Raw genomic sequence first — 127,800 nt, 5'->3', positions numbered from 1 at the left:
GATTTGTAGAAAAAATATTCACATCTTCAGAATTCAGTTTTTAAGTATGATGTTAGGTTTTCCTTGAATGTTCTTTATCAAGTTGAGGAAGTTCCCTCCTGTTCATAGTTTGCTGAGATTTTTTTTTTTTTCAGAAATGGAGATGGCATTTTTTCAAATGCCTTTTCTCTGATTATTGAGATGACCATATGATTTTCCTTTTTTTATCTTTGTTAATACAGTGAGTTATAATGATTTTAAATGTTAAACTAACCTTGCATTTCTGGGGAAAACCCAACTTATTCATGATGTAATATCCTTTTTATAAATGGATGGGTTCAATTTACAAAAATTTTGCTTTGAATTTTTGTATTTATGTTCATAAAGGATACTGGTCTGAAATTATTATTTTCTTATGTCTTTGCCTGGTTTTGTTTTCAGGATCATCCTGAATAGGATAAATCTAGAAGTATCTTTTCCTCTCCAATTTGCTGGAGGTGTTAAGTGTAGAATTAGTATGATTTTTTTCTTTATATGTTTGGCATATTTTGTTAGTGAGGCCAGGGCCTGGAAACTCTCTCAAGCTGGGGAAATTGCAGAGGACTTCACATTTGTTTTCTGTCTCTCAGAGATCATTGCCCTTTGTTGCCTAATGTCCAATCTCTTAAAAATCGTTTCATAAGTTTGTCAGGTTCTTTAGTTGTTTCAGGTGGGAGGGTAAATCTGGTCTCTGTTACTTCATCTTGTTTCAGATTGGATGTTGGAGAAAGTGAGGTTGGGATATAAGTTTTTACACTGAAATTGACTTTTTTTATGTGTATTTATTTTTGAGAGCAAGAGAGAGACAGAGACAGAGTACAAGTGAGGGGAGGGGCAGAGAGAGAGGAAGACACAGAATCCGAAGCAGGCTGCAGGCTCTGAGCTGTCAGCACAGAGCCCAACGTGGGGCTTGAATTCACAGACTGAGATCATGACCTGAGCCAAAGTCAGACGCTTAACTGACTGAGCCACACGGGTGCCCCGACTTTCTTTTTTTAAATAAGCTACTCTTTAGACCTGTTTTAGGTTCAGAAAATAAACATTTAATGATGGAAAATTTCCAAAATTACTGCATCTTCTTAAAATATTGTCAGGGGAAGGCAAAGAAAAAATTAATTATGGTGATTTGGAAGCAATAATTAGTAGGAAAAAAATGGTTTATGTTTATAACGCATTAAACTATTCACTGCTCCAAACTTTTCTCTACATCCAGTCTTACCCCCATGACTCATTGTCCACTCAGCAGACAGTGATCTTTCAAAAGATAAGTCAGATCATATCTGACTCAAAACCCTCTAGTGGCTTCTCATTACATTTAGAATAAATGCAAACTCATTATTTTACCTGATTTCCCACAATTCTCCCTTTCCCTCATCACTCTCCAGCTACTTACACTCAGGGCCTTTGTTCTTTTAAATCCCTCTGTATGAAATGCTTTTCATATCTTTGCATGGCTGTCCCCTCATCATCATTCAAGTCTCAAGTCAAAGGTCAGTGCCCCAGAGAGAATTTCCCTCATTGCTAATCACCCGAACCCAGTCACTGTCATATTACCCTGTTTTATTTTCTTCATAGTATTTATCATAGTTTGGATTTCTTATTTAGTTTATGTAGTATCTGTCTCCTCCTCATTAGAATAAAAGCTCCTTGAGAAGGGCATTGTCTTGTTGCTCATTTCTGTTTCCAAGATCAAAGCACAAGAATACCTAAGATATACTGATTGAATAAAGGATGAATGGAGAACATTTTCATAGGGAGTTGAAAACTCTAGTTAAGTCCTCTAGCAGTATTAGTCTCTTTTCTGAACAGGCTCCATAGTGTCAATATATGCAATAGTCCAATTGCCATCTGACCTAGTATAAAGTAGCAGGACTGCAATATTTTTCAATAAATGCCACTTAGGATAACAGTATCTCTCTTTTGGCAGCTATGTTACCCTATTGGCTTCTAACAATTCTACAGTCAACCAAACTCCCCTTTTAAAAAATAAATGCTTCTATAAGGTAATAACCTCCCCACATTTAATACTTAAACAGTTGGAATTTGCGTATGAGATTTAGCATTGGTCCCTAAGTTTTATCTTGCTAAACTCAGACTAACATTACCACCTATTAGATTCTTTTTAAGTCCAGATTTAGTTAATTCTCTCAGCTTCACAGCATCTACAAACTTGATACACATGCCATCAGAATCCTTACTTAAGTTGTTAAGAAAAATATTCAATGGGTTAGTGCTGAAGACAGACTTCTTTGGCATACATCTAAAGTCTCACCTGTAAGCTAACACCAATCCATTAATAGGCACATTTTGGTTAGAGCACTTCAGTTCAAGTTAATTCATATAATAACATCCTATCACACACAATGTAATTCCCCATGTCATCCGTAAGGATAGTATGAATACTTAAGAAATGAATCTCTCTTCAGCCTCTATCTTTAATGTCATGTGATTTCTCCCCTTGAAAGTCTTTCATAATATAAAAAGATCCTTGATATCCTGGCATCTGGCCACTTAAACACTTAAAAGGGATGATGATATTTTTTAATAGCCTTCTTGGCTTTAAATCCAAGATGTAGCTGAACTCTCTTGATTTTCCTTTTAATGGATTAAATTCTGCATGTAGTGTAACAATTTAGTGTTCCCATTTGTCCTTGAACTTTATATGAAAAATAAGATTTGGTAATTAATAGGACTGTCCAAATCAGATCCAAAAACACAACATCTAAAATATGTTACAGGGTCATCAGGAACATGGCCTTTATACCTTATCTATATGTACTATATCTTTACCTTCTGTATCTCTCAGACACTAAACAATACAAAAGTAACTTTTGAATCAACCCAGAAAACTAAACTGAGAGAAGATCTTACTAGCACCAGAGGAAAGATCTTCTGCTGAGACAAGCCAACAAAAATTATCTCCAAGAGAAGTGAAGCAAAATAAAGCATTCAAAAGTGGAAAATTCTTTATGTGTGTGTATATATACACAGTATAATGAATATATAATTGCAACCAGTTTAACTTTGAGTATCCTGAAAGTCCCAAAACACCCTACACTCACTCAGAGTTCCACAAATCTGTTGTACATAGTTATTCACAAAGATTAAAGAGGGAATTTTCTAAAGTGAGCTAAAACCTTTTATCTGACTGCAATCTATTCGTCCCCACAAGATGATCCTGGCTGGGTTGCTCTGGACTTCCCAAAACTCCTGTAGAGCACTCTCTTTCCAACTCTACAAGAGCAGATGCAACTTATCAAGGACGATTAGCAGCTCTTTTCCATAGTGTCGTGGAGGAAGTAAGCTGCTTTAGGATGAAGCTGAACAACTCTTTCCCAGCTACTGGCCGCCATAAATTCACTGAAGTGCAAACTTCATACCTTTTATGATAAGCCTTTGGCCAGAGACGTTGCTGTTGATGCCCTGGGTGAAGAATGGAAAGGTCACATGGTCAAATCAGTGGTGGCAATGACAAACAAGCCTTCCCCATGTTTTGACCCATGGCCATGTCCAGCTGCTGCTGCTGAGCAAGGGGCATTCCTGCTACAGACCAAGGAGGACTAGAGAAAGAAAGGGCGTTATGGATGCCAATCTCCGTGTTCTCAATTTGGTCACTGTAAAAAAAGGGGAGAAGAATATTTCTGGATTCACTGATCCTACTGTGCCTCATCGCCTGGGGCCCAAAATTGCTAGTGGAATCTGCAACCATTTCAGTCTCTCTGAAGAAGATGATGTCCACCAGTATGTTGTGAGAAAGCCCCTAAGTAATGAAGGTAAGACATCTAGGACCAAAGCACGCAAGATTCAGGGTCTTGTTACTCCATGCGTCCTCCAACACAAACATCGGTATACTGCTCTGAAGAAACAGCGTACCAAGAAAGATAAGGAAGAGGCTGCAGAATATGCTAAACTTTTGACTGAGAGAAAGGAGGCCAAAGAACAGTGCCAGGAACAGATAGATTGCCAAGAGATGGAGGCTGTCCTCTCTGAGAGCCTCTACCTTTAAGTCTGAGTCCAGTCAAAATAAAATTTTCTACAAGTATTGAATAAATAAGATCAGACGTCCAAAAGAAAAAAAGAAAAAAGAAAAGAACTATTATCAGTAAAAGTTTAAAGATATGCTTAGTAATGTTAAGGAGTATATAAGCAATTACAAGTGTATTTGTAACGCTCTATTTCTTAAACCAAGTAATAGAATGCATATGTTTGTTATATTATCTTTCACAGTTTATATATGCATAATAAATTGAAGACAATTAAGAGTCATTATTAAAAAATAAAGACCAGGGGCGCCTGGGTGGCGCAGTCGGTTAAGCGTCCGACTTCAGCCAGGTCACGATCTCGCGGTCCGGGAGTTCGAGCCCCGCGTCGGGCTCTGGGCTGATGGCTCAGAGCCTGGAGCCTGTTTCCGATTCTGTGTCTCCCTCTCTCTCTGCCCCTCCCCCGTTCATGCTCTGTCTCTCTCTGTCCCAAAAATAAAATAAAAAACGTTGAAAAAAAAAATTTAAAAAAAAATAAAAAATAAAGACCAATTATCACTGCAAACAATGCATGCTTATCCCTTCCCTTTCAGAATCTTAATCCTGAAACTATTTTGTAGATTAAGAATTAAATAATGGTCCTACATTTTGCATATTATTATAGGTCAAGCAAATGTTAAGTATTAAGTGTAGAATTAAGAATACTAAACTTTATTTCCAAAATTAATTTCTAATCTTTAAAAGCATATATAAATGCATTTTATATGATCATACTTCTGCGCAAATTACTTTGTGTTCTTTTTTGTCACTGGCACATTTTACACACCAGTTTCCAAAAATTGATACAGAGCACATGTTAACCTCTGAAGTAGTTAGGTAATATTTTATCATATTGATATACCATGGCTTACCATAAAGTCTCTACATCTCATTTGGGGTTACCCCATCTACTATTATATCAAAAACTACTTTTCAACAAATGTATGTTGCAGATCTAATATGTGTCTTATACGTTGTACACTTGATGCAAAGATACAGATGATCATAAGCAGCCGGGCCCTGCCTTCCCAGAGATTAAATTCTAGTGAGGAACACAGATAAGAAAAATAAGATAAACAAAATAATAATAATAATAATAATAATAATAATAATATCACCGTTTGCGATACATACAATGAAGGAAATAAACCAAGTTGTGTGACCAAGAGCAGGTGGGGCAGGGTTGAGGTAGTCTACTTTAGAAGACATACTCGGGAAAGGCCTCTCTAAGGAAACATCTAGACTAAAACAGGGGCCTGTACTGGCTTTCCACACCACTGTAACAAGTTACCCCAAACTGAATGGTTTACAACACAAGGGCATTATCTCACAGTTCCATAACTCAGAAGTCCGGTAGGCTCAGCTAATTCCTCTGCTCCAATTTCACAATGTGGAAACCAAAGGGTCAGCCAGCCTGGCTCTTATCTTGAGGTTCTGGCAGAGAATCTACTTCTCAGCTCATTCAGATTTTTGGAAGAATTTGGTCCCTTAAGGTTTTAGGGGTGACATCCCTATCCCCTTGCCTGCTGGGTAACAATAGTGGGATAAGTCCTTCTCTGGCCTCTGCTTTTGCCTCATCTCTCTTTCTCCCAGCTAGGGAAAGTTTTCTGCTTTTAGGGCCTCCTGTGATTACATTGGGCCCATCCAGACAATTGAGGATAATCTCCCCATTTTAAAGCCCACACCCATAGTCACATCTGCAAAATCTCTTTTGCTATGTAACAGGTCATACATGCACAGGTTCTAGGGATTAGGGCATGCACTTGAAGGGGGGTGGGCTAGTGCAGGGATGTTATTCTGCCTACCACAGAATCAGCCAGACACTGTTCCAAAATAAAGGAAACAGCAAGTAAAAGGCCCAAGATGGGAAAGAGCTTGGACAAAACGAGTAGCACGGAGGAAGGCTCTGGAACTGTGGCAGAGTAAAGGGAGAACTGCAGTAAATAGTACCGTGCACTTCTTTATAGGAGTAACATCTTTTTCCCATTTGAATTGTGTAAGTTTAGGATCTACTTTGAATTTCAGAATTGGGGGCGCCTGGGTGGCTCAGTTGGTTAACCGTCCGACTTCAGCTCAGGTTATGATCACACAGTTCGTGGGTTTGGGCTGTGCTGACAGCTCAGAGCCTGGAACCTGCTTCAGATTCTGTGTCTCCCTCTCTCTCTGCCCCTCCCCTGCTCATGCTCTCTCTCTCTCTCTCTCTCTCTCTCTCTCTCTCTCTCTCTCTCACTCAAAAATAAATAAGCATTAAAAAAATTTGAATTTCAGAATTAATCTTCGTCATTCTAAAGTTAAAGGAGCATAGGCCTCCTAACCTCCAGACTCCCACAAGACTAAAAGTCATTAATATTCTTTATATACATGGAGAAAATCCTTCTAATTCACATTTTTTAACCCTAAACATTTTTGCGTATTGCATACAGAATTTCTCAATATTGATCTGTATCTAATCACAGTATATGTAAAATTTATATTTAAATATTAGGAGGCAAAAACTAAGTTTAAAAAGCACTTAAAATATGAGGAAGAAACTTCATCCCAAATTCTTTTTAAAAATTAAAAAATTAAGACAAACAAAAAACTGAATTCTCTTTTTTTCCAACGGCTTTCCACATAGACTTTATGGTCGTCTCTTGTGGTTAAATGTTTATAAGGAGAATTGCACCTGTGTTGTGGTCTGTTTTTAAATAAACTTGCACCTGCAGTGGCTTTTCACAGAACTGCTATTTGGGATATTACATGTCAGTCGTTTGACTATCATGCAGACCTCTTTCCTCTTACACGACTTTCTGGGAAGGTCTTAATTTACAAACAGCCTATTTCCAAAAATCCATTAAAAAAAATACCAACAGTAATTTCTCTCTAATTTCTCTCGAGACACAATAATAAACAGGGTTTCCAGAAAACTCCTCAAACAACAATATGTTCCTTTCAATTCATAAAGCCCAGTGGTCTGGTCCCTCACTGCTTTAAGGAAATTCTATTTTCAGGAGAGGCCTCTGCTATCTATTCAAATATGTCTGCTTTCCTTTTCCTATATAGGATTTGCTAATTCCTGTTTCAGAATCTTTTTTACTCTGTTATTTTCCTCACCATAAACTTCTTCCTTTCTGCCAGCTCTTGTTAAAACTCCTAAAATCTTTGAAACTAATTCTAGTGTCTCCCCTGCATGATGTCATTCCACTCCGTTCACTCCTTTACTCTCTGTTACTTCATTGCTCATCTCCTATCTCTTTATATCATTTTACATGAGTGCACACACTACTTTACACTTTTACCCCTTCTCCTCTTATGTGTGTAATTTATCTAAGTTAATGCTTTCCAGATGCAGGGAGGGGATCTCTTTATAGAGCAATAGCAATTGGCACCCAAAAACAGGATATGAGGAAACATATATAAAGACCCATTCTAAAGAGTCTTTATATATAAATTATAAAGAATTATTAAGACTCAGAAAAATAGATGGGAAAATAAAATTTTTCTTGCTAACTCTTCTATTCATATTAAAGTGCAACACTAAGCCTGTTTCCTCTAATAATAAGAAGAAAGAATAATTCCATGGTGGAGAATATTCAGTCAATTATTTTTAAGATAGTGTATGCATTCTTTGAAGTCAATTGTAGTGATTCTTTTGTATCTCTCTTGGAGTTTCAAATAAATTGCTTTGGCCTAAAAGGTATGCCATAATTGATTATTTCCCAACTAATTTTACATTATAGCTATAAATGTATCTTAATTCTAATAATTTACAATACCTAAAACAACATAACACACTGTAAAGATGTGTTTTAAGAGACACACTATCTACCATCTTCCTATTGAACAAAGCAAAGGCTCTGGAGTCAGATTACTTGGTTCCAAATGTGACTCTATTCTCCTCAATTTCATCTACAAAATGAGCATAACTGTGGTATATACTTCAGGGGATTGATGAGAATTAACAGTTGTAAGCACCTAGAACGTGCCTGCAGCATGTAAACATTCAAATATTTTAGTAAATTATTATTATTATTCTTTTATGTTGAGAAAAGATAGCATCTTCTTTCAGATTTACATAAATAAATGCTAATGTATAATGGTAGGCAGAATAGTGGCCCATCTAAGATACCCATGTCCTAATTCTCAGAACCTGTATGTTACATTACATGGCAAGGAGGAATATAGGTAGCAGGTGGAATTTTGGTTGCTAATCAGGTAACCTTCATATGGGAAGATTATCCTAGATTATCCAGGTAGGTCCAACGTAATCACAAAGGTCCCTAGAAGGGAAAGAGGGAGGCAGGACAGTCCGTGAAAGAGTGAAAGAATGAAAGGGAGGCTGAAGATCCTACACTGCTGGCTTTGAAGTTAAAGGAAAAAGCCATGAGCCAGAGAATGAAGGCAGCATCTAGAAGCTGGAAAAGGCAAGGAAACATATTCTCCCCTAGAGCCTCCAGAAAGAACAGAGCCATGCTGACAGTTTGATTTTAACCCAATGAGACCATGTCGGACTTCTAATCCACCGAACTGTAAGGATATAAATTTGTATTGCTATAAGCCACTAAATTTGTGGTAATTTATTTTAGCACCAATCAGAAATTAATATAGCTATCATTTTGGCTCAAAATTTCCTAGCATAATTGGGGCAACCATGTCTTTTTATTTAAAAAAAATTCTCTTGGCACCTTTTGGGATGAGCACTGGGTGTTGTATGGAAACCAATTTGTCAATAAATTTCATATATTAAAAAAAAAATTTTAAAGCAAAATAAATAAATAAATAAATAAATAAATAAATAAATAAATAAATAAATAAAATCCTCTTTAGGAGGACCTGGCTGGCTTAGTTGGTGGAGCATGCAACTCTTGATCTCAGGGTTGTGACATTGACGATTTGGATGAGAGAAAACGTGACTATTCAAGGAAATGAATGTTCAATATGGCAACAGAAATCCAGAGACAATGTGTTTTATATGTTTCAACATACCTTCATTCAAGTACCTATTACAGTGTTGTGGGCTGTGCACAATTAAAACATTTACATGGATGTAAACTTGGCATTACTGTATGATATGGTTGTAGAGTACTGATTTGTATAGATAATTATACTTGATTATTAAATATCTTCATTTAGTTCAGTTCCTTAGCAACATGAAACAAGTTTTCAAGTAGAATATTATCAGTTATTTACATTTATATAAAAGGAAACACTTATGTGAACACTAATGTGTTCACTGCTATTTTAAATATTGTATATTAGAACATTAATTGTAGTAGCTGGTAATTTACAGTGTGAAGTAATATTCTGATATGGCGATCAATGTAGACAAAAAGAAATTGAAGGAAAATAATTTATAGCAAATAAACAATTTTACCAAAATCACAGAAGAAAAAAAATAAATTTTCCCAAAATTAATCAATGAGGAAACAACAGACCAATCTCTGAATGAGAGCCTCTAATTATGCCTTATGATTATTTGCTTATACTCTGAACACATCTACTACATGCATGGTTTCCCAGGCCCCAGAACAAAACTGGAGAGATGAAATATGGCCGATGCCTCCTAATTCTCTTATATTTCTCTTTCATTATATTGGTTGAATTTGATACCGTATCTCTCAACGGTCTTAGTCTGTACATGTGAGGGTCCAAATTATTTCAACACACCCTGAAGCAGAAATGAATGTCTCTGGGCTCTACAAGTTTTTCATTAGTGATAAAATATGAACTAGGAAAAGGTTCAATAAAATGACAAAACCAACTTCAGTGTGAGACAGACTTGGGTTTAAGTACCAGTTATATAACCTTGGGTAAATTACTTCACATTTCTGAGCCTCATCTGTGAAAAGAGGATAATAATGGCACCCTTCTCACTGATATCTTATAGTACGATAAGGTATTTTAAATACCTAACACAGTGCCTGATACATAATTAGCATCTCCCGAAATATTCAATGTTATTGACAATAGCTACTGGAGACAGCCCAGAGATGTATTCAAACTTTTGGACATGATAAAAATGTGAGTCAAGCACGAATGGAGCCTTTATTCAGATGTATTTTGTTGTTGTCTTTGTTGATAATTTTTCATGGCTCCGTTTTACAGGGTACATTTAGAATTCTTAAACTTTAATAAGTTTAAATTACATATTTAACTGTATCTAGCTCATTTATTAATCTGAACCTTTTAAATTTGACACTTGATAGATAGATAGATAGATAGACAGATCTGTAACTGTAGTGGCAGGCAGGTAGTATACTCCTTCTGGTCTAGTTTATGTGTGCTAGCTACTTAAGTAAAAACAATCCAAACCTTATTTTGTCTGTTTTCAATTATATGTCAAGTATAGTCTCATGTTCCAAATGAATGCTGAAGACCCCCAAATGCCTTTTCTAGCTTAGATATTTCTCCCAAGCTTCAGACTTATATATTCTGTCAAAAGGCACCTGAACTTCTTCACAGACACCTCAAATGCACTATGTCCAAAATTTATTTACCCTTGTTTCCTGCACCCTGATAACCTCTTTCTTCCTGAGTTTTCTTAGTTGGGGGGGGGGGGTACTATCATCCACTCAGTTGTCCAGAAAACCTGGGAGTCACTGTAACTCCTTGACCTTCATACTGAAACAGACACTAAGTCCTATAATACCATCTCCCAAAAAGCTCTTAATCTGCCCACTGTTTATATCCTTATTCCCAAGGCCCTAGTTTAGACACTAAAATTCATCACCTAAATGACTGTAACAACCTCACACATAATTTTACCTCTTCCCATAAATTCTCTAATTTTGTCCTGTTTAAAACCCTCCAATGGTTCCCATTTGCTCTTAGCAGAGTCCAAGTTATCACATAACACCAAAAATGGAGACAGATCAATGTCCCATTTGCAGATGCTTATTAAATTCTTAGATTGTTCTTAATAACTTCTAATATCTTACTGAAATTTAACAGAGCTCAATTTAACTCTCATTTGATTAGCTATTTATCAGTACTTACTATACACAGTATACAGTACTTACTATTACACAGTATACAACTGAGTAATTGTATTAGATATTATAAGGGTTAAAGACGAACAGTGATATATCTGGCAGAAAAGATGAATATTCTTAACACAATGGAGAAAATATTTTAAAATCCCAACATAGGAAGAGTTAAAGGGCTATTAAATGCTAATGGAAGGAAGTATGTCAGAGAATACAGCCTGGAAAAGATAAGATCTTAGCTGGGCCTTGAAGGACATCTAAGAATTGAGATGTAGGGCAGCATAAGCAAAGGCCAAGAGAAAGAAATCTCAAAAAGAGAAAAAAAAAACAATGAGTGCTTTAGTTTGGCTAGACTGCAGAATTCATTGAGGAAAATAGAAGGAAAGTAGCTGGAAAAATAAGTTGGAGCCAGGTAAAGATAGATCCTGAACATACATAAGGCTAAGAACTAAGGCCTTCATTCTATAGAGAATGAGGAATGGCTTAAAGAAAAATATTCTACCTCAACCATGTTTCAGAAGACCTTCACCATCAAAGCTATAATTATCATTGAATCAATAGTTAATACATAAATAATTGTATCGACAAGGTTCCTCATGATAAAAAAAAATCAAAAAGGATTAAAATAATGTTTACAAAATAATTACATAGTATTTAGTTATATTAGAGTTTGGAAAGGGAAGTGGTGTCACAATCTCATTAAATTCTTCATTTGGTAATTAAGGCCAACAAACCAAGTTATCTTTAAAAGCTTCAAAGTGTTCATATATTTATCCCATATTTCAGTACAAGTTCTATATTTTGCTTCACTTTTAGGACTTTTGTGTCTTTAAATAGATATAGACTTTAGTTGCAAAAATAATATATAACCTACTGGTTTCAGAGTAAGTGGTTTCTGAGAGAAATGAAAGCAGATGGCCACTATACCTCCTGTCTTCCATTTTCTTTTTGACACTTAAAAATAATCCTTCTTTCTTTTCCGTACCCAAAAATAGTTCAAGGAGTTTCTGTGATTATATCGAACTATCTGAATGAACTATCAGTGATGCATTTTCCCATTATTGCTATCATATAAAATTATTTTTACCATTACTACTTCTCTAAGCATTAAAAATTTAAAAAACACACTACTTGTTTTTACTTCAGTCAACACAACCTAGTCTATGACACTGGCATTGCAAGTAAATGTGCATTTAACTATTAGCTTAAGTACACAAAGCCATACATTAAATATTACATGTTACTTTTATATTTAAAAGGAGAATAGTGATGACTAGAGAAGCACAAAAGGTACTGCAATTCATTGTTAAAGGCTGTCACTTTGATAGGCTGACAGTGAGTATAGCAACATATTTACTCAAGTTCTGACCTAGATTCTGAAGACTTAAAAAATGACTACATGGACCCAGACTTAATGGGGCTCATAGGCTTAGCGGAGGAAGAGCAGTAAGTATAAAGAGAAAGATGTACGAAACATTATGGGAATGCAAAAGAGGAAGCTCTTCACCCTGAGGAGGCCAGAAAAGGCTTTTAAGGTGACATTTAAAATTAGTCTTAAAGGATAAATAAGAGTTCTCTAAAAAGTATAGAAGAAACAATATGTACAAAGGAAAAGAGGCAAGAAAGAGCACAGCCTGTGTGTGTGTGTGCATGTGTGTGTATACATACACACATATATAAACAAGGCTATATTATGTATGGTGACACTGAGCATGGGGTATGATGTAAAGTTTAAGATGTACACAAGAGTCAAATCATAAGGAATATAAACTTGATCCCATAGATATTGGAGGCTTTTAAAGGACTCTCAGTTAGGGACCTATATGGTCATTTTCTGTCTGCTTATTTGTTTTTTAATTGAATCTTAGATGCAAATAATTGATTATTCTCCTCAATTTCTGGCACATTATCATTTTTTGTCAGAAAAGGCTCCTCTCCCATTCTTTCTAATCTCCAAGCATCATCCCATTCTTTGCCCCTTCATAAACAATTGTTCTTTTCACATTATTTTGTTTATATGTATTTACAAAACGTGTATTTTTGTGCATGCATTTCTATATGTGAACAATATAGTAGTATGTATCTCATTTTTTGCTCTTCTCCCCAAGCACAATGTTTTTAATATCAATTCATGTTGCTCTGTGGATATATAATCCACTGTTTCCAGTCACTGTTTCTAATTACTATGTAGTTAAGATGGCCAAATAATTTATAACCTCAATCATGAGAGTAAAAGAGTGCTATTAATAATTGTACCAGAATAACAGATTAAACAGGACTGTACCAGGTCCACCAAGATATATGGTCATCCCATGCTTCTAAATTCCACGATGTTCATCCATGACCTTTTATTGATCTGCTCTTCCAGGGACAGGCATCCAGGTTGTCTCTAACTCCCTGCTATCAATAATAGTTCTTCAAAGAGTCTCATACAGTTTCCCTTATGGACTTATGTGAGATTTCTTTGTTAGCCAAAAAGATATCTGCAATGATTTGTAAATTTCTAACATAAGTAATTATGAAGATACTGAAATTGCAAAGCAATGTTTGGAGACTAGAGCAGTAGAGCACATAAGTTAGAATGAAAGGTTTCAGTAGGGGAATAATAAAACGTATGGCTGGAAGGGCTACTTTTTGGCAAACTGAGGGAAGGTCATGTATGGTATGAACTTTATCTTGATAGTAACTGAGAGTCATTGAAAAAGGTTTTAAACAAGGGTGTGGGATGATGGAAATGATATTCTAGGAGGATATATCGTATGATACTGAATCAAATGTATAGCAGAGACTGGAAATGAGAAAATCTATTAAGAGAATATATGAAAGCCAGTACTAGCTAAGCAGTTAGCTATAGTACAGTGTGGGTTTTAAGCCAGATTGTCTGGGTTCAAATCTAGTTCTACCAGTTACTAGCCTTATGACCTCATTTAAGCTCTGTGTGTCTCTGTTTCTTAAATTAGAGACATTGTAGTACCTTCCTCATAGAGCTGAATTTCAAGAGCTTATAACACTTCTTGGCCCATAATAACTGCTCTCAATGTTAGTTATTGTTGTTGTTGCTATTATAATTGCTATTGCCGTATAGTCCATAACTGAGCTCAATTTAAGCAAATCTGGTGATAGAACACCTTCAACACCCAGAACTCATGCCCTGAATAAAGTATCCTAATAACACTTAGTGTGTCATTGACAAACCCCTACCTTCCACAGTAAGAAAATCCCCAAAGGTCTTAGAGCTTAGAATAAGGCAAAAAGGATATTCTCGAGAAAACAAAACAAAACAAAAACCTGGTGGCCTTCATTATGTGTAGCTTGCTAACTCCTAAGCCAAGCATCACAATAATGTAATATTAAAGTTGATGATAAACTATAGTTGCCACAAATATAATGGTTAAATGTCAAATGTTATTTAATATTTATTCCTTTTCTCTGGGGACTATGTGTTTTTCTCTTTAATTGGCACAGGCTTATAACAAAGCTGCTAAGCTGTCTTTTCAGAAATACAAGTTTTTTAAGAAGAAAAATTTCCTCACCTAAATAGTAAATAATTCTAAGATTAAGCTATGGAAGATCAGGCTATAGGAGCTGCTGGAATTGAATAATTAGCTTCTGAATGGTTCCTTATCAAAAAGATCTGAGAATGTTGGACTATAGCATTCTCTCAATATGCACTGGATATTGCAACTCTATTCTGAATAGTTAGGAAATGCAATCATTAGTATAAACTAAATAATATTAGAGCAATGTGATCATTCCCATTAAAAGTAACAAAAATATTTTTCTAATTTCTCTATAAAAATGTATGCATTCTGGTCCTGAAATATGGCCATAAATTCTCAAATAATTTGCAACAAAATTAAGCAGAAAAACTTGGATTTATGGGCCTAAATAAAACTTAACTTTTAATACATTTAAAGCAAGGATATAATTACAGTCCCACTTAGATGCAACATTTTTTTAAGCAATGTTCCAGAATAACAATCCAGAGGCAATCTCTCACCCCTCTGATCTCTCACAGCACTGGGTTTACATCACACACTGCTCGGTAATTTAGTAATCTGTGTATGCTTGTCTTCTTTTGTATCCAATTATAAACTCTTTAATGGAAGAGACTATGGCTAATTTCCCTTTGTATCTACTACACATGTAGTATTCTGCTACAGTTAGTAAGCAGTTAATATTTGCTTAATGATAAAACCTATTAAAAATCACATTCAGAGGTGAATTCTTGCTTACCATCAGAACATAGGACTTTTACCCATACCTTTTTAATTCCTTAAATTGTATTTTCTAAAATGTTATAAAGGTTTTAACATGCTTAACATAACTTTTAACACTTTAAAAATATTGTTTAGTTCAAAATACCACTTTTTAAAAAATTTGTATTTTTCTTAAAGACACTATATGTTCGCCAAAGACATTGTGTGTCACTCTTAATTTTAGCATCATATAGAAAGTTCAACTCAACTCCCTACGTTTGAAGGTGTCATTAACACTAAAAATCTTTATCATATGCAATGTATGAAAACTTAAACCTTAAATTAGTCTAAGATTATAGGACAGTCCTTTCATACTTCTAGCCCTAAACACTTCTAAAGTTTGATTAATTCTTCTCTTATTATCACCCTCCTCCTCAAATATTTTAACCTATGCTCTTGGTTTCTTTCATCCACCCAGCAAAACCTACCCTCAGGAAAAGGTCTGAAACTCATTCACACTGAAGACGCAAAGGACTGATAATAGCTCAATGTGAAAGCCTGGTGTGAGAGCCCTGCCCCTGGTTTCTGTGCCAGGTATGCTAATGTAACCTCCCTAAGTCTGTTTCCACATGTATAAAATTAAAGTAGTTGAATTAATGTTTCTTAAAATCCATTCCAGCCAGGTTATTGCCTTTAGGAACGTTTGCAGCTTTATGCATCATTCATTCAGTGTTTTATGTAGCATCTGAGATAAGGACTACTGTAATTTCAATACTTATTCATTAAACTTACTCTGTGCCAGACACTGTATTGGGTCCTTTCAGTATAAGTGCTTGCAGAGATCTACTAGGTATAAAGAAGGGAGGAAAAGACAAGTAGGTAAGTAAAGAGACCACACAGAAAATGCTTAAGATCTCTTCAATACAGTAAAAATTTCCCAAATTTGGGTAGGAGGACTACACCCTTTTTTTAAAAAATAAGGGGAATGGCGTGTACAAAGGCAGTGATGTGAAAGGCGCGTCGAGTGTTTTCGGCAGCTGAACGCTGCGTAACACTGGACGAAAGTTCACAATCCTATCCCATTTAGAATTGCCAAGAGTCGTGAGATTGATTAACGCGTGTCCTTCGCGAGGCCACAAATTACTTAAATGCGGGAACAGCGTCTGCTTTTGCCCACCATTGTCTTCCCAGAGTCTCACCCACTGTCTCATGCTTAATAAATGTTGAAGAATTAAATAAAGGGTCCGCCCCTGAGAGTGACAGGTCCAAACATCTTGGGTGAACTTCGTCCACTAAAAAAAAGTCGTGCGGTGCCTTCTGCAGCCAACTTGAGTTCCTGGGAGAGTCAAATCCTAGAACGGGGCGCTCGGCACCGACACCCCTCGGGGACACCCTGAGAGACACAAATCACCGCCGAGTCACCGAGCCCTGATGGAGCAGAGAGCTGGAGATGGGCTAATCCGAGGCTCTGCCAGGATTCTGGAGGCCAGCGGCGCCGTCACGGCCTCAGGTTATGGTGCCCAGATATAGAGTATTTAGACTTTGTGGAGAGCAAACAACATGTTTAACTTCTAGGCTGATAGGCGGAGAAGGTAGGTAACAATTCCAGAACCTAGAGAGTTCCCATAGAGCTACGCTTGTCTCCAGGTCGGAAATGCCCGGTACATGCGCAGTACAACTAGCCAGGAGCCTCTCCTACGCGAAGAGATAGAGCCCCCTCTACCGGCCCCCACGACTTCGCCTCGCGGTCCCTCAAGATCCCGCGTCCCATCCACGCCTAGACTCGCGAGAGTAAGAAGTCTCAAAGGGCTCTACGGAACGGAACTTCCAGTATTTATTGTTCCTACACGGAAGGATTTTAATTCACCGGAATAGATTGGCATTAAAGTGCAAAAGCGAAAACGGAAGAGCTCCTAACGTGACAAAGCTTACGGGGCTGAGCGGAAGTCCTAGTTCACTCGCCAAGCGGAGAGGATCCTGGGGCCCGGAAGGAGGTGGAATCTGTAGCCGACCTGTTTGCCTGTACACTCGCCTGGGAGGAGAGCGCGTGGCTGTTCAAAGAGGCGTGTTGCTGGAGCGCGTGGCTCGTGCGCTGAGGTCAGAGGTGGCCAAAAGCCCGACGTCGGTGTAGAACTTGAGACCGTGAGTTATGGTGGGGAGATCGCGGCGGCGCGGAGCGGCCAAGTGGGCAGCTATGCGAGCCAAGGCAGGTCCCGGCCCAGCGGACGAAAATGAAGACGATTTAGAATTGCCACCGTCGCCAGGGGACTCCAGCTACTATCAAGATAAGGTAGATGATTTCCATGAGGCCCGATCTCGGGCCGTCTTGTCTAAAGGCTGGAGCGAAATGGAGAGTGGGGACGAGGAGGAGGATGGCGATGAGGAGGAGGAGGTTCTAGCCCTAGATATTGCTGATGAGGACGATGAAGATGGAGAGAGTGCGGAGGAGGAGGAAGATGATGATGATGATGATGGTGGGAGCTCCGTGCAGAGTGAGGCCGAGGCATCTGTGGATCCCAGTTTGTCGTGGGGTCAGAGGAAAAAACTTTATTATGACACAGACTATGGTTCCAAGCCCCGAAACCGACAAAGTCAACAAGAAGTAGAGGAGGAGGAAAGAGAGGAGGAAGAAGAAGCACAGCTCATACAGCGGCGCCTTGCCCAAGGCCTGCAAGAGGATGATTTTGGGGTGACCTGGGTAGAGGCCTTTGCAAAACCTGTACGTCAAGTAGATGAGGCTGAGACCCGGGTCGTGAAGGATCTGGCGAAAGTTTCAGTGAAAGAGAAGCTGAAGATGCTGCGGAAAGAATCACCAGAGCTCTTGGAACTGATAGAAGACCTGAAAGTTAAGTTGACAGAGGTGAAGGATGAGCTGGAGCCATTGCTACAGTTGGTGGAGCAAGGGATCATTCCATCTGGAAAAGGAAGCCAATACCTGAGGACCAAGTACAATCTCTATTTGAACTACTGCTCCAACATCAGTTTTTATTTGATCCTGAAAGCCAGGAGAGTCCCTGCACATGGACATCCTGTCATAGAAAGGCTTGTTACCTACCGAAATTTGATCAACAAGTTGTCGGTTGTAGATCAGAAGCTGTCTTCTGAAATTCGTCATCTACTCACACTTAAGGATGATGCTGGAAAGAAAGAACTGAGTTTAAAAGTAAAATCCACCAAGGCCAAGCCAAAATCTGTTTCAGAGACTGCTGCTGCTGCTGCCCCTGCTGTTACAGATATTTCTGATGATTCTGATTTTGATGAAGAAGCTGCACTGAAATACTATAGAGAAATAGAAGACAAGCAAAAGTTGAAGAGAAAGAAAGAAGAAAATAGCACTGAAGAACAGGCTCTTGAAGATCAAAATGCAAAGAGAGCCATTACTTATCAGATTGCTAAAAATAGGGGACTTACACCTAGGAGAAAGAAGATTGATCGGAATCCTAGAGTCAAACACCGGGAGAAGTTCAGAAGAGCCAAAATTCGCAGAAGAGGCCAAGTTCGTGAAGTTCGTAGAGAAGAGCAACGTTATAGTGGTGAACTCTCTGGCATTCGTGCAGGAGTTAAAAAGAGCATTAAGCTTAAATAAAGTTTTCACTTAGCTTAAATTTTTTGGCAATAACTTTAGATCAATAAATTTTTATTTTTAACCGAAGTTATTGTATTGATATATAATACCTAACCCTAAATTTTAAAAACTCTTGTCGACGGGGATATTTGGGTTGTTGTTCAATTTTATTTTATTATTATGATTTTTTTTTTTTTTGGTCCTTTGAAGTCATACTAAAAAATAGTATGGAGGTAGTACTTTTATATTTGGAAGCAATATGAAAGTACTTGGGAAAAACGGAGGTGTTGAAAAAAGTAATCTGTCAAGTAGTAGTCTATGAAAATTTCACAGATGGTTGTGAAGCAACAGTCAAACTTAGAACACTTTTAATATTTTTCTTGTAAAGTGAAAAGAATGTACCTTTGCAATCATCTTATTTGTAAGAGTCTGTAAAACAGTTCTGACACATATTTCACTTACCTAAGTGTAATTCATGAGCAGGATACTTGTTAATAGGTTTGTCAACTTAAAGATTGTGTACATTGTGTGTAGTAAAAGCTTAGGAATGTAGAGGAACTTCGGTTAAAAGTAGAAAGAGATATACTTTAATTACATTAATTGTGAATATTTCTAATAGTCAATGTGGTAAATAAGGTAAAAATTCCATTTTCCATACTGTACTGGTGACTTGTAGCAGTTGCTGTTTGTATACTCCATTTGCTGAAAATTTGGTAGTTTTACTGCTAGGTAAGTGACAAATTTAAATAGTAAAAAAGTTACATTTTTCTTTAGTTACCCTGGTTTTTACAGTAGGAAAGAGATGCTGCGATGGTGAACTAATTTTTTTTAATATTTATTTTGGGGAGAGTGCAAGGGGGGAGGGGTGCAGAGAGGGGGACAGAGGACCCAAAGCGGCTCTGTGCTGACTGGCTGACGGCAGCAAGTCCGAAGTGGGGCTCAGACTCATGAACCACAAGATCATGACCTAAGCCAAAGTCAGATGCTCAACCAGCTGAGCCACCCAGGTGCCCGTGAGATGAAAATGAAAAACAGTTGGGATGATGCCAGGAAAGGAAATGACAGGACTAGAGAAGGAATGCACAAAAGATGTTCTAACTATGCCACTGTTCATTAAATAATATCTAGCTGCTAGAGATGCAGAGATGACCACTGGTTAATATTTATTAGGCAATTGCCATGTACCAGTTGTGTGTCACCAAATTTAACCTTTACAATAACTTTCTGAGGCGTGGTACCGTTCTCCATGTATCGTTTATGAGGATGCTGAAATTCCAGGAGGTTAACTATAAAGGACACACACTTGGGATTTGGACCCAGACAGGCTTAATAGGAGCCTTCATTATCTTTATCTCTGGCTTACAGCTTTCTCAGTAGCACGTGTCAAGTAATTTTATCTTTTGTTTCCTTATAAAGAGGTTGGTTGGAAATAAAATGAAAACTTAGTAAGTGCTAAGGTACTTTTGTAAGCACTTTAGTGTACTTAGTTTCTTATTCCTCACAACTCTTGTACAGTAAACTCTATTAGCCATATTTTAAAGATGAGAAAATTGTGACCCAGAAAAACAACTTTCTGAAGGTCATATAGCTATTTAGTAGAGTCAGGATTTCAATGCAGCTTTTCTGGCTTCAAAGCCCCATCCTACACTTCCTTTTCTGATACAGTAGAAAAAGTAAAGGTTTTGCAGTTTGGGTGTTTTTGCGTTAATTACTTGATGTCAGACTCCTTCATCTGCATGGTACAATTATTACACCTACCTTGGAGAGGTGATATAACAATGGTTAAGAGCTGTGAGATAATAGAAAATAGATGTATTGGCTCTGTCCCGATTCTTGGAACAGTAAACCCTTGTTAATTCCCAAGTGATAAGAGCACTCGGAGCATCTTTTGTTCTTTATTTTTTTTTTAATGTTTATTTTGAGAGAGATAGAGTGCACACACATGAGCAGGGGAAAGGCAGAGAGAGAGGGAAAGAATCTCAGGTGGGCTTTACGCTTGCTGCAGAGCCCAACCTGGGGGCTCAGTCCCACGACTGTGAATGATCTGAGCTGAAAGGTAACTGTCGGTGGGCTCCTGGCATGGCTTTTGGATGATGGTGATGGCTCACCAGAAAGACCAGGCCATAATTGGAAGCTTGGAATTTTCAGCCCCACTCCCCATTCTCTGGAGAGAGGAGAGAGGTTGGAAATGGAACTGATGATTGATTATGCTTATGTGAAAAAGCCTCCGTAAAATCCCAATAGTATGAAGTTCAAAGGAGCTTCCAGATGGGTGAATGCATCCACACCGGAGGGTGATGCTCTCCAACTTCATGGGGTCAGAAGTTTCTGTGCTTGGCACCCTCCCACACCTCACCCTATGCATCTTTTCATCTGACTATTCATCTGTATCCTTTATCCATATCATAAAGGTATCATTTATACCTTTAAACTGGTAATAAACATAAGTGTTTGCATGAGTTCTGTGAGACACTCTAGCAAATTAATTGGACCCAGGAAGGGGGTCATGGGAACCTCATTATAGCTGATCAGTCAGAACCACGGTAACAACTTGAATTATCTCCAGGTAGAGAGTGTCAGAATTGAGTTAAATTGTACAACACCCAACACAATTGCTTGGGAGGGGGGGAATTCACATCTGGTGTCAGAAGTATTATGAGTATAGCTGTAGTGTAAAGGAGAAACAGGTGTAAAACAGTTTTCCCAATTCGAGGGTAGACTAGACTATCCAAGTTCCTAACCCAGTTCCATCACTTAGTCTATGATTTGGGGTAAGTTGCTTCATCTCTCCATTCCTTAGTTTTTCATATAAACTGCAATTATTAGTAGTAGTACCTACTTCATAGAGTTTTTATGAGGATTAGTATAATTAAATTGTTAATTAATTTAAAGCACTTAGAACAATCCCTGTTATACAATAATCACCAGTAAGTGTTGGCTCTTACTATAGTGTGAGAATTAACACATCTCACACACAGGTGCTGAGTGAAATGTAGCTAATAGTATAGCGATTCCTATCATTGCACAAATATAGAGAATAAAGTGTCGATATATGTAAAAGTGATTCAGATATTTAATGTCCTAAGTTTAGAAGAAGAGGGGAGCATTGGGTGACTTGAAATACAGAAAATCTGGCACAAGACAAAAAGCAAGGAAATGAAGTTAGACTTAAAAAGATTTTCTATGTCAAATCCCTGCCAGATGTACGATGTTGTGGTGAGGAAAAAATGTTTTAAAGGAAGAAAAGCCTTCCATTTAGGAAAGTGGAAAAAAGTTATGCCTGTTAAATATTCCCCCAAATGTATCAAGTACTCCTTCAGAGACCTCACAATACATTATAAACGTTAATTCATTCTGGAAAAGCTAGGCCATAGATGGTGCTATCCTGATTCCGAACATAAAAAATGACCTTGCCTGATGTGAACTGATAGCTAATGAAGTAACAAAGACTGCTGTATATGATATTTATGTCACCCAAATTTTGTATTTACTCAAAGAGAACTGAGATGTGCTGGGAATCGTCATAACACGGGAATGATAAATTGCTAACTACTCAATGTGATCACTTACCATAGTGACTCCTTTGTGAACTTCGGGGAGTCTCATGGGTAACAGTTCCAATAAAATAGATTACTGGTTTCTGGCATCAGTCCAAGGCAACAACCTGTTTTATGTCAGCATGTTAAGCTATGGGTAACTATTGATAATAAAAATATTAAAAATTAAAGTGGAAGAAAATACCAAATTAGTGATCCAGTGACTTACTCTACCTGCTGACTAGCTTTGAGATAGTTTCTCTAAGCCACTGTTTCTTACCTATATTCTTATGAAGGAATTAATGTATCCTTTAATTTTTGTGTAGAAATAAATTTATTTGCTTATCAGACCTCAATGGTCAAAGCTTTTGGCAAACTGGGAAATTACTTTTTGTGATCCTAAACATAAAAAATAGCTTCAGTAACTTGAATAATTATACTCACATATCTGACACAAAAAAATAAATTCCATCTCTGAGGAGTAGCTGGAGTTGCCTATTCCTTCCTTGTCTAAAATAAAAGAATTTTAAGTTAATGTTACAGTAATATGTTAACATTACCAAAGTAATTCAAGAAAGGTGAAGGTCAGTATAGTTTACATCTCAGAGATAACAATGAGGAACATGTATCACTGTCTGAATAATAAATGATCCCCCCAAATCATGTAGGATTCAACTAAAGTTCCAAATCATTCAAGCTGAAAGTTGCTTCAGGTAATAAATCATAGTTTAAAAAATTCTTTTAGGTAGTGATTCTTTTTAACACATTTGCATTTTGCCATTAAATGTGTAAACACAGAAACATAAAAATTTAACACCACCCAAACCAACAAACATTAACATGTATGTTTTAAATTTTGCTTAAAGTTTGGGGTGCATGGGTGGCTCAGTCAGTTAAGCATCTGACTTCAGCTCAGGTCATGATCTTGCGGTCCATGAGGTCGAGCCCCGTGTCAGGCTCTGTGTTGACAGCTCAGAGCCTGAAACCTGCTTGGGATTCTGTGTCTCCCTCTCTCTGCCCCTGCCCCACTCACACTCTGTCTCTCAAAAATGAGTAAATGTTAAAAAAAAATTTAATCAATTTTGCTTAAAGTATATTTTCTCAATATCAAGGTTTTTAATTTGATATAGTTACTTTAGCTATGCATTGCAGATATGTTTTCTGGATTCCTTTATTCATTTTTGAAGAAGAAAATGACTTTTTTACATGGGTTTCTATGTAAAGCTTTAAGTGATAGTAAATACTAAGAATAAATATTTTCAAAACTACAAACAAAACAACAAAAAACTCTGGAGGAAACGAATAAAATGGTCTGCCTTAAATAATACAGGGTAGCAATTAGGAGTTTGACCTCTGGAGCCAGATTGTTTAAATCCCAGGGTCACCACTTACAGTGTGTCTTTGGCCTACTTAATCTCCATCCCAGTTTCCTCACATTGGATAATATATGATGTTATAGCCATTTAAGTAGTTAAACCATATAATGTACATTTAGAATAGCACTTGGCAGGTAGTTAAGTGCTTAGTGTTAGTTACTGTTAATCCATTTAAAAAAATTACTGCACTTGAGTTAATTTTCTCCTTGGATCTATCATATCACAGTGCTACAATCCAGAGTGCCTAATGTGGTAGGTTTAAAAAGCAGATTTCTGTGCCCTACTATCACAGATTCTGATTTAGCTGACTTGGTGTTGATTTAGGGACTTGTATTTTTAACAGGGACCTCAGATGATCCTGATCCAGATGGTCTACAGAATACACTTCGGGAAACACTGCCCTGGGCACACCAGTTTTAGGTTTCTCTTAGCTAATAACAGGGACATGACTGCAATTAATTACAAGAATGAAATATGGGGTGGTATTAACATGGGACTACAAAACCTCAAACTTAGTCCCGTGAGAATCTCTTAAAAGCAATGGACCTTCCCCGTCCCCCGCCCCTCAGTACAATAACGTAGGCTTAATCACATTTCACATACCACAAGTGGGTTCCTGGACTCTCTGAAGCTAGAAGTCCTTGGGCCTCAGGAAACTTTACACTAGGGGACTGTTCCTTTTATCCTTAAAGCATTGCTTTAAATGGCCTATGTTAAATGGCCTATGTTAATATATTAGGAGATCACCTTACCATGGGTGGGACAGGAGTATATTCAAAATAAGTAGATGACTAAACAAAACTTTATTAACACCCATAATTTTTTATACTTGTTAAATGAGCTCTTTTAGACATACAGTTGACACTTGAACAACAGGAGGATTAAGGATGCCAACACTCCCTGGCCCCTGCCCCACCTCCTGCCCTTACAGTTGAAAATCCATGTATCATTTTTGAATTCCCAAATACTTAACTACTAATAATAGCCTACTGTTGACCAGAAGCCTTACTGATAACGTAAACAGTCGGTTAACATCTATTTTTATGTTATATGTTATTACATACTATATTCTTACAATAAAGTAAGTAAGCTAAAGAAAAGGAAGAGAAAATACACTCACCAATCTGGACTCAATTTATTCAAAAAATCCTCAGATAAGAGTACCTGTGCAGTGCAAACCCATATTGTCAAGGGTCAACTGTACTTACATTTTTTTTTAACGTTTTATTTATTTTTGAGAGACAGAGCATGAGTAGGGGAGGGGCAGAGAGACAGGGAGACACAGAATCTGAAGCAGGTTCTAGGCTCTGAGCTGTCAGCATAGAGCCTGAAAACAGGGCTCCAATTCACCCTGAACCAAAGTCGGATGTTTAACCAACTGAGCCACCCAGGCACCCCATTACATTTCTAATCACACCACATTCAAAGATACACATAAAGGGAAATTAAGGCTAAATAAATAAGTTTATTCCTTAGACTTCATTTTGAGTCCAACTTCTCTGAATCATTTTTTTATTCAGGGTCCTGATGGCACAGAATTTTGAGAAGATATTATTTTTTAAAATATTTATTTGTTTTGGGGAGCCTGGGTGGCTCAGTTGTTAAGCATCCGACTTCGGCTCACGTCATGATCTCACAGTTTGTGGGTTTGAGTCTCGCGTTGGGCTCTGTGCTGACGGCTCCGCTCAGAGCCTGTAACCTGCTTCCGATTCTGTGTCTCCTTCTCTCTCTGCCCCTCCCCCACTTGTGTTCTGTCTCTCTCTGTCTCTCAAAAATAAATAAATGTAAATTTAAAAACATTAAAAATAAATAAAATGTTTGTTTTTGAGAGAGTGCAAGCGGGGGAACAGAGGGAGGGGGACAGAAGATCCTAAGCAGGCTCTGCGCTGACAGGTTGACAGCAGCAAGCCCAATGTGGGGCTCAAACTCACTAACAGCGAGATCATGACCTGAGCTGAAGTCGGAAGCTCAACCAACCTTCTGAGCCACCCAGGTGCCCCTTAAGAAGATTTTAGAAAGAGGAAAGGGATTTTTATTGCTGGTGAGGGAAGTGGCCTGAGAACTACCAGAGGAGCAAACCTGTTGTGTTGTAAAAAGGAGAAACTCAAAGATGTCAACCTTGAGACTAGATACATTGGTGGAAGAGATGGACATGTTTCAGTTGGAGTGATTAACTGCTTAGTTAGTATGCTATGGAACCTCAAAAGAGGCATGTACCTCTTACATAAGGAAGGCAGAGAAGTTCCACTTGATAGAATCTTGGAGGAAGAGTGAGTGTAGCAATATGGGTAATGCCAAACATTTAAGTTAATCCAAAGCAACAAGGGCAAAGCAAGGTTGGGAGATAATATTGAAAAGATGGGGAGGGGTTAAATCATGAAAGACCTCAGATTGGATCCCAGATATGGAGAAGGCAAGCAAGGTTTTTAAGAATCTGTGTGACATAATTAGATCAACCTTCAGATAATTACTCATTCTAACTGCTATAGAGCAATGGGATGGGAATAGATTAAAAACAGAGACAGGAAAACCAGCTAGGTGTCCTTTGCAATAATAAAGGCAAGAAAAGAAGATTTCAGTTAAAGCAGAGAAAACTAATTAAGGGACAGATTTCACAGAAATTTAAAAGAGAATTTAAAGAATGTATGAGAAGCAGAACAAATGGTGAATAAAGTCATAGGTCAGAAAAGCAAACAACCAGATAGTTTCAACAACACTATTGAGATATTAAAACTCCAAGCTGACACAAAATATATATGATAAGCTTCTCTACCGTAAGGCAGTTGAACTCTACTTCACAGCAAACACAAGGAACACCACTTTGCTCTTTGCTATTAGATATTCATAAAAAAAAAAGTATAATTATCAAACTTAACCCAAATCATCCCTCAACATGTTTTATTTTCTATGATAAAGGTAATGCATTCATTATAGACTACTTGCAAATACAGGAAAGTAGAAAAATGGAAAAACACATCCATATTTCTCCCACCCAAATAAAACTGCCATTGTGTGACCTAGGTTAAATATATTGCTTAAGGGAAATAATTTCTTAAGAGTGCATTCTGGGACACCAAGGTGGCTCAGTCAGTTAAATGTCCAATTGTTGATTTCAGCTCAGGTCATGATCCCAGGGTTGTTGGATAGAGCCCCAGACCAGTTCTGCGCTGATAGTGGCGCCTGCTTAAGATTCCCTCTTGCTTCCTCTGCCCCTCTCCCTGAAGTGCTCGAGTTCCCATTCTCTCTTTCAAAAAAAAAAAAAAAAAAAAAAAAATTGCATTGCATTTTATTAGAGATAAAATAAACATGGAGAGAACATATATATTGAAGTATTTTTGTAATTAATATTTTGCCAAAGTAAGTTAGTAACAGTGATCAAAATCTTGTGATTGAGGGGCGCCTGGGTGGCGCAGTCGGTTAAGCGTCCGACTTCAGCCAGGTCACGATCTCGCGGTCCGTGAGTTCGAGCCCCGCCTCGGGCTCTGGGCTGATGGCTCAGAGCCTGGAGCCTGTTTCCGATTCTGTGTCTCCCTCTCTCTCTGCCCCTCCGCCATTCATGCTCTGTCTCTCTCTGTCCCAAAAATAAATAAACGTTGAAAAAAAAAATTAAAAAAAAAAATCTTGTGATTGAAAAGTAAAGCTAAGTAGACTCTACAGAGAGCTTTCACACTGAGGCTTTACATTAAATGGTATAAATAAATTTCTGCACTTATAAAATCAGAAGTTGGGGCGCTGGGGTGGCTCAGTCAGTTAAACATCTGACTTCGGCTCAGGTCATGATCTCACAGCTCATGAGTTTGAGCCCCATGTCGGGCTCCGTGCAGAGCCTGGAGTCTGCTTCAAATTCTGTGCCTCCTTCTCTCTCTCTCTCTCTCTCTCTCTCTCTCTCTCTCTCTCTGCCCCTCCCCTGCTTGTGCTATGTCTCTCTCCCTCAAAAATAAACGTTAAAAAAAAGTTTAAAACAATAAAATCAGAAGTTAAACATGAAGTGTTAAATTGAGTGTATTATTTTCAAATAAGTCTTTTCCCAAGTACCACACAATGAAACATAAACAGCTCAAGGAAACCATTATTTTTAAATGATAACAAGCTTATATACTACACCGGAAAAAAAAAAAAAAAAGACAAACAAAACCATTTCAACTGTTTCCAAGAGGTATTTTTTCTCTTATCATAGCTCTAAAAAGCTTATGCTATCATCTTGCAGTCATGGGATCAAGACCCATGCCAGTTCCAAGGTAAGCATGGAGCCTGCTTGAGATTCTCTCTCTCTCTCTCTCTCTCTCTCTCTCTCTCTCTCTCTCCTTCTGCCCCTCCCCCACTCACACACACTCTCACTTTCTAAAAATAAACAAATAAATAAACAGCTTATGTTAAAAGTACACCCATGACATTGATCTCTAAAAAGTTTTGTCCTATCGTCTAAGTGTCCATCCTTAAGATCACCAAAGAGTTTCAAAAAAAATCAAAGATGGAAAACTAAAAAGAAAATGTAGGCAAGTTGAAAAGAATGTCTTGCTTTATTTCAGAAGAAAATTAATAAGGCTTGATTCTCACAGTGGCTTGGATTTTGTCACTTTAAAACAGTATAGTAAGATGTTCTGTGGATTTTCAAGAAGTAACATGTTTAGGCTTGTTTTTATAATCTTGGCTTCCCTAAATGTGTGTAGCAGCTGAATCGACTTTTATTGCACTAAAGTTTATGCAGAGCTGTGACTATATTATTGATCCAAAAGCTAAAAGCATAAGCAACTAGGAACTTGGAGTAGCATCTACCTTTAAAGAAAAGGCTCATAAACAGCCTTACCTATAAATTTTAAAGGACTCATACTTCAACTGGTTTTCTATATTCATTACACTGCCACTTAATTAATGACATAAAGCATAAATATAACTGCTTTTAAATGCAGAGAGGTACACACACACACACACACACACACACACATCCAATACACTGCAAAATTCCACAGCATGTCGATATTTCTAATACCTCTAGGGACCTTGACAAACTAGAATGGAGAAAGCTGGCAATTTAGACTAGATAATATTTCACACTTTAACTCGGTGACTCCCTTGGCTGATTGTGATTTGTGAGGACTTTGCTCTTTTCTTCTACCTACAAAGGAGTAAGTGTATATTCTTGTCAAATTCTTTACTGAAACATTTCAAAACATCCCTGTGAAGGAACTAAAATACTTAAAATTTTCTGCACGCAAAAACAAGATAAAAGATCCAGTGAAGGATGGACATTAAAACCATGCAATACATCTGGAATCTTTGTTTTTCTCTTCAAGGTATTACAGTTTGTAATTCCTAAAAGGCAAGTGTGTTTTTATTAAGACTTGCACCTTCACCAAGACTTAAATGAAAAGGTCCAAACAACCTAAAGATACAATGAAAAGTTGTTGTTGTTTTTTTTACCCTCAGTTTTGTTTTACTACTGTAAATTATATGCTGTTTTGCCACGGTGATGAAATATAGCTTATAATAATTATTTTACCCTATGCCAAATCTTGTTTTAAAGGCTTTCCCTATATTTCTTATTTAATCCCCACATCTCTATGAGTAAGTAATAGAATAATTTTTACAAAAGAGGAATCCTGGCTCAAAAGACAACTCAAGCAGGCAGTAGCGCTGGGATCCACAGGTCAGTGAAATGCCAGAAACTGAAAAGCTACTAAGAAATTGTCAGACTCCTTGAAATCAGCCTCTTGTAAACATCTGTTTAAATACTTTTTGCTTAAAAGTTTTGACGGAAAAGAGTATTAGAAGTTTCATGTTAATTTCTTGTACTTTCGAGAGTGGTTTTCAGAGAATATTAACAGTACAAAGGTTTAGTTTCCTAGAGAAGTATAACTTTCTCTACAGAGGGAAAGACGGACCAGAGAAAGAGAAAAGCAAGTGGGCAAAATGTTACACAACAGTGATTTTTAATTAAAAGTCAACATGGATTCTATGCCAGCATTTTGCAACCTGAACACAAAGCTAATCTGCTAGGAAATGCAAGGACACATTCACAGAATCCAGCGTAAGAAATAACGATAAAACTGCAAATTGTCTTTATTAGAGAAAGAAATGTTTACCTATGGGAATTATTGGATCAGTAATCATTGATTCAAACATTCAGAATAAAGCAACAGCGGCCAATTACTAGCGAGACGGAAGCACTATGAAAGTGAAAACTGCCGACCTATAATAGGCGCTTGCCGTATAAATTCTGATCTGTTTGGCTTAAAATGCACTCATGCGCACCCAGAACACCGGAAAACCAGGGAGTTGAAGTCAAAGCAAATACAAGATTTCTACAGGGCGCACAAGAGAGGGAACAAAAGAGGTGGTAGAAGGAAGACACCCACCTCTAGTTTCTCACATAAAAAGCTCAGGAATCAAAACCGTGAATCAACGGTTAAAGTTCTAGTGTGTGAAAGGCAAATGGTACAGTTTAATACCCGGGGGGAGGGAGGTTCCTTTTTAAAATTAGCTTTGTCCTCTTCTCCCACCCAGATCTTTGTGCCTCCGTGCTACGGCTGAAGTTAGGCTGCAACACAAAACGCCGCTAGCTATCTCGCCAGGTCTCCCACCTTTCAAGCACTGGGGAGGGCAAACACACCTGACAGTTTAAGAGGGCCGTGCCGGGGGCGGGTAAGGACGCGCACTGGGCGCCGTCTCCTCCCCTAGGGTCGGGAGGGAGGTCAACGCCGGCGGAGGGAAGCGGAAGGTGGGAAGTGGGAAGAGGAGGACGCCGCCCCCTAGGGGAGCCGCGCCGCAGGCTGGGGGCCGGGGCGGGAGGGGCGGGCGAGAGGAGGCGGCCGGTAGGGAGACCGCTCCGTCGGGCGGGGCCGTCGCACCAGCTGGCTCGGACCCCGGCGGGGCGGGCTGTAGACGGCGCGGCGGAGCCCAGACGCCGGCCCGCGGCCAAGGAGAAAGGTGGCGGCGGCGGCGACGCGGACGGGACGAGGCGGCGGCTCGCCGCCGTGACCCTCTACTCCCCGGCCCAGGCCCGGGCGCGAGTACGAGGCGGCGGCGAAGGAAGGAGTGAGCATGGCTGAGACCGCGCCGCCGCCCAACGCCGGCGCGGAAAGTTGCAGCGAGGAACCGGCGAGGGGCGGGGAGCAGCTGCTGGAGGAGCCGAGCCGCGCTCCAGCCCGGGGAGCGGACCGAGAGGGCGAGGCGGGGCCGCCGCTGGCCTCTCCTGCCGGGCAGTCGGATCCCGGCTCACCAGTGGCCGCCCCCTTCTTCCTGCTCTACCCAGGCGATGGAGGCGCCGGCTTCGCAGCGCGCCCGCCGCCGCAGCAGCAACAGCGCTCCTGGAGGACCCCGCCGTCGCCGGGCTCCCCGCTGCCTTTCCTGCTGCTGAGCTACCCGAGCGGCGGCGGCGGCGGCGGCGGCAAGCACCGTGAGTGGCGGCGGGAAGGGGGGACTCGGCCGGGAAGGGTGCAGGGGGGCTGCCGCGGTCCGGGCGCCGGACTGTTTACCTCGGAGTCTCCCCAGGCCGCTGGCTCCCGCCCGGCTCGGCTTCCCCTCCCCTCCTGGGCCGGACGCTCGTCCTCGCCAGCCTCCCACGTGCTCGCCGGGTCCCAGCCCCCGGTCCCAGGCTGGGTGCCTTTCCCGGAGGAGCCGAGGAGGGGGCGGCGCCCAGAGACCCGGCAGCCCAGTTGGCCCGCCTTCTGTGAGCTCCAGGCTCTGGGGCCGCGGAGTAGGTGTGGCTGCTGCGCCGCCGCCGCCCGGGCGGCCTCGGTTGTACCACTAAAATTTTTACGAGCGTTCACGCCACACCCGTAAATATCACAGATGCGTCCAAGGGATTGAGAAGAGAAATCAGGAACAGTACGCGAGTTGACATGAATGGAATGTGTGGTTTTGGAGGGGCCCCTCCCGAGATCGTATCGTTTGGCAGGCAGAGGCCTCCACCTTTTAATACCACCGCCTCGGGAGCCCCCTGAATGCAGCGGACCTCACTTTCTGCTTTATCAGTCAACAGCTGTTCATTGCTACTTGCCAGGAGCGGGGTCCTAGAGTAGGCAGTGTGTGTAAAAAGACTTGGAGGAGTGATAAATCTGGTTTAACATGACAGGGTCTTACAGTATGAAAATGTGGCTGAGGATACAAGGCATGCTGTAAATGCCAAGTACTTTGTTGTATGAGTTCTGAAAAGGGGGAGAAACTTGCCTAAGGTGATGAGGGAATCTCTTTCCCAGAAATAGAGCTGGAGACTTCTTTTCTCACCAGAGCAAGCCTTTTAACTGCTCTACACAACCAAGAAATCCTGACTTTGTCTTTTCTACCCCTAATCCATCCCTTATGACATTAAGAGTCAAATGTTTTCTGTGTGCATATGCTGTAATTATCATAGTTAATCCTCACATCTGTGAGACAAATAGGATGCCACGTTTTCAGATCAAGCTGAGGATCAGTATTATTGAATGATTTGACCCAAGTAACAGCTTTAGAGTAGGACTGAAGTTGACCCAGATTCCTTGCCTACCAAGCCCCTGCTCCTTAAACAAACACCAAACCTCTGAAACTGGGGGCATGGTTCTCTTAGGTTAGGAGCCATTGGGTTCAGCTGGAGGTAATAGTCCAGTGTCACCGTTTCTGTTACTTACCTAGAAAGAGGGCCAACACTGACCACTGACAAAAAGTCTTAGTAAAACCATAGGTTGTGTGTTGGAGTAGTATGTGCTAATCTCAAGATGGGAGTGCCTAATCAAGGTAAAAATTAGTCCTTTAATCAGTAGGGGAAGTAAAGATAATATTCACAACATTACTTTCAATTTTCTAAGGAATCTGCTTTCTACTTTGTTCTTTAAGCATGGCCTCTTTTTTCTCCTTAAAATTTTATTTCTGTGTAATCTGCTTATTAACCACATCACTATAGAATGAAGACACTCCTATCAATTCTTTATAATTCTGTAAAGGTTGTGGTACAACCATTAGTTATTTATTTATTTTAATGTTTATTTATATTTTGAGAGAGAGAGTGCGCAGGTGCGTCGTGGGAGGGGCAGAGAAGGAGAGGGAGACCCAGAATCCAAAGCAGGCTCCAGACTGTGAGCCGTCAGCACAGCGCCTAACACGGGGCTTGAACTCACCAACTGCGAGATCATGACCTGAGCAGAAGTCGGAGTCTCAACCCACTGAGCCACCCAGGCACCCCACAAACTTTATGGACAGAGCAAATGCTCAACTGTGGAGGTGTCAGCTGTGGGGATTATCTGAATTTCAGTTAATTTACTTGATGCTTCCTCCTATTAAGGATTAGCTTTTTTTTTTTTTTTTTTAAGTATTGTTAGAAAATTAGGGCCTAAGCATGATCAAGATCAGGAATGAAGACTTGAAGCTTCATAGGTGTGATCTCTTAGTCTCTACCTTACAATACAGATGTATTGAGCAGTTCTTGTCCTGAGTTTTTATTTTTACCTTATTTTTTGTTTTTTTCTTTTCTTTTTCTTTTTTTTTTTTTTTTTTTTGAGAGAGAGAGGGAGAGAATCTTAAGTAGGCTCCATGTCCAGCATGGAGCTGAACATAGTCTTAATCCTGTGACCACAAAATCATGACCTGAGCCTAAATCACGTGTCGGAGGATTAACTGAGCCACCCAGGCACCCCACCTTGTTATTTTTATATGTACTTCAGAACACATGCATACTTGGAAAAAGGAATACTCAATAAATTAAAAGATTTTTTTGTGGCTGCCCTGCAGAGTCAATGCAGTATTACTTTCTATCATGTACAGTATGCAAGCCTTGGTTTGCAAGCCTAATTCGTTCCAGAAACATGCTTGTAATCCAAAGCACTGTGTATCAAAGAGGATTTCCCTATAAGAAATAATGGAAACTCAGATGATTCATTCCACAACCCAAAAACATTCATATGAAAATGAATAAAATACTGTAATATAATACAAAATAACAAAGAAAATATACAATATAAAGAAGCATAAATTAACCTTCACTTACCTTTGAAAACCTTCATGGCTTGTGTGAGGGAGCTGAGAGAGGAGGGTCATTGTGTAGGATGACTTTCACTATCGTTAACGGATGTTGAGTACAGTATAAATAAACTCTTGTCATATACAGTATTTAATGTGTCTGGCAAGAAGGCAGCAGAGGAAGGGGTCTCTGTCTGCATGTAGCCTGACCTAGAATGAAGCAAAGCATTCCTAAGCTTACTCTTGTTTGGAAAAGCAAGGGACCGTCCAGAGGTGCTTTGAAGTGGCAAAAAACACACTAGTGCCAGTTGTGGGCACCTTCCAACATGCAAAAATTTCTGCCAAATACTGCGGCCTGAGACCGACATGGGACCATACCCCACAATCCTGTAGAGAGACAGGGAGAGAGAGAGAACCATTGGCTCAGTTGTGATCATGTGACATTCAGCATCACGTACTACTTGTATTGCAAGACATCGCTTGTTAATCAAGTTAAAATTTAGTAGAATGGTTTGCTCGTCTTGCGGAACACTCATAAAACAAGTTACAGTCACAAGGTTTTACTGTACTTGGATATCAGAACTCTGCATCTCCTGGCTGTTCACTTGAGCAACCTGAGGAAACAGTTGTTGGTGTTTGTTTTTTTTTTAATTGTTTTTTTTTTTTAACATTTATTTATTTTTGAGACAGAGCATGAACAGGGGAGGGTCAGAGAGAGGGAGACACAGAATCTGAAACAGGTTCCAGGCTCTGAGCTGTCAGCACAGAGCCTGACATGGGGCTCGAACTCACGGACCGCGAGATCATGACCTGAGCCGAAGTCGGCCACTTAACCGACTGAGCCACCCAGGCGCCCCCTGAGGAAACAGTTTTAAAAAGATTTCTCATTTCAGTTACCAGGACAGTACTTAGATTCAACCTCAGTACCCAATGAGTATTTGCCTCCTCATCACCCAGTTTTTAACTCTTGTTAATGTCTTTGCCCAAAGTACTTAATACAATAATTTTGAGGTGTTGTATATTAAGACAATGCCATCTTTTTTATTGTAGATACCTTGATTGTATTCAGATATTTTAAAAATTAACCTTTACATTTGAGTTCAGCTTTGTTTATTTTTTTATTTTTATTTTTTTAACGTTTGTTTATTTTTGAGACAGAGAGAGACAGAGCATGAACGGGGGAGGGTCACAGAGAGAGGGAGACACAGAATCCAAAACAGGCTCCAGGCTCTGAGCTGTCAGCACAGAGCCCGACGCGGGGCTCGAACCCACGGACTGTGAGATCATGACCTGAGCCGAAGTCGGACCCTTAACCGACCGAGCCACCCAGGTGCCCTGAGTTCAGCTTTGTTTAAATGACACTGATAAAGAATAGCAAAAATGTGTGTAAGGAAGGTAGCTTAAACTTTTCAGTGTTCATAATGTGTACTATGTCAGTGTAAAATCATGCTAGATATAATATCTTTAATATATTCATCATGTTTAAATACAGCAGGAAGGAAGGCTTCTGATTTGCTGTGTTGGATTATGTTCCTTTCTGAGTCTTTGAGTCTGCTAATTAGCTAGTCTGCTAATTTTTTATGCTTCTAGCTTTTAAATGTCATAAAACTTCCTAACCATGCCTTTAAAAAACAAAAATGTTTATTTTGAGAGAGGGAGAGTGAGCAGGGGAGGAGCAGAGAGGGAGAGAGGGAGAGAATCCGAAGCAGGCTCCACACTGTTAGCACAGAGCCCGATGTAGGGCTTGATCTCCTGAACCATGAGATCATGACCTGAGCTGGAATCAAGAGTCAGACACTTAACCAACTGAGCCACCCGGGTGCCCCCCTACTATGCCTTTTAAAAAATATTTGATCTATAAAAACTACAAGTAACACATAACATAGATCTATTGTCATTGTTTAAATATTTACAGTACAAGAGTACATTGAATACAAAGTGAACTTTCCTTTTGGGTAGGAGACCTACCACCTTTTCTGAGGATACTACTTTTGAGTTTGGTGAGTTTTCTTCCAGAACTTTAGCATGCATTCACAGACATGTATGGGTTCATATTTCATGAGGCTTTTTCCCCTTTGGTGTATGACCTTCCACACCAATTTCTCATAAATGATATGAGGAGCTACTTGCATGCCGTGGTACAATGCTTTTAATGCTTCCCTTTTCCATCCTAACTTTAAAAGGCTTCTCATGGATGAGTAAGAGATGGCTTCTTGGTGTTGGAGTGAAGAGGCACTCCTGCTGTCTGCATAGTTATCAGCTTCTGACAGTGATTCGTTTCTTCTTCCAACTCCCAGAGCCACAGCTAACATTTATGTTTAGGGCAATGACATGCAAATAAACGCACATCTCTGACTTTGTCTTTTCCATTTCCAACAATGTACCAAAAAAAAAAAAAAAAAGTTGCACTCAACAAAGAAGCAACTTTCTTTCTGTACTTGTATGTGCTGTTGTGAGATGGTAGAAGGGCTAGGAGGGGAATAGAAGGAAGAAAAAAAGTGGGAAGGAATGGTAGCATTGCTATGTCCACCCACTGTAAAGTTGAGTATAGCTAATAGTGAATGCCTTGTTGAGCCCTGGAAAGTGCAGAGAATGAGGGTTTCTGGAAACATTCACAGATGTGCTTTCTCACAGATGCACTTTAAGAACCCATGTTGGGGAAGGAACTGTCTCATTTATGTATAAATGCAGTAATGAGTAAGGGAAAAAATAGTTTTATGTTCGGTTTATACACATATATACAATATAAAGATGTGTATGTTATATATGTATGTGTGCATGTGTATATATTATTTATGTGTGTATATGTATATATTCTGATCTTAATTTATCTTCCATGGACATTTCTATTATTGTGTCTCTTTTCTTTTTTCATTGTTTAATAGCACTCCAGAAAACATTATACCTGGTTAGCAGTTGGATACACATTAATTAGTTGACCTGATGTATTGCTTTTTTTTAATTTTGAAAAGACAAAAATACTCCATTCTATTTTGTAAATATAGCGGCATCTGCTCAAAACTGATAGGTATTCGGGGAAGGATTGAACAATGAGAACCTAAAAGTATTTAAGGTTCATCTTTATACTAGTAATTTTTAGAATAGCAGATGGAGTTGTGACTTTTTTAAAGACAGCTTTTTGGTATAATTGACGTAGAGTGGTTCCTCCATTTACAATGCTGTGATTCATAGGCTTTCAGCTCTTTTCCAACTGTGTTAAGCATACTTTACCTGTGTTAAGAATCACTTTCTGATCTATTAAATGTTATTTTGTCAAATGACAGATATAAACACCCATAGAAAAGGAAAAAACCCTTCAGAAATGTAGCATCTTCAGACTTAAAAAAAATTTTTTTAACATTTATTTATTTTTGAGAGAGAGGGACAGAATGCAAGTGGGTTAGGGACAGAGAGGGAGGGAGACACAGAATCCGAAGCAGGCTCTAGGCTCAGAGCTGTCAGCATAGAGCCCAATGGGGGGCTCAAACTCATGAGCTGTGAGATCATGGCCTGAGCTAAAGTTGGACGCTCAAGCGACTGAGCCACCCAGGTGCCCCCATCTTCAGACAGTTTAATTGTAAGTTAGTGACTACCAGAGAACTAGAGTTTAGAACTAAAGAGTATCTAAATACAGGTGGGTCTTTTCCACCCACAGCTGCAGTGACCTGGTGAGGTATGGGGAGCTGGTTCATGCCCCCAATTCCCCCAATTCCCCCAATTCCTGCATCCTTTGGCTACAAGAGCCTGTCTGCTGCTTCCTTTCCTGATACAGCTCTTATTATCACTGCTGCCTAACTTATCACAGTTTGTCTTCCCAACCAATTTCTCCCCTTCTGCTTCCTTTCATTTGTTTTACTTACACTTCTGGCCCGGCATTATCAAAAAGCTCACACTCTGATTGACAAAACAACAATTTCAGAATATTAGATGTAATCTTTGAGACTTTGTTTTGACTGCCCCCCTCTTGATAATCGTAGGTTAATTCTTTATACACAGAGTTTTCTTTTTTCTTATTTCTGGTCTTAGCTTCATTTTGGATACTAGAGGATCCTAAAAGGCTCTCCATTAGATGAAAGAAGCTTTACTGTAGTTCTGTAATCCAAACAGCTACAAAGAAAGAATGTGAGTAGTAAGATAATAGTAGTAGTAGTTAGTGGCTACCATTTTATGGAATATTTTTATGTGCCCTGCAAAGAGCTAAAAAGTTCACATTTATCAATACGTGCTGATTTTTTATAAACTTTTTTTTTTTCAACGTTTTTATTTATTTTTGGGACAGAGAGAGACAGAGCATGAACGGGGGAGGGGCAGAGAGAGAGGGAGACACAGAATCGGAAACAGGCTCCAGGCTCCGAGCCATCAGCCCAGAGCCTGACGCGGGGCTCGAACTCCCGGACCGCGAGATCGTGACCTGGCTGAAGTCGGACGCTTAACCGACTGCGCCACCCAGGCGCCCCAATACGTGCTGATTTTTATTAAAATTTGCAACACATAGAAGAGCTGATACTTAAAAACTACTCTCTTAACAATGAAAACTGAATGGGGCGCCTGGGTGGCTCAGTTGGTTAAGTGTCTGACTTTGGCTCAGGTCATGATCTCGCGGTTTGTGGGTTAAAGCCCCACATTGGGCTTTGTGCTAACAGCTCAGAGCCCGGAGCCTGTTTCAGGTTCTGTGTCTCCCTCTCTCTGCCCCTCCCCTGCTCGTGCTCTGTCTCTCCTTCTCTCTTAAAAATAAATAAACATTAAAAAAAAAATGAAAACTGAAAAAAAATGAGTCCATGTAGAACTCATATAAGTAGATGTATACAACTTATGTTTTTTGTCAGAGTATTTGGTTCAGTATCTCTAAATGACTTATCTAAATTATTATAAAATACAAAAATTCTGATAGAGTAGCCTTAGATTTGCATTTGCAAATCTGGAGACACAGATTCTGTGGTTTTAGGATAGTTCTTAATTCAAATTTTGCACCTATCAATCACCTGGACATCTTGTTAGCACAGATTTCCGGCCCTATCCCCAGAGGTGTTTTGTTTGTTTATTTTTAGTGAGGCACAACTGACGTATAACACTACATTAATTTCAGGTATACAACATAATGATTCAATATTTGTTTATATTGCAGTTTTTTTAAGTGAAGGACCGAATGAATTCATATTCCTGCATAGTGTGGTGTCACAGCTCATGTTCTTAATCACTGTATGCTCCCTCACCAAAGCATTAAATCAGTTTAGGTAGAAAGCAGTAAGTTTGGTGAGAGAGAGAGCAGAGCAAAAGTGGCAAAGAAAGCAACTTTTGGAGCTAAAAGATTAGTATTGGCCTCAAAACATATTCACTTGACTTACTCTGTCTTGCATCTTTTTCCTTTTTGTTTAGCAGAAATCTGTGTTAAAGAGATGGAATCTTACAAAGAAGCTAAGAGAACATATTCTTCTAGTATAGGTTATAGGTAGTAAAAAGTCTGGGAGAATAACATAGCAGAATTAACTGGATGAAATAATGATATTTTCTTGTTGTCTAACATACTTGAAAATTCCTTAAATAATTAAGTGTTGCCTAAAAGACACGCTGCCTCTTTACCATTGTACAAAAGGTAATGGGTCCCCATCATAAATTAAAGAGTCCCTATTTATGTATGTAAGTAAGTAAGTAAGCTCTACATCCAGTGTGGGGCTCAAACTCACAACCCCAAGATCAAGAATCACAGGCTCTACCGACTGAGCCAGCCAGGCGCCCTAAAGAACCCCATTTTAGGGGTGCCTGGGTGGCTCAGTCGATTGGGCATCTGACTTCAGCTCGGGTGCTGATCTCGTGGTTCAGGAGTTCCAGCCCTGAGTCAGGCTCTGTGCTGACAGGTCAGCACCTGGAGCCTGCTTTGGATTCTGTGTCTCCCTCTCTCTCTCTACCCCTCCCCTGCTCACACCCTGTCTCTCTCTCAAAAATAAATATTAAAACAAAAAAAAAATTTTAATGAGTTTTGCAGGATATCTGAACTGTTGTTTTTCCACCCAAACCTTATTAACATGGAAACTTCTTCCTCTAGGGTAAAGTGGCTCAAGTGTGAGCTGTAACATTTATTTTGGGAAGTCAGTAGTGTAAGATAGCATGACTTAAAATTATGAGAAAGGAAATGTTTTTAGAGTTACAGAGCGGTGGTACTTGAGAGAGTATCAGTATGATCCCGCCCACCTACTGTAACTACTTCCGAATAATGGGAAGGTTCATGGTCTTCCTAAAGCCCACCAGGCAAGGGCTGCTGACCAAGGTGGGTATCCCTGATTGCAGGGACCCTGTTAGTGACTGACTGGTTCTATACTTGTTCCGTACCAAGTAGACACGACAGGCAGCATGTGTCAGAGGGAGTGGCATGGAAACTGAAAAGAAGTTTATAGGGGCAGAGGTGGGGAAATTTGAAACCTCATAAAACATAGGAAAAGAGCCTGTCAGACTGTGACAGCAAGAAGCATGTAGAAAGCAGAAATTGTTTGAGCATGTTGCCTTTTAGAATACGGTTCCTCTAATTTTAGAATCTGTTTAGGGACTCTACAGGCATAAACATCTGCTTCCTCTGCCTTTTTTATGAACTTAAGAAATCTGGTCACCTGATATGAATGCCTGGTAAAGTTCTGACCCATGTCTTCCTTCCTCAAGGCCTGAGAGATGCCCCAGCATCCCCTTTGCTCACATCTCCTTTTGACTTTCCTCTACCTCAGTCCTATGAGCTTTCATCCTTACTGACTTACGCTTCATGTGATGGTAGCATTTTTCCCCCCAGAATCCTCAAGCACCTATAATGATGATAATGGCTAGTATTTACTGACTGCTTACTTTGTACAAAGTGCCATGCTAAGCATTTTACTTAACATTACTTCCGTGAAATCTGAAGTAGTTAATATTATTATCCCCATTCTGTCAGTGAAGAAACAGGCACAGAAACAAATACTATGCCAAAGTTATTCAGCTTCTAAAGGTGGATCTAGGATTCACTGTGGGCTTTCCGACTCTACATGCTCTCAGCCTCCTTTACTGCCTCCCATTACTGGAATCCCATCCTAAACTGAAGGCTCCTTTTCAGACAGCAGCAGTCCTTTAGTTCCTCATTCTGCTCAGTGAGGCCCTACTTCCTAAACGAATAAATAAATGTGAAATTCAATAGTTATGTATGTAAACAACACTGAATAGCCGTCTGTGCACCTGTAATTGCCTGTTTTTTGTCTACTACCTTGTTCTTATGTCCCTCGTGACTAACACGTAGTAGGTGCCCATTGCATGTTAAATGAATGAATCTGTTAGGTACAAGTGACTAAAGCCTGTGTTAGAATGACTTATTTGTTGGGGCATGAATATAGCTTGGTTTTGAGGAACTTGGAAGTTTTCATGGTTAAGGTGAAACAGGAGGGTGAAAATATACCATTGCAAGAGTATAGAGTGCTTTGGAGTTGCATATCTACACCAACAAGTATCTTTTGAGACTGATACTTGGTAGGTCCTGTTTTAAGCAGATGTACAATGGTGTGTAAAGCAGGCAAAGTTCTCATGGAGCCCATGAGCTTTGTGAAGCTAGCTTTTTAGTTTCATTTTATAGTTGAGTAAATCAGGACAGGAGCAGGATAAATTTCCAAAGATATCTACTAAGTTGCTGGTAGCTTTACATCTGTAAATCATTACCTACTGCCACTTAGCCATGAAATCAGTTTTAGTTACTAAGATAGGAGTTAGCTCTAGCCTGATGCTGGTTAATTTTAATAAGTGAAAAGATTATGCATGGTAATACTCCTGGTGGTTTTTGTTCCTAACAAAATAATTAACTCAGGTATAATCATTTTTTAGTACCTATTATCATTCTTGGTTAATATCTACAAAGTAATACTGAGCCTGTCAAATGTATAAATCTACAATTGTAGAAATCTCACCATCAGAGGTAAACATAATAGATTTTTGTCTGAGAGAAGGAAAGAAGAAAGAGGGACGGAAGTGGGTGGAAGACTGGAGCATGTGTAAAAATCATGATCATTCAACTGAATAATCTTATACTTTAGCAGAAACATCTAGGCTTTCCACCAATGTCATCATGATGGCATTTCATCAAAGAAACCCTTTTGTGCTGACAGCCCTAGTAAAATGTATGGGTGGGGGTGGGAGAATTATTTTCTTAAATTGTAAAACTGTGATCCCAGAGGCTTTGGGAAGTAGAACTTGTGAGGTTTACAAACTGATTTAGTTGCACAAGTCAATAAGTTTTAAAAAGCACCAGTATGTGCCCAATAGGAACTAGGTAATAGGAGACAACTACCTATAAAAGAAATGTGAAATAGTTTCTTACCTTCAGACCTGTTGAGAATTGGTATACCTACAAGAAATCTATTTCTGGGGGCACCTTGGTGGATCATTCGGTTAAGTGTCTGACTCTTGATTTCAGCTCAGGTCATGATTTCACAGTGGTGACATCAAGCCCCAAGTGAGATTCCCTCTCTCCTTCTCCCTCTGCTGCTCCCCCACTTGCACCTGCCTCTCTCTCTCTCTCTCTCTCTCTCTCTCTCTCTCTCTCTCTCAAAAAAAAAGAAATCTATTTCTGAAAAGTATTTAAATAATATTATTTAAAACAAAAAAAAATTAGAAATAACCCATACATGCTCACCAGCATGAAAATGGATCAGAAAATTTTTTACACATACAATGGAATATTACCTCATAATACAGCAGCCAAAAAGATAAATTATAGCACACTACAATGTGGATGAATCTTTAAAAATGCAATGTTGAGGGGCACCTGGGTGGCTCAGTAGGTTGAGTGTCCAACTTCGGCTCAGGTCATGATCTCACCTTTCATGAGTTCAAGCCCCATATCAGGCTTACTGCTGTCAGCGCAGAACCTGCTTCAGATCTTCTGTCTCCCTCTCTCTGCCCCTCCCCTGCTTGTGCTCTCTGAAAAAATAAATATTTAAAACATAAATAAAATGCAATGTTGAGCGAAAGGCTTTCATACAGCATGAAACACTCTCTATAAAGTTAAGATGAAGCTAAATATATTGTTTAGGCATCCATATATTCATAATAATACTTTTAAAGTAAGGTAATGATACACATAAAATTCAGAAGTAATTGCCTCAAAAGGGGAGGCAGGAATTCAGAAGAGAGAAGGAACACATAAATTTGTTGGTTCATTTCATCAGTTAGGCAATGATTTCATGGATATTGGTTGTATTTTTAAAGTATTAAAACTATATTTTGAAGTTTGCTATTTGAAGAAGTTCTGGAATAAGTCATTTGAGAAAATAATTTCCCCTTCATTAATCTTTTCACACTACTGACTGTATTAAGCGTTCTTAAATTTTTTTTTAATGTTTACTTATTTTTGAGAGAGAGAGAGAGAGAGAGAGAGAGGCACAGAATCCAAAGCAGGCTCCAGGCTCCGAGCTGTCAGCACAGAGCCCGATGCAGGGCTCAAAACCACAAACTGCGAGATCATGACCTGAGCCAAACTTGGACACTTAAAACCGACTGAGCCACCCAGGCGCCCCTCAAGTGTTCTTAATATGCCCAACTAAGTTAGTGGATGAGGCGGGAACTTGGTAAGATGCTTATTTCCTGCTCTTTCCTCAGAGTGGTAGTACAATAAGTAGTGTATCATCCTTTACTATGATCAGGAAGAATTTGGTTTACCCTTTGCCAGCACACAGCAGGAAAGATCTATGCTGGGATCCCAGTTTCTCAGAAAATGCCCACATATTAAAAACCTGAACTGAATGTATAAGAGAAAGTGGAATATGTGGTTTGTAAAGTGTGAAAGCTAATACAATTTTTTTCTTCCTCAAATCTTAAATTTGTTCAAATTCATATTTGGGAAATTTTGTGGGGACATTGTGTTATTTTGTTTGTGCTTTTTGTTTTGTTTTTGTTTTTCCTAAGTAAAATTTAATCCTTGGATTGGAGTGCTGACTTTTCAGGGCATGAAAGAAAGCATCGACTTTGGTTTGAGGGCATTAAGACAAACCTTGGAATCCCAGATCAGCCACTTGTTAATTGTGTGATCTTGGGCCAGTTACTTGGCTCAACTTTGGTTTCCTTGTATGTAAAGAGGACGTACCATATCTCCTTGGCCAGATTCTTGTGAGGATTTGATACAGTATTTATAAAGCACCTAGGGGCACCTAGGTGGCTCAGTCAGTTAAGCCTCTGACTTCAGCTCAGGTTATGATCTCACAGTTTCCTGAGTTTGAGCCCCATGTCAGGCTCTGTGCTGACAGCTCAGATTCTGTCTCCCTCTCTCTCTAACCCTCCCCTGCTCATGCTCTCTCATTCTCTCTCTCTCAAAAATAAATAAACATTAAAAGAATTTTAAAGCACCTAACAGAAAATAGAGATTCAATAAATGATAGCTAGCTTAAGTAATTTTTCCCTATTGTATAACAGGGACATTGGGCACAACAAATCAGACTTTGTCTTATAATAGTAGCTGAGTATTCTTTAAAAGTGACTTCTGACTTTGACAGTGAATCTCATTTGCTTTGAATTAATTATAAGATGGAAAATTCAGGCTGTGTAAGCAACTAGAACATAGTATTATTCAGATCATCACCTTGGATTTGAATTTCACTTAGGCCTGTTAGTTCTGCTTCTAGGGCCACACACTATATCTCAACCCTCCTCACGACCATCTTACAAAGATGTGCCTTTATTCACAGGTAGGATCAAATGAGAAAAAAGTTCAAGGTTTGTCTCACTGATGACTTCATGTTACCTAAGCTAATATGTTTACCTAGTAAAGACCCAAATGTAAAAACCGTACTAAACAACGTTTAGAATTATTTGTTAGTCTTCTACAAACAGTGCTTGTTCTCATAGGAAATTCATTGCCTGTGAACAGTGAGTAAGTGTCCACACTGAAGACTCAAAGGTGTTTACCTGCAAGCAGGTATGACTGAGATAGTGGAAAGACAGGTTTTCCTGCTCACCCACAGTTCTTATTTCTGAAATGACTCCTAATGCCTCCTTAAACTGAGAGATAACCAGTGCAGGAAGGTTTTTCTCTCCTTGGCAGAAATGTTAGTTGCTTTGGGCTTCCCTCCTGATATCTTCTACCTGGAGAGAAGGACCTTTGGAAGGAATGTTGACCAGGTCTTCTCTGTTTATTGACCTAGATTTTCTTGTATGCTAGTGTCTTGTAATCAATCCAAATCTGTTTAAGGTTATTAAATGCATATTGGTTGCTAAAAAGATTGTCATGGTTTGTGATAGGCTCAATTCAGATATTCATGGAACCAGGAAATCTCAAAGCATCCAGATTTTTCTTTGTTTTCACTATTCTATATTTCAAGAATGTGTCAGTGACCTACAGTCTTGGTGTTGTACGTACAGAAGCCAGGGCTCTTTGGCATTGTGATTCCAGGAACTATTCAGTGTAAGTTTAAAGATTTTAATGACTGCTTACTAGGTTATAAAGTATTGCATGGTGAAACTATAAACTGTCCCCTTTAAGCTTTAATGTATGAGATGGAAATATGTATGTCTAGAAAGGAATCGACCTATAATTAAATGTGAATGTGTTAAAGGAAGACTTGTGTTCAGTATTTGGGTACATAAATTCTGCTTCTTTGAAAGGGTGATTTTGTCTTACTGCATGCCCAGTGCCTGGATCGCTGCCTGACATGTAGAATACTCTGACTGAATATTTACTGAATGAGAAAATTAGTGAATGAATAGCTTTGGCTCCAGATGTAGGATAATGTTGAAAGATTTTAAATAGAAATGAATAAACCTGGGGTATTTTGTTTTCCTTAGTAATTTGCTGATTTCCTAATTGTAAATAATCATATACGTATATGCATTTTTACGTTGTACCAGTTTGCTTTCCCTCTAACAGTATGAGAAATGCCTGTTTACCTACAGAACCTGATTCTTAGCATTTTTTCTTTGGGCTCAATCTCAAGTTAGGATGCAACATTTGTGAAATTTTAATATTATATTTGTATGTAATATACATATAAAATGTCATTATAATATTCAAGGAGAATTTTTTTCTTTTAGTTTTCAAAAATCAAGGTATCCTTCTGAATGAAATTCCTAAAATAGAATAAATCGTCTTGGCATATATGTCTTGAAGTTGTAGCTTCCACCTTAAAACCAGATCCTTAAATAGAAAAAATACTTGTTTTCAATTGTCCAAAACATTTTCAAAGAAAATCGTTATCATCCCTTATCTCATTATTTATTGCAGCTCAGAAAGGAAGCACCTAACTTTTTGCTATCAAGGTATAAATGCCTCATTGGATAATACAGACATGTATGTGGGTAGGTGAGTTGGTTGGTTGGTGAGTTGATAATATATGATAATATGCCCTTAGGATGTTCCAGGATGGGAGGCTTTTTAAAAATATAACATAGTTTTATCTTTTACTTAGAAACATAATACATACTTTATGCAGAAACTTGGTAGGGGCGCCTGGGTGGCCCAGTTGGTTAAGCGTCCGACTTCAGCTCAGGTCATGATCTCAAGGTTCATGAGCCCCATGACAGGCTCCGTGCTGACAGCTCAGAGCCTGGAGCCTGCTTCAGATTCTGTGTCTCCTTCTCTCTGCCCCTCCCCCACTCACCTTCTGTCTCTATCAAAAATAAATATTAAAAACAATTAAAAAAGAAATTTGGTAAATAGAACAACTTCAAAAGCGGGGGTGGGGCAGGGGATTGCCATTAATTGGAAGGGATTTTACTTTTTTAGCATCAAGGTTTTTTTCTTGCACTTCTATCCAGTCTAAAAAGTCCGGTTTTGTACCTTGGAGAAGGAGATTGTAAATGCCTGAGAGTATGATATTTAACTTGAAAATCTGCTTTGGCTTTTCTTAAAACACCACCTTTAGTAAAGAATTTTGATAGCTAGGTATATGAGGGTAAAAGATGGAAGTGAATTATGTGCTTACTAAATTAATCTAACTGCCTCTTTCATCATCTTTGCAATGAAGTACTACCCAGTGTTAATTGTCCTCCTGTTATCTAGCCCTTTTATCCCAAAGTGAGGGAATTGATGAGGATAGGTGCATTGTGTTATGTCTGATCACAGTTTGACTAGCACAGTCTGGAAGTGGGTTGTACAGGATGAGAGCAGCAGCTTAATTGCTCTCCCTGCATCAGCAGCATCTATAAAGCATCCTGGGAATTGCTCGCCCTACGTTCAGAGCAGCTGGTCACATGAGCCTGGATTTTCAGTTCAGTTCATTAGTCAGCCATTTTGGTCAACACCCTGCTTACTGCGCACAACCAATCCTATTAGAACTCAGCATCCCGGCTCATCTGAGCAGATCCTGGAAGTGATTTCTGCAGTTCAGGATATTTTTTAAGCTAAATTGAAAATATTGGTTTATTTTTTGGGATTTTTTGGGGGTATTTTTTTCCTGCACAAAGGAGGATTTTTCACTTATTCATTCAGAGACCAGTTTTTTAAAGCCAGCTAAGGTGGCATCGGCTGTGCAACGTTTAAAGCCTATAGCCCAGCTGAAAAAGGAGGGGGCAGGGAAGAGAAGATAAAAGAACAGAAGCTAGAGAAAACAGGCATCATTTTATTTTGCTATGTGGTAGGAACTGTCTGTGAGAAAAGATAGTAGAGGATTGCTTGTCTTGAACAGTTGGTTCTTAAACCGTAAGGTATTTTTCCTTGTGTTTTGTTTTAATCTCCCCCACCCCTTTTCCTGAGAGCTTTGTTTCAGAGCTTTGGATTTGGGGTTTTGGGGTAAGGAGGTTTTATTTATTTTTGTTGGGGTGAGTGTGTGTGTGTTTGTGTGTGTGTGTTGTGGTCCCAGCTGAGTCATCATGTCTGCTCTGACGCCTCCAACTGATATGCCAACCCCCACCACTGACAAGATCACACAGGCTGCCATGGAGACCATCTACCTTTGCAAATTCCGAGTGTCTATGGATGGAGAATGGCTCTGCCTGCGAGAGCTGGATGACATCTCACTTACACCTGACCCAGAGCCTACCCATGAAGGTATGGTCAGAATCCGTCCACTAGTGTCTCACCAGCGTCCTCATTGTTACAGTAAGCTGGGAGGGTCAGGGAGAGGTAGGAAGAACCCGTACTCTGTACTCTAACCTGTTAACAACCATGACAACCTTTTTTCCTTACCTACCACCCAGTTTACCTTCTCTACTTTACTGGGAAAAAATATTATTTCCCTGCCCCCTGAGGTATCCTTTCAAAAGATGCTGGTGCCTATTTAGAGCTCTTTGTCTTTAAGCCCCTAAAGAGAACATGTGAGGTCACTTATCACATTTGGCCCTAATTGATAATGAAAAAGCTATTAATATTGATTATATACTAAAATATTATAGAAATTACAATAATTCTTAATAGATTAAGTTAAGACAGCATGACTTTAGGATTGTACTTGACATAGTTGAAACACTTGAGGTGTTTTACCAAGGGATATCAGGGTATAACCTGTGAAATAGGCTATGATATCTAGAAAATAGTTGATCAAACATTATTTTTTTTTAATAATATGGACCGTAGATAAGCAGTTTTCCATTCAGTGCTTATTTAATGAATATGGATGCTTTAAAAAGCATAATGCCTCAAAAAGGTTAAACATGATTAATAAGGTAATCTCTACCCATAGAATCTATTGGCCATTGCTTTTTATAAGTTATTTGTGGTAACTGTGATGACCCATTTGAAATTTCCACTGTCAGTACCTTTGAGACCTTTGAGGTTGCTTGACTTGTGACTTTCTCCCAGAACCTTTTCTAAATTACCACAGGTTTTTAGCTTGTAGCCTTAATTCTCTTAAGTCAATGCTATAAGGAAGAGAGTTAATTTAAGTCATAGCTACAAATATTTTGTTTTTTATGTAATGACCTTTTAACTAGTGTTTATTCTCCAGCTTTGAAATAATGCAGAAGTGCTCACAAATGAGAAATTCTTTATCAACATCTGCCTGGTATTTAGGCATATCTGCTGAATGGAGGGCATAAGGTGAATTGCACATAGCAGATTGGGTTAGGAAAACTGATTCCTTGCCCTTGACCTTGTGTTGCAATCTTAGCGTGACTCAGATCTCACCCTTTATGTCTGAAAAGGATTTTATTTCCCCCGTTAGGCTTAGCCTTGAGAAAGTTTTAGAGAGAATGAATACCACAGAACACAAAGCAGTCATTTTGGGTGTGTCTTTAAGGGCAATATTTAAGTAGTTTTTAAGACCCGCTGCGTCTTTTAACAATTGGTTTGTCAGTTGGACAGCTTCCTTGGCTCTAAGTCTCAGAAATGTGCACAGGGGTTGGCAGACATCAGCTGGAAATCCATAGAATGCCAGTACTGTTTAAAACAACCCCCAAAGGTTTAGGAATCTTTAGGGAAGAAAAATCCGTTTTTAGAAGGCTACCAAGAAATCTTTTAGTGAATGCCTCAATTTACATATTTTGTTTTTAAAAATACTCTCATCCATCTTGAAAGTAATATAATATGAAATATTCCTTTAATTATAAAATCCAGTATATTAGTGTTTCATAAATAATTTTTAACATTTTTAGTACTTTGAATTTATATTTGTTTTTTGAACAGGATTCCTATGAGTGAGCAATTGAGCTCATGGTTCATGTAAGCATTTATAGTGGTTCTGTATGAATCCTTCATGGAGAAATCTGTGATGGAAATCTGTACGAGGGCTGCAGCCTAAGCTCTACGTGGCACATTCTTTGATTAAGGAAAAGAGACAAATAGGAACTTCCCAATACCTTAAAATCAGCTATAGAGGATGTGAAGGAAAATAGGGAAATACTGTCCTTGAATTTTGGAATTTTGCCTTTAAGTGGGCAAGAGAAACAATAATTTCAAGTGATTAGAAATGGATATAATAAAAGAAAGTCCAGACATCTGTGGGTTTGGGGACCCGGGAAACAAGGTGGTGCTTTTCAGAGCTTTTATTTCCTTGCTCCACTGGCTAACTCAGGATGTCTGAACAGTCATTTGGACTCAAGAAGTGTCTGCTTTAATATTAATACCAGTGATAAGTATTAGGTATAATTTAGCTATCAGCATGTACGCAGTTATCGCCAGGCCAGTGATACTGTGAATCTCTCACCTTGTTGACAAAATGGAGCACCTGGTACCTGGACACACAGGAGGATTTACATTATACTTCCCAGCTGATTCTTGGAGGGAAAGCCTTCCAACCACACAAATCCTGCAATGAGGCACCCTGACTCCCACAAGAGAAAATGGACAAAAAGCATCATATACCCTCTTAAGACAAGAATAAAGATTGGGCATGGCCTCAGTTAGAAGATTTGTAGTTTCCAACTTTTGTTTTCTGAAAACAGCTCATGCCTCTCACTGTGCAGCCCACAGTGCAGGCCTGGACCTAGAGTTTCCGCCTAGCTTAGCCCTAAAATACATGGGAATAGAAACATTCATGTCATCATGTCAGTGCTTGTTGGTAGTCAAGGAAGTGATCTCTCTCTCAGTACCCTTTTTTTAAAATCAGGAGGATATCTATAAATCTGTGTGAGTAGATTTCCCCTAAGATAAGAGCCCAAGACCGATTCCACAGAAGAGGAGAGGGTTCAGGAAAGGCTTCATTTAATGAGTGAGACTGGCCTGGACATTGTACATAATTAGGTGATCATCAGGCAGATGCAGGGTGAAGAGGGGGGACATTTCCAGCAGTACATGGTGAGCTGGTCGAGCTGGAGAATAGCAAGTAGTTATGGGTGGTAATTATCTGATTGTAGGTGAGAAAAATTGAGATAATTAATGTAAACCCTATAAATGTTACTTATGTGTGTAATAGTTATTCATGGAGCCTTAGGTTGAACTGCAGCATGTTTTTGAATACATTACCATTTTAATGTATATTTTTGTTTTTATGTCTAATTTTTTGGAGCACTCTGAACTAGTTGTTTACTAGACAGACTAAAGTAGACCATTAGTAGCTTAAATTCATGTTTTAGCATTATCCTTTCTTGGAGCTCTATAAAACAAAGTAATTGATTAAAAATACAACTTAGTTATCAAGCAATACTTGTTTTCCTGTTAACCTTTTAAAGAATGGGAATCTGATGTTGAGAGATGATGTCCACAGATGATCAATTTAATACAGTAAAATGTACCATCTGGTTACAAAGACAGGTATAAGCTTTGAAATTACTTTTTTGACTTAGGAAACTTCCTTTTCAGATACAGATAATAAGAGACAGACTATGGAGGCAGTGACATATTGGACAGACACGATAGTTTTCGGGTATTGTAGAGAACTATATGTGATGGCAGACCCAATACATGCTATTATTGCATAACTCTGCAGTTGCCCTGGTGGTGTCATTTTGCTTCAGTGTTCATTAGAATAGCTGGCATTTTACTGTAATGTATAAAGAGGTAGTTTATATGAAACATCTGTCCTTGACATACAAGGACGTGTTCTGGTCTGCCTGTTGGTCAGAAATATTTATTAGGCATTCCTTGATGCAAAGTCCAGTTCTAGGGACTAAGAAATAAATAGACACCCCTTCACATTTCCCGAAGGACAGTCTGGGTGTAGATTATGGGTGCAGATTTGTGATCAGGTTTTTCCATTTGATAGGAACTACTCTACTGATCAGATACAATAGGGAATATTCTACTGATAAGATATAATAAGCAAGGAAAAATCCCCTAAAGATGTAATGGAAAAGTGTTTATTATTCAGTGACTGTGGGAAGTGTCTCATTCTGAGATCACTCCATTGACATTTACTAATGTACTTTTACTCATCAATGTCACTGCACCCTAGTATAACCCCATCCTGCTTGGGGTGAAATGTGTATGTTTTAATGAAAAAAGGTGCCTGTCCCAATGGGCGTTTTGGCAGGGGAAGCCAAAGGGCTATTTACCAAGAAACTTCAGAGCATGAATTCACTATAATGCAGAGCTTCTAAACCTGGGACCCGTGATCCTAATTATCATTCAAAAAATTTTATATCTGTACATTTTTTTCCTGTAGAAAAATCCTTAGTGTCCATTAGAACCCTCAAAGGAAAAACGAATAATGCTTTAAAAACTCAGCTTTTATCATACAGACCTTGGCCCTTCATTCAACATGCATTTAAGTATCCTACTTATGATTTATGCCCCACACTTATAATTTATGTCCTAGTACAGTGAAGTGAACAAGTATGGTCCTTTGGATTTTCTGGGCTTATTTGATAGGTTGGGAGGTGTAGGGTGGGGTACTTCAAGCAAGTAAAATGACAGTCATTGCAGTACAGTAGTACAGAGTGAAAAATCTTATTCCAGAGAAGATTTCCAATTGAAGTAATGTTTGAGCTAAGACCTAAAATATGTGCAGGAGTTATCTGGGCATAAACTGGAGGCAAGGGAGTCTTAAGGGGTGGGGATGGGGAGGAAGAACTACACAGACTCAAATGCCAGAACTGAAAGGTGGTTAGTATTTATTTTCAGCCCCTTTCCAAATTTCCTCTCCAGTAAGTTTTCACATGCTTTACTGGGAACAAAATGTTAGGAGTAGTGATGAAAGTAGTAGAGTTTTTTTTTTTCCTTCTGGTTGTGCATAATGATAATTTTTTAACATTAAAATTAAGTGTTTTAACAGTAAGTTCATTATGTATGTGCATTTACTCCTATACTTTAATAAAATAAGCATATATTATATGTGAATTTTAATAGCCCTCCTGAATAAGACTTAATAGTCATTTCTCCCAATTAATAGAACAAAACTATTAATCTTAAAAAAAAATTGTTAAGCTTTATTTATTTTTGAGAGAGAGAGAGAGAGAGAGAGACAGAACATGAGCAGGGGAGGAACAGAGAGCGAGGGAGACACAGAATTCAAAGCAGACTCCAGGCTCTGAGCTGTCAGCACAGAGCCCAATGCGGGGCTCGAACCCACGAACTACGAGATCATGACCTGAGCCAAAGTCGGACACTGACTGAGCCACCCAGGCATCCCAAAACTATTACTCTTAATGTTGAATCCCAGTAACCTGCAGATTTGTGATCAGACTTTCTATTTTCACTTATTTATATGTGAACATTCATTTATCTTTTTGATGATGAACATGTATTTACTAAGAAAATTGTAAGCATGCAATACTCAAAGGTTCTTATGTGAAATGACTTTAACTGAAGTTGACAAAAAATCAAGGCTCCAATTTTCATAAGTGAATATATGTCATTTGTGTCAAAAGCACTTTACTAAACTATATATAAATGATCTTTCTGAATTTAACACAACACCTGTAGACACACAAGGCATCTGGCTATTATAGTTTTCTGTTATGATTAAACAAGCAAATAGTGCTACATGTGTTAGGGCGTAAAAGAAGGATATATGTGCTGTGTTCCACAACAAAGTCTTAATTCTGTCTTTTATTTTCATTTGTACAACCTCCAGGAGCTAATTGTGTCACATCTAGATTCCTACACCTACTTTCAGCTTTTCTCCAAACCCATTTCTCTTCCTATACTGATTCATTCTTCATAAAATTGCCAAATGAGTCTTTATGAAAGCAAACTTTTCATTCTTGTACAAGAGCCCTGTTTCAGGCAGCCTTCTGTATTACATGTAGAGTACTCCTGAAAAAGTGGTAATGGTGTTGGAACAGGAGGAGACGTTATCATTTATTGAACACTTATTTTGTGCCAAGAACTGTTCCAAGTAATATGTATATAGTATGTCATTTAATCATTGCAACAACCCTTTGAGCCTAGGTACGATTATTACGCCCATTTTACTAATTGACATTTGGGAATGTAGTAAGTGATAGAGCCAGGATTCAAACTCAGGCAGCCACAGTTCAGTCTGCTTGGGGCACTCCTATAGCAAAACTCAGTAAAATGTAAGTCTACCAATAGACCTGCATGTAACAAAGGGCGTCTACTCTGGTGACCTATTTCTAGCAGTTTTGTACACAGTTGATCACGGCAGTGGCCAGCGTAAGTCCAGTGAACATCAAAATGAGGCCAAAAGCATGCTAGTTGGGGCATGCTTGGTGATTGCCATTAATTGAAGTGGAGATCTTAGCTTTTATCCACTTGTTTTCATTTTCTTCTTTCCACTCGTTTTTATGAAGTGCGTGAAAATATTTACATAGTTGCAGAGATACTCCCAAATAGCGGCACACTGCTAAAACTGACCTGGCTGGCAGGTCAGCACCTTTATGTGCTAAATTTAAAATGTTTCTGAGGTAGATGTACAAAATGATGTGAAAAGCTGTTTGTGGTAAGAGAAATGTTCATGATTATAGATTGAAATAGTAACTACATTGAATCCTTAGTCTTTAGCCAAGTATTTCCATGCCCTTCTTTGGGTAATTTTACTTATCTAATGTTTTTTCATACTCCTGTTCCATACTTAACCTATTTCAGCCAGGTTGTAGATTCTCACTTCACCAGGACCCTGATTATTCTTGCTGTTACACTATCCCCTCTTGAGATTCTCCATGCTGACATCATATCAAGAAATGGAAAGGCCCCTTGACTCCCTTCATCCAGAAGGCCTTCTCTAGCATGTCCATTGCTCTTCACCTCCTGAATCATATGCCTTGAATCGTTGGGTAGTGTCTGTGCCACTTGATTGAATGCACTTGGAATCATTCTCTAGTGATTCATTTTAATCTATGTGATCCCTCATTTATGAAATTATATAGAAAGTTCTTTGGGCAAAACTTTGTTTTGCATCCTTCAGAAGGCCTCGTAGTACCAGGTACTGCTTACGGTAGCTATCCAACACACTTTGGGTGAATGCAGTAATGCCCCATAACTCCAGAAAATAATCAGTGGTGAAAGAAAAGATTATCACACACAATTTGTGCTTTTTTAGGTTTTTTAAATATTTTTTTAAGTTTATTTGAGACTGAGCATGAGCGGGAGGAGGGCAGAAAAAGAGAGGGAAACAGACTAGGAAGCAGGCTCCTGGCTCTGAGCTGCCAGCACAGAGCCTGATGTGGGGCTTTGAACTCACGAGCTGTGAGATCATGACCTGAAACCAAGTCAGACACTCAACCAACTGAGCCACCCGGGTGCCCCTTGAGTTTTTTTAATTTAATTCTTTTAGTCATTTATCTCCTATTCCAGATTGACTGTATCTTACTTAGAAAGTTGAAGTTTTGTACAATGTAATAGTTCCTTATTGTTGTTTTCTACTAAATCCAAACATACTATTCAGTGCTGATGAAAGCAGGGGAAGCATTGGGCACAGGCTCTGCTGGTAGGCATGCACATGGGTGCAGCTTTGTTGGGGTTCACTTAACCCTGTGAATCAAGAGCCTCGACAAGTTAAATCCCAGTGATTATACCAAACATCTGTCTTAAAGAAATAATCAGAAATAACAGGCAAGTCCCCGTTTTAATGATTTATAGTAGCAGGACCTTTAAAAGCAACCCGAGTCGCCCAATAGGAAAGTGGTTCAGTAAATTGCAGAACATCTATACAACAAGCCCTAAAAGATGATTGTGGAGGAATATTTAATGGCATAGGGAATTGTTTAGAATGTAATTTTTAAAGTTTATTTTACTTATTTATTTTGAGAGAGAATGAGAGAGCGGGAGAGGAGCAGAGAGAGGGAGAGAATCCCAAGCAGGCTCCACGCTGTCAGCACAGAGCCCGATGTGGAGATCGAACCCACACTGGGAGACCAAAGCCTGAGCCGAAATCAAGAGTTGGACACTTAACCAACTGAGCCACCCAGGCGCCCCTAGAATATAATTTTTAAAAGCTGTTTCCCAAACTACATACACTGTGGTCACAATTTGTGTTAAATGCAGGGGTACATGTCCACCACAAGTAAAACAAAATGTACCAAATATGTAAAAAGTAATTACCTCTGGACAGTGGAACGACAGGTGACTTTTATGACATTATTTAAACTTCATGTCTTCCAAATACTCTACAAGAGGGTATATTAGTATAATCAGGAAAAAAAATGCTCTTTTTTAAAGTAAAAGGCTATATCAGTATAGGTGTGCGATCATCCGCTTGACTCGTATTTAATAAGTACTTTCCTTAACAGTTTCACATCCATTGTCAGAATAATTTTTTTTATATTTCTAGTAGATATTTTGAGTTTTTCTGAGTCCTAGGCCTGTATTTGTGTACTGGCATGCTTTGCTTTCAGAGCTGTCTAAAAGCTGCCTGCAGTACACCAGGTGACCCACAAGGTCTAGACTTAGATGCATTCGGTACAGCATTTGATTTATTCCTTTCAGAAGTGTTCAGAAAATAAAGCCTGAATTGTTAGGATTTAAACGGAATCCTGTTACTGTTCTTGGCTTTCAGTATGGCACACCTCCCTTTATAATCTGCCCTCGGTGAGATTACGGGAACATTTGTTGCCACCAGCCCTGATAGCCTCAGATTTATATTGTCAGGTTCTCCAAGTTGTGATTACGTGTGCAGAAGGCAGTCTTTGTGAACTTTTCGAAGTGTGGACGTGGTAGCTTGTAATACCATCTTGGAAGCCTATTGGGCAAAGTTCTTTGGACAAAGTTCATCCCTTTCTTGTTGCTCTGCTGTGGAAGAGCTTGGCTAGTCACCCTTTCAAGGTAAGTTTTACCCAAGTTTTGTAAAATCCTTCCTGGGAGAGAAATATCAGCAGAGCTTTGTGCTGCCTCTGAGCCGACTGTAATGTGCTCTCCCTGAAGTCAGCACTCTCCTTCCCATTCCACTTCCTTCCCAACTCCTTCAAATGCCTGCACTGGTGTCCACGTTAGTGCACTGTCGTAATCACAGTGCCTTACTGTCTTTGCTCTATTGGTGAGCCTTTCTGGACCTTTCTGAGAACAGAGCTTTTTCTTTAATCTTTAATTTGTGCCTTTCTTAATGGAGTTTATAGTGACTCTTCCTTGGGTTATCAGCTTCCAGTGCAGAAGGTCATTCCTCCTAAACTTCTCTTTGACATATTTATCATTTTCCAGAGGTAAATGCTGTACCCGATTAGATAACTACTCAGTGATAGAGCTCAGATTGGAATTCAAGTCGTTGGATTCCCAGACCTGGGTACTTGTAAGACGTGGCTGGAAAGGGCAAGTGCTATCATCTGAGAGTACCCACAGGATTCTCCGCTTTTCAGCTGTGGTTCTGTATTTTGAGTTTTGTCAGTACCTCCTTTTTGTGGGGAAATAGAAAGCATAATGGGGCGCAGTTTTCCACTGTGGTTCCTCCAACCCCCACCAATTCACTCTGACTGCTGTGAAGTGCTTTTGAGTCCAGGGAAGTAAACACAAAAAACTGTTCCTTGCAATTTTTCATAGTTGAACTTTGCCAGAGAACAGATAGAAAGATTTGATGAGCTTTAGAAGCACATGTATAGAGGGACAGAGAAATAGATTTGTTGACAAATGGCCCCTAAGGAATTATTTATTTTTCGTTATAATTAAATATTCTCAAAATAAAACGTGTACGTGTCAGTCTGCTGAAAATAATGTTTTTTTAGAAAATATTTATTATGTATATAAGTATTTTATGAAAGCAACTTTATTTTTCTAGTTATAGAAATGATATATTCATATTGTAAGAGTTACAGAATACAGAAGAGTGTAAAACACAAACTAGTAGGATTCACCTAAAGTTCTAGCACCTATTTTTTAAAAATTTTTTTAATGTTTATTTATTTTTTGAGAGAGAGAGAGAGACAGAGCATGAGTGGGGGAGGGGCAGAGAAAGAGGGAGACACCGAATCTGAAGCAGACTCCAGGCTCTGAGCTGTCAGCACAGAGCCCAACACGGGGCTCGAACCCACAAACCACGAGATCATGACCTTAGCAGAAGTCAGATGTTTAACCGACTGAGCCACCCAGGTGCCCCGGTTCTAGCACCTATTGATAACCACTAATAAGATTTAGTAACCAGATTCTCTTTTTTATTAATATATACACACAGTTCACTTACAAGCTCACACAGTTTCTATACATGCAAAATCGTACCATTCCTGTGTTGTGTGACCTGCCTTTTTTCCTCTGCGGTATCTTTCCACCACAGTAAATAGAAATCTGCATCACCTCACTTAATGTCTTCAGTTTTTTGGATATGCCATAATTTCTTTGACTTCCTTATTACAGACGTTTAGATTGTTTCTAAGTTTGGCCACCACTTTCTTTTGGGGTATTTTTACCCAAATTATGTTTACAATTTGAACAGTTTACCAATTTTCATCTTTAGAAGTGGAGTTTCTGGGTCAAATAGTAATATATTTTAATTTTTTATACACATTTCCAAGCTGCCATAAACATTTTAAAAAATTTTAATAGCATGGTATCGTGAACTTTCGTATTAGCTTTTTCTTTTTGTCTTTCGCTACTGCAGTTGGTTGTGGTTTCTCACAGTACTAAAATCTGAACTTTCCAAATGAAACAGTTGTGGTTTTTAGAACAGTTGATTCAGCAGCTGTAAACTCCATGATTATGTTTTATCTGGTTTTTTTTTCTTTAAGCCAGTGACAATATCTTAGGTAGAAGAGAATGAGTTTTACTGTTAAATGTACAATGAGAAATTTTCTGATTGCTGGAGTTTGTTTCCTGGGATGAAAAGGCTGCTGAGATTTCTCTTTCTCCTAGAGCTGTAAAATTCAGGGTGTACTACATTTCATCTGAGAATCCCACAATGTCTAGGCCTGTGGGCAGCAAGCTTCCCAGTTGAGGTATTAGACACCTCATGATTATTTCTTCCATTGCAGCCATTCAGGTAGGTGGCAAAGGCTCTACTAATTTGGGGAGGCCCCCTTTCCCTCATCCTCTCACTCTCCATCAGGCCGTGTCCTCCTTAGCCTTCCAGTATCACGTAGCTGCTCACCTGATTTAGGAATCCATTTTATCTTTTCTTATCTCTCTAATACCAATCTCTTTTACCTCATGTCGCAGTTACTTAGTTCTGAAGGGAAGTGCCTGTGATATTTCATACTTGTGACTTCTGTACAAACTCACTGTACTATCTGCCTTAGTAAAAGCCTTTGTTCAACATAAAGCCTAAGTATTAAATGGCCCAAGTGTTGATAACTGTATTAGGAAAACCTATAGTTCTCTTGTGTCTTTCTCCTTTCACTCAGGACGCCTCACTTCTAACACTTCTGGTCACCAGATGTATGTGTGTGGGGCGGGTGGTCCAACACCAATCTGTGGCACCAGCCGGGTGTACAGTTTAACTCAATTCTGACTTTGCCTACCTGGAGGTAATGTCAGATCCCACAGGTTAAGAGCTCAGCCCCACAGAACTGCCCCCCACTCTAGATACTAATCACAAGTAGTAGATCCCCAGGTTACCCACAACGTTTGTCCAACTTGGCTACAAATCACACGTCCCCATGACCGCTTTCCCCTTAGATTTAGTGATTTGCTAGAACAGTTCACGGAACTCAGGGAAACACTTAAGTTTGCCAGTTTATTAAAGGTTATGAAAAAAGGATACAGATGAAGGGGAGATACATAGGGTGAGGTCTGGGAGGGTCCCAAATGCAGGAGCTTCTTCCTGGTGGATTTGGGGTGTGCACCCCCCTGGAAAGCTTTCAAACCCCATACTACTAGGATTTTGTGGAGGCTTCCTCCGTTGGCATGATCAATAAACTCCATTTCCAGCCCCTTTCCCCTCTCTAAAGAAGTGAGTGGTGGGGCTGAAAATTCCAAACTTAGAAGCATGGCTTGGTCTTTTTGGGGACCAGCCCCCATCCAGGAGCCCACCTAGAATCACCTCATTAGAACAAAAGATGCTTGTAGGGCTCTTATCACTTAGGAATTTACAGGGGTTTCGGGAGCCCTGTGCCAGGGACTGGGGAAGAAGACCAAATAGATATTTATTATAAATCACAAGATCACAATCACTTAATATTACTTTTTTTCCAAGACCATTTGTGTTTCTTTGCTGATATTTTTGTTTTTAACTCTGCTGTGGGGAAGAAATAGATCTTAGTCTAAACTACTGGTTTATTAGAACAGAACCTCTTTGTACTTTTTAAAATTAGTTTGGCAGTTCCTTTACTAATTTTTATATTACTAAAGCTAATTATGTTACTAGTTAGTTTAAGAGTATCTCAGCTGTTAAACTTGTCATTTGGTCTGCTTGTGTTGGCTTATTTTTACCCTGTTTAATATTAGTTGTTTTTTTTTTTTTTATTTAACCCCACTTCCCCCTATTTTCTTTTTTAATTGTGGCAAATATACTTAGTGGAATCCAGCTTGTTAGTTTCTTGTAAAGGTAAAGTTCACATTGAATCTAAGGTGTGCTAAGTACTTTAAATGAGTTAGCTTTCATTTTCATAACAGTCCATTGAAGAGTGCTTTGTGATCAGTAGTTGGGGCTTCAAGAAGGCTTTCCCCCAAGAAACTAATAAGCTTTTTAAAAATAACACTCTAAATCAGAGTCACCTAGCATCAAGGAGACAATGTAACTTGGTTACATATTTCTCTAAACTTGGCTGTAACTTTGTTGTCCATAGTTATAAGACTCCTGGAAAAAGAATCTATCAAGAAGAGAGATCTCACAGCCCTGGATACATAAACAATGGCAAGGCACTTTGAGCACATTCAAGCATTTCTCAGGAGAGAAGGAGCTTCAGCTACTTCCCTCATCAGAGAAAAAAGATGGAACTACACAGGGCCCAAGGCTTTGTGAGAGCAGTGGTCCTACCCCAAATATATATCAGTACCAAAGCCAAGGTCCCTCCTACCAGGCCACACAGCCATTGCCATTGAGTCACCATGTTCTGTAAGAGCAAATATTTTACGGTACTTGCTAATTAGTTATTTATAGTGCCATATATATTAGTTTGCTGACTTACTCATTCTTAGACTTGAAACAGAACGATAGCCAAGAAAATAGTTCATTAAACCTCAGATCAGCTATGCTTCCTTAATTCGGGGCCCTCGTACACTTCCAGCCTTGTCTCTTATTTCTTGACTTTAGAAAATGTCTTTGTTCACATGCTTCTCCTGAATCGGTTAGGTGCACCATTTTTAACCATGTAATCCAAGCATTTAGAGTGGTGTGGTGGTCCTGATGTTTCATTACCAGACTTGGGGCACCACACACAGTGACAGTCCACTTGGCATTTCTAAGCTATGCACTCATAAGGAATCAGTGTTCTGAGTGGGAATGAGGCTGTCTGTTTAGCCAGAGTAACCTTGGAAGCTCCCTTTACTATTTACTTTAACATTTACAGTGTACATTTGACATAGTTCTGACTGGTACAACTCTGAATTATTCATTATCTATAGCAAGATTTTAATTCAGGACTATCTTCTGTAGCAACTAGCAAACCTTTAGGTTACCACTCTCTGAAACTTGTGAATATGTATTATTATGACACAAATTAAAGTTACCATAGATTTTTAGATCAGGCAAAAACATGCTGAGAGTAACAAAGTATAATCCCTAGAAAAATGAAACGTTCTGGCGAAAAGACCAGAGTTATCCATGCTAGTACTTTCTTTGATTCATGTATTAGACACTTTCATTGTTGTTTTGACAATTTGAACATATTCCAGATAGCATAATTTTTAAAATATTTTGTAAATCCTTCTTTGAGGAATGGAAAAGAACAGCACAGTATCCATTCTTTATTGCAATGAAATCCTGAGCGTGCCGAGGTAAGGGGAGAACGACTTTAGAAGGAGAAAACACGCCTCTTATCTTTCAGGGGAGGAGGGCTCTTTTAAATTGATTCCATCACCCTGATACTCAGAACCTTTTTGTTTTAAAAACAAAACAGAAAGGGGCGCCTGGGTGGCGCAGTCGGTTAAGCGTCCGACTTCAGCCAGGTCACGATCTCGCGGTCCGTGAGTTCGAGCCCTGCGTCAGGCTCTGGGCTGATGGCTCAGAGCCTGGAGCCTGTTTCCGATTCTGTGTCTCCCTCTCTCTCTGCCCCTCCCCCGTTCATGCTCTGTCTCTCTCTGTCCCAAAAATAAATAAACGTTGGAAAAAAAAAATTTAAAAACAAAACAGAAAATATGTCTGGTCAGGGTAGACTGGGAAACTTGTAGATGGGACACGGAAGGGGAAAGTCAGAGAGGTCCCTTGTACTCACCAACCATTCCTACCTAGAAATTCACTTTCCAGAGCTCTTCTGTGCATGAATCTCAGAGGATCTTTATATTTCATTTCGATAATTAGGTACTTTTATTTTATTAGGTGACAAATATAGTTTCTAGGTGAAGAAAATGAAGGATAAATGGTAATATTCACCTTGCTGACTTTCACAAGGTGAGCATAGCAAGTCTGTAAACTAATGTGATGGTTAAGAGTATATTCTTATTGGGGCGCCTGGGTGGCTCAGTCGGTAGGAGGTCCGACTCCAGCTCCGGTCATGATCTGGCAGTTCGTGAGTTTAAGCCCTGCATGGGGCTCTGTGCTGACAGCTCACAGCCTGGAGCCTGCTTCAGATTCTGTCTCTCCCTCGCTCTCTGCCCCAGCCCTGCTCACACTCTGTTTCTGTCTCTCAAAAATAAACAAACATTAAAAAAAATTTTTTTAAGAAGTACATTCTTATAAACCTATAATCCTGTGTAATATAAATCTGTAGCATATTGTCAGGATATTGAAAGTGATATATGGAAATATATCTATATGTAATGTATTTTAGCACTAATTTACTATAAAATAATAGTAACTAGCACTTATTTTATGCTTTTTCTATATGAAACACTAAGTGCTTTGCACATACATATACACAATTGCAGAATCCAAAAACGCTCTGAAAACCAAGAGCATTTTTCATAAATTCGCCTGAATTCATTTGGTGCTAAGACATGACCTGAATTTATTTGAGGTTATTTATAGTCTTTATTTATCCTGTTTAATTTGAACATTCATTTATTTCCTGCAGAAATATTAATGTGCTTGATTGTGAAGTGCTGCCCCGGAGCCTGCTAGTTCTGCATGGTTTTGTGGGGGGGTTGGGGCCTCAGTATTTACCATTTTGCCTTTCTAAAATTAAAAAAATAATCTGAATTTCAAAATATATTTGGCTGGAAAATATTAACATGAAGGACTTGGCGTGTGTTAGTCTTTTGCTCCTCACAACAGTGTTGTCAGATAGGTACTGTTCTTTTCCCTGTTTTCCAGAATGAGGAAACTGAGGTAAGAGACATGAAGTACAGGGACAAGGTCATAGGGCGAGTAGGGGTGGAGCGGGGATGCCAGCCCCAGTGATCCTGAATCTGCTCTCAGAACTGTGCTCTCCTGCCTCCCTTTGTAAGGTGACTTCGTTGGGATGTTGATGCAAGTTAGGGATTTAATCCTATTTCCCTGTGCCCTACATCTGCGCTTGGTTTTCTAATTATTAATTTCTAGACTTTTTAATTGGGAGACAGTACAAGTGTAAAAGGTTATAGATACTTGCATTCTTCTTGCATTGCCTGTCCCCATGTCTGGCCTAACCAACAATCTATATATAGTTTTCAAAAATTGCTACTTTAATCACATATCAACATATTATCATAATCACAACATCACAATACCAACATAATCACATATTACATCCTCATCTGCTTCCCTGTTTTCTGAATTTAAACTGAAATGTTTTACATACTTGTATGTTTTTTGCACATCTTTGTAGGATAAGTGATCATATATTTATTTATTTAACTAGAATGTGCCCTTACAGCCCACTTGAATAACCACTATACCACAGCAGAGCTAGAAATTAACCAGTTGAATTGAAGAATTACAGTGATGATATAATAAACTAGTGAAAAAGCAGGACAAATGATAAATTCCTTTCCTAAATGGTGATTTCTACTTGTTGCTTCAGATCCTGTGCTGGTTTCTGTGATACATTTTTCAAGACGGAAGGCTTATTGTGCCCATTTTCATTTTTGTTATGCTTCATCCTCTGAGAATGTCCCTTTATTTGCTGCATATTTACACACACAAAATTCACCTGATTTTGTGAGTTTGAATATGAATATTGCAGGTGTGTACAATATAATAGCTTCAGAATTACTGAACGATGAAGCTGGTGTACTTTTTGAAAAATTTCTATAGGTTCTCTTATTTCCAAAGTCATCTTACAGCTTTAAGACACAGAAGTACCTATTATATTTGTAATCTTCGCATTCTTTGCTGTCCTTCTCCCTCACATGGAATATTCTGTGTACAGGAATATTGAATTTATAGAAAAAGGAGAGAGTACTATACTTTTAACTGAAGGCACATCTGTATTGAATTATAAATGATTTATTTTGTCTGTCTTCAAAGCAGCATCTTTTCCTTTATTTTCGGTTTGGGGAAGAACTGTATGGGTGGAGGGTTTTGAGAGAGGTATTTGGACTTTTCTGTGGTTATTTTAAGAAAAGTCACTAGTTTGTATCATATTTGGCCTGATTCTAAAAAGCATTCCACATATTTTCCAGCTCCACTGAAGTGGTCAAAACAAACGTTGAATGAGGCCAATGTTGTGTGCACTTAAAATACAAAGAGCCTAATCTTGCTTTTCAGTGGAAAAAAATCTGTTATTTTTTATGGGATATGAATCCTTGTTTCCTTTTGTTAGAAACTTTGAAATGATTTTAGCTTTGAAACAAATTTAATAGTCGTAGTCGATGTCTCTGCTTAGAGTCCTACCCCTTCTCAGGAGTATTTCCAGCCGTTTTCACTGTTAATCTCTGGGTTAAGCTGAAAGAATTCTAGGAAATCTCCCTTTCAGTTATCCTTTTGAAACCTTGTTTTTAATAGCACTTTTCTTTCTTGGCTTGCATGACATTTTATCTTTCTTTTCCTTTCTTTTTGCCGTTTGCAAAGACTCTTGGGAGGATTTGACAGATTTGGTGGAGCAAATGCGCGATGATACAGAAGGTGCGTGCCACACCAACATCTTTCAGCTTTTTTTCCTTTCTTTTCTTTCTTTATTTCTTTTTTTATTTTTTTTTTTAATTTCTAACCACCTTTTGATTGTTTTCCATAAGCGAGACTGTCAGCTTTAGGTTTTATTTCCCATGGCAATAATTGGAGTAATAAAAATATTTGCTACATTTTCCATACAGGTACTTCATTTGTACAGGATTAGGGTTTTCAGAGTCTTGCACTTAAAATCTTTATCCTTGTGGTTCCAAGTAAAGCATATATGTTTATGCTGTTCCTTTAGGATATTTGTTAAATATCCTAATAATAAATGTTTTAAGGGGACTTTATTTCAAAATTATATCAAATTTTTCTAGGCTGTTTTTTCATTTGTTGGGAAGATGTAAACACATTTTTTTATCATTTGTGAAAAAATATATTTCTGTGAATTCCACAGTGGCCAAAAACAAACCAATCCCAGGAATCTGAAGTATCCAGTCTGGAATGTTGTTCTGATTTGTAGATTTCCATAACATGAAGCACTTTCATCTTGGTCCCGTATTAGCATTACTTTCCAGTGGAATTACTTTCAAAAGTAGCACATATGCTCCAATATATGAAGTTTCCCTAAACCAATCGTTTCTTCTGAAATCGGCACCAAACTCTAGGGAGCTCAAGGTAATTTATACATTTTATAATAAAAATAGAAAAATTGAAGTTTGGCTCCACTGCACTCTGTCATTTACATTCTCCCACTTTGCCTGGGCACTAAACGTCCCCCAGCTTCAGCACACACTCTCCTAGCACACACAGGAGACTGGCCCTGCGCGCAGACCGGCCTTTTCATTGCCTGTGCCTGAGTGCCTTGAGTGCCTTGAGTGCCGTCAGCCTCCTCTCCTGCCTTGTACCTGCAGCATTCCACCCAGAGCGCTTACTCCCCTTCTCCCTTACCTGCCCTGCGCCCCGCTGTGCTTGGGGCACCGCCCTCTAGCCCAGATGCGTGCTCCAGGAAGGAAGTGCTCCTTGACAGCTGTGGCCCACGTTCATTTCTCCATTCACTCAAGTTCTTCAGAACTTGGAGCTTAAGGCTTTTTACTTGTTCTCTCCTTTTTGTGTTTATCGTCCTAGTTCAAGTGTAATATCCTTGAATAGAGGTTGTCTTAAACTTCTTGGGTGTGTCCATGTGAGATCTGGGGTGGTACTGTGCTCAGTCCATTTGGTCACACCAGGCAAGACTAAGGCATTCTGTCTCTACTGATGCCCAGTAGTTTCTTCTTCACTTTACTTTGAATGAGTAAATTATTATGAGTTTCACCTCATTTCCCACAGTCAAACTATGTCTTTATTCCATCTTTTAATATAACCAGTTACATATAATTCGATGAAAAAGCAAATCAGTATTACCTGGTTGATTGACAGTTCATAGACAACGAAAAACAAAGAGGAGGGTGTTGATTCATTCAGTGAGTAGCGTTTACTATTATGTTAGTTGCTATTACTATTATTTACCAGGCACCACACAGGTATAAGGTTTCGATTCCTTTAATAGACTAGGTACTAAAAAAAAAAATGCTGCATAAAAGCCAAAAAATCTATGTCCTTGAAGACTTCTTCCCTAGGACTCAACCTGACAAAATTCCATTTCTTTAATACAAAGTACTACTGAAAGAATCAAGCCTACTGTGAGAGTCAGCCTCCTCTTTTTCATCTTGTTTTTGTGGGAATTTTTGTGAATAATTGCCACAGGTGAAATCAGAAAGGGAAATGAGGTGAATTGTAATAGTATAGCACATAAAAAGCCCAGAAGGTGTGAACTGTCAATACTTTGATGATAGTAGTAAATTACCAGTCATGTAGTGTATGGTAATGTTGGTCAAGAACGTATTTACAGAAAAGTCTTTCTGGAATGGAGTTTTTTAAAAGAAATGACAATCAGAATGGTGGAAGGGAAGGGGCTTTACTCATTAACTTTTTTGAGTCATTCATCCCTGTCTTTTTTATTATCATTTTCTACTTCTCTTGCCTCATTTCAGTTATGTAAAATGCTAGAGTTTTACTATGTTATTACATAACAAGAGTTTTTATAAAAGTGCTTGTTACAAGAATAAACATGAATTAAAGAGCATTGCCCACATGTAACAGAGATAGCAACTCAGAGCCTGGGGTGGGTTCTGGTTTCAGATCTGAGAAAGCTGAGATGTATGTAGACTCAGATCTTTTCAGGAGACCTTTACCGCTGAACTGTTTCAATTCTGTCTCTTACCTGTTATTATGGATGTGTCATAACAGTTGACTTTTTAATAGATGAAGTGTTAACACTGGCCTCCAGCCTCCTGAAAATTTGCTTTTTAACATAACAAACTCTAGGAGGTTGCAGATTAGAACTATTAGCTTTTGGGTTTTGTTTTGTTTTAAATTTTGTCAAGATTGAAGTTTCTTCTGGCAAACTGATTTCTTACAGTGATGGTTGTTGGTTTTACATTCAGTGTGTCTGTCACTCCTCTAACAGAATATGAAATGTCTTCTGAGGATGAAAATGTATCTTGCTTACAACACTGATCAATCATCTGGCATCCCATCTCATTATACACTATTAATTTGTGTCTAAAAGTTTGGAAACTCACGAGAAAATTATGAAGATTAAATGAAATAATAAAAGCAGATAATTTACTATCTTTAGTTTCTCAAATATTAAATTCCTTTCTGTACTCATTACCAGCCTCTTAAATGGATTCAGTGAATTTGCAGTTGTCCAGATTATTGCCCATCTTTCTGAGCACTGAGATAGTTGGGATGTTACTTGAATTAGGGAAATGATACACCTTTGTGACATACTATTTGATCAAGATTGCTTACTGGTTCCTTGACATTTTCTTTTGGGTTAAGACTTAATGTCCGCCATCATGAAAAATGGAAGGAACATATCTAAGAGATATTCTTAGCATGTAACACTGTGTCACATAGTCATTGAGTAAAGGTTTATTTTAAATAAAATTGTTGCACTTATATTTATGGAAAACCATAATAATTTTAATCACTAACAATGTTTTATTCTTAGCATGTCCCAAGCATTTCTAAATATTTAACACATACTAATTTGTTTAGTCTTCAAAACCCTAGTATTGTTTTATAGATGAGGAAAGTGAGGCCTACCCCATGAAGAAAATTGCCAGGTGGAATACTGCTCGGCAATAAAAAGGAACAAGCTATTGATACACCCAACAACTTGGATGAATATAAGGAATTATTCTGAGTGGGGAAAAAAATGCCAATTTAAAAGGTTACATACTGTGTGATTACATTTATATAATATTCTTGAAATGACAAAAGTATAGAAATGGAAAATAGTAGTTGCCAAGGGTTAGGAGAGGGTAGGGGGCTGGAGGAAAGTGAGTTTGGCTTTAAAAGGGCAAGATGAGGGATTCTTGTGTTGATGGCAACATTGTGTGTGTTAACTGTAATTCAATATGAGTATTCTGGTTATGATAATGTACTCTAGTTTTTGCAAAGTGTTACATTTGGGGGAACTAGGTTAAGGATACACACAACCACCACAATTTTTAGAACTGCATGTGAATCAACAATTATCTCAAAAAAAAGTGCAGAGAAAAAAAGAGATAAACTTTCCCAGAATCGCACAGGGTAGAATTCAAGTAGAGTTCAAACTCCCACAGGCTCACTCCAAAGCTTGTGCCCTTGGCCACTACACCAGAGTTCAAACCTATTTGACTTAAGACCCACTGTAAAAACATGTTTTCATCAAAACTCAGTACATACATCATTTATTTGTATGTACCTAGAACATGACCTCTAGAACATGTATCAATACATGACCTTACCATGGTGAGACATAGTAAATCAATTTTATACTCCACTAAGGAGTGTGACCTTTAGTTTGAAAGCTGCTGTAGGTACTAAGCTCTAAGAAAGAGAGCTCTTCCTGAAATGGCTCTATTTTAGATTCTGTTTCCTGCATACAATTATTGTCATCCTCCAAAGGCTGCGCAACTAACCCTTCATCCTTCTGTTTCTGTATAAACCATCTCCTCTGGTGAAAGCATCTAATAATTGCCACTATTATCCCTATGCTAATGATTATCCAACCTCAAACTTTAATTTGTATTTACAGCTATGTGATGAAAAAAATATGTTGAGAATACTTCCACATAAGTGTCCTTTACCATATCTGAAACCAACCTGATTTTACCCCTTACCCCCAAATAGTTACTCAGTTTTTTCATTTTCATTTCCAGTCTCACGGGGCAAAAACTTTGGCTGTTCGTGACTGTTCTGTTTCCTTAACTGGTACAGTCCTTCATGGCAGGCAGTTTTGGTCCTCTTCCCCCCCGTCCCCCGCCCAAATTCACTGTGCATAATCCTCTCAGACTCATCATCTTCAAAGTTTTGATTACACCACCTCTCTGCTCAAAACCTAGAGTGGTTCTCATTACCTTTTTCATTACCTGTCTGCTTTTAGAGACCTCTGTCACCTGACTTTGTCACCTTTCTCACTCTGTCACCTCTGTCACCTTTCCCGTGCTTGCCAGCTCTCCCCATGCCATTCCGATTCTCTTTACCTCATTTCACACACCCATTCCCACCTTTTGGAATGCATTCTTCCGTGTTTTCTGTGATTTCACCTTGAGGGTCTTCCTCAAATCCTACAGTATTTGGTGGTGTCTCATTTGGAACACAGGTGTACAGTATTCCCGGCATTAACCTAAAGATCGAGATTATTCCAGGTTTTTGGTCAGGTCTGGAGTTTACCCTGTTTACAAGCTGAACAATTAGCCTGATTCTGTTCTTAGATACTGGCAAAAGATACAAGACTCCTAGTGGGAGACAAAGGACTTTATTACTCATAACGCTGCAAACAGCCTGAACATCAGCATACTGGTGTCTTGCACAAGAGTCCCACCTAGTAGACACCATAAGGCTCAGCAAGATGCTCTGCATGTGGTGGGTGGGTGTTGCAGCTGAGGAACACTGACTTTGGAGAACCCATTGCTTTTATAGGAAGCAGTAAGAAAGCCTCACCTCTCACGACTATCAGCTGCATAAACAGCCCTGACAGATGACCCAGATAAAAGAGTGGTCAAGGTCTTGTTGCAGTCTTGATACAACCCAGTAAAGATGTGTAATGGCACAAGAGGGCCAAGGAGGATTGTCTCTCCCAACATTTTACAGGTAAAATATAAAGAAATGAGAAATTTTCGCAGTATCAGGGAATGTGAGAAACGGAGATCTAACTCTTCTAGATCAGAGCTCTAGCTGTCCTAAGTCACAGTGGTGCCCTCAACATTTAAACTATTTCTATGGAATAAGCTGAGCAAAGCAAGGAACTTTGGGGTTTGTACTTATCTCCTAAATTTCTTATGTTGCCTCAAAACAGAGACGACTGACTGTTGTCCTAACTTATAAATGTTCCCGGAAATTTTCTAGGTATTCTTCTGTGGTGTTGAGTTCGGGAAGCTCCCAAAACAAAAATTGATTATATTATGATATGGGAGCCTAATGAAGAAGAAACCAGTGCATTTTCATAGGAAACTCTTGGAAAAGAGTGTGTGTAAATGGACATCTTTTAAACATTAAAGATAGTGGATGCCTAAAAGAAAAACACTTTTCCTTTACTGCTCACACTACTTCTGACACCAATTATGCGGGGGATTTTCCCACACCAACCAATTCGCTAGCATCAGTTCAATTCTGACACCATCTACCTGGAGTTAGTGCAGACTCCACGGGTTAGGAGGTTACTCCTACAAGGTGCCCCCTCATTTCAGAGCTAATTGCTAGGCCAGGTTGTCATCTCTGCTTCTGACCAACTAGGTCTAAATCAGAGGTTCTTGTGACCCCCTCATAAAGTTTGATAATTTGCCAGAATGGCTCAGGCCTCAGGAAAAGAGTTTAATTGCTAGATTATGGTGTATTACAAAAGAATACAACTCAGGAACAGCCAGGTGGAAGAGGTGCATAGGGCTAAGTGTGTGGGAAGGAGCACAGAGGTTCCATACTCTCTCTGGGTGCTTCACCCTCCTAGCACCTCAGTGTGTCCACCAACCCAGTGGCTGTCTCATCCCTTTTGCTTAGGATTTTTATGCAAGTTTCATTATATAGGCCTGATTGATTAAATTATTGGTCATTGATGACTGAACTCAATCTTCAGCCCCTCTCCCCTCCCTGGAGTTGGGGGGTGGGGTACAGCTGAAACTTCCAACCCTTTAATCACATGGCTATTGCTCCTGGGTAACCAGCCCCCATCCTTAGGGACTTTCCAAAAATGCTTCTTTTACCCTTAACTCTGGAGCTATTTCAGGAGCCAGGGACAAAAACCACATATAACAAAAGATGTTTCTATGGCTCTTATCACTTAGGAAATTTTAAGGGTTTTAGGAGCTCTTTGTTCAGGATATACGTATAAAGTTCACAATGCCTTATCAAGAATGAGTGATAGTATATAAAAGAATGGTTTGGAAACATTAAATCACCAAATAAGATCATTCAGTTCAGTATTAATGCCAATCAGAAGGGGTTTTTGGTTATTTTCAGAGATGGGAAAACAGTATAGAGGTAGTCTTCTCATTGGAGGTTGGCAGTTAAACCTTGACCTGAAGCAAAAGAAAACAGAACCTCTTTTTTATTTTTAATTATGGAAGCTTTCAACTACATAGAGTAATGAAGCTTAAAGTTGCCATCACCCAGCTTTAATAATTGTCAATATTTGCTGATCTTATTTCATCAATTTCCATATTTTTGTTCCTGGAGTACTTACAACCCCAACTTAGGACTTTTTTACTTTATGGTGGTGTGAAAGGGATATTCATTCAGTAGAAACCATACTTCACGTTGTGAATTTTCACCTTTTCCCAAGCTTTCCCATGATGGTGGGCAATAGCAGAGAAATGTGGCTCCCAGTCAAGCCACGCAGTCACAAGGGTAAACATCTGATACGCTTAAAACCATCCTGTGCCATACAGCCATTCATTTTTCACTCTCAGTACAGTATTTAATAAATGACATGGGGTATTCAACACTTTGTGATAAAATAGGCTTTTGTTAGATGATTTTGCCCAACTCTAGGCTAATGTGACTGAGTATGTTTAAGATAGGCTAGGTCTGTTAAAGGTTAGGTGTTAATTTATGATATTTTCAATGGAAAATGCGTTGGTTGGGATGTAACCCCATCGTATCTTGAAGAAGATCTGTATTTTTTTGTTTTTATTTTTAAAATTTTTTTTAACATTTATTTATTTTTGAGGGACAGAGACAGAGCATGAGCGGGGGAGGGGCAGAGAGCGAGGGAGACAGAATCCAAAGCAGGCTTCAGGCTCTGAGCTGTCAGCACAGAGCCCAATGCGGGGCTCAAACCCATTAACCATGAGATCATGACCCAAGCCAAAGTCAGATGCTCAACCGACTGAGCCACCCAGGTGCCCCAGAAGATCTGCATTTTAAAGAAAACTCCAAACAGTATTCCTTACCACTTGTAAGCACTTCGATATTAACAATAATTTCTTTTTTTTTTAATTTTTTTAACGTTTATTTATTTTTGAGACAGAGAGAGACAGAGTATGAACAGGGGAGGGGCAGAGAGAGAGGGAGACACAGAATCTGAAATGGGCTCCAGGCTCTGAGCTGTCAGCACAGAGCCCGACGCAGGGCTCGAACTCAGGGACCGTGAGATCATGACCTGAGCCGAAGTCAGACGCTTAACCGACTGAGTCACCCAGGTGCCCCAATAATTTCTTAATAGTACCTACTATTTATTCAGCTCATTTTCAAAGGTTGCTTGTCTTAAATGTCTCTTTTTAATTGGTTTATTCAAATCAGGATCCATACATAATATACATTATTTTATATCTTAAGTCCCTAGTTTTTTTATTTTTTAATACTGCTATTATCTTCCTAATTTTATTTATTTGTTTTTTCTTTCCAAGTTGTTATCTAAATTCTTGTTTGTTAACATAGAGTGTAACAATAAGTTTCAGGTGAAGAATTTAGTGACTCATCACTTACATACAGCACCCGGTGCTCATCAAAACAAGTTCTCTCCTTAATACCCATTACCTATTTAACTCATCCCCCTGCCCCCCTCCCCTCCAGCAAGTCTCTAGTTTTTTGAAAGAACTGCCTTATTGAGATATAATTCACCATACCATAAGAGTCATACCACAATACCATAAGAGTCACCACTCTCAGCTGTATCATTTAGTAGTTACTATATTTATAAAGTTGTACCTCCATCACGACTACCGGAATATTCTCATCACCCTATACAAGGCCAGTGCTGAGCTACTGAGTCTTCTCCTTCTCATCACCCTACAAAAAAAACCCTATACATATCTATTACCATTGAGTTCCTATCCCTCTTTCCCCCAGGTCCTGGCAACTACTCACCCACTTTCTGTTTCTATAGATTTGCCTGTTCTGGACATTTCATGTAAACGATCATTAAACATGGGGCCTTTAGTGCCTGGCTTCTTACATTCAGCATGGTGTTTTCAAGGTTCATACATAACATGGCATGTATCAGTACCTCATTCCTTTTTATTGCTGTGAATGACATTTCATTGAACATACCACATTTTATTTGTTCGTTCATCAATTGATGGACATTTGTACTATTTCCATGTTTAGACTATTATGAGTAAAGTTGCTATGAACATGCATGTATGAGTTTTAAATGGACGTGTGTTTTCCCTTCTTTTGGTTATACACCTAAAAAGGAAATTGCTGGGTCATATTGGTGACTATGGTTTAACCTTTGGGGAACTGCCAGACTGTTTTCCAAAGCAGCTGTACCATTTTACATTCCTGCCAACAGTGAACTAGGGTTCCAATTTCTCCACGTTCTTGTCAACACTTGTTATTTTCCTTTAAAAAATTTTTTTTTAATTACACCCATCTTAGTGAATGTGAAGTGGTATCTCATTGTGTTTTTGATTTGCATTTTCCTAATGAGCATTATTTCATGTACTTGTTTGCCATTTATATGTATATCTTCTCTGAAAAAAATGTTCAAATCCTTTGCCCATTCTTTTTTACTGGGTTGTCTTTTGTTGAATTGTAAGAGTTCTTTGTATATTCTAGATATTGGATATAATGTGATTTTTTTCTCCCATTCTGTAGACTCTCTTTTCACTTTTTGATGATGTCCTTTGAAGCACAAATTTTTTTAATTTTTATAAAATCCGGTTGTTTGTTTTTTCTGTTGCTGTGCTTTTGGAGTCATTTATTATTTTTTTTTTTTAGTATTTATTTATTTTTGAGAGAGAGCAAGAGCGAGCACAAGTGGGGAAGGGGCAGAGAGAGAGACACAGAATGTGAGGCAGGCTCCAGGCTCCGAGCTATCAGCGCAGAGACCAATGTGGGACTCAAACCCTTGAACCATGAGATCATGACCTGATCCAAAGATCAGCTTAACCGACTGAGCCACACAGGTGCCCCACTTTTGGTGTCTTTTAAAAAACCATTTGGTCATGTTGTATAATCCTTTTTATATGTTGCTAGATTTGGTTTGTAAGTACTTTGTTGAGGGTTTTGCATCTATATTCATAAGAGGTATTTATTAATCTATAGTTTTTTTATATAGTTGCCTGATTTTTATCTAAGGTAATAATTGGTTTCATAGAATGAAATGGGAAATGTTCCATCTTCCAGGTTTTTAGAATTGTTTATGAAGGGTTATTTTCATTCTTTATTTTTTTGAATGTTTGATAGATTTCAATAATGAAGCCATCTGGTTCCAGCTTCTTCTCTGTGGGATTTTTTTTTTTTCTTTTCTTGTTTTGTTTTGTTTTGTTTTGTTTTTAAAGAGAGAGAGAGAGAGAGAGAGAGAGAGCAGGGGAGAAGGGCAAAGGAAGATAGAGAGAGAGTGCCCATGTTGAGCCTGATGTGAGGCTTGATCCCACGACCCTGGGATCATGACCTGAGCCGAAATCAAGACTCAGATGCTCAATTGACTAAGCCACCAAGGCACCTCTATGGGATGTTTTTTTTACTGACAAATTCCGTATCTTTACCTGTTACGGATTTTCTGTTTCTTAAGTCAGTTTTGGTGATCTGTATCTTTGTTAGAAAATGTTCATTTTGTCTAGGTTGTCTAATATTTTGGCATACAGTTGTCAGTAGTATTCCCTTCCAACCCTTTTTGTTTCTGTAAGGTCAACAATAATATCTCCTCTTCATTCCTCAGTTTAGCAATTTAAGTCTTCTCTCTTTTTCTATTGGTCAATCAAGCTAAATATTTGTCAGTTGATCTTATCAAAGAACCAACTTCAGGTTGCATTGATTTTCTCAGTACTTTAATGTGCTGTTTATTTCTGTTCTAATCTTTTATTACCCCTTCTTCCTGGGGCTTTCCACTGGTATATGTGTTTATTGGTTGCCCTTGAGGAAGCTTCTGTGAAATCATGGAATTAAGTTATGGTAGAGCTGGAAGAGTCATGTAGGTCAGTGCCTTGACAAACTTTAATGCACATATAGATCACCTCGGGTCGAGTTAAAGTGCAGAACCTGATTCAGTAGTACCATTAGAGCCTAAGGCCTCCCATTTCCAAAAGCTTCCAGGTGATGCCAATTTTGATGCCAGGACTACATGTGCAGTGGCAAGGATCTAGTTCTTTTGGTATCAGGGTCATTTGTGGGGTTTTCCAAAACTTGTTGTTTCTCTCCATTCCAGAGTTAATAATATACTCCCCCGACCCCTTGAGAATTGGTGCTGCAGGGAGTCATTAGGATCGATATGGGTGTGTGTTGTTTCCACCAGATAAAAGAATTACTGAACAAGCTTAACCCTCACTTCACAGATGAGGAAATTGAAGCCCCAAAGAAATGAGACTCCTTGCCTGGTGTCGTAAGTTAATTGGTACAAAGAAGTGATTAATATCAAACAGATTAAGAGTAGTGGGTGGATATAGTGTTCCTGATAATAAGGATGGATTTTAGTGAAGCACATCTTTGATTACACTATTACCAAGGAAAGGTAGCAATGAGGATAAACAAATTTGTTGTTAAATTTTCTTGACTAACGTCTTTAAGATTTCAACCAGACAAAATGTTACTTAAGTGTATTTCCTCTTTATTACTCGAGTAGAATTTTATATGGTATTTGGAATGGCATTAAGGAGAATAGATAGATATGGGTACGTAGATAATCTAAGGGTCCTAAGACTCTTGATTATTTTTACATTTTTGAAAAGATTTTTTTAATGTTTTTATTTATTTTTGAGAGAGAAAGAGACAGAGCATGAGTGGGGGAAGGGCAGAGAGAGAGAAAGATGGAGACACAGAATGTGAAGCAGGCCCTCACACAGAGCCTGACCTGGGGCTGGAACCGTGAGATCATGACCTGAGCTGAAGTTGGACGTTTAACCGACTCAGCCACCCTAAAAAGATTTTATTTCTAAGTAATCTCTACACCTAGCATGGGATTCAAACTTACAACCCGGAGATCAAGAGTTGCATGCTCTACCGACAGAGCCAACCAGACACCCCATCTATTGATTATTTTTTAAATACTATTTAGGTTTACTTATTTATTTGGAGAACTTATTTATTAAAGTGAGCGAGGGGAGGGACAGAGAGAGAGAATCCCAAACAGACCCCATGCTCTCAGCGCAGAGCCCAACATGGGGTTGGAACAAACCATGAGATCATGACCTGAACTGAAACCAAGAATTGGACACTTAACTGACTGAGCCACCCAGGTACCCCATCTATTGATTATTCTTAAATGAGGATTGAGTCAAAGTTCATGATTCTCAAGTGTCATTAGAATAGTCAAATTGTGTTTTATTATAAGATCTTCTAGTGCTTTCAGTAATTTGTTCACTATCAAGGACTAGCAATTTTACGCCCAGTTTTTAAGAAATAGTACAGGGGTACCTGGGTGGCTCAGTTGGTTGAGTGTCTGTCTAGCTCAGGTCATGATTTCGTGGTTCGTGGGTTTGAGCCCTGCATTGGGCTTGCTGCTGTCAGTGCGGAGCCCGCTTTGGATCCTCTGTCCCCTTCTCTCTCTGCCCCTCCCCCACTTGTGTGCTCTCTGAAAAATAAATAAAACACTTAAAAAATAATAAATATGTTAAAAAAAGAAATATTACAGAAAAGGTTCAAAATAGATTTATTTAGGAATTATTGGCCTTCAAACATTCTAAACACAGTAAGCTTTCCTCTCTATATCTTTGTTATTTTGTCATTTTTAATCTCATGTTAATGTTCTTAGGTATCTTTTGAAAATCTCTGTATGGCAACTTTTGTTTCTCATATAGTCTAAATTTTTGATCTATCAAATAACCAGGAAATTCTAAAGAGTAACTGCTTGTGTTACATACGAATTATTCCCAACTTACCCAGAATTGGGTACAATATAACATACTTAATATTAATATATGTTAAGTATAATTTAATTTTCTTCAATTATTCTTAAAATATTTCAAGATTTCTCTGTATGAACATTAGTCATTTCACTAAAGAGATGGAATGGGGTCTTGGTCAGATGATGGGTTTGCAGAACAGTGTGACTCAGTGTCACTCTTAGCTATGTGACTTTGGGTTCACTTTTGTCATCACTATTAACTAAATGAGCCTCATTACTCTGTAAAGTTCATTAATATTTCCTCATATAGAAATTAGCAGTCTTGAAGACCTATAGTAAACATACACATATGCTTGAAAGAACTTCGGTTTGAAAATCAATTAATATAGTTTATTATTGTAACTATAGTCATTTCTGTAGTTTCTTTAGTCCACTGCTCCTGGTGTGTTCCCCACCATGGTGCTTTGTACCCCTACCCATCTATTCACCAAAACTAGAAAATTACTCTCCATTCTTCCTCCTCCTCCTCTCCTCACATCTAAGTGGTCATCAAGTCCTGAAATCCTGATGTCCTACCCCTAGAACAGCCCCCAAAGCTAATTAATTCCCTCTTCTCCCCACAGCTCCGATGGCTCTTCCCTTATTGTTTCTCTCCCCAACTATTGCAGGAGACCCTTACTTGCTCCACAGCATTGAGTTCTAACACCCTTCCAGTTTGTCTTCCATGTGGCTGTGACAATGGCTTCTCTAAAATTCATATCTGTGGGGCGCCTGGCTGGTTCAGGCGGAAGAGCATGTGACTCTTGATCTTGGGGTCATGAGTTCAAGCCCCATGTTGGGTGTAGAGATTACTTAAATAAATAAAACTTTAAAAAATAAATAAGATTCAAATCTGTGACATCACACCTGTCATTAAACTCTTTACTGATAAAGTAAAATCCATACTCCTTAACAAAGATCCTTAGCAGTCTCTCTTTTACCTATTTCCCTCATCTCATTTCACAGCATTTACTCATATGTACCATAAACTATGGCACTTTTTCCATTTTATTTTTCTTAGTGTGCCAAGTTCTTTTCATTCTTCAGTGACTTTGCCCCAGCTGTTCCTTCCATTCTGCTCCCTTCCCAGCTCTTTGCCAAACCAATGTCTTTCTGTCCTTTAAGACTGAACTCAATTGGGGTGCCTGGGTGTCTCAGTCGGTTGAGCTTCCGACTTCAGCTCAGGTCATGATCTCACACTCTGTGAGTTCAAGCCCAGCGTTGGGTTCTGTGCTGACAGCTCAGAGCCTGGAGCCTGCTTCATATTCTGTGTCTCCCTCTCTCTCTGACCCTCCCCCATTCACGCTCTGTCTCTCTCTGTCTCTAAAATAAATAAACATTAAAAAAAAATAAATTAAAGAAAAAAGACTGAACTCAAAAGTCTCACCCTCTGTTACCGATGTGTATGGCACCTAATAATGTCTGTATATTAATTTTGTACGCTGTTACCTTAATGAATTATATTTTTTTGCATATTTTGTTTGTTTGATTTTCTGGGTGTAGAATCAGACAGAACATGTGAGAGGAGTAATGTTTGACCCACTCTTTCACAGGTTATATGTCTCCAATTTCTTTATCTTCTTTAATTGCATTCTTCCACTTTCAGTACAGTGTTCAGAATTAGCCATGTTAGTATGTATTTCTTAATTTTCTTAAAATGCTACAGAGTGACTAAAAACATTTTATTAGCTGGAGAAAAAAAAACAGTCTCAAGGTGCCTGGGTGGCTTAGTCAGTTGAGCATCTGACTCTTGATTTCGGCTTAGGTCATGATCTCACAATTTGTGAGTTCAAGCCACGGTTTGTGAGTTTGAGCCCCGAATCAGGTTCTGCGCTAACAGCATGGAGCCTGCTTAGAATTCTCTCTCTCCCTCTTTTTCTGCCCCTCACCACTGTCTCTCACTTTTTCTCTTTCTCACTCTCTCTCTCAAAATAAATAAATATTTTTTAAAAACCAAATAGCCTCATCTCTGAGAACTTAATATATACATACCTGCCCTTTAAATTTGAAGGGAAGGGGCATCTGGGTGGCTCAGTCGGTTAAGCATCTGACTCTTGGTTTCAGCTCAGATCATGATCTCACAGTTTCGTGGGTTCAAGCCGTGCGTCAGGCTCTGTCAGCCTCGCCCTACTCACATTGTCTCTGTCTCTCTCAAAATAAATCAATAAAACTTAAAAAAAAGTTCTTTTGAAGGAAAAAGGGAGCCAGGTCAGGTAGCTTTCTTCTGTGCATATTCTCATAATATCCTGTGTATACTTTTGTTAGTGTTCTTATTACAGTACGTTTACACAGCCTCTCAAACTTTTCCACATCCAGTGGCAGAAGAAATTGTATTAGACTTGTATACAGTGTGTCTGAAATTTTACATTAATATCACATCTAGTATCTTAGCCTTAAAATTTATATAAAATTTACATTTGATTCCATAGAAAGAGGATACTTGACCTAATATAAAAACATTTTCATTTTATTTGTTCTGAAATAAAATTGATCTTTGTCAAAGATGGTAATGTTTATTGTGAAATTTCAAGTGTTCTCTGTAAGTTGCCCTGTTTTCGTTCTCCAGACATTTGTGTAAACCAAGTTTGATAAATAGTGAGCACTTTGATGTCAGGAACTAGGTCTTTTATCTCTGGAATCCCAGCATTAAATATCTAACACCAAGTAGATGGTCACTATTTATAGAAAAAAGTGAATGAATGTACAGAAGTTCAGATTTTGAAATAATAGTGTTAAATGTTAGCATTGTTAAACGTTTTTAGTTATTTTTCTCCTAGAAAAAATATGACATAACATTGTGAAAGTCATGCATTTGTTTTCACTTTTTTTTTTTTTTTTTTTTTTTTTTTTTTAGCCCATGCACGAGCGGGAGAGAGGGGCAGAGGGAGAGAGAGAAAGAAATCTTAAGTAGGTTCCACGTTCAGTGCAGAGCCCGACACATGGCTGGATCCCACAACCCTGGGATCACGACCTGAGCTAAACTCAAGAGTCGGACGCTCAAGCAACCGAGCCACCCAGGCACCCCTGAAAGCCATGCACTTTTAAAAGCCATTTTCTGGGGGGCACCTGGGTGGCTCAGTTGGTTGAGAGCGTTCAACTGCAGCTCAGGTCATGATCTCACAGCTCGTGAGTTTGAGCCCCGCGTCAGGCTCTGTGCTGACAGCTCAGAGCCTGGAGCCTGCTTCGGAGTCTGTGTCTCCGTCTCTCTCTGCCCCTAACCCACTCGCATTCTGTCTCTGTCTCTGTCAAAAATAAACATTAAAAAAAAAAATTTCTGGGCTATACAATATAACAAAACTTTAAAATGAAAACTTTATGGTTAAAAGTATAAAATATACAGGAAATATCACATTGTAAGTATTCAGTGTAATGAATTTTCACACACTCAACAATTGCACACCAAAAACCAGAACCCCAGAAGTCCTTCCATGCTCCCTTTGGGTTGCTGCAACCCTTTTTAACAGCATATATTCGTTACACAAAATCATTTTACACTCGAGTACGATTTAAGACAAGTAACAAACTGATTGAATAGATTATTTTTTATTTTGTGACAAATTAAGTTAGTGATTTGGTGATCTTTACTAGTACCCAACATTACAAAATGGAACAAAGAAATAATTAATTTTAAGTGCTAATTATTTTCAGTAGTTTGATTTCGTACTAACCAGGAAATGTAATTAAAATGATTTGTAATGCCCATACTCTTATATACTATTCACAAAAATGATAATAATAAGCATTAAATAATAAACATTTTACCTTCTGCATTAAATAATTAATAATGAGCAGTGAAGTCTTTTGAGATTTTTATGCCTAATGTCAAATTACCCTGATTTTTGTTTGACCTTCTTTTATTTGTGTAGAGTAGTGGTTCTCAGTGGAGAAGCAACCTGATTTTGTCTTCCAGGGGACAGGCATTGGGCAGTATCTGGAGATATTTTTGGTTGTCATAACTGGAGGATGCTACTGACACCTAGTGGGTAAAGGCTTGGGTTGCTACTAAACTTAATTCACAGAACAACCCCACATCCCCTCAAAAAAAAAGAATTATCTGGCCAAAACATTAGTAGTGCAGAAGTTGAGAGCAGTATTTTCTAAAGAATGAATGGGTTGTTTGTGTTTGATGTAGATTAGTTCAATAGGGTATAGCACCATATTAAGTCATCCGAGGTATTAGGAATTTAATTTCCCTAGGCATTAGTTCATCTTTCTGCATGGTTTATGCACCCCAGGCCACAAACAGATGTCTTGAACATGTTGCTACTGATTGTAAGAAGAATGACATGAGGCAATGTAGAAGTGTAAATCCATCACCATTCTGGCAAGAGTCTCCAATCCAGCTCTCCAATGACATTTTCTTGCCATCTATTGGGAGGTTAAACAGAATCTAGTTGCTGCCCACAAACATTTATGCACACCCACACACGTTTATCCCATTCATTTCTTCCAGTGATTATGGGAGGTTAGAAACACTGGAGTGCACATAAATGCCAGTAACAAAGTTGGGAATTAATGTCTGATAAAACTGGTTTTAGGGGCTGTGTTTTAGGGGGTAGTTTTGTTGTGCATTTTACCTTGTGAGCTTATTCTGGTCTCAACACTTACCTGCCCTGAGGAAAGAGAGTCACATTTGAGGCCTGGTGTTAAAGGATTTGTTGTGCAAGGAAGAATTAATGGCAATATATATACCAATTCTGACTTTTTTTTCTTTAAAACTACTACCTCAGAGAGCAGCACAACAAAGCCAGATTTATATAGTTGGAACTCTGGCTTTGTTGTCTCTTACTGGCTGGGCCCAGGGACTGGCTCTTTTACACGCTTAGCCTCATTTGTAAGTTGGTGCTACTGGTAACTGTCTCACAGCCTGACGTAAGGAGGGATTGAAATTGTGACTGTCAGAAGCAGCCCACAGTACCTGGCACAGCATAGGCCCCAGTAAGTGAAGGTAGCAGGTGCCTGGATTGTGCCGAGTTCTGTCGGATAAAATGTGGTACTTAGTCCCTTTCATCAAATAATTTATCACACTCTATGCTAAGTCTTAAAATTTTGGGAGTTAGTACGGTTAATTATTTTTAGTTTATGTAATGTTTAGTTTAATAATGCTAATTAACATAAATAGTAATACTAATAATGTCAATCGTATACTTGGAACAAAGTTTAAGTACTTTTTTTTCTTCTACATTGCCTTTAATTTTTAGAGTACTTCACAAACTGTGTAGAGAACGAGGTGGGCAGGGCCAGGGTGGAATCACAGAGACCAGTGTGAAGGTTGTGCAATAGTGAGGGAGCTAGGATGGGCACCCAGGTTAGGTTAGGCAGAGGTGGTGGTGAGATTATTAAGACTGTACTCAATGCTTGAAATTTGATAAAATAAGTAATTTTCACTGTTGCATCAAGGATATTCCTAAAGGAAACTGGCATCTTTCTTTTTTTTAACAGCAAGTACTTGGCAGAGAATACAAAACCACTGTCTCCATTCTTGCCAAGACACCCAACAGTCCTACCCACCATTGCTTTTGCACCTTCGATGCTAACGTCAACACAATGAAACATTGAATTTCTAAATGTGCTGTTTCCACTAACCAGGCTCCGTCCTCTCCCTCTTTGGCCGTAGATCCTAATTATCTCATGGCTAACGAACGCATGAACCTGATGAACATGGCCAAGCTGAGTATCAAGGGCTTGATTGAATCAGCTTTGAACCTGGGAAGAACTCTGGACTCAGACTATGCACCCCTCCAGCAGTTCTTCGTGGTGATGGAACATTGCCTGAAACACGGCTTGAAGGGTAGGCCATGGCCCCAGAATGCAAATGTGCACGCAGCTATTTTCTAGCAATACGTGTTCAAGAAAAGTGTTCTTTCTGGAGCCAAAGAATAAGAGGCTTGAATTAATAATATTAATCTATTGGAACGCACCCTATATGAGCACAGACAGGGAGACAGGGATGTGGTTGAATTAAAAGACATGCGGGGCTTAAATCCTTAAATGCTAGAGCTGGAAAGGACATTACGAGTATCTAGTCCAATACGGCAGTTCTGTTGGACAGGTGGAAACAGGCCTAGGATGGGAGGTAATTTGCCCAAGGTCACACAGTGAGTGGGGGCAGAGCAGGTGCTAGAATTCATATCTCCTGAGTCTTGCTTCTGTGTTCTTCCACTTGACCATAAGCTTTTGAGGGCAGAACCTGGTCTAGTTCACTTTGCTTCCTTTCCTGCTCCCTCCCCAGTCATTAATAGCCTGTTTCCAGGTTACATATTCTTTCCCATTGGACTCTTTTCTTCACTAGTACCACACAGCTTTAAGTACTATATTGTTAAAGCCTTTTATTGTTATTATTATAGGTCTAGTTATAAATTCTTCCTGAAAGAGGAAGGACTGAGTCTTGGGGAGTGGGGGATTTTTGGTTTTTACAAAATGTTATCTGTTCTGAAAGCATGAATAATTTCAGAACTGTCTGATAATGCAGAATTAATTCTCTGATAAAAAGGATTAAATAGATGAGAGAGAAGTGTGTATATGTGTTTGTGTGTGGAGGGCATGTTTATGTTGCAAGGGATATTAAAACATTGCTTTGTTTTTATCACCTTAGCTAAGAAAACTTTTCTTGGACAAAATAAATCCTTCTGGGGGCCTCTAGAACTGGTAGAAAAGCTTGTTCCAGAAGCTGCAGAGATAACAGCAAGTGTTAAAGATCTTCCAGGACTTAAGTAAGTTTAAGGTCCAGAATTCTGCTAGGAAAACATTAACCACTGCCTTCAAGTCTAAAGATAATGATGACCATAATCATTTATTTCATAACAGTCGAGAATGCATGCTGTTTTTTATGAATATGTACTACTACAAGAGACTTGCTAATATAGAATATTAAGAGAAGTGTGTCTGTGAGGGATAATTATCACTAATTTAAAAGAGGTTGTATTCATATTAAAATGCCAAAAATTTTCTTATTTTTTTAAAAGTACTTGTGGGAATCAGTTAGAGTCTCAAGAAATCAGATCTTAGGAGGGAGGATGCTAGACCCAACTAAGAAAAAGAATGTGTTCAACGAAGTTTTAAGAGCCAAGATTAAAACCGTTGTCAAGTGGACCTCAGGAACTGACACTGGGAACCTGCCTCAGAACTCAAAAAGAGGACTGATCATTTTCCCAAATTAGACTGGTTTAACTTTAATCAGATAGAGGCCTAAATGGACTGTGTCCACATTGTGAGTATTTGGACACTTACATGATCCACACTAAGTTTATGAGGATTTACCGACGCTAATGTGATAGAACATTTTCATTTGGGCCTCCCAGAGGTTTTTATCTTCAAATTGTAGTCTCAGTAATTCATTCTTCACGAGAGCAGTTGTCCCAAACACACCCCTAGTCCCACCAGCCCACACAGAACTCCTCACATAGGAATGTGGGAGAATAGGTTGTAAGGAGCACCTCGGTGTGCATGTTATTACTGGGGACTATTAACAAGAGTAAGTGAATCTGTCCCACTATGGCCTCTATCTCTGCTACTTGTAGTTGTTGGATTCATGTGTTTCTGTAGGACACCAGTAGGCAGAGGAAGAGCCTGGCTTCGTTTGGCATTAATGCAAAAGAAACTCTCAGAATACATGAAAGCTTTGATCAATAAGAAGGAACTTCTCAGGTATGAACATCTTATTGAACTTTGTTCTTTTCTTGCTATGTTCTATGTTTTATATGATGTCAAATCATATAAATTTGCTGTTTTTGCAGATCAAAAACAGTTGTTTCATGACAATTTCACATAGTTCAACTAATACTTCCTCCCATACCTCACACACACATACCCAAGAATAGATGTTTATTACATGTGTTCAGTCTGTCACTGTGGCATATATATGGTCCTTTGCAGGGTAGGCTAAAACTTAATACCCCCAGAAAACAGGAAAGGCTTTTGACTCAACCTTAGCATTTACCCAGATGCAATAAGACAGGAAGTTGACATGTTACATTAAATTTAAAAACAGCACACAAAATTCTAGATGGATTATAGACACAAATGGCAAAGAGGAAACAGTAAAAATTTTAGAAGACAATATAAGGTAGACAAAAATTTCTTAAACAAGACATAAAAAATTCTCCCTGTTAAAGAAAAAATGGATACATTGGTCTACATTAAAATGAAGAACTTCATTCATCAAAAGACACAAGATTAAAAGGCAATCCATAGAGTGTGAAAGGAGATATTTGTAACACATATATTGAATAAATGATATGAATCAGGGTATGTGAAGAGCTCCTTCAATCCAGTAAGAAAAAAGCAAGGGCGCCCAGGTGGCTCATTTGGTTAAGCCTCCAACTTCAGCTCAGGTCATGATCTCGCAGTTTGTGAGTGTGAGCCCTGCATCGGGCTCCATGCTGACAGCTGAGAGCTTGGAGCCTGCTTCAGATTCTGTGTCTCCCTCTCTCTCTGCCCCTCCCCTATTCGTGCTCTGTCTCTCTCTCAAAAATAAACATTAAAAAAAATTTCTTTTTTTTCAAAAAAGGATAGATGAGCAAATGTAAAAATGGGTAAAGGATTTGAACAGGCGTTTCACAAGAGAAAATCAGAATGGCTAGTAAACATTAAAAAGAGCGGTGCCTGGCTGGCTCAGTGGGTAGAGCATGTGACTCTTGACCTTAGGATCGTGAGTTCAAACCCACGTTGGACATAGAGATTACTTTAAAAAAATATAAATGTAAGGGCACCTGGGTGGCTCAGTGGGTTGAGCATCCAACTCTTGATTTCAGCTCATGTCACAGTCTCATGATTCATAGGATTGAGCCCCACATGCTTGCAGCACAGAGCCTGCTTGGGACTCTCTCTCTCTCTCTCTCTCTCTCTCTCTCTCTCTCTCTCTCTTAAAATAAACTTTAAAATATATATATTTACATATATATGCATAAGTTCACTAGCCATCATGTAAATGCAAATTAGAACAACAATGTGATACACACCCACCTACAAATAAAGCAGATCTCCGAGGCAAATTTTTAAAAAACCATTTTTTAAAGATGCATTAAAGATGGAAAAATCATCCCTTGCATCTCAAATACAAATATGTGGGGAAAGTATAAATAATCACTTCAGTGAAACTACCATTCTGGTCACTTCTCTTTCAGCTAGACTGTCTATTATCTAGAGTCTATTCATGCACGTATTATCTAAAATAAAGTATTCAGACCATCCCCCCCCTTTTTTTTAACCTTTTCTCTATTATCATAATACCCATATTCAACTATGAGGCCAGCATTTTCTGCTTGTCTCATGATTACATCATTGGATTCTTGAGGTTTTGTTACAACAGAGCATTCTGTGGATTTCTCTTACAGCGAATTCTATGAACCCAACGCCCTCATGATGGAAGAAGAAGGAGCCATAATTGCTGGTCTCTTGGTGGGTCTCAACGTCATTGATGCCAATTTCTGTATGAAAGGAGAAGACTTGGACTCTCAGGTATGCACAATGTGCTCAGTTACGAAGTGCGTCACTCTGAGTTTTGTTAGCTCAGAATTTGGGTTGATCAGATTACACCAACCAAATTAAGAGAAATTCTGTGAGTCATGAATAGTATTTGTAAAAATTTTGATGTGAATATAAGCAATTACTTTGTTTTTTCTTCTAATTTGACTCATTTATGTATTATGAGTGTTTTTCAAATTTTCTCTTGACTGTGACCCCTGTTTAAAATAGTTTGTACAGACTGGCGCACCTGGGTGATTTAGTCAGTTGAGCGTCCAACTCTTGGTTTTGGCTCAGGTCACAATCTCACGGTTTGTGAGTGCAAGCCCCACATGGGGCTCTGTGCTGACAGCTCAGAGCCTGGAGCCTGCTTCGGATTCTGTGTCTCCCTCTCATCTTGCTCCTTTCCTGCTCGCACTGTGTCTCTGTCTCTCTCAAAAATAAACATACATTAAAATTTTTTAAAAATAAAAATAAAAAAAGAATACAGACTGAAGCCAAACTGTTTAGGTTCAGATTCTGCTTCTTTATTTTCTAGCTGAATAAATTTTGTAGTTTCTTGATGCTTCACATTTCTTAGCTGAAATACAGGGATTTAAAAAAAGAGTATCTGTATCTATGTCTTATAGTTATTGTGTGGAATAAAAGAATTAGTAATGTAATTCACCTAGTACAGGGCCTGGCACGTATTAATTGCTTACTAAATAAAGCTGTTGCTTTCATTCTGACTCGTTCTCACCCCTTCTCTATGAAATACTACAGCAAATTTCTGTTACATTTTACTCTAAGAAAATGGAAAAGGAAATATGATATTTTGACCTGTATTAAAAAAATAAGTAAACTGAATAATGAAATAGCAGTCCTGAAAAATTTAGACATAATGCATCAATGAAAGTTTGGAAGAATAGATATCAAATTGTTACAGTGGTCCTATCTGGGTGGTTGGGACTATGGGTGTTTTGTATTACATCCTTTTATTTATCCGTATTTTCCAAAACTTCTTTAAGGAACTGTGCATTCTCTTTGTAATTATCATTTTTAAACTATTATTGCTGTAAGTGAATAGGGATTCAGTAGCAAAATACTTGAAAGACACAAAAGAGAAAGAAACTTTAAACCTTAAATTTATATTAAGCATTCTCTTGACTTTCTTGTCAGAATCTCCTGTTGGCTTGCATGATCTGGTCTTCTGGTCCTATAAAAGTAAAACATTACATTTTCATCAAAATTCCTAATAACTGTCATGACTTCATTGCTGTTCTGAGTGCCCAGAAAGAGATATTGTATTATGCCTCGGAAAAAGTATCTAATTTTATGTTAAATTCTGAAAATTCCCTTTGTAGGTTGGAGTTATAGATTTTTCAATGTATCTCAAGGATGGGAACAGCAGTAAAGGCAGTGAAGGGTATGTACAAAGAAAATTAAATTTCTTTTCTCTTTAATGTTCTTCGATAGCATTTAATGTTTACAACAGTAGTGCTTTAACACACTTGCTGGAAGAATTTCCGATGATATAGCTTTAATAGAATCTTGCCAAAAGTATCTGACTATTGTGCATGCTAAGCCCTAAAAAGGTTTTGGTTAAGTGGTTTTCTACTGTGTGGTTCAGGGGCTAACAAAATAAAATAAAAAGGTTTATAAAAGGAATCCCTTGCTCCTTCTCTTGAAGTAGTGTTTGAAAACATGGCCTTCTTGATCAGAAAATTGCATTCTTCATTTCTTAAAATTTGAAATATTAAACATACGATATGGGGTTATGTACAATGTTAACATTCGGGGTAATGAGGTGAAGAATAAACGCAAACTCAGCACTGCTTTTACAGCTCTTGTAAATGTAAAATTACTTCCGAATATCCACATGGCCCTTAGAAATTAGACCTCAGAGGGGCGCCTGGGTGACTCAGGCGGTTAAGCATCCGACTCTTGATCCCCACTCAGGTCTTGATCTCACAGGAGAGTCATTGTTATAAGTAATACCAGCAAAGCTAAAAAGGCTACCAGTTGTGAGATGAAAATTTTTATTTTTAAATGCCTCTGATAAATTATAGTGTTATACCTGTAACCTGAGTTATTAAGGGACTTAAGCTATAGCAAAGGCTTTATTAATATGGAGAATTTTTTTGTTTCATTTTTAAATCTCTGAGTCTTTCTTGTTTGAGGGCATTATACATCAGGTCTGTCTTCTGGTTTCTGTGCTACAATTTTCTTTTCTCTGTTATATGAAAAGATTAATGGAGGGAGGATCTTGGTGTTTCTAATGTTATTTATTTTATTTCTGTTTTTTCCTCCAACTCTCCCTTCCCATCCCAGAGATGGCCAAATTACTGCAATTCTGGATCAGAAGAACTATGTAGAGGAACTCAACAGACATCTAAAGTAAAGAATGAATCAATACTTTTACTTTACTGGGGATTTTGTTGCAAAGGAAGGAAAGAGTAAACTGATGAGCCATGAGATAAATTCAGGCAATACCCGATAAAAATAAATTGAATTCCTGCTTACCAGGCACTGAGCTAGGCACTAAATAAATGGCATTTAACTGTTTGGGTGACCTTTAGTGAAAGGCAATTTAAGATTAGTATGTAATTATAACTCTAGTGATTGACTATGTTCAGTTAAAAATTCCTAACCATGTGACATACCCAGCTGAAACTAGCAGCCTTCTTGGTTCAGTAGATCCAGCCACATATTTCAAGAATGATCTTGGGTAATCTACTCATTGCCTTGGGACCTTTCGATTAATCTTGTTGGTCCCTTGGATTTGTCATTTATACATTGAATTGATAGTATTAGTTTACCCTCTCTTTGCCATCACTACCATTATTTTCCCAAATACTAAGTATTTTTCAGAACTTCCAGAACATGAAACCATCTCCTCTTTCGTGAGGAGAGCGATCCAAATTCTGTTGGTGTTCTCAAGTACATTGATGTTCTTGTTATGCTAAAGACTGTTGAATAATTCAGAAAAATTGATCTCTCCATCCATTAACTATTATCTTGCTTACAATTCTTTTAAAAAGATAACAATTTTAATAAAGTAAGACCTATTATATGATTATACCAGTATCAGTATAAATTTTGAGTAGTCTTGGTTCCAGCTAGAAAATTTAAGAGCAGTTTAAGTATATTTTCTCTGGAGACCAAGAACTAATAATGACTACAGTGAATTAATGGAGATATTAGTCAAGCAGAAGTATGCTTACATTTGATAGTGAAATAGAAGCATGACAATTATTTACTCTTTCATGTATCAGCTTCGTTATCTGTCTTTGGGGATACCTAATGCATAGGGTTGTTGAAAGGAGTAAATGAAATAATGCAAATAAAATAATTTAGAAAAGTGCTCAGTGTATGGCAAGCACTTTATTCATGTAGTTTATTATTATATACTGTGCCGTGCATCAGCTCCTTAATTTCATCCAACAAGTACTTCTTAAATACAAGCTTCAGTGGCTAGGATGTAACAGTTAAGACACACAGCCACTTGTAAACTGTCTTAGAACCTGCAATTCTATCACGAATTGTGGACTTTAGACAATGAATGATAAATGCGATGGGTGTTTAAATGGAAAGTACAAGATATTGTTCTGTTTTTCAAGAGAAACCATTATGAGTTTTTTTTTTTTCCTTTCTTGATAGTGCTACTGTAAACAACCTTCAGGCAAAAGTGGATGCATTAGAAAAATCCAACACTAAACTGACAGAGGAGGTAAGTGTTTTGGAAACACTTTGATTGACATAGAATTTAATAATGTGCATTAGTGGAACCAGTCATTCCTATGGAACTTTGAAAATAAAGGACTTGGCTTTTTCAGATAATGTCTGTAATAGGACATAATCCCTTGTTCTGACTGAGAATGGCCAGCTGGCTTATCTCAGGGGTGTCTGTTATCCAGTTGGACTGTGAAGGCGTAGAACCTGGGCCCATCAGATATCTTGCTTTCTTTTGCATGAATGTTTTGTCTGAGCTAGCCTAGAGTTAACCTTTAGCATATAGCTTGATGTTTGTTCACTCAACAAACATTTGGTACTGCTTACGTGCTAGAGCTAGAGAGAGATTTGTGTGTGCATTGGTTGATGTGTGCCGGATTGGCAAGCTCCCACCCTCAAGGATCTCATTTTCTCCTTGGGGTGGTAGAGCAGATAATATAAAGAGCTCTGGTCAGAACACCAGCATTCCCTGCTTGTATGTCACGCTGCTTACGAGTCATGCGCTTCTGAGCAAGTAAGTCACTTGACCTCCAGGAGGCCCCATCCCTCACTGGCAGATGAGGGTATTTATACTTCCCCTTTCAGCCTCACTGTTGCTTTGAAGATCACAGGAGAATATATATGTGAAAATCCTTAGGAAAGTCCCCAAAATAAGAATAAATATTAACCTCATTTTCGCTTCTGATTAATAAAGAAATTTTTTAATTTGCCAGCGGCTAAGCCACATTTTTTTTTCTTCAATAGCATTAGATGTTTCTATGAAAAATGTTACATAAAATTTTCTGGTGACAAAGACTTTCTCTTATGTATTACTGACTATAACTACCCTGTTATATACTGTGAGATAGATTTGGTCTAAATAAAACCCAAGTTCAAGCACTGGTCGGGAAGATGCTGTTTAAACATTTTCCTTCAGAACATTTTCATTGTTACAACTTTCAAACACCTTCCTTATTTCTCAGCCTTGTGGGCTTCATTTTTGGATATAGATTCTTAAATTATATTAAAACTTAATGGAAACGGTCCTTAGAATTTTACTCTACAAAGCTTTTTTTTTTTTTTTTAATGTTTATTTTTGAGAGAGTGAGAGAGAATGCGTACACGCCAGCAGGAGACGGGCAGAGAAAGAGGGAGACAGAGGATCCGAAGCGGGCTGTATGTTGACAGCAGAGAGTAGAGAGCGTGATGTGGGGCTCCAACTCATGAACTGTGAGATCATGACCTGAGCCCAAGCTGGAGGCTTAACTGACTGAGCCACGCAGGTGCCCCTCTACAAAGTTTCTGAAATACTCTGCATAGAAATTTTCTGCCGTGTTTCTGCTGCTCCTCTGTTGAGGCAATAAGGCCCAACAGTGAAGCATGGTCTCTAGAGCTGGGCTACATGGATTCATGTCCCAGCTCTGGCACTTGCTAACTTTCTAATCCTGGCCAATAATTTAAGCCTCTATTTCTTGATCTATTTCTCTGTAAAATGGGGATGATAAAATAATAGTAAGGTTTTTGTGTGAATTAAATGGTAATACATAAAGGCCTAGACCAGTGTCTGACACATCATAAGCACCCAGTAAATATAGTTATTAATTTTATTCCCTCAGTCACAAGACTTGTCCTTCTGACCTAGATTTATTTTATTAGCAATATTAATTTATTCATTCATGTACTTATTTTACCAGTAACATTTATTTTATTGAAACCTTGGATTTGTAGAGATAGGTAAGCACTGTGTATAGGCTTTATAAAGAATAGAAAAGGCAAATCAGATCTGTTTCTTCCATATGTCTCATTTCTTTTCCATATATCTATATCTGGATGTCTTTTCCACCCAGATCTCTTTTCCATATATTTTGGATTTAAGAGGGCCAGTAAAAAAACAAAAACAAAAAAACAAACAAAAAAAACCCCTCTTTTCTTTTCCTGAATGAATCAGTATGGTAAAGTGAGAAGTTGTAAACAGATGATGATATAAAAATATCCACTTTATTATTGATAAAGCTGAATTAGAAGGCCCACTTGGAGATACAGACATAGTTTCCTAAAACTTTCTCTGATGTTAAAATCTTGGAAGTACCCATTTGAGGGTGTCTTTGGATCTAGAAAGCAGACCCACTTGTCCAGAGTTAACTTTTTTATGCACCGTGAGGCCCATGGAGCAGAGGGGAAAATGGGCTTCCAGACCCATCTCTAGAAAGCAGCCTGAGCCCAGGTTCCTCTGTACTTACGCACTAGAACCAGAACTAAGCAGAACCTATGCTCACTGCTCATGAGGAGATCCCCTCCTGTTGGAATGGGGATATAAATGTTTCCCCTTAGCAGTGTACTGCTAATAACATTACCTTACCTGTTTAGGTGCTGAAATAAAAAAGTCTCTTTGATACTTAATGGTATCTTTTAGAGAGAGGACTTAGTTCATTTCTTTACTCTTAAAAATCATCTATCAAAGTTCTTATGTATCATTTGTAAGATGAATCCCAAGGCATGAGGTGACTTCTTTTTTATATAATGTTTATTTATTTATTTGAGAGAGAGAGAGTATGCATGCATACTTGCGTGTGTGTGAGCAGGGGAGGGGCAGAGAGAGAGAATCCCAAGAATGCTCCACGGTGTCAGCACAGAGCCCGCGCAGGGCTCCATCTCACGAACCGTGAGATCGTGACCTGAGCCAAAATCAAGAGTCCAACAGTTAACCACCTGAGCCACCCAGGTGCCCCAAGGTGACCTGTTTATTAAACATTTTAGAAATAGGTATTATAACAAAATATAAGTTACCCATGAGAATACCCTTGAGGTAAACAATCTTAAGTTAACATTTTGGTCCTGAAAAAGAGTTTACACAAAAAGCAACAGTAGATATTTTTTATTTTTACCTAACCTAGTTTAAAAATACTTTTCCTAACTTCCCACACCATGAGAACATTTTTATGCAGTCATAGATAACTTTATTTCCTTCTAAGAATATCCAAGCCTGAAAATGATGTCCTAGCAAATCATGAATTATCTTATCCTCTGTTAAAAAAGAAAAATAAAAGATTATCTTTTAAATTTTTTCAACAGCTTGCAGTTGCAAACAACAGGATTATTACCTTGCAAGAAGAAATGGAACGAGTTAAAGAGGAAAGCTCCTACATATTGGAATCCAATCGGAAGGTTAACCTTACTGGATTTATAAAACATTCCTAGAGATGTGTTAATGAGTTAGCGGGGCGGTGGGGAAGGCCTCTACTCTAGAGGACTGTTTGGAAGTAGCAAACGTATAGCTACTTGACATATAGCATGCTGTTTTTACTAAGACTCCATGTAGAATCAAGTGAATAATGGAGGTTATGCCAGGGTGAGTCCCCTTCTCCTACAGATGCTCCTTGGCTGCTGTGCCACCTACATCTGTTTAAAGATTCCAAGAACAGGTCTCATTCAATTTCTTGTTGTTTTGTACTAATGATTTGCACTGTAGTTCAGGGTTATATTTATTCTATTAAATGTATCATTGTTTTTAGTCCGTGGTACTATTTTGTAAGAAGTGTTTATCTGGTACCACTGGGAGTTACCATGTACATGAGTTTACCAGATAACTTAACCCCTTAAAGTATCAAACTTTTTATATATGTCTATACAGATTTTTTTGCAAACCTTTTATGTACTACACAATTCTAAGCAGTCTTAGATAGAGGACATAATTTAACACAATTAGCCCTTTATGATGACTGAAAATCATAATTACCAACAGTGGCAATTCTGTACTAAATTACAGTGATGCTACCGTAGGGGCTGTTGGAACTGATAGAGCTTCTAGCACCTATACTTAAATGTTTCCAGGTTGCTCTGGGTGCTTTTTCTCTGCTATTATGATGTTACTGGCATCTGTTGCTTCTCCCTGAAAGTATTAGTGTCTCCCCACTCCCTTTTATCTTCATACTTCTAACCTTCTGTGACCTAAGAATCCAAATATCCATAGTTATTAAAATTATTTCTAAAAAGGAAGCAACTAGGCTCTGAGTGGGGATGAAGTCGTTTGCTGTGAGTAATGGGTTTGGCTTTAGTGTGTGGACTTTGTGAAAACAAATGTGATTTCTCAGAACAGAATTTTTTATTTACTAAGCTTCTTCAATCTCTTTGTTGTCTTCATTCATTGTTACACCCGTTTAACCACATATAATCATTTTTCCTTACTAAACAGCAGTACTAGTGTCAGCTAACGCTGTACAGGGTGTTTTTTTTTTTTTTAATCCTTAAATATATTTACTATTTCATGTATCTCTTCAAGGGTCCTAAGCAGGACAGAACTTCAGATGGGCAAGCACTGAGTGAAGCCAGAAAGCATTTAAAGGAGGAGACACAGTTGCGACTGGTAAACTTCACTTACGTTCTAGTAGTTCAGAAACCCATTAAACATAAAGGCCCACTTAGAGAGGTTTGATCTTACAGACCAGGGTCAGGAACATTAATAGTGACCTAACAGATTTTTGTAGATCCTAAAAAACTGTTTCTCACTCTTCTTTTTTCTTTTTTTAATTTTGAGTATGTTTATTGTGAATATGGTTCTACATAAAGGCAAGTTTTCATATGGTTGATTTTTACCTTCACTGGGCATTAGTTGTATAAAACACTCTTAACCAAGGATATTACCTTCTTCCATAGGAAGGGCTAGCTGCTAATTGATTAATACAGTGCATATTAGAAAACCATAGGAAATTTTGGGGGCACCTGGATGGCTCAGTCAGTTAAGCATCTAGCCCCGGCTCAGGTCATGATCTTGGGGTTTGTGGATTTGAGCCCCGCCTTGGGTTCTGTGCTGACAGCTCAGAGCCTGGAGCCTACTTCGGATTCTGTGTCTCCCTCTCTCTCTGCCCCTCCCCTACTCACGTCTCTCTCTTTCTCTCTCCCTCTATCTATCTCTCTCTCTCTCTCTCAAAAATAAATAAACTTTTAAAAAATTAAATGAAAAAATATTTTAAAATGGTAGGAAATTTTTAATTATCTGACTCAGTTAAAACGAAATCTAGAAAACCCTCTTAGCTAAGTCTTAGCGTGGATTTTTTCATATCATAATATTTGCTAATGAGAATATTGTTCATACAGAGCTCTTCTGTGACTCTTGTAATGATACTTTAATTAGTTGTTTCTATGACTTCTTTTTTTTAATTTTTTTATTTGAGTGTAGGTCACACACAATGTTACATTAGTTTCAGGTATATGTTTCTCACTTTTTTTTTTAATGTTTATTTTTGAGAGAGAGAGAGACAGACAGACAGACACAGAGCATGGGTGGGGGAGGGGCAGAGAGAAAGAGGGAGACACAGAATCTGAAGCAGGCTCCAGGCTCTGAGCCATCAGCACAGAGCCCAACGCGGAGCTCGAACTCACAAACTGTGAGATCGTGACCTGAGCTGAAGTCAGACACTTAACCAACTGAGCCCCCCAGAGCCCCGTTCCTCACTCTTTTTGAACCCATATTTCCTATAATGCTTTCTCAGTCCATTTTCTGAGACAGCTTTTGTAGTTTTATAGTTTCTGTTACAAGAACATTAGGTATATGGGACCTACCTTTTTAAACTTTATGATCCAAGCCCCTGTGAAGATTCTGATTTGTCTCCTTGGTGTGTGTGTGTGTGCATAAATGTATAATAATGAATAATACTCTTGTAATAGATTTTATATAAGTATTAGTATATTAAGACACCCCTTATTATACTAATAAGTATTAGTATATTAATATTAGTATATTAATATTAATATATCAATGGTATTGATATATTAACTCCTGCAATTTTGATAATATGACAGACAAAAGGATCTCCCCCCACCAATAGTGTTTCTGAAAATAGGGAAAAGCCTGCAAATAAAGGTGCCCTGCTTTGTACTAAAAATTATCACCAACTAACAGTGTAAGAATAGAATTTCAGGAGTTCTGAGAAAACAGCAATATAATCTTAGTATCCTTGAAATGACTATCATTTTCCTTCTATGTGTTTATCGATTAGATCTCAAAACACTTTCTATGAGGAAGATTCTAGAAATAATATATGTCAGCATTTTAAGAAGCAGTCTCATTTAATCATGCTACCCATGCACAGAGAAGTACCTCAGATGGCACATCAAAATCAAAATCTTACACAAAATTTTCCACATCCCTTATGTCACAATAAGATACATGTTTGTTAAAAAAGAAAAGAAACCAAGCAAGTAGGTCCTAGATATGCCCCAGGCACAGCATGGATGCAGAAGAACCTCAGGTCTTTGTATCTTTGATCATCCAAATAATGTTGCACTAATAATGGTTGAAACAAAAATGGGTTTCATGTTAAGTGAATATAAAAATTCAGTTAGCCATATCGATCATTCCCCGTTATTGAGATGTTTATGCTGGGGACCTAAAGTATCTTTTGGGTTTCTTGAGCTCTTAAATATGTCAGTAACATCCACATTGAAGAGAACTGCATCTATTTCATTTTATGGCTATATACATTTCCATAATAGGACATGACATCCCTTCTCTTACTATCACGGAGTGTCTCAAGTATGTGCATATTTTACACAGATTAAATAGCAGTATCTTGACCTACCAAGTTTTTCAGATTTGTAAATTATTGAGTAAATATTTTTGTGATGATCCTAATTATTGTTGTTAATGTCTCTGCATTGAATGATAACTTGTAGCTATTTTGCCAAAATATTCAGACCTGAGAGTTCACACCTTTTCCTTTGGAATTACAGAGTTTGAACTTAGTTGATGAAAGAGAATAAGCAGTTTATTTACCTTTGGGGGCAGGATGTTGAAAAAGAACTGGAGATCCAGATCAGCATGCGACAGGAGATGGAATTGGCTATGAAGATGCTAGAGAAGGATGTCTGTGAGAAGCAGGACGCCCTGGTGTCTCTGCGACAGCAGCTGGATGATCTCAGGGCTCTCAAGCATGAACTTGCCTTTAAGCTGCAGGTAGGGGGAATAAGAGGAATAGGCTCACTGGCTCTCCAAGATCCTTGGGCTTCCCAGAGTCGCATCTCATTTTGAGGCTAGCTGCCAATAAACCACTTGAGGAATCAGACCATTGCAGGGTCCCGTGTTGCTGTTCTGGAAAGCCATGGTCACTTTTCAGATTGTAATGGGAAAGGGGGTCTGTTACATCCATAAGATAATTTCTACTCTCCAGCCTAACCTGCCAACTGAGTTCTGTATTCCATTAGCTTTTATACTGAAATGTGATACATTGATGAACCTTCTGATGTTCATTTTTGTGGCAAAGATGCTTACAGCAATATTAATTTTAAACATTGCTTTTTGTTTCTTCTCCATCAGGAAATTAACTGGTATACAAATATATGAGCATTTCTATTTCTCTATCTCCCACTTACTCGTAATGTTCAAGAGGCCTGTGTGATTTATTTCAGGACTTTATGTTATATGTACATCACTCATACTTCTTTTCCGTAACAGAGTTCAGACTTAGGAGTGAAACAGAAAAGTGAATTAAACAGTCGCTTGGAAGAGAAGACTAATCAGATGGCTGCTACCATCAAACAACTCGAACAAAGGTAAAAGTGCTGTTTCTTTAGTGAAACACTTGGGGCTTTTAGTGCTGGAAGTAAGAGAAGTGTGCTCTGCATTTGGCAAACAAAGTGTATGAGATTCTCCCAACTTAACACCAGGCATGCTGGTAGAAAGCCAGTTAAATTTTGTGTTTCTCTAAGATGTCACTGAAAACATTTTTAAGAAACATATCAGCCTCTTGTGACTGCTTTGAACAGCAGAACAGTAACCCTCTTCCATCATCCCATTTCAGTGTCATGTTGGAGGAGGGATAACCTGTGAGGATGAAAGCACTTTTAAATATGTTTACAGTTGTTATTTTCTTCTTCATCATTGAAGTCTCGGAATGTGTTGGTGCTAGTGATGTCAGGGGTACTGAGGGCCCTTCTAATGCTTTAGCTCCTTTCTCTCCTCCCCACCATCTCCCTCTTGTCTCTCCTTTCTTCTGAGCAGTTCTGTGTGCCCACTGTCACCCCTGCCCGCTATCTTAAATTTGTCTGTCTCCAGCTCTGTCCCCTCTGGAGACCAGTCTTGGGTTTTCGTCTTCTGACTGGCTGTTTCAACTGGTACCTACAATTAAGTCTGCCCGAAACACGTCCTCTTGTGAAGGAATTGTGGCACCCACGGTCATTCTGTGTTGCCAGCCCGTGATGCCACCTTTAACACCCACTGGTCACCCTTCTTTTACTTGAGCAAAACTACACAGTTGCTGGTCCCTGCACATGCTTCCACTTTCCCCATCCATTCCTTCCCTAGTGGACCCACCAACTAGAAATGCCCTTCCTCTTCCCACTCCCTTGTTCTTGACATACATTTTTTACATTCAGACTCAAATGCCACCTCTCCAAAGCTTCCTCTGATACTTCTCTGATAACAGTAATCTACCCATTTGCCCTTGTTGGAATTCCCAGAGCCTTATATCCATACCTGCCCATAATGCTTACTTCTCACTTTCTGCCTCACGTTACAGCCATGTGTGTGTGTGTGCGTGTGTGTGTGTGTGTGTGTGTGTGTGTGTGTACCTTCTGATGAGAGTGTGAGTTCTCAGGGTTAGTTAATGAATTTTTTAAGTTCCCTCGTTGGATCTGCCTCAGTGCCATGAAACATACGAGATGTTCACTTAGCTGGTGCGTGAATGAAAGGATGAATGGGTTACTTCTTTTATTCAGATGATGCTTGACCAGGGGGTGGTCCTAAATGGCACTGCATATTAATGGTAACTCACAAGTTAATTGCAAATGAGCAAATAAGTTTGAAACTTCTGGTTTGACTGGTTTTTAATAAAAGAGTATCAGGTCTAACTAGGACATTCTGTAAGTGCTTGCTCATGAGCACTTACATGTTTATGATTTAACAGATTAATTTTGGTGTTCATAAGTTGTATTTTTGAAATGTGCAAATTATTTTTTGATAGTTTTTTGACGTGGCACTTAAAGTAGACAGAACTAAAACAATGACTTCCTTCTTCATATATTAAGCTGACTTTTTCTCTTGTTATTTTTGTCTTTCCCGTTTATTCATTTTCTCATTCCCCTTTCACTCCATTTTTATTTTTATCTTACTAATTTAGTGAAAAGGATTTGGTGAAACAGGCAAAGACCTTAAATAGTGCAGCGAATAAACTGATCCCCAAACATCATTAGGCACTTTGCAAGTGGTCACCTCGCAAGTCTGACGTACAACTTAATTGTAAAGAAAGAAATCTGGAAGTTACTACATTTAGGCTCTGATTCTACATAAAATGTCACCAAAAATTGACTTTGAATTTGTTGGGACTTTAAAAAAAAAAGAAAGGAAAAAAAAAAACCAGTTTGATATATAGGCTGTGGGTTTTTTTCTTTATTTTCTCCCCAGAGTTAGAAACCTTAGTATAAGTTCTCAATTAATTGCCAAATAAACTTTGAGAAATTACTTTTGAGTTGACCGATAAACACACCATTTAAAAAACACACACACAAGAAAAGCCTAGGGAATTAATTAAAACCCAGTGTGCAGATTTTATTGATGCCTTTACAAGCAGTCCCTGACCATATCAGATTCTAGGTGCATTGTGTGTACCAGCAAGCCTGCTCGGCCACTGCGACGTAGTGAATAGGAGGTGACAGCGTATGGACTAGCACTCTCCTAAAATAGCTCTGTGTCTCCTAGGCCCTGGCCCCTTTCCACTTCTGTTGTGTAGGTTTACTCCCCAAGCCACGGATAAGTACTTAGCATCTCACTACAGTTCTATTCTCAGTAACCAAGATTGCTTGCAACTTTTTTGCCTTAGTGACTTTGGGGGGGGAGGGGGTGGGAAACCCGCATCATTACATTTCTTTAAAGTACATAGAGATAAAGGTAGTGATTAGGTAACTTATGATAACGTAATAATGTGGAAGCTTGGAAAACCCTCCTAATATTTGTCATCTTCTACCTCTGCCATTTTCCTGCAGTGCCACTTCCTATTTAGGTAGCTCAGAGAGAACAATTTTAATGAAAAACTCGTCTATTAAAAAAAACAAAACAAAAAAAAACACACAAAAAAAAACACTACACAATTTTCAAATCTATCTTGCTTTTCCTTTTGAAGCAAAGACAACAAGGTATAGACATGAGTGATGGTTCCCCACCTGTCATTCCTTGCTGGAAACATTGACTTAAGAGCTTCTATTACTTTCTGTTCAGATGGGGATTTGCTAGTCTCTAGGAAACTAACTATCTAATTTTATTAGAAAACCATCTCAAGGTAGGAAATAGATACATAATAAACTCTTTATTATTATCTAGTCTAAAAACAAACATTCCCAGTAGATAACCACAAGAGTGATTAATTAGCAGGGCTTCTTTTTCTAAGTGACCCCAGATCTACCCCTTTCTAGGTTTTGCATTGTAAATAATCCTATAAATACTTGGATTTTTTTTTTTAATGACTTTTGATATGGGGGAACAGGCTGTACATAAGCCTTCATTCCTTCAAAAAGTCTTGACAAAAAAATGTTTTTTTCTCATTTTGGTATGATTTGCAGCATTTCAGCTGCTTAGGTGGGAACAAAGATAACCCCCCTTTGCTTCCAGCTTTTGAAACTCTTTACCTTCTTCTTGGAAAAACCAGAATTAAGAGAGTAAGATAGATTTCACTTGTGCTTCTATAGGTCCTTACAGACTTGAACCAAAGTCAAGTCAAAGAGCATATGACTAACCTCATGGAATATCCTGTGCTCTTGAACTTATTTTAGTTCTTATAATTTTGCACCTGTTCTTATCTTCATCAACCTTTTGTGGTGATGAATTGCCTTTTCTATGAGCATTTGGGAGGAGTGCTCAAACACTAAAATAAAACATTTTAAAGACTACAGATAGCATGCTTTCAAATTCTATTATATAGAGCCCCAGAGGTTTCACCTTTTAGAACATGCTTCTTTATAGGTGCAAAGTTATGGGATATATAGAAGAAAACATTCATTAGAATTCTCCAGAGAATACGATCAGGAATCTTACATAGGCCCGGTGCTGAGTTGTTTGTCCACTTAGTCACACACAACCTGGTGGGAATGGAAAAGGAAAGAGATGGCCAAACTCTGGCAAAGGCTTTTCCTTATAGAAACAGCCGAAAAGCCTTGGTAAGGGTTAATGTGTAATGTCCGTGATTTAATATAATTTGTGGTTTAGGGAAAGGACCAGGAACATGTTCTAATTCCACATATAATAAGGTAGTTGCCCATTTGCAAGTTCCAGTTATGTGTGTAAAGCAGAAATATGAAGTACCAAACCTATTAGGAAATAAACACAAACAAAAGGTGGATTTGACTTTAATTACTGTGTACTTGAGGTTGGCTTTGGATATGGATTTTCTAAAAAGTGATGTTTTATTGTTTATCATCTAATGGCTGTAAACTGTAGTACTAGAATAAAAAAAAAATTGGAAAATCAACTTTTCCTCTGCCTGGTTCACCTTCATCTTACTTTTCGTTGGAATTGGTTTCTTCTCCATCTTTTTTCCTCCATATAATTTCTTCCCCTGTGTCCTGCAAAGCTTTTTGTCCCCCCCACCCCACCCCACCCCGCAACGTCTCTCCATGCCTTCTTCCTTGGGTTGCTTTATTTTGTGTTGTAAACTTGGTCTTCCTCCCCACCATGGCTTTTGTTTTTTATCACAAGTTCATGTGGCTCACATCCAGATTGCGCCAGGCTGAGCGAGACCGCCAGTCTGCTGAGTTGGACAACCGGCTGTTCAAGCAGGACTTCGGAGACAAGATAAACAGTCTGCAGCTGGAAGTGGAGGAGCTCACCAGGCAGCGGTGAAGAGAGGGCAGCAGGAGCTGACAGGGTGGTCGTGGGTAATTCTAAGGCTAGCCGCAAGATTAGGAGGTCCCAGGATCCAGCCCCCTCTGTTCTGTCTTTGTAATGTCCTTTCTCTGGAATTAGATTCAGAAAGCTTCACCTGTATCAACATTTCCAAATCTTGTCAACATGCTTTGTAACCAAAGAATTAGGAAATTAGAATTCAAGGTCCCCAATAAATAGAAAGGAGTAAGAGAATTAATAGCCAACCTAACACTAATAATGGTATTTCCTAAATTTTTACTGTGTGCAGAAACTTCACAAAGTGCTTCACAGGCTTTCTGTCCTAACATCTTCCCATCAACCCTATTAGTAGTTGACTATATTACCCCCCATTTTCAGATGAAATTAAAGCTTAGATGGGTTCAGTTTGTCCAGATTGACACAGTGCAGCTAGTCAGTGGCAGCATTCTCAAAGCCTGTCTCTCTCTTGACTCCCAAGTCCTTAACAACTCTTCCATATTATCTGTCATTGAGACTCAATTCTCTGCAGAAGCCACTGACTTCAAACAAAGAGAACTTTGTTGTTAGATATAAAAGCACATGGCTACTAAGGACATTAGTGGCTGATGATGTAACTGGGCATTGAACACATAACTGTAAAGAGAGACCAGCTAATTAAAACGAAATGGGACTACAGTGTTAGTGCTTTCATATTGTTTCTTGTTGAAAATTGGTAAATACTGTCTTTCATTATAGCAAATCCTAATTGCCATTCAGTTGACCACAACTCTTTATTAACAGTTAATATTAGGAGCGCCTGGGTGGCTCAGTCGGTTAAGTGGCCGACTTCAGCTCAGGTCATGATCTCACGGTTCATGGGTTCGAGCCCCGCATTGGGCTCTGTGCTGACAGGTCAGAGCCTGGAGCCTGCTTCAGATTCTGTGTCTCCCTCTCTCTCTCTCTGCGCCTCTGCCACTGGTGCTCTGTTTCTCTCTGTCTCTCAAAAATAAATAAATGTTAAAGAAATATTGTAAGACTCTTAAAAAAAAAGAGTTAATACTGATATTCAGAGAGTGGTGACCCTTGGGTACTAGGAGATCTTAAAGTACATTCTTAATTACCCAAGAAAGATTTTAAAAGTGTCTGTATTTTAGTGTTACTGGTTTTACTGTATTATATTTTAACACCTTAAAACCTGATTGCCCACATATATCTGGTATCCTTTTATTAATCAAGTATTAAAATGTAATTGCTGAGCTTTAGGAAAAGGGTTGGGTGTTCTTTAGAAATTATGAGTGCAGAAACCCAAATTTTCATCCTTTTCCTCTCCCATCTGTCCCAGGCACCAGCTTGAGTTAGAGCTAAAACAGGAAAGAGAAAGAAGGTTACAAAACAACAGGAACATCCCAGGAAAGGGCTTTCAGAAGCCAGAACCCAAAACGGTAATATTTGTTATTCCCTTATTCATTTACTTAATTTTTAGAGGCTACTTCGATGTGCTGGACAGTTTTCTCTCCTGGAACATGAGCTTAATTGCTGTGGCCTTGAGTATGTAGATGGCAGACAAGACCTGGGGTAAACATAAGGCCTTGATTCTCAGTCTGTCTCTGGACACTCTCTCTGACTTGATTTCATTTGGAAAAGAAGATTAATAACCATGATTTCCAGTGACCCTCTTAATCCCTTTCGCTTTAAGATTGTTTTGGTATCTTAACAAAAACTGGTGTTCCTTGGGATTCTACTGGCTAACATCTTCAATAATATGTTATAGTAATCTTTCCCCACCCTGATTTTCCATTTAACAGAATTGTCTTAAATATGGATTTGCTTCTGTATACCGTTTTCAGAATCATGAGGATTCCAGTTTTACTTTTCTTGGGAAATTAGAAGAGGGAACATAGAGTGATTAAAGAGCAAGAGTAGACATATCTACAGGACAGTCTTAGGAGTGAGACTCCCAGCTCCTGTAGTGGTTAGGAAGCTAAAATGGAAAAGTCCATCTCTGGGATCCATGAAACGGGAGCCAATGTCGTTAAATAATAAAATCAGAAACGTATGAAATACATTTTCTGTCAAAGACAAACACAGGGAAAAAATTATCTTCTTTGTTTACATCATATATAACAAAGCAGGACAAATTTATAAGCTTCTTAATTTAAAATTGCTAGAGAAAGAGATGCTAATTTGCTGGAGAGCAGAAAATAATGGTAAATAGAAATTTATTATGTAGTAGTAATCACTGCAATTTAAAGTGTACAAAATACCACTCCTTTTGTAGCATGCCAACTTCATTATTTTAGTTTAGCAAACATAAAATCTACTTAGAAGGGCTTATAGAGATTTACTTAAATTCTTGGCCTTTTTTACCCTGCTTTTCCAGTGAGGCCTTAAGTTTCTCAATCTGGAATTGTCCTGCGGTAGGGGTTCCAGGAGTGTAAATGTTGCATTAACCTCCTTTCCTTGACACTTGAGTGGTCTAAGAATGTGCATTCTATTTTTGGAGGCTGATGGACAGCAGCTCAAGGCAGACAGCAGTGTCCACAGAAAGAATTTGTCACTGAAAACTGCCTAGGCAGGGCTTACACACTTTGGTAGAGTGGATGTTTGGAACTTTACATTGGTCCTTCAAAATACAAAACTCAAGTGTCTAGGCTATGCAAGTTGTTACGGTGTTGTGGCAGCTGCTTGACTGAGTGTCCACAGGGTTATAATCTGCTATATATGGCCATGCTTGGTTTTACCAGTTATCCAGAGCTCAGTGGGGAGTGGGAGGTGAAGATATATAGAGATAGAAGTAACTAACATACCCTAAGCAGTAACTGATACCTTGAGCTCACTTTGCAAGTAAATAGGATATATTCTGAATTTTATTTGAATTGCAAGAGTTAAGGAGAATACCTACTCTGAAAATCATTTGTTGCAAACCCTATCAGAATAATTTGTTAAGAAAGTAATTAGAGCAAAGAATGAGGAAATATTCTGGAAGGTAAATTCCTTCCATATAATAATAAAGCTGCTTAGTGTTATGCCTAAGCTAAGTCAATACAGAAGAAAATGTCTGCGGCATCATCACTGCTTAGCATTCTGAATAATTAATATACTGGGCTGTTTTCTTTTGGCAGGATGGGAAGCACAGAATTCAAGAGGAAAATGCTAAACTTAAAAAGCCCCTGGACGAAAGCCACAGGTGTTTGTTAATAAAATACTAAGATATAAATGTATTTTGGGTGGAAAGAGGGACCTTTCGATACATATGGGCAATGGCACTGACCAGACACTGACTTGTAATAGTAATACTCCAGCAAGTTATTTCAAAGGGGGCATGAACAAGTCAAGCAGAGAGCACGTATTAAAACCAAACCCATTTAGTCCATTTTAGAAGAAAGCAGGGTAATAATCAAGCTGTCCTCCGACTCTTCCCCTGGTTAGTCCTCAAACTCACATGATCACTTCAAAGATTATGTTTCATCTTTACTGGATCGGCATCACAAAGGAACGAAGTACGAGTCATAGCATTTCTCAGGGTCTTTAGTGTACTTGAGTAGGACTTGTTTCCACTTGTGAGCTAGTGGAGGGCAGCTATGTTTCACATAAATCCTCTCATTTCCCTCGTGTCCTTTCTCTTAAGGGTCTCAAACAGCCTAACTCTTTGTCTTTTTCTTAACTCTTCATCTGATTTGCTCACTATGAAAAGTATTAGGATAGTATCAAGGAAGTGAACTTTTAACAATTATTTTAGCAAGTAGAAATAAAATATTACACAGTGCCACTGCATTAAAAAACAAAGGTCGTTCCATCCACAATGTGGATGGAACTGGAGAGAGTGATGCTAAGTGAAATAAGCCATACAGAGAAAGACAGATACCATATGTTTTCACTCTTATGTGGATCCTGAGAAACTTAACAGAAACCCTTGGAGGAGAGGAAAGAAAAAAAAAAAAAAAGAGGTTAGAGTGGGAGACAGCCAAAGCATAAGAGACTCTTAAAAACTGAGAACAGGGGCGCCTGGGTGGCTCAGTTGGTTGGGCGTCCGACTTCAGCTCAGGTCACGATCTCGCGGTCTGTGAGTTCAAGCCCCGCGTCGGGCTCTGGGCTGATGGCTCAGAGCCTGGAGCCTGCTTCCAATTCTGTGTCTCCCTCTCTCTTTGTCCCTCCCCCGTTCACGCTCTGTCTCTCTCTGTCTCAAAAATAAATAAACGTTAAAAAAAAAAATTAAAAAAAAACTGAGAACAAACTGAGGGTTGATGGGGGTGGGAGGGAGGGGAGGGTGGGTGATGGGTATTGAGGAGGGCACCTTTTGGGATGAGCACTGGGTGTTGTATGGAAACCAATTTGACAATAAATTTCATATATTGAAAAAATAAAATAAAATAAAATAAAATAAAATAAAATAAAATAAAATAAAATAAAATAAATAAAATAAAAACAAAGGTGGTCCAACTGTATAACATTCTGGACAAGCCAAAACCATGGAGACAGTGATTGCCAGGGGTTAGGGGATATGCATGGATAAGCACAGTAAAAATTTTTTAGGACAGTGAAAATACTCCTATGGTATTGTAATGCTAGATACATGTCTTACATTTGTCCAAACCCATAGAATGTACAACACCAAGAGTGAACCCTAATGTAAACTGCAGACTTTGGGTAGTTATGACGTGTTAGTGTAGGTTTGCTGATTGTAACATTGTCTACCCCCTCCCCCCCTTCCCTGTTACAGAATGTAGATATTGGGGGAGCATGGGGGGCCGGTAAAGTATATTGGAAATACTTTCTGGGAAATGTCGGTACTTTCTGCTCAGTTTTTCTGTGAACCTAAAACTGCTCCAAAATTCACTCCGTTACAACAACAACAACAACAGCAAAGGTTAATAACAAGAAAGACACCACAGTGGGGGTTGGAGAGAACAATGCAGTGTACATTTTTGGCAGCTGTCCCTGTCTAGGCTTTGAAGCCTCAAGAATAAGGCCGTGTGTCACCTGAGCAAAGTAGCTGCTGGAGAAGATAAATCAGTAGACTGATTATGCGGGCACTTGGCCTCCAAAGCCAGAATGATTCCAAAGCCTTTAAGTTTACTCCCAAAGAGAGCATGGTCTGATGTAGGACTAACCTTAAACTACCCCACAGATCAGTATGGGCCACAGAAAGGAACTAGAAAGGCTATAAAATTAACAAGGACTTAAAAGAGCCTTTCAGAATCGGCCCCATTCCAGCCTAAAACCAAGTACTTTACAATCAGGAGGACCTTACATGCCAGGTTTTGATTTAGGCCCTGGGAATATAAGACAAGACTACCTTATGTCTGTGTCACGTCACATTCATTATTTCCTTAACATTTTAATTCTTAGGAAAGTTTAATCATCTGTTCCTACTTTACAGATGCGAAAACTGAGGAGCAGAGAGGCAAGGTGGCACACCTAAGTTGCCTCTACTTACCATGTCTTCTGTGTATAAGTCCTTTGTCTAAAGCAGCTCCCAGATCCTGAACTACAGTCCTAAAACATACCCAGGTTTCTTGGGATTACGGTCCAAGGAACAGCTGAGAACCTGGTCACTCTGGTGGTCACCCTGCCACTCGATGGAAGAGAACTGGAGCCACTGTGGATGTGTGGTGCATTATCCCCAGAACTGTGACAATCTCATCCATTCTCTCCCTCATTAATTTGCTAAAGTTCACATCTTAAGAATATTTGGAAGAGGGGATTAATACATGACATATAATAGGTTTCTATAATATCAGAAAAAAGAAACTTTTAAAATGTATAGCATTGGCCATTGGAGTTTTATAGGCTGGGATACAAGTGCTATTTTCTTGGCAGTAAAAAGAAAACAACAAATGTAACTCCAAATCCATTTTTAAACAGGAACCATAATGTAGGTCAAGGATCAGATTCTAGTAATAGGTTTAACTACAAAAATTGCTTCTCCTTGGAGGTCAAGATTAATAATTATGTCAGTCCCAACAACATAAAAGAACCATGGTAATGATTTTTCTTTGCTTTTGAAATGATTCACATGGAAATACAATAAGTTGCTGTTTGTTACTGTTTTTAATTTTCCATTGTAGGCTGCCGTCTCCCCCTGCGAATGAACAGGTAACCGAGTCTCCTGTTCTCAAACGTCTCATGTAAATGATGTAGTTGGCTGTCCCATTCCTAGCTGAACACAGGCAGCACGGGAAGTAGATGAATGCACACAGGCCTCTGTGCCCCGTCCTTTTAACAGTATCCTCAACAAACACGCATTGGCCTGAAACTCTCACAGGAAGTAGCACAGCTCTGAGCAATTTACTAAGGAAATGGCACGTCTCACTTCTTAGAAATTCTCTTTGACCTAAGAGAGTGCCTCCTCTTCCCTTAGTTTTCTCTTCTATAAAACAGAAAAAATACTTCTTGCTCACTTGGAAATAAACAAATATAAATGGTTGTAAGATACTTTGCATATATAATAGGATATGACAACCCATGAGAAAGAAGACACAGGCTGCTATGACTGAGTCACCCCTTTCATTTATCTGTTAGGAATTTAAAAAAAGAAAAAAAAAGCAAAATAGAATATTGCTTTCTATTCCTGTTGATATGATAGGAAAAGAGGGATGGGGCTTTTTAAAACTTCTTACTTCATACTTGTATACTTGAATTTTCTTTTTATAACTGAAATCACATGTTACTTTATTATAAAAGTGAAAAGAGCTCCAAGGATAGTGATAGGATTAGTAGAGTTGTATTAAGGCACGAGGACCGTATACAATTTGTTTCTTTAGTTTCCAGATAGCCTGTAGTGTGGTTGTGTTAATTTTGTAACTTAAAAAAAATGAGTATTCTGAAAGTATTCATGTTTCTGAGACCAAGAGAAACTAACTGGCTCAATATGTGGTTTAGGACCAGCCGCTGCTCTCTGCAAAGCCACAGATGTGTCAGCTGTGCCAGCAAGACGGCCGCCTTGCAAAGGTAACGATGCTGAGAACCAAACAGGTTCTTCACCAGGATGTCCGTTACACCACTAGTCCCTTTCAGTAACAGGGACTTTGCTGTGTAGAGGGCAGAGTGGGGAGAAAAAGCAAAAGGAGCAAGCATTTATTGTGTACCCATTTTTTTCAGTCATAGTATGTCATGTCAGTAAATCCCCATGAACACAAATATAAAGAATTTAAAACAAATTTATAAATGTTTATTGAGTGCCTGCTGTGTAGAATGTGCTATCTCGTGTGCTGGAGAAAGAGTCATGAGCAAAGCGTAGACCAAGTCCCTGTTGTAAAGCTTATCTCCTCTGTGACATCATTTTGTAGATGAACCTTGGGCTCAGAGATGTGAAGCACATTTCTCAAAGTTACTCAAGTCATGAGTGGCAAGGCCCAGCTGCAGCCTGACTTTGGCCCCAAAGTCTGTACTCTTCCAGTACTCCATCCTGCTTAGAACAAATCAGACAGTTTTGGGGAAGGGAGATTCTTTGAATTATTTGGAGAATCAGCCTCTGAGAGGGAAATGAGCTCTCTCCACCAAAACCACTTGTTTTCCCCTCGGATCCTCAAGGGTCTCTGCTTGAGCGCTTCCCCAGTTTGCTAGAGTAGGCAGAGTGAAGGAAGTGTTCAGATACAGCAAGTGTTCTGGTAGCCAGGTCTTTGACCTGCTCATAGTAGTATCCATCCCCCCACCCACATGTCATGTGGTCCCCAGTTCATAGATGTTCAAGAAATGGGCAAATGACTGTAAGAAACAAGTGCTTGGAAGAGATGAGGAAATGTGCCGAATTCTGCCTTTGAAGCCTCTATGCCACCCTTTGTGATCATGCTGAATTTTAACAAGCAAAACTATAATATGACCTAGTCTTAACAGAATCAGATAAAGATGAACTGCCTTTATAGAGTTGGAATTACAGAAATAATGTCTGTTTCTGGAAGAGAATCTAATTCTGGCTTTTCTAATTCTGCACAGTAACTACAATATGTCAGGAAAATTCCTCTCGGGCTTTCAAATAAAAGTGACCCCCTACCTCTGCTGCATCCTCGGGAAGGTGAATTGTTTGGGAGAAAGCAGCATTATTAATGGGGGGAATTACTCTTCACAGCCTTTACTAGGGACCCTTGGAGCTATGTGTGTGCCACCCTACCACACAGCCTTACCAGTGACACTGCCATAATGACCCACGTGCTGTCCCATTGCATGGCCACTAAATATTCAAAATGCTTAATAAAGAGACTGATTTCCCTATAAAGAGGATGTAGGGAAGCTGTGCTCCTGCTGCGCTGATATCCCAAAAGATATGTCTGTAGAGTATTACAGGGAAGCATTAAGCACATCAGTGTATTAAGAATTCTACTTTCACTTCATGCTCAGCAAGTTTTTTAATCCTAGGCTGGCTACCGCTACCCAGTCCATGGCTAGGTCACTCACTGCCTGCCCGCCTTATTTGGAGTATTCTTAAGTACTTGCAAACTAATTTTAGAATTAGCCCACATAAAAGTGAATATAATGGGTGGGAACATTCTAAAAGTAAGCAATTTGTGTATTATTTGTTCTTTTGAATTCTGTGGCACTGCTTCTCTTCATTTAGATCTAAGAACTAGACAGGCTTCCTTGTAGACAGAAACTGTGTTTGGTCAGATACTATCTGGCACATAGCAGACATTAGTCAATAATTAGGTATTGAGCACTTACCATATTTGGCCTTTTCTGTTCCATGCATCTATATGGCCTGCTCCTCTATCCCCCACCTAACCTCCTCTTCTCCTTGTAGAATATGTGTAAGAACTGCAGAGGAACGTTCTGTGATGCCTGCTCAACAAATGAACTGCCTCTTCCCTCGAGTATCAAGCCTGAGCGAGTTTGCAATCCCTGCCATGAGCATCTGATGAAACAGTATTCCGCCAGCCCATCGTAAGACTGGAAGCCAAGGCCTGGACCAGTGTCTGTACCTGCGTTAGATGTCAAGATTTCCTAAAACCCAGACCTTAGAATCAACTCCAGAATTGATAGCAATGATTTAAATAAACCAGGTCCAGGGAGAAAAGGCAGTGAGTAGTTGGGGGTCCTGGAAATTTTGCTCATTTTCCCTAATGACTATGAATAAAAGTTACTCAGTTGAGCCCCTCTCTTCTAAATCTAAACAATCCCACCTTGAAGCCTTAATTCTGTAGCTTGTCTTTGGAGGGGCTATTCATTTTTATGAATAGTGATAATAATACTGGGGTGAATATAATAGGAGAGAGAGTCCAACAGATAAGAAAAGGAAAATGATTATCTCCCTCTATTGTGCAGATTCAAGGGGGAAAGATAAATGTTACCTGAGATCAAAATAATAGATATTATATATTTTCCCTGGGTGCTGCTAGACATAAACATTGTTTCCTCTTCACCCCCACTAACTACCTCTTTCAAGTATCTCTACCAAACTGTGAACCCAAACTCAGGGAAAAGAAATTAAAGAGTAATATAAATTTTGAATGTACTTAAAACAATATTATAATTTATTATAGTTTCAGGACCAGAAAGGCCCTGGGCTATAAATGTTTTCAATATCAGAACAAGAGAAACACTTGACAGTTTATCCACTTAATGACTTCAAAAGTAAATATCTGCCCTCTTCAGAATGTCCTACTAAAAAATAAGCCAACTCCCTTCCTCATCCTTCCCTGCTCTCCCAAGTCCTAAGGAAAATTGTAAGATATTTTAAAAATAGGGTTTGACTTTTGCAAGTAGTTATTGAAAGCAAAGCTAAGTTGCGTGTAAAACAAATTTGTCCATGTCTGAGAACAATTAGATCAGAATATTTATTAAATTTTCTTGAATAAGCGATACCTTATTCTGAGCCAAGAATTTGAACTGGTAGACAGGTTTCTTGGAAAACGTGACACTCAAACATCTCTTCATAACAAACCCTTTGGGGGAAAAGAGGAATGTGCTTTCCACAAGGGAAGGAAAGAAATGGTATATGCTATTTTGATTATGTTACATGTGCCTAGATTGTTTGATTCCAATTAAGACCTAAGAAGATACGATTCTGTAACTGGTTTAGAATTCTGGGGTGAAAACATCCTGGAACCATGATACTTGATAAATTCTGTCTCCTGAGAAGGGTTATAGCCTGGAAAAGAGTTGTTATTCAGGAAGTCTGGCTTGTTACATGGTGAAGTTGAGCTATAAGAGTACCAGGAAAGAATAAAATCTAATAGTCTTGCCTAGGTTGTTGACTGGTTTTTTTCCCTTTAAATATTTCTGTGTGTGTGTGTGTGCGTGGTTCTTCATTCGTCTTATTTTTGGCCACCTACATGTTTTCAGCACTGTTCTAAGTGCTACAGATAATATGGGGAATTATCCTAAACTAGCAAAAGTTATTTATAATTAGTTTTGAATTAAATTGAAAAGAGGCAGCTCTGTACATGGAATATGAGGAAGAATAATTAGCCACTGAGATTTTATTGAGACTTACACATAAGCTATTTAGCATTTTTTTCATGTTTTATTTTTTTAGAGAGAAAGCACTCAAGCAGGGGAGGGGCAGAGAGGCGGGGGGACAGAGGATCTGAAGCAGGCTCTGTGCTGACCACAGATGCAGGGCTCAAATTCATGATCCGTGAAATCACCACCTAAGCCGAAGTCTGACGCACAGCCAACTGAGGCACCCAGGCGCCCCAGCCCTTTCTCTTTTTGAAACAAAGCTCCAACGATCTGTTATTAGTGTAGCTGTCAACAAAAGCAAGGAAACGAAGTCATGAAAGGCTTGACTTCATAGGTCTGTCTTCCTTAAAAACTGTTCTTTCCACTATTCACAGTAGCAACAAGAATACCATTCTTAGGACTAAACAACCAGAGGCAGAAGACTTGTACACTGAAGACTATACAACACTGCCTAAAGAAATTAAAGATACCAACAAATAGAAGGACACTCCATGTTTATGAATTGGAAGACTTAATATCATTAAGATGTCAATACTACCCAAAACCATCTACAGATTCCAAGTATCCCTATCAAAAATACCCATATTTTTTGCAGAAATAGAAGCATTTGTCTTAAATTCATATGGAATCTCAGGGGACACTCAAATAGCCAAAACAATCTTGAAAAAGAACAAAGTTGGAGGTCTCACTTCTGAAGTCAAAACTCACTACAAAGCTACAGTGATCAAAACAACATGGTACTGGCATAAAGCCCTAGACCAATGAAGTGAAAGAACTTAGAAATAAACCTTCACATATATGGACTAAAGATTTTTGAGATGGGTGCCAAGACCAAAAGGGGGTTAAAGGACAGTCTTCTCAACAAATTTGTTGACAAAAATTGGATGTCCACATGCCAAAAAAAAAAAAAAAAAAAGTGGGGCCTCTACTACATAACATACACAAATTAACTCAAAATTGTTCAAAGATCTAAACAAATGAGCTAGAACTAGAACCCATAGGGAAAAAAGAGGAAAAAATTCATCACAACTATTTGGCAAAAATTTAGGTAAGACCCCAAAAGCACAGTTAACAACAAAAAATAACAGAGGTTGGACTTCATCAAAATTAACTCGTGGAGAAATTAGAGCCCCTTGTGCATTGTTGGTAGCAGTGCAGCCACTGTGGAACAGTGTGATGGTTCCTGAAAAAATTAAAATTAAGACGTAATAGAGCAATTCCCCTTCTGGGTATACTGTAGTCAAAAGTGAAAGCAGGGGCTCAAAACACATTTCTACACCTATGTTCACAGTATTATTTACAATAGCCAAAATGTGAAAAGCAACCCAAGTGTCCACTGACCAATGAAAGAATAAAATGCAGTAGATACATACAATGGAATATTATTCAGCTTTAAAAAGTAAGGAAATTGTGACATCTACTACTACATGCATGAGCCTTGAGGACATTATAAGTGAAACAAGCCAGCCATAGAAGGACATATGACTCCACTTGCAAGACTCCTTAGAGCAGTCGAATTCAGACACAGTAGAATTGTGGTTGCCAAAGGCTGAGGGAAGGGGAAAGTGGATACAGAATTTCAGTTGGGGAAGATGAATATGGGTTGGTACACAGCTCCCTCTGCTGAAAGGGCCTGGAAGCCAACACTTGGTAACAACGGGCACAACCCAGCATTCAATTTTTGTATGGAAACCAATTTGACAATAAATTTCATATTAAAAAAAAAAAAAAAAAAAAAAAAGCTTGGTTTCTGAGGGGACTGGTGGCTCAGTCAGTTAAGCACCTGCCTTTGGCTCGGATCATGATCTCACGGTTTGGGAGTTCAAGCCCCACACTGGGCTCTCTGCTGTCAGCGCAAAGCCCACTTCAGATCCTCCGTCCCCTCTCTCTCTGCCCTTGCCCTGCTCATACTCTCTCAAAAATAAAAAATAAAAAGAAACTTAAGTTTGGTTTCTAATACCATTCTCCAATAAAAGGAATGAGGGCTCTTTGGAGAAATGACTGATTCTAGGTCTGGGACATCTTGTAATACCAGAAAGTAAGGAAGTGGCATAAAAACCAAAAACAGTAGGAGCAACAAAATAACGTAATATAGGATTATAAGCCAAAAAATAAAACTTTAGGAGTCCATATTGATATAAAAGATTAAATAAGTAAGGGAGAAGTGGCACATCTACACAGAATTACAAATGATTTATGTAGCTACTATTCCTCAGGAAGATGGAACTTCCTGCTTCTTCAATGTGGGCCATGCTTAGTAACTTGCTTCAAAAAAGTATGATATAGAAAGAAATAAAAGGAAATTTATAGTCACTTAGCAAACTCTATGTTGGCAAGATCAAGAAAACTGATGCCTGTGATAAGTCACGCTTAGAACGTGAATCTTTGACAAGGTGTAGTGAAATGGCACCTTTGTGTTCTTCCTCCCCAAATCCTATAACCCCAGTCTAACCAGGAGAAAAACCTCAGAAGACTCCAACTGAAGGACATTCTACAAAGTACCTGACCAGTATACCTTAAAATTGTCAAGGTCATCCAAAATAAAAAAGTCTAAGATTAAAGAGCCACGATGACTAAATGTAATGTGCCCTGGGGACAAAAAGGATATGAAGAAAAAGCCAAAAAAAATCTGAAGTGTGGAATGTAGTTAATGGCAATGTACTAATGTTAGTTATGACAAATCTGTAGCAATGTAAGAAGTCAACAGTAGTGAAACTAGGTGAGGTGCATATAGAAATTCTATTCTTGCAATATTTTTGTATACCGAAAACTATCCTGAAATTAAAAGTTTAAGAAAGGGTGTTTTCATACTCCTAACTATAGGTCTAACCTTATAGAACTTAATTTAACTCCCTAGATGTTATTTCCAAATAGAGTAAGAATTTTCCTCAGAATGAGGATTTTAAGTCAGATTTATACCTCAGAGTAAGTCAATAAAAATGTATGATGAAACTCTTAAAGGGAACTTAACCATTCTGTGAAAGGACTCAACGACAGACTAGTGATTTTGAAGTAGTTCTCAGGACCACTGTCTATTATAACCTCATTTCAGCTTTGCTCAACAGAAAATGTAGGCCTTTTTTAAGGAATTGTATTTCAGAAGTGACCATGTTTTGATTATAAAACATCTTTCAAATAACTTAGCCTAATATATCCACTTAAAAGTCCCTCAGGTCAAATCTCAAGGATTCTTAGACGCTGGTGGGCTTGAAGATTTGTCAATTATTGAGATCTTTTATTGTCAACAATCCTGAGGAAAATTAATTTTGTTAACACAACTACTTTTGTATAAGAGAATCTTATAAGCATCTCAGTCTATCAAATCAGAAATCAAGAAACCAACTCTTGGTTTGGGCTCAGGTCCAGATCTCACAGTTTGTGAGTTTGAGCCCCGCATGGGGCTCCCCACTGCTAGTGCAGAGCCTGCTTGGGGTTCTCTCTCCCTCTCTCTCTGCCCCTCCCCTGCTCATGCTGTCTCTTTCTCAAGATAAATTAAAAAATAAACTTTAGAACAAAAGGCAAACTTTATTCAGACAACGTATTATCTTGAAATGTAAAATTAGTTAAAAATAGAGCCAGTGACCAGTTGTAAGCATTGCTGAGGATGTCAGATTCCTACAAGTTAATAATTGAGTTTGATAGAGACACAGCACTCGGGCCTCCAACAGCAGGTTCAGTAGAAAAGCTATACAAGTCCCCAGGCAGCAACGGTGCCTTACCATTTGGAGGGTGCTGCTTTCCGACACAATAGCATCCATTCATATTCAACTATAAGGTCTATCAAAAAACAATTTATTCTCAGAGCCCCTGGGTGGTCCAATCAGTTAAGCATCCCACTCTTTGATTTCAGCTCAGGTTATGATGTTACGGTCATGAAATCAAGTCCCCCCGCGGGCTCTGCATGCACTAAGAGCACAGAGCCTGCTTAGGATTCTCCCTCTCTCTGCCCCTCCTCTGCTTGCACACTGACTCTCTCTCAAAATAAATAAACTTCAAAAAAAAAATTTATTCTTAGAAGTCAAAGGTTAAAAATTAGCCCAACTTGTATTGGGCTTGTATTCCCCCATTTGCTTTCTCAAGAGGACAAGAAATGGATGGAATTACAGCCAGCCTACCAGAAATTGTGAATAACTCAGTTTCTCTTTAACTCTTGGTCTTTATTCCCTAATGTCACTGTCACGTGGCAGAAAGAAAGGTTGAGAGCCTCTTTAGTTCAGTTAGAACCAGTTATGTTTTGCAATCACGGTCTTTGAATATACTTGTAAAATTTCACCTGTGGACTTCAAATTCAGTCTGGATCATTTGGAAGGTGGCTTCTTAAATGTATCTTGGTGATCCTTGTGAGTTTCACTAGGTCCATCCATATTCCAATCCACCTTGGCTTCATGCCTTGTTACCAGGTACTTTCAAAATCATCTCACTAGGATGTCCTAATTGTGACACAAAACCTAGAAGCCATACAAGGGGAGATTTAAGAATTGCACCACATAATAATAATTTTTGTTTTTTTAAAAAAGTAAGCTTCAAGCCCAGCATGGAGCCCAATGAGGGGCTTGAACTCATGACCCTGAGATCAAGGCCTGAGCTGAGATCAAGAGTTGGATGCTTAACTGACTGAACCACCCAAGCGCCCCCATAAAAATAATTTCTACCATGATAAGCAACCAAAATGACAAAGTGCCAGAGGGAAAGGTATTCATAGAGTTAGCTCCTTGCAAGAATAAAGGGCTCCATGAGGCGCCTGGGTGGCTCAGTCGGTTAAGCGTCTGACTTCAGCTCAGGTTACGATCTCACGCTCCATGAGTTTGAGCCCCGCGTCGGGCTCTGTGCTGACAGCTCAGAGCCTGAAGGCTGCTTCAGATTCTGTGTCTCCCCCTCTCTCTGCCCCTCCCCTGCTCATGCTGTCTCAAAAATAAATAAAAACATTAAAAAAAAAAAAAAAAAGAAGGGCTCCTATTAAGAAAAAACCCAAACACAATATAAAAACATCACAAAAAGGCAATCAGCAAAATTCAGTTTGTGGAAACCTCTATAAATACATCTTATTTCTTCAAATAAGGGCAAAAGTAATGGACGGGGAAACATGGATTAAAAGAAATAATAGGCACTTCATCTTCATTAAAGATATTTGTATGGCCAATAAACATGAAAAATGCTCAACATCGTCATGAACAGCAAGTTAAAACCACAACCAAGATACCACTACACACAGAATGGCTAAAATTACAAGCTGGCACCAACGAGGATGTGGGCCTACTGGAACTCTCACATTGTTGGTCCATATAAAATAGGATGACCACTTTGGAGAAAGGTATGTCAATTTCTAGTAAAATTAAAAAGATAATCAATCATACAATTTAGGATATTCTACTACTGAAAAGAAAGATTAAAACATAGATCCACAAAAAGGCTTGCACAAGAATGTTCAGAGCAACTTTATTCATAAGAGCCAAAAACTAGAAACAGCCCATCGTCCACCAGTTGTTCACCTAAGTGAAAGGTTAAATTGTGAAATGTTCATACAATGGAATACTACTCAGCAATGAAAAGGAACAAAGAGCTGAAACATATTAATGAAATCTCAAAACATGCTGAGTGAAAATTTACACAGGTATACATACTGTATGACCCCATTTATATGAAGTTCTAGAACTGGCCAAACTAATCTATGGTGAAAACAAAATTCTAACAGGGAGAAGGGATGGGAGTGGTGTAGGAATTGACTGGGAAAAGAATTTTCTGATGTGATGGAAATGCTCCATAGCTTGCTAGGGGTTTGTGTTACACAATTGTACATTAACACTCATCAAGTGGAAGGTACACTTAACATTTGTTCACTTCACTGTAAACTTTACTTCAAGAAAAAAACCCTAATTAACAATATGTATTCCAAAAAGCTTAAGATCAAGCTTAAGATCAATGCTTAAGATCAATCAAAGCTTAAGATCAATGTCTGCAACTTGGACATCTATAAAGAAAAAAAGATAGCTTGATGAATATACAGATATAAAGTGAGGAAGAGAATAAGACAAAATATTATTAGGTGTAGGTATAGGTATATGTATAATTCAACTTTTCTGTATGCTTGAAATTTTTTATTAAAAAACATTACAGGCCGGGCGCCTGGGTGGCTCAGTCACTTAAGGTCCAACTTCAGCTCAGGTCATGATCTCACAGTTTGTGAGTTCGAGCCCCGCGTCAGGCTCTGTGTTGACAGCTCGGAGCCTGGAGCCTGCTTCGGATTCTGTGTCTTCTCCTGTCTCTGCCCCCACCCCATGCTCATGCTCTGTCTCTCTCAATAATAAACATTAAAAAAAATTTTTTTAATAATAATAAAAAAATAAAAAACATTACAGGGGAAAGTCATAACCAACTGCAGAGTGTGGACTGTTGTTTAGATCCTGATTCAAATCAACTTTTCAAAACATTATTTTTCAGATATTTGTGATAAGAAATTAGTATTTTTAGGAATGGTGGTATTATTTTAAAGTCCTTTTTAAAGACAATATATATACTGAAATATATTTAGATAAAATGATGCCATGTCTTGGATCTGCTTTAAGATTAATATGAAGAGAATAAGTAGATGGAGATTTTAAGAGAGAAAAAAAGACAATTCACAGAAAAGGAAATCCCACAAGTCTTAAACATGAAATGCCACCTCATAGAAGAATACCATTGTGTTTTGGGTTTTTTTTTTAACCTCTCAAGATTGGCCAAGAATCGACTGCTAATATGCTGTGTTAATGAGGCTATGGGAAAATGGGCACTTGCATTGCTGGTGTAAACTAAGAAAAAACAAATTATAGACATAAGTTTAATTGTAGATCTAAATTACAAGTGCACATACTCTGACCATTTATCCTAGAGAAATTTATGTATGTACAAAATGACCTAAGTTTATTACAAGGTAATTCATTTCAGCATTACAGTAGCAAAAGATTGCAATTTTCCTGTTCACCAGTAAGGGACAGGTTAAATTATGTACATCCATACTGTACATTTTAAAAAATGAGAGGATTTTATATACGGATATAAAATGATCTTTAGGATGTATTAAATGGAAAAAAATGGCACAGAACAGCATGTATAGTATACTATAAATTTATATTTTTAAAATGAAAATATCTATTAATATTTGCTTATCTACACAGTAAATATCACTGGATGTTCATACTAGAAACTGATGGCAGGGTTGCCTGAGAAGGGGATCTATGTAGCTGAACAGGATGGGAGGGAGACTTCACTGTTTACCCTTTCATATCTCTTGAATTTTATTTCATTCAAAAAATAAAATATAAACAATTTACAAATTACCCCACCATTTATTTTCATATCATACAGATTTAAGAACCAAACTAAACCTTCCTATATATATCCCTGTCCTAAAATCCAGTAAGAAAACCACCTAACTAAAATACTGGGCAGCAAACCAAACCAAAGGCGTCTCACCAAAGGCAATATGAACATGTAAACAAACACATAAAAAGATGCTGACCATCTTAGGTCATCAAGGAATTGTAAGCTAAAACAAGAGAACCAGCGCACATCTATTAGAATAGCTCAAATCCAAAGCAGTGACAACACCAAATGCTGATAAGAACAAATTGCTGCAGGAACACACATTCATTGCTAGTGGAAATGCAAAATGGCACAGCCACCTAGGAAGAGTTTGGCAGTTTCTTACAAACCTAAACATAGTCCTACCATATGATCCAGCAATCATGCTCCTGGGTATTTACCCAAATGAGCTGAAATCTTATGTACACACAAAAACCTACACATGAATGTTTATAGCAGCTTTATTCCCTTCCTACAAACTTCAGAGATTCTCTTCTAATCTGCTGAATTGAGGGAAAATGTATTCCTACTACATTACAGCAATTTTTTTCAAAGCCCCTGGAACTTAGGCCTGCCTCTACTTTACTGCCGATAAACCATTCTACTCCATAATAAGGTCCTGCCAATTGAATGTGAACCTTTTCACATAATTTAGGGGAAACTCTTAGAACAATGAAATGTTAGTGAATAGAATGTAACTCAAAAAAAAAACCTCTCCAAGTGAGAATCTGCTAAGGGACTGTTTATGGCAGAGGATGCCAATAGGGCATGTTGATTAATAATGAGCAAGACCATTGCCTCAAAAGGGCATGTGGCTCTAAGTGGCCTTCTCCTGCTTCCTCCTCCCTACACCAGAGACTTCCGGTCCACAGTGGACAGTCTCCTTTCCTACCTGGCAGAAGCCTTATTCGACCAGGCAGAAGGACAAACACTTTGGGACACTGCTTCATTCTCTCATATCAGCGGGTGTATCAATCAGATCATGATCTTTAGCCATCTCCTCCTGGGTGTCTACAGAGTTCCCTCCTGCAATTCTAGTAGCTATCTAAAGCAGGATGGGTAACCTGGCCATATCCAAACCTGCTATTTTTATAGCTTTACCACAAAAGAGATTATAAAGACACAAAAGGACCCAAGCAGAAGGGCGAAATTCACTGTCATTACTTCTTTCAATAGCTAATAATAATACACAATCCAGTCTTGTCAAAGTTCAGGAGAGAGAAATATGTCTTTTGATTGGATGGAATAAAAGATTACTCTTAATCTATTATGTGCTTTTCTTCCCCTTCCAGTAACTACATTTGCCGTCTCAGCAATCATTCGTTTACTAGCCTAAATTACAAGCTATCACCTATTCAAGAAAGGAGTATAGTAAAGTGTCTGAATTTATAAAATGACTTCCCAAGAATGGCCACCTTTTGTACGCAGTACTCAGTCATTAGTGTGGTAAGATACACCCCTTCATGCTTACCCACCACATAAGCTTTGCTCTCATTCTTTTCCTAGAGATGTGCAAATGAAAATTCATTGGCTTTAAAATATTTGCAAATGAATTTCTCACCAACCCCAATCCCAACAGTTCCTACAGATTTTGTTCATGGCAAATTAGATACCTACTGCTAAACAGAGAGAAAAGATCATATTGTAATACATCACTCCACTATAGACACCAGTTCTGATAGCTTGATACACTCAACCATATATGAAAACACATTTCTATTTAAGTAGTAATACTGAAGATGTTAAGATGGTTACTTCAAGCTCATATGATAAAAACACAAATGAAAATTAACAATGTCTTCTTACACTATACCAGGACTTGATGTAACAAAAATATATTTGGTTGATACACACACTCCAAAATAAATACTCTTAGGTAATCTGCAGCCTGAAACAAGCCTTCATTTATTGACTACTTACAGTACAGTGATTTCATATCTTAGCTGGTAATCAAATATGGTTATGTATTAGGTGAGAGAAGGCATCATCTCTCTTCCAGATATCACCTCTCAGAAATCTGGGCTAATTCAATTTTAAGAACTAGAATTGTATCTCCTGGTAACTATGTGGCAGTCGTCACCCTGAGAACAGGAACAAGGCAAAGAAAGTATACAGGACTTTGATTCTCCTACACAGGTGCACAGAAAGTTAGTTTATTAACGACTACATTTTGAAGCCAGCCATTTTGATCCAATATTTAAATAACAAGCTGTTTAATATTAAGCAGAAGGTACTGTCACAATGTGACAGAAGTACAGCTTTATCCATAAACCCTTCACACAATTATACATTAAATGCTATTTTTATTTAAGCAAGGCACCCCTACTTGTTCTAAAATATGGGATATGCTATCCCACTGAAAAAGCAAATGAGGAGACACACTTTTTTCCTCTAGGGAGCTGGTTTAAATTCAAGTGAAGCCATTAATGTCCTTACCAGTCAGGACTGTTCTCTCACATGTCACTTCACAGTTTTGAGACTAACACACACCTTATGATTTACCCAAAATCAAAAAACGTTGGGGGGTGGGTGTTCAGTGAACTTTTAAGTTGAGACTAGAATTCTCTCCTTTAGTATTACAGGCACCAATGTCAAATGCCTTTAGCACAAGGCGTAGAAAGGCAAAACATTTCTAAAGACCTAAAACTGCCAAATTGTTGTCATTTACACTCACTAACCTGCGGTACTTATTTTTTGTTTTGATTCTTTCTTTTAAATTTCTATCCCTACCTAAGTAATCTAATACACCTAAAATTATAACTACTCTGCCAAACCATAATGGTTTGAAGGTCTGAAACCTTTCCTTGCTTTGGTGAGTATTTGGTTAAAATAAATCAGCATTTCATTCCAGAGAAGTTTTACAATCAGAGCTCTCAATTCATAGGCAGAAAGACAAAACCTCAAACAGATCATCTGCAAAATGGGAGGAAGATTTTCAAGGACAGTGCTGAAAAAAAATATGTAGTCTTTACACTGGGTAACATAACTTCTATGAAAACAAAGTGTTTAATCGTATAAAATAAAAACCAGATTTTTAAATCAGATCCTGAAGATTAAACAAAAATTTAAATTTGTGGTTTATTTCGTAATTCCAAACTGAAACTTTCCTTTTCCTTTCTAAATAGTCCACTATGTAATTTGTCTTATAAGCAATTAACCCAAAACCCCCAAATCCTTTCTCTAGCAGTTGCTGCTACAAAACTGGAACTTTATACTCCACGTCCAGGAAAGATGTGCAAATGAAATGCTTCCTGTTTCATCCTGAAAATAAAATGAAAAATGTTGGACATTTACTCACAATGAAAAAGTGTTGCCCAAACAAACAAACAAAAAAAAAAAGCGTTGCCATATCATACCCATTCCCAGACCATTTAAAATGATCAATTCTTTTCTTTCTGGTTTAGTGCAAGTCCATTTGGTGACAAATCCATTAAGGACAATTATTAGGCATTAGTGTTTACAGCCTGGTATGAAGACAGTAGATCTTCACAATTAAGCACAAAATACATATAACATGGATTTAACTAATATCTAACATCACAAGATTGTGGGACTTAATATTCAAAAATAGCCTATGACAACTATAGTAAAGAAATGCTCCATGCATTTCCAAGAAATCATTCTAGTTAACAGTCTCAAATGTACCACTATATACAAAAAAATGATTATAATACATTAAAAGATTTTAGGGGGAAATAAAAGATACCACATAACATTTAGTCAAGGGAGAGGACATCAAAACATTTAGATTTGTCACAGGTTAACTATGAAATCATGTACTTCCTAGGACAACCATTTTCATAACACTTTTTTAGGAAAAGAGACAGTGTTACATTAAGTGAACATAACAATGTACACCCCGATTTCAGGAGAATCATTTTAAACATCTTAATATCTTAGAAACTGAGAAAATGTGTTTAAATTTTATAGGAAGAAAAACTAACGTAAGCACATTTTCAGTGTGATATAATTAATAGGTATTAAAGGTAAAAATTAATTTTAGGCACATAGATTCATGAATATTGGGAATGATGCCAAAAGATTCTTTGTGATGCTCAATATCATGATTAGTTTGATCTTCATTAAAAAAAAAAAAAATGGGGGGCGCCTGGGTGGCGCAGTCGGTTGAGCGTCCGACTTCAGCCAGGTCACGATCTCGCGGTCCGTGAGTTCGAGCCCCGCGTCAGGCTCTGGGCTGATGGCTCAGAGCCTGGAGCCTGTTTCTGATTCTGTGTCTCCCTCTCTCTCTGCCCCTCCCCTGTTCATGCTCTGTCTCTCTCTGTCCCAAAAAATAAACGTTGGAAAAAAAAAAAAAATGGTTTCCACCATATTATAAATGAGTTAATGCTTAATTTATCAACTGAAAATAATTCCCACAATTGTACCTTTTAAATTTACCTTATTATCTGGAGTCCCTGGAAGTCTTATTTTCCCTTTGGACATGAATTCAGGAACAATTCAATATACCTATGGTCTGAGAATGACAAAAAAAGATTCATTTTAAGAAACTGAAGAGGAAGGGGTGCCTGGGTGGCTTAGTCAGTTAAGCGTCTGACTTTGGCTGAGGGGTCATGAACTCAGGGGTTCATGGGTTCCAGTCTCCTGTAAGGCTCCATGCTGACAGTATGGAGCCTGCTTGACTCTCTCTCTCTCTCTCTCTCTCTCTCTCTCTCTCTCTCTCTGTCCCTTCCCAACTCGTGCTTTCACTCTCAAAATAAACTTCAAAAAATAAAATCAAAATAAAAAAAAAAATAAAGCTTTTAAAAGGGGACAAACAATACTGCAGCCATTTTCTCATAGTTCAGACAGCAACTCAAACCCTTTGTCCATTACTTTTCCTAATTAAAAACAAAAACAAAATCTAAAAAACAAGCAAAAAACCCCTACCTAACTCTGTATAGAAATATATGCAGAATTAGCAAACAAATGCTTTTCATTACAATATAGTATTTTACCCTTTTTACATTTAATTTAGTAGTATTAACAGAGCAAGTTTACCCAAGTAAAAAGTCTAGGTAAACTCAAAATACAGAAAGGCATTTGTAAGCAAAGACAGACATCCAAAATGACAATGGAAAACATGAGCAGCACTTACGAACATGGGACCGATCCTTGAGCATAGCTGCAACAGCATCCTCATGGGTATCGAAGTGCACATCGGCTTCTCCAGTGGCCTTCCCATTGGAACTGTATTCCATGGTGATCCTAACAGGCTTCAGTGGAGCAAAAAACTAAACAACAAAAGAAGCCAAAAGGAACATAATGGTAGGAGGCCCAATTTCTAGAAGTCTTAAGGTTCTGCATTTTTTTCTTTCAGACTCTGATTCATACGCTCAATAAATTTGTTTTTAGGAAATCTCCTTAGGCAACAATGTAGTTACACATCTACCATCTCTTCTGGCTTTTCTGATCCTTTTGGAACTCAAGGTTACATTTCAAATATTTGTTCACTGGAAACGTAAACTACAAGTACACTACACAAAGAATACTCAAACTTTTTTATGCCAACGAGGACTATTTTTATTACTCCTCCCTAATTTATCCTTCCTTGTTTCTAAACAGCATCCATCAAATATACTTCATTTCTTAATAAGTCGTTTTTACCATATTTTCATCAGACATGTACCTGTGAATCAGGTTTTTTACCAGCACTACATAAACCACTACCACACTGAGTATGGTTATCATTTCAAACCAAAGCAACACGAATGTAATACTTTAATGAGATTGTGCAACTTCCGTCTGGTTAAAGATATGACTCCTATCGGGTTTTTTTAAAATAACGAAGACAATTTTGAGGCCCCACCACTAACTGAAGAGTCTAGGCTGGAATCTACCTTACGTATATGTCCTCAAGTTCATGAAGTCAGTATGGCTATTGCTTCCTTTTGTTTTCATATACTATCTATTATAAGAGTATTTTTAAAATTCCTTTTCTCCAAGAATTAGCGAATCCTGACGAAGAAGCCTACATGGTTCTAAGCATAGGAACACTAGATTCTTGTTTAGTATATAACTGCCTTGTGACAAATTCCCTCTGAGTCTGTTTCCTAAACTCAAAAATGAATAAAATGAACCATTTTGGAGAAAACCCAAACTTTCCTATTTTGTTTTTTTGTCTGTGTTTGTCTTTTGGTGTTTTGTTTTTTCAAACTTTCTTAATTAGAATACTAAACATATACCACATTATTTTGTATCTGTAAAATCCTCTTTATCATTATACATCTGATCTTAATAAAACCCACACTTCTCAGCCTCTACAACAATGGAGATGCCGTCTTACTGTCCAAAGATAGTTCAGAAATATGGTATTTTCTTCTCTATCTTTCCCAAATTAATAGAAGTTCAATTTTAGAACTTTTGTTCAAACCTATTGAGATTGGGTATCTTACTGCCACACACGTTTATAATGTCTTGAGCATTAGCTTGGAAAGGCAATCCTCTCATGTGGACAAAATGTAGTGAAGATGGGGTTCCAAAATCAACAGCCTCTGGAAGCTTTTCGGACATCTCCTTAGGCAATTCTGGGAAGTGGAACAAAAAGCACTATCAGGAACATAAAGGCTTCAAGGGTTATTAACAGATTATAATTAGGCATAATCTTTATGTCCAATTATTCAATTCTTCTTGAACCAGTAAAGAAGGGCTTTAATTTTATTATTTTTTATTTTTTGAGAGAGAGAGAAAGACAGAGAGAGAGCACACACAAGCAGGGAGGGGCAGAGAGAGAGAGGGACAGAGGATCTGAAACAGGCTCTGTGCTGAGAGCAGAGAGGCTACAACTCTGGAACCACGAGATCATGACCTGAGCTGAAGTTGGACGCTTAACCGACTGAGTCACCCAGGATCCCCAGGAAGGGCTTTAATTTTAAAAGCAAAAATAATCTGAAATGTGTGACACCTAACAAATATCACCTGAAGCCCCATGAAGATTTAGTGCAAAGATTTAGTGCCTCAAACTAATACCAGATTACAAACTACAGATTTTTCTATAAGAACAAAGAGAAGAAAAATGATTATGAGTGAAGAAATAGAGGCAACAGAAATTTGGGGGGTTATAGCCACTTAAAAAAGAATAAATATGGTAATGGGATAATCCCATAGCACCAGTTTAAAAAGGATTTATCAAACTTCAGTGTTGCTTAGTGTTCAGGAATCAGAGGAATAATTAAATACAGAGGCAAACAAAACTCTTTAATTCAGTCAACATTTCTGCTCTCTACCCACATCTTTTCTCATCTTTGTTTATTTAAATTTATTTATTTTGAGAGAGCACGAGCAGGGGAGGGGCAGGGAGAGACTCTGTCTCAAGCTGGCTCCACGCTACCAGCGCAGAGGCCAACACAGGGCTCGAACTGACAAACCATGAGATCATGACCTGAACCAAAACCAAGAGTCAGACACTTAACTGACTGAGTCATCCAGGCACCCCTCACCTGTAAATGTTGACATTTTACTTCGTTTTATATTTGTGCCACCCAGCTTTTTATACAGAATCTACAAAAATGATTAAATAAAAAAACTTTATGAAACAATTAAGCCCTGCTGCACATATTCAAAGTACATACTACACTCAAAGACCGATAAATCTTCAACTCAATTCCTTGGTCATATAATCTAATCATTTCATACAACATGTTCATAAAAAATATTTTAGTATCACAAGACAGATTCATTAAATCTCAACAAGATGCAGGTCCTTACCTATTTCCTTCTCACTTTCGAAAGCTGTCATGGGTCGAATATCTTCATTTACTTCATGTTCTTCAAAGACCATTTCTGGCTCAGTTATATACTTAGCAGTAGGAGATGTCATTTTCTTTCCCTTATGAGAACCAACATGTGTTCGGACTTCATTTCTTCTGCTTGGAAATATCTCTATATATCTATGTCAAAGCAAAAGTAAACAGGCACAAGCAATGCAAAATAACTTTAGACTGAACTCGTTTAAAATAAAACATACATATATAATATTTCCAACACAAAGGTGTTATGAAACACAAGTGATGGAGGAAAAGTAAGATAAGATATAGATATTAGCCCATGAAAAGTACTCTCAACAGAACAGGTCACTGATTCAATCTTTCTCACATCCCTGCCCAAGATAACAGCTTTCTTCATATACATTTTAACAGTATTTTCTTTCTTTTTTAAAACAATTTTTTAAGTTTATCTAGTTTTTATATTTTTAATGTTTATTTTTGAGAGAGAGAGACAGAGCATGAGTGGGGGAGGTATAGAGAGAGGAACACACAGCATCTGCAGTAGGCTCCAGGCTCTGAGGTGTCAGCACAGAGCCTGATGCAGGGCTTGAACTCACGAATCCTGAGATCATAACCTAAGCTGAAGTCAGACGCTTAACCAACTGAGCCACCCAGGCACCCTTTA

General features: G+C 38.5%; 3 protein-coding genes, 2 long non-coding RNA genes and 1 pseudogene across 15 annotated transcripts in view; 4 read left to right on the top strand and 2 right to left on the bottom strand.

Annotated features, from left to right (window-relative positions):
* Positions 1-3,332: 3,332 nt before the first annotated feature.
* On the top strand, positions 3,333-4,064 carry LOC101096565 (annotated as a pseudogene).
* A 2,959-nt stretch (positions 4,065-7,023) lies between these two features.
* LOC123385047 lies at positions 7,024-16,004 on the top strand. Its single transcript, XR_006597025.1, has 2 exons — positions 7,024-8,545; positions 15,680-16,004. It is a non-coding gene; the product is annotated as an uncharacterized LOC123385047 (long non-coding RNA).
* Positions 16,005-16,740: 736 nt separating this feature from the next.
* On the top strand, positions 16,741-18,853 carry UTP3 (UTP3 small subunit processome component). The gene has a single exon (XM_003985300.6). The coding sequence runs from the start codon at positions 17,351-17,353 to the stop codon at positions 18,785-18,787; it is 1,437 nt and encodes a 478-aa protein (XP_003985349.2). The 5' UTR covers positions 16,741-17,350; the 3' UTR covers positions 18,788-18,853.
* An 11,601-nt stretch (positions 18,854-30,454) lies between these two features.
* On the top strand, positions 30,455-111,854 carry RUFY3 (RUN and FYVE domain containing 3). 9 transcript variants are annotated; one of them, XM_019829403.3, is made up of 20 exons: positions 46,342-47,246; positions 47,366-47,589; positions 64,319-64,372; positions 82,330-82,503; positions 83,308-83,425; positions 84,258-84,359; positions 86,048-86,171; positions 87,521-87,582; positions 88,488-88,553; positions 89,817-89,886; positions 92,940-93,032; positions 94,147-94,230; positions 96,652-96,819; positions 97,318-97,415; positions 101,568-101,687; positions 103,016-103,115; positions 104,796-104,860; positions 107,742-107,769; positions 108,556-108,624; positions 110,411-111,854. In XM_019829403.3, the coding sequence occupies exons 2-20, from the start codon at positions 47,412-47,414 to the stop codon at positions 110,552-110,554; spliced, it is 1,917 nt and encodes a 638-aa protein (XP_019684962.1). In that variant the 5' UTR covers positions 46,342-47,246; positions 47,366-47,411; the 3' UTR covers positions 110,555-111,854. The 9 variants fall into 9 exon arrangements, with proteins under 9 accessions (XP_044912185.1, XP_044912184.1, XP_044912183.1 ...); XM_045056249.1 differs by lacking the exons at positions 46,342-47,246; positions 47,366-47,589; positions 110,411-111,854 and adding exons at positions 30,456-31,074; positions 107,054-107,082 and having other exon boundaries at positions 108,556-108,603; XM_045056247.1 differs by lacking the exons at positions 46,342-47,246; positions 47,366-47,589 and adding an exon at positions 30,457-31,074.
* On the bottom strand, positions 107,332-116,926 carry LOC109499132. The gene is made up of 2 exons (XR_002156286.2): positions 116,345-116,926; positions 107,332-112,356 (listed from the first exon to the last, which is right to left on the bottom strand). It is a non-coding gene; the product is annotated as an uncharacterized LOC109499132 (long non-coding RNA).
* A 4,363-nt stretch (positions 116,927-121,289) lies between these two features.
* The window catches only part of GRSF1 (G-rich RNA sequence binding factor 1), a 13,753-nt gene continuing 7,242 nt past the window's right edge, over positions 121,290-127,800 (bottom strand). For 2 of the 3 annotated variants that reach the window (XM_023253062.2, XM_003985297.6), the window contains exons 6-10: positions 127,117-127,298; positions 125,815-125,936; positions 124,508-124,643; positions 123,811-123,886; positions 121,290-122,673 (exon numbers count right to left, since the gene is read on the bottom strand). In XM_023253062.2, the coding sequence (XP_023108830.1) occupies positions 123,837-123,886; positions 124,508-124,643; positions 125,815-125,936; positions 127,117-127,298 (490 nt within the window). In that variant the 3' untranslated portion in view covers positions 121,290-122,673; positions 123,811-123,836. Of the gene's footprint in view, positions 122,674-123,809; positions 123,887-124,507; positions 124,644-125,814; positions 125,937-127,116; positions 127,299-127,800 lie in introns of those variants that run through there. The other variant, XM_045056246.1, reaches the window with a different exon arrangement.

Source organism: Felis catus, chromosome B1 (genome assembly GCF_018350175.1).
Source record: "Felis catus isolate Fca126 chromosome B1, F.catus_Fca126_mat1.0, whole genome shotgun sequence".
Classification (NCBI taxonomy): Eukaryota; Metazoa; Chordata; class Mammalia; order Carnivora; family Felidae; genus Felis; species Felis catus.
This window is presented reverse-complemented; position numbering and strand designations above follow the sequence as displayed.

Coding starts and splice junctions, on each gene's coding strand:
- UTP3 (XM_003985300.6), top strand. CDS start 17,351: ATGGTGGGGAGATCGCGGCGGCGCGGAGCGGCCAAGTGGGCAGCTATG.
- RUFY3 (XM_045056247.1), top strand. CDS start 30,720: ATGGCTGAGACCGCGCCGCCGCCCAACGCCGGCGCGGAAAGTTGCAGC. Junction 82,504..83,307: donor CCTGAAACACGGCTTGAAGG/GTAGGCCATGGC, acceptor TTATCACCTTAG/CTAAGAAAACTTTTCTTGGA. Junction 96,820..97,317: donor AACTTGCCTTTAAGCTGCAG/GTAGGGGGAATA, acceptor TTTCCGTAACAG/AGTTCAGACTTAGGAGTGAA.